The following is a 144,179-nucleotide window of genomic DNA, read 5'->3' as shown; positions in this document are numbered from 1 at the left end:
GGTGTGTGTGTGTGTGTGTATATAACAATGAGGGTATTGCTCTCCAAACAAGAATTCTGCTTTCTTTCATTCACATTTCTGGTCCTGAACATACAACTTCAGAGAAGCATTTAGAAACAAGAATGTTGGCATCCTAAGGATAAAAAGCAAGCAAAGTTCCCAAATCAAATAGTGAACCCAGCAAATAGAAGAGTTGTAGCAGCAATGATTTTCTCTGTCTCACTCTGCGTGATGCCAGAAATTTGGGGGTCTGAAGGAAACTTTCATTGAAGGGCAGAATTGTAATTTGGAAGAATTATGTCCTCACTTGTCCTTTTCCCCATAATACTTACTTACTACTTACTTAGGCGATCCCTCGTTGTCCGAGTAGGATTGCCTTCCAAGATCGGTGTACTGGTGGTGGGTACGTAGGTGACTGTGGAGCCCTATTCTTGACCTACATGTTCTCCCACAGTGAGGGCATTGGTTTCCAAGTGGAAGTCAGTCCCGGTTGGGGTTGGCTTGACACGCCTTCCTCTTGACACATTTCTCTTTTTCATCCTCCATTCGTGCCCCTTCAAATTCTATAGCACTGCTGGTCACAGCTGACCTCCAGCTGGAGTGCTCAAGAGCCAGGGCTTCCCAGTTCTCAGTGTCTATGCCAGAGTTTCTAAGGTTGGTTTTGAGCCCATCTTTAACTCTCTTTTCCTGTCTTCCAACTTTCTGTTTTCCGTTTTTGAGTTCGGAATAGAGCAACTGCTTTGGGAGATGGTGGTCAGGCATCCGGACAACGTGGCCAGTCCGGAGTTGATGGTGGACCATCGCTTCAATGCTGGTGGTCTTTGCTTCTTCCAGCACGCTGACATTTGTCTGCTTGTCTTCCCAAGAGATTTGCAGGATTCCCCCATAGTACCACCCCTGCAATGGTATCCAATGACAGCTTTGTTAGAATAGCGTGTCTAATCCTCTTTTAAAACCATCTAAACTGGTAGCCTCCACAGCATCATGTTAAATGTATACTATGATATAAGTACATAATTGTTTCACCATTCAGAGAAAGAATAATTTGGGATAAAGATATTGCAGAACGTTGGTACATTAAAGGCAAATTGCTTGGTTCTATCTGTGCAAAGTGTTAAAAACAGCAGGGGAGGGCACTAATACTTGGAGCTGTTTTGTTGCTGGAAACTATTTCCTTTTTAAAATATCAGTTGCCATGTGTCCAAAATCCATAATCATTTGTAGTCACTTGGCATTGACCCTGGAGGCAATTTATGAAACCTATTACCAAATTCATTTGATTGAGACTCCAGCACCTAAGAAAATCAGCTCCTTTCCCCCAGTTTGGAAAAGCTAATTAACAGTTAAGAAATTGGGAAAAAATCTTTTAAAAATCTACTCTGTACTACATAAAACATCAAAAATTCAGACTATCTGTTAGATAATGAAACACTGTATTGATTTTCATTGGAACTTATCCCACAAGACAGCCCCACCCCACCCCAGTTTTTAAACAGTTGAAATTCATTTTTGAATGGCCTTGGGCTCATACAATACACTATTTGATTGATATTCCATTTCTAACCAATGATGTTGGTAAATGGATTGTCCTGCCGTGTATCAGCAGTGAGTGCCTGGTACTCTGCCATAATGCAGCCACTCAATCAATTTCAGTAATTAAAAATAATATAACGACTTCATTAGATTACTAAATTTCTGGTCCTTTAATTTAATTTTTTCAATTTTTTGAAAAAAATTACACACACACACTCCATTCACTCGTGTGATAAGGATAGAAAGAGCAACAGAGAAACAAGCAAATTCTGAAGACATGGTTTATAGCACTAATGAACTAAACACCACAATCCCCCCCCCCCCCATGGGATACAGTCCTTAGCATGAACATGTGGATGAAGAATAGGTCTCCACAGCCAACTACGTATCCACTGCCAAGACACTACACTTGGAGGGCCATCATCCTCGGACTACAAGGGATTGCCTAAGGAAGGAAGTACCTGTTGGTGTAAGGTAGGCTTTGGCAAATGTTGCCCAGACTACAACACCCATCATCCCCAACTAGCCTGACTATTGCTGTTTTGTAAGGATGATGAGTGCTATAATCTGAAACACCTGGATAACACCAATTGGTACGAAATGTGTATCATGGACACACTAGAATTTGAACCAGTTTTGTGGGTGCCGACAACCAAACTTGTTCAAATTTTTGTACAGTGTGAACCACCACTCAGATCAGTTTTAAAGAAAAAAATTAATGAGCTGACTTTTTAAATAAGAACATCACCACCAGTTTACAGCAGGAATAGGAAACATTGGATTTGCTAGGTAAGATTGCCAGCAGTAGTAGCCTATATTGCCAATGTTAAGGAACGTTGGGCGTGGCGGTCCAATCACTTCTGCAGTATCTTTTGATTCTCACCCCTGGATTGGAGCTTACCTTGGTAGCTACTAGCTACACTGTATAAGTAATATATCTGGCACTTGACAGACTAGCACTATCATGACACAGGATGAAGGAACAGATTCCATTAATTTTTTAGGAACATCCACATTTTTTTTACCCAATTATTAAACATTCCAATTGATACAAAAGCAGTCTTTGATTTGATGATAGTTTGGAGCCATCTCTTGCCAGAACTATCATGAAGTTATATACCTTGGATCCATATTTGGGCACCACAGAACTGTAGGAAAGCCCCAGAACCATGTCTGCCCCATCAAAACAAGCATACTTTATGATTTGATAGTGGTGTGCTGGGCCTCATGTTAAAACAATGAAAACAAATTAGCTCCAATTTCATTTTACTTGGCCAGGCCTGACAAGTGTCAATGCAAGATGTTTTTGAAAACATTATTGATTATTGATTATTAACAAATTTGAATTAAAATGTTCTGTCTGGGAATCTCTAGGTCCTTTGTTGTGACTCTGTGGTCTCTTCCTCCACTCATGCTGGATGACCTAGAGATTTCTAAAGCGAGAAACATCTCTAGAAATTCCAATGTGGATCTATGGTCAGCTTCTAGTGAAAGTTGATCACCGAATTGTGTTGGAAGACCTAGATCTTCCTAGAACGGTATCCTCTCAGCTAAAAAATAGCAATTTCTTTATTTGCTGTTTTTCACTTCTACAAGGATCCTGTGCCCATTACCCCAGTGAATGTGGATGGGCGTATGTACACACATTACTTATAATTCTGGCATTTCAGATTTCTTTAAAAATATTTTTATTAAGTTTCAAAAAAAAGACATACATCATCAAAAAGGACAAAGAGAAAGACACACTAAACCAAACAAACATAACATACCCCAATTAAGTAATAAAAATAAAGACACTACTTCAATGTCTTATGTAGACTTCCTTCCCTTTGAGGTTGAGATTCTTCCTTAATCTTCTTGCGTTCATTTGGTTTAAACAATGCTTAAATACTTAATGTTTATTTTTGTTCACAGAGACTACAGATATTGCCTTATTTCCTCTACTTACTGGTAGAAATTTTCTATCCTTCCTGTTTGTAGAACATATTCCTTAAAATATTTCTCCAATTTCCCCCACTCGTTCCACACTTTGTTTAGAGAGCTCCCCCTCATTTCTACTGCTTCTTTTAATTTCACTTGCCAGTCATGGATGGGAGGCACTTCAGTTGTTTCCCACTTTTTTGGCACTTCAAATTTCTAAACATCACAGCACAAACCTATGTATTGTCTCAGATGCCCTTCTTAATGTAATGAGGATTACACTTGGGGAACTACACATAGGATAGTTGCCACATAGGATAGTTGTGCATTGTTCCACAGATATGCCTGTTTGTTTAATTTTTTTACATTTCTGTAGGTACTGTCTTTTATAGAAATAACCAATTTTTCCCTATTTAAGAACATCTTTATGTTTGCCTCTATTATTTAAGGGTGCTGGTTGGGCCACCAATTGTCTTAAACTGTTTGTTACTGTATAGGAACCTCATCATACGGGGCTAGATTCAGGGGCCAATGCCTATTCGGCCCTGGTCACCACTGAGCTGGCCAGCTCTGCTCACACGTCGGTGTGCAGGTGCAGGGGACAAAACCGATGTGCTGCCTGCCACCATCCAGGCAACACACGAGGCTTTCCATGTTGCCCAATTATGGGAGGAAGCCACATGCACCACGCATGCTCCACACTTCCCTGCATGTGAATGTCCTCCCAATGGATGAGGCAAGGCAAGACATGGGTCACTGGATTCCCCATGTCTCACTGCAAAGAGAAGTGCCACCACCACCCACCACTGCAAATATGATGAGGTTGTAAGTCAGTTATGTTTAGGAAATTTAAACTAGAAAGCTACAATCTTTGTATTAAATAAGAAAGGGACACAGAAGATTTTGTATCAGCTTGACTCCTGTTTGTCTTAATTAGCAATCTTAAGCTACCCAGAGGTATTCAAGTGGTTAAGAGATGGCAAATTCCCAGCACATATGGTTGAAAGGCAGCAAGAGAAGGATAAGAGTGTTGATAAGATTTGGCATGCAATCAAAGAGGAGCTGAGATACAAACAGGTTATTCAAAGGACTAAAGGTGCAGACAAGGAAATTTAATTTCATATGCAAGTACATTGTTTAAAAAATATTACTGGCTTACACATGATTTATACTTTGCAAACAAGTGTTTTCAACTAAGCCTAAGGTTTAGATAGCTTTCCACTTCAAAAATGAAAGATCAGTATTCTGTAGGACCAATCAAGCTCTTATTTGCATTTTACGTAGGGGGCTGCTAACGGTGTCCAAAGAAAGTTACATAGGTTTTCTGCATTTCAATTAAATGATAATTTGCAATTTTAAAAATGAGGAATTCAGGAATTCCCAATGCTAAATTCCAACCCACTTCAAATGGACAGGAGGTAGGCACTAGAGCAAAGCTTTAATCAAAATTTCCACTGAGTCGAGAAATCTCAAAGGATGCAAACTAAATAGATACAAAAACAGTATGCACAATTTTAACTGGTTTCTTTGAGGCTTCTAATATTTTCTGTGTGTGTGTGTGTGTGCATACATCTTCAAGTTCCATGATGAGTTATGGCAACTCTTTGCATTTCACAGGGTTTTCTTAGATAAGGGACATGCAGAGGTGGTTTTGCCTGATCTTTCTTCTGAAATGAAGCCTAAAATGCCTCATATTAGTCACTGGTTTCCCATCCAAGGACTGAAAAGGGCAAACCCTACTCTGCTTCCAAGGTTACTCGGAATCTGGTGCCTTTAGACTACGGTATATTGTTTTTGCATCTGCTTGTTAAAATGATATGCTAAAGATCTGTGAGCTAGGAATAGGTTTGAACTAGTTCTGAAGTAGGAATAACATTTTTTTTCTAAGCAAAAAAAATCAATGTATATTGAACAAATTTCAAGAAATGATGCAAAATGTACAATAAGATTTTGTGAAACCTGTTCAACTATGTTTTTAATGTTTCTCATCTTTTTTCTAATCTGAAAAGACTGTGGACAATCAGAGTTATGTGGTCCAGCTAGGAGGGCAGACAATTCACAAGCAATAAGGCATGAAACAAGAATACTAGAGCATGGCAAGTCTTTACAATCAAGCCAGATATGTATCTAATGTCATAACAAGTTCATTCACACTCTGTTCTATTGGGACACAAGAAACAGCACATCCTTTCAAATAAGACACAAAATGTACTGCATCAAGATGTTATTGAAACCTTCAATGTATTATGTAAAACGTATGTGTTAAAGAAATAATGAGGAGGACTTGTAACAATGATAATATTGTAAAAGAACCCCTCATTCCTCAATAACTTTCACCCCTCTTTGTTTTCTCCTCTTGACATAACAGACATTTATAAAGATGCAACTAGCCAATAATTAATCTATCACCCCAAATTTCTCCTTTTCCTTCCCTTGTCCCCATCCCTTACTTTACCAGTAAATATTTAATAAAATTATTTGAGAAAAAGATGTTATTGAAACCTGGGACCTGAAAACCCATGGTCATGGAAAGGTCTCGATAGCCAAGTCCAAGGCAACCCTTCATTCTGAAAGTTGATTTGAGCTAACTTCCACAGATGACTTTTAGACTGGACATACAAGTTTCACAAGAAGTCACCAGGAAAGAACATAGGAAAACTCCATTGCCACTTCTGGTAGTAGACATAATCTCCTTACAATGCCTTCCCACACCTAACAATGGAGCCAAACTAAAGGTTAGAGAAGTTGTCCAACACCTTGCCTCTGTCCTGGGAATCATTTCAGCTGGCCAACACACATTTGTACCCATTGTTTCACCAGCACAGACCATTGTCCTCACCCAGCCTGGGGAAACTACTATCATTAGCGCCCATTTCCTCAAACCTACCCACACTCTTCTCTTCCCACACCCCATGAGATGTAAAAGCCACAAAACTTCAAACTGAGTAATGGTGACTTATTAAAATTCCAAACCCAGAGACTAACCAGAAACAATGGCAGACAATGCATCCCAACTAAGCAGTCTACAGATTGGAGCTGGTTACGATCTGGACTAATCAGCAACCTGGGCAGCAAAGTCCCTTTTTTCAAACGACTGTCAGAGTGCTATAAATATTTCTGTATGTTTACACTGAGTTATGTCAGTTTTTGGAGTGCAGACTCTGCTGACATCCACTTTGGTGAAGGTGAATAAATGCCCGTTCTTTGTCTTCATCATATTTGTGTCTTATTCAGACCTTTGGGAGCTTGATACATTGGGCTACAAACTTGCCATTTTGCAGAGCTGAAAACACCCAACAAAGAAACTATGGAGAGCTATCTGTCACCATTTATACTGGTCTTCTGCATAGGATCAACAAAGACTAGTCTCTCTCCAAATGAATAAATTGATGTGAATCTCATCTCAGGAATGAGGAAACCAAAAACTAGTAAAAGAATCTTTCAAGAAATTTATTATTTATTATTTACTTCATTTCTATCCGGCTCTTCTCACCCTGAGGGGGACTCAGAGTGGTTTACACCATAATGACATAATGAAGTAACTGACCTGAGGGTAAACATCAGCAAGCAAAGAATTGTCAAAGGAAGATTCCAGCCTGGAAATCAAGCTATTCACAAAGCTGTTTTGTTTTGGAACCTGCATCCTTCTCATTCCAATACATGTTTACCTATGTCAGGATTTCAAAAACTAGCTATGTTAATATCATGCAACATAATAACAATGAAAAGAAAAAGAAAAAGGAAAAACTACAAATGTGGCAGTATTTTAAAACTAACCAAATTGAGTCAAACTATCTAGATCTCTGTGATGGCTGTGAAATGTTTGTGTTCTTGCTGGATGGTGTGGTTAGCTATTTCTGTAACCAGTGCAAATGGTTCAGCAGCTTGAGACCCATGTATCTGCTCTTCAGCATATTAGGGAGTATGGGATTTTCTTGAAAAGAGAGGAGCAGACTGTCCTGGATGATGAAGACATGTGGGGGGGGGGGGGAGTAAGGTCCCAGACATTTTGAGGAATGTGACACACAGAAGTAGAAGAAACTAGAACCATTCTTTGAGTTTGAAGCTACAAAAATGATTTGCAGTTCTCTCCCTCATCAATGATGACAAAGAAAAGCAACAAGAACAATCAGTTCTCAGAGAATTGAGAGGCGACTTTGGAAGATTCAACACATGGAATGGCCCTTGCCAATCCTCAGAGGAGATGTGTAGTGGTAATGGGGGATCCCCTGCTGACAGGAACAGAAGCAATGTTTTTTGGGCCTGACAGAAGGTTTAGAGAGGTATGCTTTCTACCTGGAGCAAAAGTATGTGAGAAGGTGACAAGATTCATCAAGATCACTGACCTCTTCCTTTTGATCCATGCAAACATTGAAAAGCATAGCCTTTGGAATACCACAAGGGATTACGAAGTTTGTAAGCTGAGGGTTCTTCATACACAAGAAGGACATGGCCCAGGATGGATAAGAAGAATAGCGGAAGAGAACAACTAGTTTTAGAGATGGAGCCAATGGCAACAACTTGGCTTCATGGAGTTCCACAAAGATGGACTTCTGATAAAGGATGAGTTGCACTTTACAGCAGTTTTCAGGAATATGTTTTCCTAAATTTGATCAAGAGAGCTTTAAACTGAGTCATAAGAGAGAGTAAGACAATATTCTTGAGCACAGGAGTTCATCAAGTGCTGGACATAATTCCATAACTGTTATGGTGAAAACTGAGAAAATAGTATAAGAATCCAATTGTGGGTGGGAAATGACCTGAAATAAGGAGCTAGGGGGAATGCTATTCATCTTGTTTTTTTTCCTATGCACTGAGCATAGGAAAAAAAAACAAGATGAATAGCAAAGCAAATGTGATATAATCAGAATCAATGAAACTGGTGGGAGGTGTCTCATGACTGGACTGTGGTAATAGAGAGGAATAACTTTCAGAAAAATACATCAAGTAGAGGAGGAGAAATAGCATTATATGTCAAGAATGTGTACATCGGTGTCTTCAAAAACCAACAGTGATTACCACCAGATCCAATGGGGTAGAAGTGGCAGGATCCTTAGATGGGTGTGGCAATGCTTTCCTGGAATGTTTATAAGGTGAAAAGGGGGAAACCAAGTAGTCAGGCACATATTCCATATTTTAAGAAAGCTGATCTCAGTAAACTTGGGAATACCTTAGATCAATTGAGAGTTAGACTATAATTTTAGTTTAGTTAGAAACCCCTCAGTTTTCTTCCTTGGAGTATTTGAAACTGCCTCCATTAGTTCATTTTTTCCAGACTATGGGAGGTAGTCTGGAAAAAATGAACTAACAGAGGCAGAAATTAATTAAAACCAATAGCCAGTACTCATAGGGAGAAAATCAGGGAGAAGTCTCTACAGGAGGGTACATGTTACCATCTCCAAAAAGGATTGGGAGAAAGAGGGCTCAATTACTGCCCAGTCAGTATGACATCAAATCCAGAAAATATTATAGGGCAGATAGTAAAACAGACACTTAAGAAATACCATGGCCACTAAAAGTCGACTTTGGGCTTCTCAAAAATAACAAATTATTCTGGGTAACACCTGGCTTGACAATAGTATACACAAAAGGAATCTAGGAGTCTTGGTAAATCATTATCTGAACATAACTCAACAGTGGGATGCAAGTGCTAAAAAACCAATGCATTAATAGTATAGATCAGGGGAAGCAATAACACCACTCTATACTGCTTTGGTCAGCCTCACCTGCAACACTGTGACCAATTCCAGACACTGAAATTCAAAACAGATATTGATGCACAATCAAAAATCCTCAAGTGTACATGGACACATGAGTGGGGGCAAGCTTAACTCGGTGTGTGGTCAGAGAAACAAAATGCAGAAAGGACTGAGATAATTTTGCAAAAGGCAACGTTTTGATAAACTTTATCGCATCTAGAGAAGGAGGACCCAAATGATCAAAGATCTAGAAGACAAGTCCTATAACGAGAAGCCTAGGGAGATGGGTATGTTTAGTCTGGAGAAGAGAGGGTTGAGAGGGAACATGATAGACATGTCTGAATATTTTATAGGATGTCCCATTGAGGAAGGGGCAAGGATTTTTTCAGCTGCTGTATAGACCAGGACTTGGAGCAATAGATTCAAACTATAAGAAAAAAGATTCCACCTAAGCATTAGGAAAGACTTCCTAATGCTAACAGTGAAATATGCTACTACCTTGAAAAACCTCTTTCTCTTGAGGTTTTTAAACAGAGGGTAGATGGTCACCACTGGTGAGTATTTTGATTGTGCATTGCTAGATGGCAGAATGGGGTTAAACTGAATGGCTCTTGTGTTCTCTTCTAATTTTATGACTCTATGTCTTCTATTTTGGCACATGAGCCTTTGTAGATCTAAATCCACAGCCTTGCTAATTGTCACTGTAATGGTTGCCTTTTGCATAATTATTACTGTTCTTTTTTGCATTTTGTTTCTCTCTAAACACGATATTCACCCTGAGTTGACCTTGCTCAACTCATGCATTCACATATTCTTGTATGTTGTTTATTGTACATCATGAATCCAATGGAAGGGATGACAATACACAAAATCTTATGCTGCAATAAAATCTGTTAAACCCTTTAGTTGCTACCAAACTCTGTGCTGTTTTTTAAGGTAGAGCTGAAGCCCTTATCTCTTATTCAGAGGCAAACAAATGGCTCTGTGCCATTTAATTACAAGATGACACCACAGTGTACATTCAGAAGCATTTGAGGACCAAAAACTCTTCTCAAAGTAGCATTAGTGAGAGTGGGAGGGAGGCAGCTGTTTCCTGACTCTGAATATGTAATACTCCAAATGTCATCATTGTTCAAGGTCATCACATCACATTGCACTAAATGAAGAGAATGGGGAAACCTGAGAATAACCTTACATTTTAGCAGGATGATTTTTTATGCTTCCACAATTGTGAGATGGTACTGTAGCTTGGAGTCTAATGTCAAAGCTCAGAATGTACAAGTGATGTGAGATAGTCAGTAAGATGGACTACATTCCCTGTCCACTGTTTGGGGAAGATAAGTCTACCCCCTTCCATTGGTCAGAAAAGGAGCAGCTGCCTGGAGCTCACCTCTCCCTACCATTTGGCTCCAATTTCCAGATGTCCTGGCTAACCAAGCAGAAGGGAAGAATTTGCTGGCCCTTCCCATCAGCCAGAGGAGCAAGATCTGCTGAATGAGACACATGTCCTTTTTAACACATGGGTGGACATTTATTCCATTCAGATCATATTGATGAGACTCTTTAACTTCAGGAATTCCAATCTGCTAGTTGCTCTGCATTTCTTTCCCCATGAGTTTTCATTTTGGATTCTTCTTATTAGAGTGTAAAACAATGACCTGGGAATGTTTTATTTTGAAATCTGTGGACCATTTTAATACAGTTAGATGTTTCCTAAGTAGTAAACAACTGTTGTCATCCTCCTCCCTTTCTCTTTATCTCTCTTGCTCCAGAAAAATGGAATTAGGAGGGTGAGCGAAATTCAAATTTAGGTTTCATGATTCCTTGGACAAAAGAACCTACACTTGTGACATTTGTATAAGATCATCTAGTAACTGAGGTATTGTTCTACTGTGGGCCTAAACTTAGAGAGCCTACATGGTGTTGTGGTTTGAGCGTTGAACTAGGATTCTGGGAGACCAGAGATTCAATCCCACTATGGAAACTTAATGGGTGACCTTCGGCAAGTCTCGTGCTCTCAGAGGAAGGCAATGTGAACTCCCAACTCCCTCTGAACAAATATTGGCAAGCAACTTGAGATATAAATTTGTTTTAGCTCAACTTTAGCCAGAATGTATTTGAAGGCACATAGAAATAGACCTAACATGTATATATGGTAGAATGGGGCTGCTAAACAAAACAAGATGCTTACCATAGGATCAGAATTTCAAGTGGAAACTTTTTTAGAGACCAATAATTCTGCAAAACTATTTCAGTCAATCAAACATTATTTCAATAACTCTCTGTCAGTTTCCTTCAGCACCTTGGAGTCTACTTAGAACAATTGCCTAAAGCTAATTTTAATTGGAGGAATATGATGCATGTGTGGTGGGGGGGGGGGGGGGGCAGATGAATGTTTGCATTTTAATCGAAGTCACTGGACAATTGGAAGGCACCAGCTGACCTTGTTCAAAAATGGAAATTTCCATCCAGCATGCTGCTTAGGTGAACCAAGAGCCTATTTGAATATGCAAAGAACTAATTAAGGCACTTCTTGAGGGAAAAAACCCAAGACTCTCTAACCATGAATATAGATACCATTTCGAACAAAGCCTGGTTGGCTTGGAAATACTTCCTTAAACACATAGGACTAGAGGTCTCTGGGTCAGCATCTGAAAAGGGATCACAGTGACTATTATTAGACAGTGCTGAAGAAATTTCCATACATTGTACCCAGGTCTGTTTTTATATATTAACTATGTATATATAAAAGTTACAGAAGTTGTGGTATAGATAGAGAAGGGGCAGGGGGAGGCAGTCTCCAAGTTACAAACAAGTGCCCTTGTGGCATTTGCTATGTTGTCTATGCCCCTTTTCAAAAGATTTTGTTTCACTTTCTGTTCCTGTGATACTTTGATTTGGAAAAATTAGGCTTCTTGTGGAAAAAAGCATTGATGGTAAAGCTTCAGTTAAGACACCTTTTCCCAACGAGAATAACTCTTTCAGGTGTGAACTCCCCTTCTGAGGGTTAGATTTCTCTTACTTCCTGTTGTCTCACCCCTATTCGTCACTATGTAAGTCATTTGTAAGTCGAATGTTTGCGACTCGGGGACTGCCGGTATATTTATTTGATGGCCAACTAGCAGCCTACAGGATGGACTGGTGCAATATAGGCTATCTATGGCAGTCTCCGCTAACATAGAGGAGAGTGAGTCTGGCGGGACTGTTGGACTACCATTCCCAGTAGCCTTTGCCACTATGGCCAATGGTGAGGAATGCAAGGAGCTGCAGCTCAACAACATCTGGAATGCCACAAGATTTTAATTCTGCTATAGGTGAACAGGAAAAAAAATCAAGTAACAAACATTCACTCAGAGAATGCAGTTGTATATTTTTGAATGCTACACCTAAGCACTTGCTACTAGATAGCAATCACATTATTGGAAAGTCTAGCAGACAAAATATACATTTGTGTCTTGGGGGAAACAGAATTTGGCTGTCAACACTTCGGAATGTTATCTAGGGTTTACAAATTTGTCCATTTTAGAATCCTTTTTGGTTATAGATTGGAGATCCCCCTCCTTCATATTTGCTGCCAAATATAGCCTGACCACATGAACGCTTTGAACTTGTCACCATCCTTTGACTCAAAATCCAATATATTTTTTATTTTGTAGGGAATACGATGATGTTTAAAGATACTGTAGCCCCTTCCGAATGGGTGACAGATATCACATTTGAAAGTAAGGAGGCAAAGGTTACGGAGTTATAGACAAAAACGTATTTGGCAGAGAAAAGATGTAATCTGAACACAGCAACCTCTTTCTCTCTTAAAACTGCCCTGGGGTGCAAGATAAACTTTGCTGCACTCCTATTTAAATCACGTTTGGGTGACACTTTCTTAAAATGTAGCCAAGTGTAGAATTAGGGAGAGCTCAGAGAGAATTTAGAGAAGCAGCATCAGGTAGTGGTTTGCATGCTGGTCTATTATTCTGCAGACAAGGTTTCAATCCCTCTCAGCCATGCAAACCCACTAGATGACCTTGGGCAAGTCATACTGTCTCAGCCTCAGAGGAGGGCAAAAGCCCCCTGAACAAATCCTACCAAGAAAACTGTGATAGGTTTACCTTGTTCGTCACCATAAACTGAAAAGGACCTGAAGGCACGCAACAACAATTTGGCACACATTACAATTTATCAAACACACAGCCAGACAGATGGATAGGTTACAATGAAGTAAAAATCAAGTGAAATTGTGATTGGAACTCTGTGCAGGTGTGTAAGAAAAGAAGTGAATTCTCCAATTAAAATGCAAATTAAACTGAGTAAACATGCAAATGAGAGCAAGGATAAAGCAGAAATAAAATACAAGTGGTAGGATTTTAGGAAGGGATTGGCCTAGATTACATTAAAGAAAAACCAAAGGTAGCCACTGGCAAACTCCACAAACCCAGTAAATGCTGGTGCTGCTCAGAGTCTCAGTCAAATGGCAAAGAAAGAATGTGAAACTATTAAAATAGTCTGACATACATTAACTTTCCCCCAAATACTTGCTTATCTTCTGAGTTTATGGGAGTTGGCCAAAATAAATGTATGGTCCCTTCAATTTCTATCCCAGAAGTATGGTTACTGAGTGTTCCCATAGAAGTGGTGTTGTAAATTTGTTCTGTATTGTGTACTAACCTTAAATAATCTGTTTAAGACACTGACATTTTTGGATGAGAGGGAAATAATAATACTATTTTTCTTATCTACCTCTACCTATGGACCAAGGCAGGTAATAACAGTAAGTACTCTGGGCCATGACATCTTTCTGGGCTGTTATTTGCAATGATTGATTCAGAAGTGTCACAGGCTGCCAAAACAATCTTTCACGGGGATGTAATTCCATCTAGGACATGTTGACTCAAACCGTTGACAGTAACCACATCCCGCTTATCTGAATTCAGTTTGTTTTTCCTCATCCCATCCATGATCTTGCCCAGGTATTCATTTTCCCAGGCATTCCTTCCTTGGACATGGGCTGAAACTTGTCCATGTTAGGATTAATTGCCCCATGCACATGGAAGCCCTCAGACACCACAACTTCAAACATAAGAATTAAACAGTCCTGCTATAGTAATTCCCCAGTGGGAAGCTACTGTGGTCAGGAGCAGAACTACACCCCTGATCTCTCAGAAAGAACTTGTAGGAGTTGTAAAAAATGGCTAAAAGAGATAGCAAAAGTCAAAAAATTCCCAAACCTGGACCAGCTCATTTTGGTTTAATTGAATGGGGCTAGTTACCTGAGTGATGAGATACATATCCCTCTGAATAGGGCTTCTTGACAAATACGAAATCTTGTGAAATAGGTCTTCAGGGATCCACATAAATCTTTCAACAACACAGATCCACATATATTTCCTATCCAAACTATCAGAGACATTTGGCTGCAATTTGAAGCATATCTCAAAAGGGATTTTAAGAAACTGTTTAAACTGTGCTATTTTAAACTGTTTGTATACTTTTAAGTGGATAGTATGTTTTGAGTGGTTGTAATGTTGTAGATAGCTCAGCTCTATTTTAATGCTGGAAATTTTTTTTGTATATTTTTAATGATATTGTTATAATTTTAATTTGTAAACTTGAGTTCCAGTCTTTAGAAAAAGGCTTTGGGAAAGTGACATCTCCATCTTTAATATTCTTACACATGCACAGCTCTTTTGATGATAAGGAAAGAAGCCCACAGCCTTCAACTAGCTGTCTCCCCACATCTTCAGAGGAGGGATGATGTATGTCTGCAAGTATTTGTGTTACCTAGTATATAGAGCAAGAGTTTTTATCTTTCTGGATTCTGTTACATTTTAGCCCACTTGTGAGATATACAACTCTATAAAATACTTAACAAGGGTTGGATAGGTTCGCAAGAGCCTGAAAGTTGTAAAACACTTCTGACTTTTGACTTTCGAAGCAGTTTTGAACCATGCAGGAAAGGTTGCGGGGGGGATCCGAATTTGAACCTCTAACCTTTTTTTCCAGAAATATTCTATAATCTTTGGGTGTCTCCCAAGGTTATTTTAATTTTCAGAACCATTAAGCAATTTTGGTAAAGCCTAAAAAGTTTTAAAATCTCATGCTTTCCCTCGCCGGCAATGCAAAGAAGTGATGAGGTGCGAGTGGCTAAGCACAGCCAACTTTAACTATAGTAGTTGTCTGAAGGCCAGCCCCCCCCCCCCAATGGTAGAGATTGCAAAAGGCCCTGCTGTTAAACTACACTTCCTACACTGCCCTGCTGCTCATTAGCCAAAATGGCTGAAGGACCCCTATAGCTGTCTGTAGCAGTCTTCGTCTAAATATAAAATAAACGGATTGAATCTACAAAGAGATCTAAAAGGTGGCAGTAAAGTAATAAGCAACTTTTGCAAAGCCAAGAAAACACAAACTACTTAAAAAAACAATCATTTTACTTTTGCCTGATTGCCATGAACAAGGCACTGGGGTAGCCAGCCACAGCCAGCCAGCCCTTTACAGTCAGTAAGTAATGATAAAATTAAATTATTGATTGCAGCTGCAAAAAGGAATAAACAGATGGATGTGGCTTGAGGGTCCCCTCCAACTCAGTGGAGGAAGTAAATGGATGTCAGGAAAGTTTGGATGGTGCCTTTCTGCCCAGAAGAAGGGGGTCAGTCTAGATGTCCCTTGATGGGGTCTGTACTATGATTTCTGTTCTCCACCAATTTAACACAGTTTGTGTCACACAAACAAAGTTTCTGGAGTAGAACAACTACTTTGAAAGTAAAGACCAAAATATGTAGAAAGTGAATGAAGAAGAGGGGAAGTTGGTTTTAGATAGGGGGGAAGGGAGGGGGAGGGGGAGAAATCATGAGGGCGGGGTCTTTGTTAGGCATACATGTATGTATATCTTGGCCAGTCGGATGTCTTTTGTTCAATGTCTCCCTAGGTCCAGCCCCCACTGTTTGTCTCGTCTCCCTTTATATATGTAAATTGTTCAATGTTTATTATTAATGCAAAACCAATAAAAATTTATTAAAAAAGAAAGAAAGTAAAGACCACCGAATGAAACAGGAAATAATACGTTCAAAACAACAGATTTTCTTTATTATTAAAAAAATGTTTTTTTATAAAAAACTTTGAAAATTTGCCAAAAATCCATAGATAAGTCAAAGGTTGTGAAAATTGGTGATTGAACAGTGGTCCATGTGTTCTACTAGTGTAGCAAGTTTTATTGGGATTGGTCAAAAAATGAGGGAGGGAGAATCTCCTGAAGTTCCCCCAGTGCCAGTGCTGTTTTTTTCCTACTGCGCATGCATGTCTGCTGTTAATGAAGTGATTCAGAAGTTTTGGAAGTTTTGGAAAGTTTTGAATTTTTTAAATTGGAAATGACTTTAGAATCAAACCACCAGCGCCCCCTACATCCGAAATGAGTTTTGAACCATACATTTTGATCAACGAAGCCTATTAACAACCAAAGGCTTTAATATCATTCTGTATTGCATCTGAAAAAATGAAATAATAGCCACAAAGGTAAAGGTAAATGTTTCCCTTTGACATTAAATCTAGTCATGTCCGACTCTGGCAGTTGGTGCTCATCTCCATTTCTAAGCCAAAGAGCCTGTGTTGCCTGTAGACACCTCCAAGATCATGTGGCCAGCATGACTGTATGGAGTGTTGTTACCTTCCCACCGAAATGGTATCTATTGATCTACTCACATTTGCATGTTTTTGAACTGCTAGATTGGGCCTAACAGCTAGAGCTGAAGTGGGTTCTCTGAAAAACAAAGGGTAACTGTCACCCTATCACAGCATCTCATAGGTCCTTCACTCTTCCATCTAAGGCTCAAGAACTGAATATGATACTATGCGGGGAAATATAAGTCTTTTCTGTTTCTTATGTTGCCAGCACTGAAAACACATTTCGCCAGATGATTTCTGTTTAACTGGATCAAGTGTTATTAGATGATAATAGAAAAATCTCACCCACAAACTGGAGAGATATGAAATGTTTAACAGGATGTATATCCTGCCTTGGAAATGCAGCTTTAGTAACTGGTACTTTCTTGGCCAAATGAGATGGGAATCATAAGCGTTTTCTATTATTATTCTATCAATGATGGTGATAATCAGAATAACAGGGGTGACATTCAAATTCAGAAAAGAGCATTTGAACGGCCAGAAATGCGGGTAGCATAGAGTTGTAAATTTCCTCTGCAGCCATGTTAGTTTGGAAGTCTTAAATGTTTCTGACCTTGATCTAATTTTTAGGTCATCATTTCTCGCCCCCCTCCACTACGCTGATTTGCTGCTCACCCTCAGAAGCAGGTGTTGTAAGGTAAAAGGTGGCACCACGCCAGGCCAACCCCTTTCCACTTGGCAGTACATTCCGCAAGATGGCCATCCATCTTCTTTTAAAACTTGGGCTGTGTAATTAAGTTTCATCCCCCCTCTTTTCATTTAGGAAATGGAACTGTGATGGTTTCATAAAGGTGTGGGAAATGAAGCTAGGAACAAAATGAGAGCTGAATGTTTTTCCTGTTCTCATCAAAGGGCAATAGTTGAAAAATAATATGGTTCCTGAATTGATATGATAATACATTTAACCATAAATGGTGACATGCCTTACCTTAAAAAAAGGAAGAGAGGGAATTATTTTTCTAGCAAAAAAATGTTCTAGATTACTCTCATTGTAATAAGTGAAAATTTCAAGCCTTAATACTCTTTAATTTTTTAAGCATGACATTGGAATAAGAAAAATCCCATAATAATACTTAATTGAACAAGGTTTCATAATTGCATGTAGGCTACTGTGTCTGCTAACATGAATATGCTGATAAAAGAAAGTCTTTAGAATATAATGTTCATGCTACAGGTAGAAACAATTATTCTGCAATCATGATGGTCATCATCATCATCATGGTTGTTATAGCCATCATCTTTATTCATATCCGACCTTTCCCCACCCCCTCCCCCAAGACTGGGAAACATATAGAAAAATTGACATTAAAATCAGATTAAACAATGAATTATATTAAAAACACTAACATCTATACCCTCGTGACCCAGGTTTACATTTTCTTTGTGCCTCTTTCGTTTTTCCCTTTCTTTTTCCTTATACACCACGTTCCCTCTTTTCTCTGTTTCTTTCAATCTTCTCTTGCTTTTCCTCACACACCTCCTCTTTCTGTTCTTTGCCTTCCTTTCTCTTCTCTTTCTTTGTTTTTCCTTCCTTCCCCTCATAACTTTCCCCATTTTTTCTCTTCCTTCCCTTTTTCTTTCTGCTCCCTTTACTTTTTCCTTTTTTCTCTTCTTCTTTTTCCTTATACACATGTCATCTAGCAGCCGCCAACCTGCTTTGCTTCCTTTCTTTACTAGCCACATGACAGAGGGCCACTTCACCTAGCAACAGCCAATCTGCTCCTCTCCCCCTTCCTTTCCCTTAGCACTGGGCCCAAAAGGGTTAGGTTTTTTTTTCTTAGTTCTTTTAAGTTGTATAATGAAGGGCATGTGTACCAAGTCTGGTCCAGATCCACCAAGTCATGTAGGTTTTGTGCAACCAACCTACCCACCTACCTACCTTCTTATATACCCACTAGCTTAGGTACCCAACAACGTCTGGGTTAGGTATTTTGAAAAGGATAAACATTAGAAAAAGTTATTGCTAGGCTTCGGATTTTAAGAATGGTCCCATTAGAAAATGCATAAAGATATGTGTGGGCTGCAAATCCCATCATCCTCTGTCATTTCCCTCCAAGCCTTGCCAGTATTTAAAGTTGGTCATGATTTCGTCCAAATCCATCATCGGTTGGATGAACCCTACCAGTATGTTCTATTGGTTATGTTGGATCAGTATGCCAAGTTTACTCCAGATTCATCATTGATGATATTCAGAATGCTCTCTGCTGCATAGTGTACTACAACTTCCATCAAGCTGGGTCAGTCCCCCAACCCCCTCCAGTATGTTCTGTTGGTCATGGGGGTTCTGTGTGCCAAGTTTGGTGCAGATCCCCCCTCCCAACACCTCCATTATTTTCTGTTGATCACGTTGGGTCTGTATGCCAAGTTTGGTCCAGATCCATCATCGGTGGGGGGAGGGGTGTCACAGGGCTCTCTGGATACTGGGTGAACTACAAGTCCCATCATATTGTATTAATCCCCCAAACCCCACCAGTATTCAAATTCGGCCATGTTGGGTATGTGTCCCAAGTTTTGTGAAGACCCGTTGTCAATTGGGTAAACAGTGCTCTGTCGATGTGGGTAAACTATAAATCCTTAAATTTATGGTAATTTACCCCCAAATCCCACCAATATTTAAAGTTGGCTATGTTTGGTATGCGTGCCAGGTTTGCTCCAGATTCAAGGTTGGTTGTGTTCACAATGTCCTTTCGATGTGGGTGAACTACAATTCCCAAAATTGAAGGGCACTTCTCCCCAAACCCTGCCAGTATTCAAAGTTGGCTATGTTGAGTATGTGTGCCAAGTATGGTCCAGATCTATCGTTGGCTGGATTCATAGTGCCCTTTGATTTTGCAAAAACTGCAACTCCCAGCATCTTCTGTCATTTCCCCCCAAACTCTGCCAGTATTCAAAGTTGGCCATGTTGGGTATACATGCCAAGCTTGGTCGAGATCCATTGTTGTTTGGGTTCACAGTGCTCTTTGGATGGGAATGAAGTATAAATTGTAAAAATCCAAGATCTAACTATCGGCTTTTTGGATGTAGATAAACTACAACTCCTGAAATCAACCCCCCCCCCCCCCCCAGCCCTCCAATTATTATCTGTTAGTCATGGGGGATTAATCATTGGTGAGGGTCACAGGACTCTCTGGAAGTAGGAGCCAATAATAAATCGGCCACAAACAGAAATACTCCACTGTCCACATCATACATACATTCATTTTTATTAAATACTAGCTGAGGTACCTGGCAATTTCTGGGTTAGTTTTTTGGTAATTTGTAACACTATTTATTAGAAAAAGTCCTTGTTTTGGAATTTTATGAATGGTTCCATTAAGAAAATGTATAAAGATGTGGGTTCACTACAACTCACGTGCCAGGTTAATCCCCCTCAAACCCCTCCAGTACTTACTGTTGGCCATAGTGGTTCTGTGTGCCAAGTGTGCTCCAGATCCATCAGCAGTGGTTCAGAGTGCTCTCTTAATGCAGGGTGAACTACAACTCCCACCATTGTGGGTGAGTCCCCCCAAATCCTCCAGGGCTTTCTGTTCGTCATGGGGTGTGTATGTGTCTGTGTGCCAAGTCTGATCCAGGTCCATTGTTGGTGGGGGTCACAGTGGTCTCTGGAAATGGGAGCCAATAGGAAATCAACCACAATCATACATTGTTGCCCACATACACATATGTATTCACCTTTATATGGATAGTAGTTATAGATAGGTGCTTTACATTCGAAAAATGTTTTAAGTTAATCAATACAATTTAAGACAATGCAGCACTTGCAGTACTTTGTGAAAAGCCTTCAATTCTAAATGTCTGTCTAAAAGTGTAGGCAAGGATGCTATGAGGAACTCAGCAGAGACTTAGGTAATTATTTGCAATCTCCACAATCCACTTTCAAACAATTCCAAGTTCATTTCATGGATTTGAGTAGGAAACCAAGCCCCTTCACTGTATGGCTGCTCACTTACTGACTTTCTGTTGTCAGCTGTCTGTCCCATTGCTAAATCATGAAGGGTTTCACACGCATACTTATTTTCCTGGTAAAATCCATGGGGGAAAAAAGAAACAAGGAATCATAAGCCTATGACACTGTATGTAAGTACAGAATATGATCCTAATTATATTTTTATGTCACTGAATTAAAACAAGAGGCTTTCAGAAGGGGGGAAATGGCATTTCACCAAATCGCATCTAAAGGTTAAGCTAATTTGTAACTAACCCATATTAAGTTATCATGAGAGTACACTGTAAATTATACATTGAGAATTCCCAACTCTATTAGCCATGAGAAATGGGGGGAAAGGAAATGTTTTTCCTCAGATTAACTAATTGAGAATAAGAGTGTGAATTTGCAAATTGCCTGCTGAATAGAAGTGTCAAAGTTGTGGCCATCTGGAGTCTAGTCAGTCGGCTGTGTTAAATGACTTTGAGATGCCATTCAGATTCTTACTGGAACATCCACATTCCAAAACCTCACAGCTGGTATCCTCAGTAGTAATGGGGGAGGAAGAAGTAGGAGTGAGCACAAAGCCAATTTGCCTCCTCTTTGCAGCTAGCTCTCTTGAATAAGCATAGTTCCATGCACAAACTGTGGCCTAAATCCAATGTCAAGTTAGCAAAAAAAAATATCCAAACCCCAAAACAAACAATGTTCTATGTACGCCTTGCACAAATGAAAACCGTACTAGATTCCCCATTTGAGTCTGGAAACAGATGTCAGTGAACGCAATGCTATTGGCTATTAATGCATGTGTACTGGGTATATGTCCCATATGTGTTACAGAAGATAAAACTAGTCCATATCTAGATCATAGAATCCTAGACTTGGAAGTCACCACAAAAGTGATCCAGTTCAACTCCCTCCCAGGCAGGAACATACAATCAAAGCACCCCCCTGCCCCGACAGATGGCCATCCAGCTTCTGCGTAAAAATCTTGAGAGAAGATAACTCCATCATGTTCCTAGGCAGCATATTCAAACAGCTCTTACCATCAGGAAGTTCTTCTTAATGTTCAGGTTTTATTCCATATGAGGTCTGACCAAAGCAGAATAAATTGGGACTATGACTTCCCTCAATCTCACATTATACTCCTATTCATCCATCCTAGAATTGCATCATTTTCTTTAAAGCTGCTGCATCATTTTCTTTAAAGTTGACTCAGCTTGTGGTCTACTAAGACTCCTAGACCCCCTTCAAATGATAAAGAGATTTTCCCAAGGAACATGCAGTGGCAGATAATTATTTGTTTGTTATAGATAAGGTCCTTGGGTTTAAGATCAGAACCAATAGGGTCCTTTGGGGTGGTGCAGAGAGGATGAAAAGTAAGGTTGCTTACCTGTAATCATGTTTCTTCTAGTGGTAACTGTGAAATTCACACCTGTGGTATTTCCCTGCATCCACGCAGCTGACTCGGATCTTTCTTGAAAGCTTTTCCTAATTAGGGACTCCAGCCCCGCCCATCTACTCCTAATAAAGCCAGGCAGCGGGGCTTGGAGCCTTAATTCCGTACCGCGAAAGACAGTCGGAGATAAAAGGCATGACAGAATGTGGGGAGGATGGGCGGGTTGTGTGAATTTCACAGTTACCACTAGAAGAAACATGATTACAGGTAAGCAACCTTACTTTCTTCTGCGTGGTACTGTGAAATCCACACCTGTGGTAGACTAGCGAGCAGTCCCACGGATGGCGGGTGTCATGCTAGTGCAGAAAAAAGTACTGCTCTCCCAAAAGCCGTCTCCTTGGCAGCTAAATCCAATTTATAATGGGAGACAAAAGTATGCGGTGTTGACCATATGGCCACTCGACAGATATCATGCAGAGGCACACTGTGCAAAAAAACCATGGAGGGTGCCAATGCTCTAGTGGAATGAGCATGGATCTGAACAAGTAAGTCCAGTCCTGCCATTTCGCAAACTAGCCGGATAGCTGCAACTATCCAGGCTGCCACCTCTGGGTAGAAACAGGAAGGCCCACAGTATCCCTACGGTACTTAACAAAAAGTCGTAGGGACTTCCGTAATGGAGCTGTGCGGTGGACATAAAAAGCAAGAGCCCTCCGCACATCAAGAAGGTGCAAAGACTGCTCCAGGGGAGTAGAAGGATTTGGAAATAAGGTTGGAAGGACAATGTCCTGAGACATATGAAACTATGATGCTGCCTTAGGTAAGAAGGGAATGTCTGTGCCCAGCATGACGTTATCCTTATGAAATTTCACGTAAGGACTATCGACTCAAGAGCCATAAGCTCGCTAGCGCGACAAGCAAAAGTAATAGGCACTAAAAATGCCGTTTTCCATGATAGATGGAACATGTCAGAAGTGACCATTGGCTCAAATGGTGGTTTCGTAAGGGCGAAAAGAACAACCTCCAACCTCCAAGGGGGGCACAGGCCTACTTGGGGCCAGAAATTTCTAAAGCCTTGCAGAAATCTCTTTACAAAAGGATCGGATAAAGGAGAGGGAAGAGAATGCTCGCTTCTAAACGAATCTATATTTGCCAGATTGACCTTCAAGAATGATAATGAGAGTCCTGAATCTGACAGAGAGATCAAAAAATCCAGGAGGAGGGAAATGGAAGCAGACAGAGGCTGAACCCCTTGCTTTTGTGAAAAAATGCAAAAATGACACCACTTACAAATGTAACAATGTTTAGTGGCAGGGCTCAGGGCAAGGTCCAAAATGCCCTTTACTGGTTGAGAGAGGGCTGAGGCTGGAGCTGCCACGCCGTCAACCGGAACTGAGTGACCTGGGAGTACGGGACCGGGCTGTTGCTCATAGCCAGCAAGTCTGGTCTGAGTGGCAACTGAATGTAACAGCTGCCTGCAAGTTGGAGCAGAATGACAAACCATGGCTGGCGGGGCCACCATGGCGTGATGAGAATGCAATCTACCTGCTCTGCTTGAAGACGAGAGACCACGCTGGACAGCACTGGCAATAGTGGAAAGATGTACAAGTGGGTGGATGTCCAATCCAGGAGGAAGGCATCTCCCAACAGCCTGTCTGGTGGAGGCAAGACGTGCTCCAAAGACAAACAAGTCCAGAAGGGGAGTGTGCCATCTGACAAAGAGTTCCCATGCCTGGGAAGGATGAAGGGATCATTAGTGGTCAGTATAAACTGTCTGACTGAGGGAGCCAGCAAGAGAGTTCTTGATGAATGGCACTGATGGTTATGGTATACCAGTCCCCGATTCTGATGATGAGGGCAAGCAAATCACAATCGTGGTGGTGGTAGTAAGGTGGACAATACTGTCCATGAGCAAATGAGAGATAAGGTGCAGTGCCATTTGTACTGCGAGTAACTCCAAATAGTTGATGTGCTCCATGCCCTCTATGGCCGCCTAAGGACCATGGATGGTGTGACCCTCGAGGTGAGTGTCGGTTGCTAACATCGCCCACACAGAGATTGGAGCGATGAGTCCACTAGTTGAGAGACCTGTGGATGGCTAGAGGGACAATGACACATTCATTGGGCTCATCCTGCACGGGATGAAGTGCCCGAAGAAACCAATTCTGGAGAGGCCGAAGGTGCAAACAGGAGAAAGGAGTGGCAGCTGTGGTGAATGCCATGTGTCCCAAAAAGCACTGGACATTCTTGGCATGGATGTATGGCTTCTGCCAGACTCAAAGAGCTAATGAATGCAGATTCAGAAACCTGTCTTCTAGCAAGTAGGCTCTTGCATGCCAAGAGTCCAATACAGGCCCCATGAATTGGTTGTTTGGATAGGCTGAAGAAGAGATTTTACCTTGTTGATAAAAAGACCAAGCGTCTGCTATAAAGAGAGTAAAGTGAATGTTCCTCTGTAGATACTCACAGGACTGTGCACCAGCAAGCAGCCATAAATATAGGGGGAAACTACTACCCCGTGCACCCAGGGATGAGCCGGCATACAGCCATCTCCTTAGTAACACCTGTGGAGCTGTGGAGATACTATAATGAAGAACTTGAAATGAAAAAACCTGACTGCTAGTAAAAAGTGACAAAAATCTACCGTTTTGTGGTCTAATACCACATGAAAAAAGGCATCCTTCAAATCAATGCTACTGAACCATGTCTTGCTGGATAACAGAGGGAGGATGGTTGGTAATGACAATACCTGAAATTTGCAATATGCAATATATGCATAAAATCCTGTAAGGTCCAAACCTGGCCAAAGCCCACTGCCTTTATTGGAAACCAAAAAACAGCTGGGGAAAAGGAAAAAGAAGGAAACATAGAAAGATGTAAAGAAGCTACTGCTCCTTTGAAACAAGTAATTACCTCCTGCTATAACACAGGAGGAGGAGTGGCCCGTAGAGTCCCTACTGGGGACAGTTTGAAAAATTCAATTGCATAAACATGCTCTGTAATCTCCAACACCCATGAGTGAGAAGAGATCTAATGCCATGCATCTAAAAATGATGAGGTGAAGCTCCAAAAACTGGAGCTGAAGGGTTGGAGGCTATTAAAGAAGAGAAAATGCATGCGAAAAAACTATTGGCCCTGATCTTCTTCTTTCCCTTTAGTTTGTTGTCACCCCTGGATAATTAAGCTGAGGGGCTGGCCACCACAATCTAGGCTAGATTGTGGTAAAAAGCCAAACTTAGAAGCAGGCTATGTTCTGCCATGGGCAGTTATCCTGCCATTGCTCTGCCTACTTTGGAGAGGGTAGAGGATCTACACATGCTGGTGGATGGCTGCTGCAACAGCAGCAAACACCTTAGTACTGTATCGGTGCTGTGCTTAGCCGTAGCGTTGTGATGAGAAGCTAAGGTGAGATACTACTGACAGAAAGCCCTTGGGATCTGTTGATGTTGTAGGGGAAGAAGATCCAAAGAAGGTGCTGAGCTACCTGAGAGGCTGCCAGACAAGCATGGTAATGAATCATGCAAGTAAGTAGGCTAGCAGTGGGGTGGATCTTCTTATCACAGTGGATTAAACAACTTTGACCACAATAAAGTTCAGTTTAGTAGGCTTAACTAACCACTCTGCTGAAAAGGTGCGTATGCAGTAAAGTGCAGTTACAAACTTAGAAATTCCAGACACAGATACAGGAGTTGCCCTTTGTTTTTCTCCAAGCTTAAGCGAATATGGAAGTGCTGGGAGAACTGGGAGAACTGTACTTGGAGCTTGTTTCTGCTGTTGCTCAACTGAGAAAAGCAGATCCTCTAAGCAATCAAGGAGAAAAAAGTAGGTAACACATCCCCTAAGGAAGCTGGGATGGAAAAGTCCTCCTCAAGAGTAGGAGAAATCTGCTACTCATAGGAGTCAGAATCTACATCAGACTCATTGACTGGTTGCAGCTGAAGGAAGCACCAGAATGAGCTTAGGAAAAAGTTTTAATAAACTCCTGAAAACCAAAAGAAGGGACTACAAATCCTTGAAAAGGAAAGGAGGGTGCAGTTTGCCTATGCAAAAGAGTAGCAACCTACCTGTTGAGGCATGGGCCAAGTGGAGATGGGGTCCAAAAGACACAGTACTTACATTCTGAGCCGTCACTGAAGCTCCCAGGCAGCATGACGCAGAGGGAGGATAGTAGCCCGAAGGCCCCTCCAAGGAGTTATATTCCATGGGCTTAGACCCAAAGCCTTGGCAGCCATCACTCACACAGGTGGCGTGGCTGCCTTGAGCCTCCCCTTCCCTGAGGGGGGCAAAAGCATGGCAGGAATTGTTGCAACCCGAAGGCCCCTCCAAGGCGTTATATGCCATGGGCGTGGAGGCAAAGCCTTGGCTAGCCATCACTCACACAGGTGGCGTGGCTGCCTTGAGCCTCCCCTCCCCTGAGGGGGGCAAAAACATGGCAGGAATTGTTGCAACCCAAAGGCCCCTCCAAGGCGTTATATGCCATGGGCGTGGAGGCAAAGCCTTGGCTAGCCATCACTCACACAGGTGGCGTGGCTGCCTTGAGCCTCCCCTCCCCTGAGGGGGGCAAAAACATGGCAGGAATTGTTGCAACCCAAAGGCCCCTCCAAGGCGTTATATGCCATGGGCGTGGAGGCAAAGCCTTGGCTAGCCATCACTCACACAGGTGGCGTGGCTGCCTTGAGCCTCCCCTCCCCTGAGGGGGGCAAAAGAATGGCAGGGATCGTTGCAGCGTCCACTGCCTGCTGGGGTAAATGGGGCAGAGAAAGCACGGGCAGTGAGAGCAAGCTGTCCTTAAAAAACAGAGACAGCTGAGAGGCGTGGCTGCAACCCAAAACAAAGTTATTGGCACAAAGCCACAGTGGCAGTTTGTTGCCACAAGCTCTACCAGTTCCTGGGTCTGGAAGGGGTGGTAGGCTGGTAAAAATCTTCTTCCCTCCTGCTTTCTGAGCGAGGGGAACAGAAGAAAAGGAAGGTAAGTTACTGCCCATTGCCAAAGGCAAAAAAGCCTGCGCCTCAGAGGACACGGCATTTTTTTTTTTTTTTTAGAGGGAGGGAGTGGGTTTGTCCTCCCACTAGCCTAAATAGGATAAACAAAGGTCCCAGAACAAAAGTTGGAATTGCTGTCTGTTAGAGTAGTCAAACTGGAGTCCTTGAGTCAAACCAATAGTTGTTTTAGGAGAGAACACCGAGTTGTTGCTGCTTTCGCGGACAAAAGGAATTAAGGCTCCAAGCCCCGCTGCCTGGCTTTATTAGGAGTAGATGGGCGGGGCTGGAGTCCCTAATTAGGAAAAGCTTTCAAGAAAGATCCGAGTCAGCTGCGTGGACGCAGGGAAATACCACAGGTGTGGATTTCACAGTACCACGCAGAAGAAAGAATGCTTTGCAGGATCAGTCCTTGCCCTGCTTCCAAAAGTTCCCCTTCCCTCTCATGTATCTGGAAGATCACTAGTTACACAGGGAGGTATGGCTGCCATTTTTTTTCTTGCTTGGCATTCAGGATGGGTTTTGCTCCCAAGACACTGAGTCCCTATCAGGAAAGGGACATTATTATTACAAGGAATACATGACTCCCTTCTTTCAACAGCTCCAGCAGAGCTGCCAGTCTGTTTCCAGGCACAATTCAACATGTTTAATTTGTCCTGTAAATTCCTATGTAGATCAGGAGCACACCATGTGAAGGGCCACATCTTCCCACATGAGCCTGCCCAAACAATATCTTCAGGAGAGGTATATTTGTTAGCTCCCACCCTTCAGCCCAGACATTTGGCAGGAACATGAGAGGGCTTTCTACATGGCTGCCATGTCACTCTGGAACCCTTCCTTGGGAGGCCTCCCATGCCCCTTCCTTGTTATCCTTTTTCTGTTAGAATTAAGATGTTTTCATTCAGGTAGATTATTGGAAACCAATTGTTTTATAGGTTTTCTGATTTATGCTGCACTGTTTTTAATATATATGCTTGTAAATCACTATTTTATGGCATTTGCTCCATAGAGAATTATTTTTATTATAACTCTGTGCATGTTTTTAACTGTATTTGCCTCTACGTGTGCCATTTTATAATCTGTAAACTACCTAGAGTTTTGCTCTTGGGGAAAAGGTGAAATATGTATAAATACAGTGATCTATTGTTTGATCAGTCAGACTCCCTCTAAGACACTTGAAATTGCCAGAAAGTGTGATGCTGTAGAAGTGACATATCTTAAGGGACACATCTGGATTAGGCAAGTAGGAAACATTTTTCTATTTCTAGGCAGCTTGGTACCAGCACATCTTGCTGTTGTGCCAGAAACTGCTTCCATGCGTATGTAGGATTCATCCTTACACCAAAGGAAATGGACTTTCCTGCTCACTGCAAAAAGAAACTTTGTATTCAAATTCTCAGTCTCCCAAGTGAAGCAGAGTTGTTTCTTATTCTTCAAAGGAGGAAGCTCTAATGAGAGGATTCTGAGTACCATGTACGAAGAGGACACACATCCATTTATTTTTTGTTTTGACCTCTACTGTATTGCATGATGCTAATCTGTGAGCCATTATTTGAAACCCACCCTTATTTTCAGTTGTGGGCTGCATATACAGAATACTGATGGGGCACAGCGGACTGGCTACAGTTGGTGGCTACATATTTGATGAGTTTTTATAGATACAAAATTCCCTGAAAACACTGCTTCTGACTGTGCAAGGTTTAAAAAATAAACCCGCATGAAAACAAAACTCATGAATTAAGCGAGTTACAAAATCCCTACAGATCTATACAGCAAACATTCTATTCCTTGCACATTATTTGTACAACTATCAGTCACTTGCCACATGAAGTTCCCTGTCAAACAAATAAGTAAGCTCAGAAAAAAAGGAATTTCACACACACATCCCATCCTATTGGTTGGTTGTTACTTTTTTGGCGATAGGGTTATTTTCCCCATCTCATTCATACAAGCAAATGCTTGAGCTGTAGACTCCTTTCAGAGAAAATTAAATAATTTTCAGAGGTGGGGGAGGAAGACTGGAATTCTTTGAGCATGAAGAAATACCCTGCAAACAAAACAAATGTACTTCATTCACTCCACATTACCTTGTTACCTTGTGTTTTCTGGATCTAGTTGCTGGGACATGTTTGATTGTTTCACACCCGTTCTCCTTTGAACATGGGGCCCTTTGACATGGCATTTTTATTCCCTTGAATTGATACTGTAGGTTTCCTTTTTATCCCAGTGCATGGCAATTGAAAACATTCTTATAAATTATATTTTAAAACTATCTATTAAAGAGGGAAACAGAAGCCTGTGGAGAACTACCCAGAGGTTTTGAAGCACTCGCTAGGGACAGGACCGTTGTACCATCTTGACATCTGACACTTTGCTACTTCCTCAAGCTCCAGTGAAATAAGAGCAACAAGGCAGATGAAATTTAGCTGCTTCTCCCCCAGGCCACTCTCTCAGAGTCTCTTCTTCCAACCTGCTACCCTTTCACCAACTAGCATGCTTTAAAGGCAGCTCTTTCCCCCTTTTTAGTCTTTGAGGCGTGGAATGTCTTTGGATTTCAGCTCAAGTGCTGCTTTGGTATCAGATTTACAGTCCAGCTCCCTAATAAATCCCCCATTGCACTTTAATTCCTCAGAGGGAAAGAAAGAGTGAGCCACAGACGGAGAGAGCAGAAACTGTTTATTTCCAATCGTGAAGATGCCTTTTAATACTTTAACATAAATCATGCTGTGTTTTATGATGATAATAAATTTGCCAGAAGAAACTTCATTTGCTGCCTGAGGTGGTGAAATGATTCAATTTGTTTAGTTTTTGAGCGTAAGGAAATGTAATTGAGATGGGTAAGGTACAGCTGTTTTAATTGAGTTTTCAGAGAACACCTAGCGCTCTGAGAAACAAGAGGCTAATGCAGAGGGACAGGAGGATGCAGGAGTTGCTCTATGAACTGCTGTCACCCACACCCCATGGCTTGCTCTTGCCAACTGATCCATCAACAGAAACCCATTCCACATTCCCTCCCTTACTGCATGCAGGAAAAGGCCAACCCACAACAGATGCATAATCTGCATTTATTTCTTTATGCCTTCCAGAAAAATAATTACATACAGGGACAAGCCGAGGACATGGTACAGCCAAGAGTCGTAGGGAAGAAGAGCTCCATTATAATAGCCAATGAAAAATATCATCTCATGTCAAAGCAGATGTGGGAAGACACCAGGTACTGTATCATACTCAGCTGGGTTCAGCCCTGGATTCCATCCATGTGGCTTATGGCAACAAAGCTAATGAGGCGCACACTTGCACACACCCCTGATACACTCATGTATATTCCATGTTTTAAGGCATTTTTCTGAAATGAATACTAATCTTTTCTATCTAGTGCATGCATTCACTGAGGTAGATTCCTCCATTGCTTACATATTGCAGGAACCTTGGAAAGTTACTCTGATGCAAACCAATCAAAAGGGAGCTCTAAAAGGCAAGGAAGCCATGGAAGGCACTACTGATGAGCCATTTTAAAAGCTTTCTTGTGCAGAAAGAAAGCCATCTCTGTATGTCCTGAAATCAGAGAACAACTGTAGTATAAATTTTCTCATTTTATAACCTTTGATGCTACAATAAAGAAGAATCAAAATAGTTTAAGCCAAAAAGGCATGTAATGCAACACAGGATTTGAACAAAAAGTGATTCAGGGGAAATCTCCAGGAACACAGTAAATTTAAAATGGTGAAAATAGTGAAGCTGCCAGATACAACATCTTTTTAGTAGAAGGCAATTCATGAAAGCAGTTGTGCTTTGATGCATACTCAGATCTTTTCAAGATGAAAAATAGGACTTCCGAGGAGTAGGAGAAATCCCAGCCTGAGAAAAATAACCAGGCTGGTGGTGGTGGTGGTGGTAAACTTAGGCAACGTGAGTCTAAAGCAGTGCTGCTGCAGCATATCAAATTATATAATTTCTCTGGCTCTGAGTGCAATATAAATTAAGATAATGAATTCTGCTTATGAGGAAAGGTCTTCCAAACTGAGTTGCAAGGAAGAAAACCAAAACATGCAAGAAAAACTTTAAAAAGTTGTATATACAAGGTTGTATAAGTATGAAGTATAGGAATGTATTATGATAGCATACATATAGAATGACCAATTTGAAAAAAGTAAGAAATTCAATCAGCCTTCCAGAAGGCAGAAGTTAATGTGAATCTGTACTCTTCAGGAGTTCTATCATCAGATAAAAACAGATTGCCACAATGCAATTCTTGTCTCTTTACAAAGTATATTGGGGGGGGGGGGAGTGTTGCTGCTAAGATGTCAACACTGATCCAATCCTTGTCTGTCTCATATTGCATGAGGACAGAGTCAGCCAATATGTGATAGCCCTGTCACGGCCATCTGTGCTCTCTTCCAGCCCCAGTCAGACCGAATCTTATAATACTTGTGGGAAAGAATGACAAAGAAAAAGAGGCAGTTGCTAAACCAATGCAACAACTGTGATTCTGTTTCAAATCCTTAAACCAGCCATTGAGAATTGAGACCAAGCATTCACTCACAGGGAACTCTTGGTAACTTGGTGTCAAAGAAGCAGCATCAGGTATCAGCCAGTTCTCTGTAGATGTGAATCCAATGTTCCACCAAGGGCAGCCAAGTACAGCTTGAGATGAAGAAGAGGGTGGGTGCCATTAGATTTTGATGTGCTGGAGAAAACTCTCTACAGCCAGCAAACTTCAGTATTATGCAAAATGATATCTTATGATCTGAGAAAAGTTGCATTGCTCTCAGTAAAGGAGAAAGGTTTCTGTGTGTTTTTTTAAAAAACAAATCCAGCCCTGGCTAATCACAATAGCAAAAGCAATTTGGTTTAGATGACTGTATTTGATAATAATTTTGATTTTAAAAAGCAACAGTACTGAATTTATCAGCTCCTTTTGGTTCAAAGTCAAATTTAATATCACAGCAACACCAGACTAGATGAGTGCAAACATAATCCAGGGGTTTGAAAGATTGAAATTTAATAAAAGAAAACAAAAGAAAAAGCAGCTTCGAGATATTTATAGCCTAAGAAAGTCAAATCAAAACTGTCCTTATGCAGGCAGTCCCCGACTTGTAAACATCCAGCTTAGAAACAACTCATAGTTACAAATATGGATGAAACAACAGGAAGTGAGAGAAATCTACCCCTATGAAGGAAAATTCACTCCTGGAAAAGTTATCATGGGGGAAAAAAAATCTCATTGATGCTTTCTCGTCAATCCTTGTTTTCACAGAAAGCCATTTTTTTCAAAATCCAATTATTATAGGGACAGAAAGTGAGGTGAAATTTTCTAAACAAGGACAAAGATGGTAAAACAAACATCACAGGGGAGTTTACCCTTCCCTATGCTATCCAAAGCATGCATATGCTTTGGATATTGAAACATGGCCATATATATATATAGCTGGAGTTACACTTAAAAATATAGCTGTTCCAACTTACATACAAATTCAAATTAAGAACAAACCTACAGAACCTATCTTGTTTATAACTTGGGGACTTCCTGTATTAAAAATGTTTGTAGTCCATGACCCCTTCCAAGGTTTTTTAAATGACGCTGCTGGCTTCACCACAAAAAAATGGCCAAGAGCGGATTGAGAAATTTTATTTTTCTGCAAAGACACTATGGATTTAAATCCAAATTTTGCCAATTCTTTGATGTGACATGGAGTTGGGATGGAGATCTGGTTTTAAGAGAAAAGAAGACTGTGGAGGAGGAGAATGTAGCAGTATCCTGCCATCCTGCAGAATAGGTCTAAACAGACTTTTTATTGCAAGTAATTGCTCTTGCCACAAGCATCCCATCCTCCAGCATGGGGAGAGGAAGGTGATCTTTTTCACAGAGAAGACAAAATCATTTTTTAAAAAACATAGCAAGCATTAGAAAATAATAGTTGTTTTACCTTCAGCCAGAAAGCAAATCTTTTCTTCTCTTTGTTTATATTACTCTTCTTGATATACATTCATATAATTTTATATCAAGGTAAGGTTCGAGTCTTCCCTTTAAATCTGGAAAACATCCAGCCTAAGCCACCAGAGATAAACCTGGGCTTTACACATTATCCATACTGGGAATAATTAGCACCTTTAGATACAAACAAATGGTGAAGCCTGTACCTGAGCTGCGAACCTACTGTGAAACAGAGGACCATGACAGTATACAAACTACTTAGCAGCATTCAGCAACTGTAGAAGCAGGATTTCCCTTTTATTTTTCATCAGGCAGGTTCTCTGTGCCACCCAGCTGGTAGTTTTTAACAAGACACCCTTCTCACCCACACAGTGCATAAAAAGAATTGAGGAAGGAACATCACAGACTACAAATGAAGTACAAAAACAAAACAAAATAAAGATATTTTTAAAAACAAATGAAATTTGCATTTAAACGGTCACAGCATTTTTGAATCTAATCCCATTCCATGAATGTGAGTTGGAAAGGCTTTAACAGAAATGGAAAAGACACTAAACATGGGGGAGAGGGGAGAATAATTATTGAAGTGGGAGAAAAATCACTACTGAGACAGTCTCTTCCCACGTTCCACAGCTTGAGGTGCCCTGTACACCACACAACATGACGCAACATGTGTCCACCCTGCTTCTGTTTTATTTTGTTTCCTGTTAGTTAGGAGAAGAGAAGGTCACTTTAGGGAGATGATAAGCATGACAACAGTTCATTGCTTGCTTGATCCACTGCCTGCTTTCCCGAATGACAGAAGCAATGCTGGTCTTCTGCATCATTCTTGAGGAAGAGGAAGAGATGTATATCTGACAGCCTCAGATATATCACAGCAGAAGAGAAGAAGATGGCCTGTATTGTGGTCAGGTCAGTTGGTCAGGTACCAGGCATCTGTAGTCAAGCCCACAACTTCATTCATTGACTGGAAAATCTGAATTTAAAAGGGCAGAATTCTACCCAGAATGGATAAAGTTAGCATCCTGCTCAAGCAAGTTGATTGACAGTTCTTACTGTCTCTCTCCAGGTTCTTCTGTAACAAGTAGTGTTGTTCCATCATCAAAGCTTGGTTTCATTCAAGACAATATTTGCAGTCACAAACAGAAAGCAAAAAAGGCCCCAGAGTAGCACAAATCCAATCCAGAATGTGTGCCGAAAAGGGGACAAATGTTTATTCAGCGTGCCACTCCCGAAGACCAGCCGAGAGTCTTTACGGCTACAGTATGCTAAGCAAGCAGGGATGATGTACTGGATCCCATTTCCAGCATAGGCCCCAGTAATGCCCACCAGCTTTTCCAGATCATGGGTACAGAAAGCCACAAGAAGTGGAGGAATCAGTGTGATGACTGGGAAAACAAGCCTATCTACTATCCATGGGTAGGTTTCCCCTTCTCGATGGAAGAGGGTCTTCCAATTGTTTCTCAAAGTTACAGCAATTATAGGGAAATTGGTACTAATGGTGAAGACTGGGAAGAGGCCCAGGAAGTAGCGGATGAAAACATTATTAACAATATCACAGTTAGTAAAGTTGAGCGTATACATGTCCATGAGTGTCCCATTCTGGAAGCAATAGATAGCAGTAAAAGACAGGAGACTGTAGAAGCCCAGTATTAAGACATAATCCAGAAGGACCAACTTGTTAACGTGTTTCTTTTTGGAGATAGGCGTAATCAGGGATGGCAGGGAATGCTGGCACATGAAGGAATAAATGCACACCCCAAAGAGATTGCCGATTCCTGAGAGTTGTGCCAGTGGAGGATGACCTTTCCCGTGACCCTTGCTGATGCGGAGAAGTGCTAAAATTATCATGATGACGAATGCTGAAAAGAGAGAGAAGGAACATGATTAAGTCACAACAGTGCCTCGGCTCACAAATCTGTATTTTTCTTCTCATCTGTGTGCTAGATCTCTACAAGTCCGTAGCTCAAGAGATAAGGAAAATGCACTTCTCTAGAGAACACAGCACTGAATATAAAGGAGAGATGCATAGGGGTTTTTCAATATGTGCATTTTGTATGAGACTGTGTATTAGATTTGAAGGGGAAATGGAAATCTCATATAAAATTAAACATGGCATTATTTAAAATAATTTTATCTAACCAGCACATTTTTTTTTCCTCAGGGGCGCCTGCCTCTTAGAAAACGGACTTGACCCATCACAGCAGCTACTTGAGTTTTATAGATGGGGGAATGTTGACTTTGAACTTAACACCTTCTCTTTACTCCAGGGCCCTCTTGTTTCATTCATGTTAGTAAAAAGTGCACCGAGCAACATTCCCAGCATAAGCATGTACTGCTTTAACTGAAAGGGCATTTGAAAGATTGCTTCTGGGCAGCACAGAACACACAAAAGACAATGCTCATGCCCTTTGGTTTTTGACAACATTTGTTAGATGAGAGTGGGACCGTATTTTACATAAATGACACTGACAGAAATGCTTCCAACTGGCTTCCATAAAATTTAGGGTATGTATAAAAAACACAGTGACATCATTGTGCAGAAGAAAGCTGCCTCTGGCTAATTTCAACTGGGACCAAGTCCAACAAAGGCAAAAAACAAAGGACTGAAAACACATCTCCAAATGCCTAAGTTGAAAGTACCTAATTTTTACTATGTTAATAAAAACCCACACTTTTTATTTGCTTGTCAAAAGAAGATTTGCTGTAGAAAGGCCAAGAAGGGCTTGGGCCCAATATTAAACATTAAACAAAAATAACAAGAACAATGCAGTTTCATTGAACTGAAAGAAAGACTAGACAGATAGGCATGAGCAATAAACAAGCATTATAATAAAAGGGACAGAAATGTTCAAACTTTGATGATTTAGTTCCTGATCACTACAAGCTCTATGATATTTTCCCAAATTGTAATGACTGAGGAATCCAGGATTTTCTTCACAATCAGGCTGCTACAACATGTATGCCTTTAAAAAAAATCCTAGCTGAGACCTAGAGAGCAATATAAAAGTTTGCTATATAAAAGGCAAAGCAAGATTCTGACAAAAATGTAAACAGCTGGCTTCCAAGTAACAGCAAACCACTTTTCAAAGTGCAAAAACAATTTATAATATATGTCTTGCAGTGAAGAGTGCACATGCTAAAACAGAACTAGTTATGCAGTTTTCTGGGCCTGACCCGTAAGATCAAGCCCCAGCTGGAATTCCATTCGGCCGTCATGAACCATAGCAGCATAATAATGAAAGCAAAATCATTTTGCAAATCACCTAATTACAATTTAGAGCAATGCAGTGGTCCTCAATCTGTGGGTCCCCATATCTTTTGGCCATCGACTCCCAGTTATTCTAACAGCTGATAAACTGGCTAGGACTTCTGGGAGTTGTAGGCCAAAACATCTGGGGACCCAAAGGTCAAGAACCACTGGTTTAGAGGTTCTATTTTTCCATACACGACTCACGCTATTTCTCCCACAGATCCCAGCTTTATGTAGCTTCAGTTCAAGTGCATTGTTGCTAATGTGTCCTACAATAATAGTCTGGACCAGAACTCTTTAAAAGTGAAAGATGAGTGTCTTATTTATAATTAAATAAAGATGACAGTTTTTAGTAAAAAGGTCGTCCATAAATGACAAATCAATGGGACTCCCATTGGACAGGTCACAAACCATAGGTATCTCAGAGTACTTTTGCATTAGTCCAGCTAATGGAAATTACAGGGGACTATGACAGCAGAGAATGCCTGGAAAAGTATGTCAGCTCTGCTTGCACACACTGAAAGGGGGGGGGGGCATTGTGTTATTTCTATTGTTCACATATTCACGGTCAAGGCTGTATCCCAGCTGTATGGTTCACAACTATGCGTTTAAAATAATTTCAACTTTTTAATGCTCTGCAGATTAATTTCACAATATTGTGCTATCTATCTATCTATCTATCTATCTATCTAATAAATTACAAAAATTATATATTAAAAATAAAATTAAAGTTCCAAAGGATGTGTGGCACACATCCGCTTACCAGCTTCAGCTTAGCCAGCAAAACCAAGAGCAAAAGAAGCAAATGCATCTGCTTGAGGAAAGGAACCTGGAAACGACTTGGGTCTGAATAGTTAGCAGCACCTGGTCCACAGAAGAGTCAGTGTGGGGGCTCAGAGAAGCAACAGGAACAACGTTAAGTGGCCAGACTCCATGTCGGGTCGGACCAAATGACTTTGCAGCCTTATACAGCCCTACCTCTGAATGTTACTCTGCTGAGAAATTCATGCCAAAACTGCCAAAATTGTTGGATAAATACCTGAGAGGCAAAGGCATAGTAATTTGAACCCTATTATCCACTAGGACAAGGAACGAGAGGGAGCAAGGAGGGAAAGGCCTAGTTCAAAAATACCAACTTGCCTGGCACTTCCTGCAGTGCCTCCTATTCAGCGGTCCACCCTCATCTCCATGCCAATCCCACACAAATCCTGGCCAGAGAGCCTGTGGAGAGATGCAGTACTCTTGCGGATCCAGCATAAAAAAGGACAGAAAGAGGGACAGAGGAGGATCCACCTTCCTCATGTGGCCTGCCTCAGTAGGCACACACACCAGACAGTTTAAACCTGATCTCTATCCAGGGAAACTATCAAAGATGCTCCCTCACCTACAGTAGCCATGGTGGCTTGGCCTTGGGTGAAAATTATTTTGCTTTGACTGCTGTTCCAATCCTGCATTTTAAATTTGGAACATATAAACATAATAATAATAATAAGTTACAGAAACAGTTAACAATTACATATGGAAACACTTAACTAAATAAGATAATTTAATCCTCTGGGTTAGGGATCTTTGATGTCACTTGACTACAGTAACACTATTTCTGTCAACCAGCAACATATAAGAAACAGAGAATGACAAAATCACCAAATACTCTCTTTTGGAGGGGGGGGGGGGTATTAATAAACCTTTTGGCTACTCTCATTATTTAGCAATCCCGAAGTATAGGAAAACATTTACGTTACCATGATTTAATATTTTATCTTTTGCTTTCTTTAAGGGAAAATATAAGTGGGTCCTGTATCATGAAAGTACAGTATTTGTCCCTGTAAATAAATCAGTAAAAACACACAGCCATAACCTTTTACATTGCACTTTTTACTAAGGAAGCCATGTTTTAACCATACCTATTCTATCATGATCAGCAGGATGGCAGAATTTTGCCTTGCCCAGATGCTCTCTGACCAAAATGCACAGGTTATGAATACAGTTGCTAGATTTTGTGCAAGTACTGTTGTGACCTGTAGACACATGAGAAATCAGCTGTCTACAGCTGGCATAATGACAATAAAGTGCTCAAGTATCCATAGGCTGGGGCTGGTGGGATTACTTGTGTACACATAGAATTTTTTTAGCCAGGATCCATCTAAAATGGGTAGGGTTCAAGTTCCATAGATCAGTTTATGCTCATCAAAATCTCATGTATTAAGCAGGGAAAGTGCCTATTTATATGGAATAAAATGGCATTTGTATTGTATTTCCCTCATTAATCAATTTGAGGGTAAGAAACTGAATCTTCAAATTGATTAATGAGATACTTCAACACATAAAGGTTAATGTACATACCTATAGCAGAAAATATTTCAAATCATTAGACAAGACAAAATTGGAGAGCACAGGCACCAGCTGGAATTCAGAATCAGTTGCTTACTGGAAAACGCAACACCCCTCAGAATACGGTTGCATCAGTGAAAGTCTGGAGATTAAAACTGGTACTTATCTTATAAGAGAAATATTACCAGTGTCTCTACAGTCCATAAGGTCCATGACCCAAATCCAAAGCAGTTTTCAGTTTTTAACACCTCTGCATCAACTCCAAAGCTTTCACAAAAAGATAACCAGCCTTCTATTTGTGAATACAGATATTGTGAAGTATCCAAGATAACGATCGGCAGACTTCAGAATTCCAGGATCTTTCATACCCTAGGTTTAATTTATGTATGCTAGTCTGAATTGGATAGTAACCATGATGTCAGAACAATGGAATTGTTACTTGAAAAATCTGAAGAATCCCAGGTCATTATCTACTTATTTGTACCACACAATTTTGGGGTATATAAAACACTACAGTAGGCAGACGTATATCTGGTACAGTTAAGGAACCATACATGATTTAGAATAGACCATGAATGCATTTTCAGTACCACAACTAAGCTAGAAGTCCTTATGTATACACAAAAATCTGTTCCTTGTTCTCTTTTCTAACAAGCTTCCTTTGTTCCAGTAGATGTGGGGGAGAGAAGTCCTTTGGTTTGGGGTTGTTCCTAAAGAACAGAGAAAGTCTTTGCAGATTAAATGGAAATCGTCCAATTGTCTATCGCTATGGTGAACTGAATCTGCCAGAAAATAGCATGTTCAAGTGCATTTCACCACATTACCTGTGTTCTTTGCAGTCATCTATTTAGAACTATATTATCACATATTTGCAACATGGCTATATACACGATAAGCAAAATCTGTCAGTTGTCCTAGTTAATACTAGCATGTCAAAATGTAGTTTGTTATCCAATTTATTGATTGATATGGACATATTCACAATAACTGCAACAGGGCATAAGACAGTATTTTATCTCAAGGACTCCCTTTTCTTATATTTCAAACAACATAAACTTGGGATTTATATAGAATTACCACTATCATGTTGTTGTTTTTTGTCTACAGTTTTTTAAAATCTTCAAGTGTGCATCCAAGGAAATTAAACCTACCACCATATCACACATTGGCTTGATAACCACATTACGTCTCTAGAAATTTGCTACACTTCTCATAAATAAAACAAATTTTGTGGCATAAGATTAACATGCCATTGCCACTGCAATTTTACAAGGCATCTGAACAACAATATCGACAACAACCAGAAGAATTTGCACCATGCTTTTCTTTCCGAACCAAGATCCAAAGCAGCTCACAAACATATAAATTAAAAACCTAAAAATTACAAGTATTAAAAATCTCAATGTCCAAAATACAGAAATGAATAACTTTACATCAGGGATGGACAAAGTGTGACTATCAATGCTAATAATGAGGAATGCTGAGAGATACAATTCAACATCTTGAAGGGCCACATTTTGGCAGTTCTTGCTTTACAGAAGACTACTGGATAAATTACCACTGCATGTTCTATGTTATAATAACTTGAATCCAGTTGTTTCCCTACCACGACTTTTTTTTTGTCAAGCGCACACTATTTGCCTGTGAGAATTTTCAAATGTTAAAACCTCCATCAAGGGTTACTTTGCAAGCACTCCCTTGTCAGAACTACATGTTCAGCCACGTCCTGTTTTCTCCTCTTGGTCCTGGGGGTGGAAACTGGGCTCTAGCCCAAAGAGACAGCTCACCTTTGCTTTGCAAATGTTCAATGTATTCAGGATACAGTGGTGGGTGGGGGAAGGGAGGGGGGGTTCAATCACTAATCTGTATTAGAGTCAGAAATAGGCCAATTAATATATTTATCCAAATGAATGGAAGTCAATGGATTTTTCCAGGCTGAAGAATGCTAGTCAGATTGTTTAATTGGGTTCACAGGGAAAAGCCCTTGCAGGCCTTGAGGTTCCCTTGTTTCCTGATAGAAAGGATGTGTTTGTCTGCACATAATGTTTTCTCTCACAGACTTTTGACCTGACTAATGAGAAATCCAAGTAAAGGCTTATACTGCTGAGATCTCTGAGCTGAGCTGATTTCCTACCTGGCTGATGTTTGCACGTCTTGCAAGTCAGTCTGGATGGAAGAGAAGGAATCTCGTGCCACACAGAGCCTATGGCTGCTTGTTCATCAACCCAATTTAAGAGGTCAAAAGACATTTTCTTGGAACTTTTTGCTTTGAAAACAGAAGAATGCTTAAAATGTAAGGGCATAAGAGTGATGATGTTTATTTGAATAATGTCATAGCAAGTATATTGGAAAAGAAAATGAACAGATTAAATCTCAAAAATTATCCATCTCTTGATATCAGCCTCAATTGGTGAGATCAGTAGCTAATGATCTCCGACTCCTATCCATACTCTCGAGACACACCACTTGTTCCAAGCATATATCACCAGTTAAAGGAAGAAGTATACCCTCACTGAATATTCAATCCCAAGTTTACTTTTGGCTGTCTGAAGGCATTGAGGAAGACATAGAAAGAGGAGGATTAGATTTATCAAAAGATTTGTACTATATAAAAGGAAAGTTCAGTCAAGAAATAATGATGTGCTCCAATTATGAATGTATACAACAATTCAAGCAAGCAAAGAACTGTGAATTTTGCTGGAGAAACTGTCAGATTCAAAATCAAAGTAGGCCTCAAGCCAATGCAGCAGAAAAATTTAGGGGTTGAGTGGGAAGAGAGCAAAAACAAGAAAGCTATTTCCAGGGCAAAGCATATCTCCCTGCCACATTCTAGAGAATGGCAGGCTAAACACCTTCTTAGATCTACCCCAGCATACCCCTGCAACATCTCCCACATGGCTTGCAATTATCTCTAATAGCTGGTAGAAGTTTAGACCTCTGTCCTGTGGTCCCCAGAATGACCTCCCAGGAATCACAAGACTTCAGTCTAAATTCCAAAGTTGCCCAACAATCTTTGTACAACTCTCCTGTTTTTCTAAAGATATAGAACCTGAGACTAAGGTGGTGTAGCACCTGTCTCAGTACTGTAAGTGAGAACTGAGTTCTGGATAGAGTTCTAGATGAAAAGGTATAATGCAAAGAATACATGTCTACATTTGTATTTTTTCCTCCTGTAAAAAGGGGTCTCACTGATCTCTTATAAGATATGATCTTGGTTAACAGAACAAAAAATACTTGTTCTTGCCTATTTTCTAGCTTAGTCTGTCATGAGGAACATAAGAATCAGCTGGACACTGAAAATTAATCACCAGGCTGTGTTTAGTCCTCTCATTCATTTATTTCATGACAAATAATCCGGCTGTTGCTGCCATTATCTTTCCGGGGGCTTTTCTTTGCCCATTGCTTCATCCTCTTCTTCTGTTACAATGTTAATACATCCCTTGACCATCTTCCTATTCTTTCAAAGAATGCACATTAGTGGAAATAATAGCTGAGTTTTGATTTGTGGCTATTTTTCCAATTATTCCCATGCTATATTCCAGTGCATGTTCATTCAAGCATGTTATGCTTCTAAAACATAATTGGGACGTACTCTAATAAAATGGTTTCCCTATACCCAAAGTTGTTTTAATCCTATTCTCAAAAATTCCAGAAAATTATAAAATGAAGTAACAAATTGGGACCCAATTATTTCGCCATAAAAATGCAAAAAAGTTGGATTTATAGAATGATGAAAAACTAATTTTTCTAGTTCTAAATCCTATTCCCTATCCTACAGACCGCAGAAACTTCCAGAGCAAACCATTATTTGCCAGCTCTCCATTTTAGAGCATTTCCTTGCACTATCCATTTTAAGGAACAAAAACACTGTTAACTCAGTTTTTGCTACTCATGTGTTACTTCCTGCTTCACAATATTAATACACAAAAGCTCTGGATTATCCCATCAGGACCTCCCAAGTCATCTAGGACCAGCCCAAGGACACTGAATATTCTCATTAGAGCTAGAATGTTGCAGGTTTGGTTGTGTTGACAGGATCAGGAGAGCAGGAGTGACATTAAAGAGACAGGTCTGAAGAACAAATAAGCATGGAAGGTCATTCTTCACAGAAAATGCAAACCCAAAGATGTCTACTTCCCTTACTGTCTTTGGGGAGAAGAGTTTAACTTGAGTTGTCCAGTCTTGTATCTATGTTGTAGCATAACTATATTTAGCTGCAAGAACTCTGTATTTTTCCCTGCTTCAGAAAGAAGCAGTAATCTTTCTTACTCATTCAAGGGTGAAGATCTAACCTATTTTCTTGCAAAGATCCCTTATCAGGTACAGGCTATTAATTTAACCCACTGTTTATACATTATAACTGTATTCTCAATTCGCTTCTGACACGATAAATTTGAAAAAGCAGCATGTACCTTAAATGGATCCCAGTATCAGTAGCTATCACCTGCAAACACATTTTTCCAGGCTTTTGGGCTAAATGTGTTGTTTCATTTGGTGGATCTCTGGGGGTAGAGCACAGTATGCGTTTTATCTAACACACTTCACTGATTCAGAGACATAACAGCTGTCTGGTCAGGGGAACTGAGCAAGGGCATATTTTCTGTTGCACAGCAGTGTTTGTGGAGTCAACTCAATATGTCACCCTAGGCCTCCACAGATACCATGGGTTTCCAGGTTGATGGCCAGGACATTCACGAAACCAAAGCAAGAGGGAAAAGAGCAATGCTACCACTATATTTTTCCTGAATTGGTATCTGTTTGTAGGCAAGTCCATATTGCTGAAACATGTTTTCAGTTTAATTTTCATGAAGTGAAACTTGTCTTTTGATTCAGTCATTTTCTTTACAGATCACTGGTCTGTTGGCAAATAAAAAAAGTAAATGGCTCCATAATCAGGCCAATAATGCAGAAATACAGTAGTTACACAAGAAGTTCCGTATTTACTTGTTCACCCTAAACAGACAAAACATAGCTTGTCTGAATAAAAGAAACCTTATTTAAAGTCTCACATATTAAGAATTGAATATCTGCTTTCATAGGAACAATGCTTTATGCACAGGGCATGACGATTTGATTTATATCCATCTGACATGATCATCTTTATAGAGACAATCTAATCCCCAAACTTCTAATCAGATTCCCATTTGTAATTTTGTTTCTAGTTTACATACATTCAGTATAACCAGGCATTGTGGCAGTCACTTTTCCAAATGAAATATTGTAAGCAAACATTTCAGAAGGATTATTGATTCATTTGTGTTTTGGGGTAATGCACCGTGTCATAATTTGAGTAGTACTAGTTTTGGCCTACAACTCACAGCCAGTTTAACAGTAGGGTTGGATAGGTTCGTTCGGAAGAGACTGAAAGTCGGAAAAAACTTCAGAATGTTTACTTCCGAAGCAGTTTTGAACAATGCAGGAAAGGTTGGGGGGTGGGGGGTGGAATACGAATTTGAACCACTTACCTTTTATTTTTTTGGAAATATATAATGTTTGGATGTCTCCCAAGGTTATTTTAATTTTCACAATCATTAAGCAACTTTTGTAAAGGCAAGGGATTTTTTAAAATCTCATGCCTTCCATGCCACTGGTGATGAAAGTACAGAAGCAGTGGGTGTGGCTAATTACAGCCATCTTTAACTGTAGTTGTTTCTGAAGGCCAGGCCCCCAATGGTAGAGTTGCAAAAGGCCCTGCTGTTAAACTACATTTCCCACACTGCCTTGCTGCTCATTAGCCAAAATGGCTGAAGGACCCAAAATAGCTGTCTGTAGCAGTCTCTGTCTAAATATAAAATAAACTGATTGAATCTACAAAGGTGTCTAAAGAAGTCAGCAAAACAATAGGCAACTTTTGCAAAGCCAAGAGAACATAAACTTTTGCCTGATTGCCATGAACAAGGCACTGGGGTGACCAGCCACAGCCAGCCAGCCCTTTACAGTCAGTAAGTAATAATAAAATAAAAAGATTGATCGCATCTGCAAATAGGAATAAATTGATGGGTGTACTTTGCGTGTCTCCTCATAGAGGAAGCAAAGGGATGTCAGGAGAGTTTGGATGGTGTTTTTCTCCCCAGAAGAAGGGGGTCAGTCTAGATGCCCCTTGATGGCGTCTGTATTATGATTTCTGTTCTCCATCAATGTAACACCTTTCGTGCCACACAACAAAGTGCTTGTAGTAGAACTACTACTTTCAAAGTAAAGACGACCCAATGAAACAGGAAATAACACTTTCAAACCAGGAACAGATTTTCTTTATTAATAAAAATGATTTTTATAAATACTTTGAAAATTTGACAAAAATCCATAGAGAAGTCAAGGGTTATGAAATTTGGCGAGCTATCAGTGGTCCACATGTTCTACCACTGTAGCTAGTTTAATCAGGATTGGTCAAAAAAATGAGAGAGGGAGAATCCCCTGAAGTTTCCCCAGTGCCAGTGTTGTTTTTTTCCTACTGTGCATACATGTCTGTATTAACAAAGTGATTCATAAGTTTCCTAAGTTTTGATTTTTTTTAAAAAAAAAACACTTGGAATCACTTTATAATCAAACCACCAGTGCCCCCTACATCCAAAACAAGTTTTAACCATTTTTTATCAACCAAGCCTATTTACCAGCTGTTAGGATTTCTGAGAGTTGAAGGCCAAAACATCTTCACCCACAGGTTGAGAATCACTGCACTAAGTGGTTTCACTCAAGAACTTTGGTGCCAGATAAACTGACTCTTCAAAAAGTGAGCAATTTTCTCCATTGTGGAAGACTGCTGAGTTGCAACTTTTCTCTCGTTTGGATAGTCAAGTATTTTATATTTTAAATTGTTTCATGAGAATGTTATAAGCTATCATATTAGTTAATACCTGCCTATCTTTCTTTTAAATACACACAATGTTATTCAAGGAAAACATGGCTATTAAATGAACTAAATCACAGTGATCTGGATTGAAAATGAAAAGTGATTGTTTCAGAATATTTGTTCACTTCTCCATGAGCTTCATAAGAATAATTTTTTTTAGCAGTGATATGATCTACCCCTTTCCACATTTTACCCTTTAAATGAAGCTTTTCACTTGATGTGCATCGAATTTTCCAAAGCACTAAAATCTAGTGAGATTTGGTACTCAAAAAGGATATCCTGACAAATGTGTTTGTCTGGTCAGAGGATGTAAGAGGACATTTCTTGTGCTGCTGGAATGGTAGAGTTAAATATTCATATGCAAGATTTATTTCCCTGTCCCTCTGAGGCAGGAAGATGAAGACAAAGCTCCAAAACCAGTTATGCCCAGTGATAAATCAAAATGAAGAGAGGGTGATAGGCTGTAACAGATAGCTCTTGACAGACAAGCACGCAAGATGGGTTTTCTGGACCTGGGTGAAACCCTCTGCTCACTTGTCTTCAGGTTTCTGAGCTAATGAGGCTGAACACACATCTCAAATGTTCTGAAAAATATCTGATATTCCAGTAAGTATTCCCAGATGTTTTTGCTCAAATAAAGGTCCACCATAGCCAAAAGGCCATCATTGTCTTCCTAAGAACTACATAAACACACAGCATACACAGTAGTACTACTCTAATTATGACATGGTGCATTACTTCAAAACACAAATGAAACAAATCCCTCCCAAAAATCTATACGGGCTTATTTTATTATCTGGAATATTTGCTTATAATATTTCATTTGGAAAACTGACTGCCACAATGCCTGGCTGTACTGAATTTATTGTTCAGATGTTCTTATAGGCTATAGCCTTCTTACAATTGCTAAAAATAATATCCTTGGCAGTTCTAACATGGCATCACTATGAGAAATAAACACACATACTCTTTTTCGAACATAAAAAGTAAATTTGGTGTCAGGGAATCTAACAGATTTACACTTTCTTACTTGTTGTTGTTGTTCATTCGTTCAGTCGTCTCCGACTCTTCGTGACCTCATGGACCAGCCTACGCCAGAGCTCCCTGTCGGCCGTTACCACCCCCAGCTCCCTCAAGGTCAGTCCAGTCACTTCAAGGATGCCATCCATCCATCTTGCCCTTGGTCGGCCCCTCTTCCTTTTGCCTTCCACTTTCCCCAGCATAATTGTCTTCTCTAGGCTTTCCTGTCTCCTCATGATGTGGCCAAAGTACTTCAGCTTTGTCTCTAGTATCTTTCCCTCCAGTGAGCAGTCGGGCTTTATTTCCTGGAGGATGGACTGGTTGGATCTTCTCGCAGTCCAAGGCACTCTCAGAACTTTCCTCCAACACCACAGCTCAAAAGCATCGATCTTCCTTCGCTCAGCCTTCCCTAAGGTCCAGCTCTCACATCCGTAGGTGACTACAGGGAATACCATGGCTTTGACTAGGCGGATCTTTGTTGCAAGTCTGATGTCTCTACTCTTCACTATTTTATCGAGACTGGACATTGCTCTCCTCCCAAGAAGTAAGCGTCTTCTGATTTCCTGGCTACAGTCTGCATCTGCAGTAATCTTTGCACCTAGAAATACAAAGTCTGTCACGGCCACCACGGTTTCTCCCTCTATTTTCCAGTTGTCAATCATTCTTGTTGCCATAATCTTGGTTTTTTTGACGTTTAGCTGCAACCCGGCTTTTGCGCTTTCTTCTTTCACCTTGATTAGAAGGCTCCTCAGCTCCTCCTCGCTTTCGGCCATCAGAGTGGTGTCATCTGCATATCTGAGGTTGTTAATGTTTCTTCCAGCAATTTTCACCCCAGCTTTGCATTCATCAAGCCCTGCACATCGCATGATGTGTTCTGCATACAAGTTAAAAAGGTTGGGTGAGAGTATGCAGCCTTGCCGTACGCCTTTCCCAATCTTGAACCAGTCTGTTGTTCCGTGGTCAGTTCTGACTGTTGCTACTTGGTCCTTGTACAGATTCCTCAGGAGAGAGACAAGGTGGCTTGGGATGCCCATCCCACCAAGAACTTGCCACAATTTATTATGATCCACACAGTCAAAGGCTTTAGAATAGTCAATGAAGCAGAAGTAGATGTTTTTCTGAAACTCCCTGCCTTTCTCCATTATCCAGCGGATATTGGCAATCTGGTCTCTCGTTCCTCTGCCTTTTCTAAACCCAGCTTGAACATCTGGCAACTCTCGCTCAATGTATTGCTGGAGTCTTCCTTGCAGGATCTTGAGCATTACCTTACTGGCATGAGAAATAAGGGCAACTGTACGGAAGTTTGAGCAGTCTTTCGCATTTCCCTTTTTTGGTATGGGGATATAAGTTGATTTTTTCCAGTCTGATGGCCATTCTTGTGTTTTCCATATTTGCTGGCAAATGGCATGCATCACCTTGACAGCATCAACTTTCTTACTATGTTATTACATTTCCAGAGATCCATGTTTTCCTATACCACACTACATGGTGCTAAAATGTGTAAACCATACGATAAAGTCTTTAGAAACAGGACTTGTCAGTCAGAACAACCTGACTTGAACTTAAGACCTCTACTTCTTTTTCCTAACTGCTATCTTGGATCATGACCCCAATTGTTGCCTTGGAACTCTCTTTCTGCATTGCTTAAAACTTTCAGTATTGATGGTCTGCTCCCTTGAGCTTCAGCATGTTTACTGCTCTTCTGTATCTTCATTTGCTCACTCCTGACTGGACCAAAGCTGCATACAGCTCAGAACTGGGCTAATACACATTAAGGCATTGAACACATTAATGTAAATAAACCAAAACTACAGATTTTCACACATACACTCTTCTGAGAAATTCAACAAGGAGCCCTCAAGGAATGTTAAACGATGCTTTCCCTGTCTGACAGTTATCAGATGAATCTTCTTTACTGGCCAGTCCTTTAGATTTGTTTGTACAACATGGCCAGACACGTAAAGTGTGCTGGCAGAGGAAACAAAACACAATAACTTTCTAGATCTGACCCCATTCCGTTAGTTGTGCACCAGTGCCTTTTCCAACATCTCAGAATGAGACTTTTGCAAAACCTGCTTTATGGAAAGCAATTTCTGCATGCTCAACTTGGCCCAGAAGATAGTGATCTTAGAGAAGTGGACAACCCTACTACAGGGAACAGTTCCTTTAACCAGATGTGGAATGAATATGTATGAGCCACTGGTACTTAGGGAAAACCTTGAAGCCTGGGGATATTTTAAAAAATCAATTTGTGACAGGGAGATAGACATAAAGCTCCACAGAGAACATGGAAAAGTGTAATTCAGTCTTTCTAAGTAATCAGGTATTGTTTAAGAGTATGATGGAGTGTTTCTGAATGAATGCTTTTACCCTACATAAGCACTTGTGCCCAGGAGCAAGCAGAAGTACAGGAAGGCATCAACATGATCAGCAGGACTTGAACACTGTATTCATGCATTTAATGAAGAATCCAGTGCTGACCAAAATCACCATTCACTCTGTTTTTGTGTTCCTCATTTGTTCATGGGACTTACATTGAAAGGTCATCGAGAACAATGCCTAAATACCATCAAATATACTCGGGACCCAGAGAATTTTTTCCTGACTAAATTGCCATTATCTATTTCGGATCCCAAAACATTCTCAGAGAAACTTGCTCTTTAGCTACAATTACCAACAAGGATGCACAGAAAATCAGATGAAGATGATAGTCTCTTCCAAGCACCTAGGCCCAGAAGCAAGCAGAAGCACAGGAAGGTTTCTTCAGTGCCACATGTACTTTGTATCTTGACTCACATGAAACAAATATTGCTTCATATTTATTTTTGCTGGTATGCATAGGACATACCTCATTCTAATTACCTGACCAAATCATCTAAAGCAGACCCCACCATCTTGACAGTGAGGGAGAAGTTCTTGCCACACTGCTCTCCTGAACATATCTAGAACCACTTGTTTAAGTAAGCACTGTTTTCAGAATTTTGACACATTACTGGCACAGCTATCCATCACCACTTGCTGATGACATGACAGAACTTTCCTTCCAAAGTGGAGAATCAATATGCCAGAGTGTAATGATAATAAATCACCCTTTTCTCAATATATGGCTGGTGTTGCTCTTCTTGAGAAAAATACCAAGATGGTCTTGTAATGGCAGGAAGCACCTGGAAATGGAAGGAGGAAAGGAGCATATTGCACCCCCATCCCCAGGACAAATGCTTCACGAACTGGCTACGTTTCTCATTATGTTATACACACATCCTCAGCTTTTGGTTCACCCTCTGGAGTAAGCAAAACTGTCCAGAATGTAATGACAATGGCCTAAGAATCTCAGCAGCCAGAGGTTTATTAACAGCAGAAAAAACTTGAGCATACCTAGCTCAGAATCAAGAGGGAAGAGGAATATAGATGATAAAAGATGAAAACAGACACATTTGAAATGAAAAACAAATTCATTTTTGTTATTTTTAAACCTCTGTTTTGCATTTAAAGTAGTTTTCTGAGTCCCTCTATGGAGGTAGAGAAGACCGGGATACAAAAGTTTTAAATACATAAATAAATAAATAATTTTCTTAGATTAAAATATACATAATACTGGAATAAAAGTAATTTTAAAAATCTTTATCAAGCCTCTCTTTAAAAAAGCAAAATTTATGCAAAATAAAAAGTCTGGTAAATCAAAACCTTTTGTTTGTGTACTCAGTTGTAACGGATTTGTAGTACAAGTTTCATGGGAAGTTACAGAAGTGAAAGATGATCCTAAAGTAGAAACACTGGTCTAATATATCAATGTTTTAAAAGTTATATTTCTTTTACAATGATATACTGATTTCGGTTTATCAGTTTGAAGAAAACACCAGACTATTTTCAGCCTTGTATTAACTAATTTTAAGGTATCCATCAACTCCCCTGTAGGTGGCATATTTTCCTCCTTCACTGGATATTAGAGTCACAGACTTCCATATATACATGCTTTCACAAAAGAAAGAACTGGCAAGAACTCTAGACTAACACGTACTGCAGTTATTGAAACAAGCATTGAATGGATCACTCTTTGAAATAACAGAAATGTTGCTGTAGCTCTGGGAGAACTTGCAATGTTAGAAGCAGCAGGCCCTGGAAATAACAAGGCCAGCTAGAGCACACCTTTCTCTGGAAGCCATTAAGTGATAGGGACAACCAGGCAGAATATGTATGACAAATCAGATACAGTTAGTAAATTGGAAAGGTGCTTCTCCTGCTCACAGTTTTCTGGTTGTAATGTAGGCACGTACCTGCTGTGTTCATTTTAATCACACATGTATATATATACACACACATACACTACCAAATTGCTTATATCATTCTGTGACAATGAGGACTACTGCTTTTGTCACACGAGCCTGTTTGTTCAGGTTGTTCTATTTGAAAAAAAGGAATGGCAATGCACTCTCTTCACACCATCACTGCATTTATGCTTCAGTGGCCCTAGTTCTTGTATTTGCTTCATTGCACTTGAAATATGTCAATATTGTCACTCTGTCTGCTCCACCTTCTGCCCCATGATTGGTACTTTAAATAAAAAATAGGAAACTGTAACTGCAATTGCACAATTTCATAGTGATGCTATTATGGAACCGCCCAGATCTCCAAATGAATTTTTCCTATGTTTCTCATGTGAACTAACATTTGCCTGATTTTGTCTTTGTATATTACTTTTCAGAGCTTTGTATGTTTACTCTTATTTAGTCTTTAACGTTTCCTTAACTCTGTGGTTTCCCTGTAGTAGGATTACACTGGAATAAAACATTTAAAAAAATATAATAATAATTATAAGGAGAATAGAGAACAAAGGCAGACCAGTTCTAGTGAGAACTCTTGAGGATCCTGATGTATTTCCAGCCCAAACAGATTTAGTTTTAAGGTTTCCCTGCTGGTTTTCCCTGGGAATTCCTCAAGAAAACTGCAATGAAACGCCCTCTCCAAAACCACTGAGTCTCCAATATTCTAACAGAGCAGAACAAGATTTTTATATACCAAGTAGTTATTAATTATACTGAGATGCAGGGTCAAAAAAATTATTTCAAACAACCCAACAGTGACACAACACAGCACCAGATGTTGTGTGATAAGCTCCAAGCAGAGATGGGACTAACAGTGCAGTTGCTATATGACAGTCTGATATGATGAGCTTCTGTTCTAATTGGCTAGGATGAAGTAATGTTGACTCAGGTGCTGAAGGTGAGATATCCTAAACCAGACAAAGCTTTTCTTCATTCTTTAACCTCAGAGAATGAATGATAAAATCATGAGGAAGACAAATACCCTACTTATCAAATAAAGGTGATCTACTGGAATCTTCCACCCACAAGTCTGGATGGAAAGTCAGAACAGAAGAGACTGTTCTGTGTATATGTTTGTTGCCCAAGGTGATGGAATTGGTATTGCTGTAGAGTATGTGTAGTCCCCACTGGATAGGCTGCTGCCTGTATTGGTATCTATACCAACATCACTTTGGTCCACTAAATCTGCTGTCTCTGGAATGAAAGGATTCACAATAGCTTCTGAAGTGGCCAAAGGAATACTGTTGTGAGTGGAAAGTTCTCTTGTCATCCTTTTTCTGAGATGAGCTAACATCTTCTTGTCCTTGATATATCTGGTGTCTCCCCAAATTACTTACAGCCCCCAAAGGGGAAAAAAGTAAGGGTTTGCTTCATGCAGACATCATCATATTTATTTTTAAGTCAAACTTGGCAATGTACATTGATAGTTCCCATCTGAACCCTTATGCTAAACTGAGTAACACTGATGCTTGAATCGGCAGAGAATGCAGCCACCTTCAACACTTTATTAATTCTCTGATGATTACATTAATTTAAGATTGCCCTGGAAAATCTTATCAAGGAATCCCCTGGTCCATAAAAGGGCAGATTTGGAAAAACCAGAAATGGCAAAAGCACCTCAAATTGCTAGCCAGGAAGTCTCTCAGGATCTCTTAAGAATTGACTTTCTTCTCTCCTTAGAAACCTTTGGTGTGTTCTTGCTATATTTTTGTACATAGCAAGAAGACATCAGGATTGAGATGGGAATATTGACCAAAAGGGGCATGGGCTAGGACATTGGATTTAAGTAAATTGTTGACTGTGGCAGGCTTAAGACCACTCTTTTCTTACTACTTTCCTAAAGGAAAATGTACATCAGAAAAGGGGGCCCTGGTTAAGGAAAGGAAATACTCTTGTCCAAGATCAGGTCTAGGTCCCAAACTGGGAGACCTCTGATGAACGTGGAGTTTGAATCTTTATAGTCTTGCACAATAAGACTACAAGGTTCTTGGTCTAAAGCAGTCTAACTGAAGCAGAGAGTTCAAGCAACACCTTCTGATAGTTCCCTTTCTTTACATTCAGAAACTAAACTAGAAACAACCACATTTGAACACTTCTCAAATTATAGCTTTGTTGGGACTTTTCATATTGCCATATTGTAAAAATAGGCAGGAAAGAGAAAGAAAACTGGAGTATGCTAGTTCAAACTTTCAACCTACAGTCCCCTCTGCCTATCCTCAAAGTCTGTTCTTAGCATAGGTCTGTTTGTGTGACATTCAATTTTGCCTGTAGATTCTGTTGCTAAACAACAAGCATTTCTGGTACTGAAAACAGTTGGCTCAGATTTATAGTTTTTTTTAATGCTCTTTCTGTGGCAATTTATTGATAAGACACAAAATACCACAGGTCCAAATGGTTGCACTAATTTAATTAAGGTTATTCTCTGGTTATATCCCAGTTCTGAAGAAAAGGTCAAACACATGCGTAAAAAAATCAATAATGCATACATCGAAACTAACAGAAGACTCAGAATCTGGCATTATACAGATCCCTACTTTGATTGAGAAGAAGATATTTAATAGCTAGCTTCTACTCCTCAAGGCCTTGAACATGTGTAGACTTTTTCAGAGAAATCTTAAGGGTAGATGGTGAGAAATGGGGAAAAGACTGAAGTCTACCATAATCAAAATGCAGTTATTTAATTTTATTTATATGCTACCTTTCTCCCAAAATGAGATCTAAAGTATTATCATTATAAGATATGACATCAATAAAAGATCAAGAGCTCCTTAAGATCAGATTTGTTGAACAAATGACATTTCCAAGACAGATTCTTGGCTGCATTTTTGTTTAAGCACAGAATGGCTATCTTGTGAGAAAATTTCAGGATCAGATGTATATTTGCACCACACTTGGAAATCTCATGAAATTCATATATAATTGTAAACATTTGGTGGGGGGAGTCTACAATCCAATGGCGTATGATCAATTTCCAAGAATAGCTGGCTAGGAAAACCTGTCATTACAGATGTTATGGAATATAGTGTTAGTTAAATTGGAATTGACTTTTCCTTCCTTCTCTGAAAGCAAGGCTAATAAAACAAGACCAGATGTTCTGAATGCTGTAGCTGAAAACAGAAGTAGGGACCCACCATACAAAATGACACAAATGTAGCTTTCTGTGTAGAAGAAATACACTCTTTTTAAAGACTCACTTACCCTAAACAGCCAAATCCAGCACTTGACAATCTGGATTTTTCATTGGAAATGAGCAGAGAGCTAAATCAAACTGACACCAACCTCACCCCACCCACCATGCAGACAATGCTGAGAAAGGGTTCCTTGGCATATTTTTCAAAAAGAGACGAAAGCATGGAAAAGCATAATATGCCTTTTTTGTCTCTGTGGATATATTTGTTTTCTCCTCTTTAAACTGCATTATTCATCTACAAGGATATAACAGCTGCTCTTGTCCTCTTCAAAGGAAAACAAGGAAAAAGCACACATAACAGCTTTGTGAAAAAAGGACATCAGCTAAACATGTTTAAAGCAAATGCAAGATGGTTTACAGCACTGACTTATCTGTATCTTGCCAACAGAATACTTACTTCCCCTTTGTATGGTGATAGTGTCATCCTGACTGCTTAAGAATTGGCCACAAAGATTAAACGGAGGGAAAAACTCCCCTTTGGCGAGATAAAGTGGGGTATAAACAACAACAACAACAACAACAACAACAATGGGCTCAGGACAAAATGGTCCGTGGTATTCCTACTGCAAATGTATTATGTTCAATAGGAAAAAAACTGAGGCATTTCAGATCTTGAAAACAAGCAGCACTTGAACAGGCCCGTTAGAATTCTCCATCCAGCTCTATAGGATGGAGAGATGAGAGCTGGGATCTCTCTTTGCAGCCTTTGTTCTGCATACTGTGGCAAACTCCTGTTACTCTTCCCAATCAGGTAATAACAGAGGAATTAAAAACATTTAAACATTAATTTTAAAAAGTGAAGTATTTGAACCAAGCTTTCTTGCTGAAAGTAGTTTTTATTTCACTTTTTTCTACTTCATTTATGGCTTGCAGGATGTTGGGATGAAGACCTAGGAAAACCTGCAGTTAGTTATTTTTAATCATTGCGTAAAACTAATAAACGCCTAACTTAGAATCAAGATAGAAGATAAATACAGAAGGCAAAAGGTGAATATATAATCAGTTTTGAAATTAAATTCAGATCAGCTCTTGCATTTTTCTAAAATAACTGCCATGCATTTATTTATTTTTCAGGCTTGAAATAAGTATTATAATACTGGAATAAATGTGGTTTTTAAAGGTCTTGATTAAGACCTCAAAATAAATCAATGTTTCAAGGGAAATAAGACTAAGAGGCCTAATCCTTTTGTTTGTATACTAGAGCTGGTCTGGGCTTTCTAGCACTGGGCTTGGGAAGTTCTCTGATGGTCTTTATTTCTTTGATGGTCTTTATAGGAACTAAAGGTAATGTAAAAATAGAAGAACGGATATAACATATCAGCACTTTATCATTGCATTTACAATATTTGTATACTGTTTATTAATTTCAAGTAAACCCCAGAATTATTACAGCCCTTGAATTTACTCATTTGAGCTATTGACGAATTCTCCATTCAATGGCATATTTTCCTCTTTCACTGAATGTTTGAATCATAGACTTCCCTGTACATACATAAATGGATATAACTTCTGTGTCTCTCCTGGGCACACAGAAGACTGGGCAACCTGGAAGGCGCTAAACAGACTGCGCTCTGGCACCACGAGATGCAGAGCCAACATTAAGAAATGGGGCTACAACGTGGAGTCCATTATATGAGAGTGTGAAGAAGAACAAACCACAGACCACCTATTACAGTGCAGCCTGAGCCCTGACACATGCACAATGAAGGACCTCCTTATAGCAACACCAGAGGCACTCCAAGTGGCCAGCTACGGGTCACAGGACATTTAATATAATGCCAAGTTTTTAAACTTTGTGTTTTCTCAAATACATCACAACCATACCCTTGATTCGCTCCTGATACGATAAATATAAAATACCTGTATTTTTAATGCTTGGTTGAGAAAACTGGCCAAACTGATTGCATTTACATCTGAGTCCACTCACTGCTCGATGAGACACCACCTGGTCTTTCCTAGCTGGACAAAATGAATTTCCTATCCATGCAATCATGTATGTTGGTGGAATGAAGGGGAGAACATACAAAGAAAAGGAAACAAGGGCTCTCATTGCCAAGCACTGTCACCAAACCTTCTAGGTAACCTATAGTGCATGCCTGTGTCTGCAGGACTGTTGCCTCCATTTCCTATGTTTCCTTAGCATAGAGGTGGACATCATGTGTCTTTCCTTATGTTGTTGGACTGCAAGCCACAGCATTCCCACTATTGACTATGCTGGTTATAGCTGCTGGGACACACTGTGCAACAACATTTGGGAAGCCACGTGATTTTTATCCCTTTCTTATCAACTATAGGGGTAGAAGACTTTTTGCTGGGATAATCTAAAGAACCATTAAGACAGGAAGCAGAAGGACAAATGGATTACTTTCCAGGGAGGTTTACTGCAATGACATCAGGCTTTTAAAATAGCTTACATCTTACAGTATGGGACTTTTATTTTCAAATAATTTAACTGTCATTTAGATTGAACATTTGTATTGATTTAAATTGATTCAGGAGTCAGGGGAATCTACACCAGGAATCCTTATAAAAAGGAAATAATGCCCCAAGTAACAAATGTAACATTTGGGACAGATTGTACAAAAGTTGCCCCCCAACTGAGAGCTATCGGAGAAGATTTGCCAGCTATGAACATCACTAACTACGTTGGCTATAATCTCTGCAGCCAGCACTAATCTCTGCCATGAACCCCAGTCTAGAACAAGCCAGAATTAAATGCCTTCTCATTAACACACTGCAGTCTGACTCACGCATACCATGCATAGTGTCTCATGATCTGTAGTCTTCCTGTATGTTTTGAGACATTTATTTTATTACAGTGCAGAAGAATGATTAATCACGGAAACACTGCTCAGTACTAAGTGGGAAAACAGAAGACACACCTGGTTCTAGTCTAAACAGATCCCACACTTCACTTGCTATGGAGATATAAAAGATATGCTCTATGTTCTACTATCATCCCACAAGCTAGATACTATGCTGAGATGTTGGAAGACTGTGGTTAGTACTACACTGCCATTGTGAAGAGTGCGATTTAGAAAATGCATTTAGAAAGCTGCTATGCAAATCTAATGATAGATTCAGGACACAAACGTCAATCACAGCAGAAGAATACAAGTGTCAGGACACAAATGTCATTCACAGATGGACAATGGATCACTTCAGCAGCAGACACACTCTCCTACCTCGAAATGATTCTGAAAGGAAGGAGTAATGTTTAGCTAAAAAAGAACTAATCCAAGTTATTGCCAGAGGCAAGTTTTCAATCTGTCACCTCATCACAAAATTAACACGAAGTCTCAGGCACAGAATCATGTTCTTTTTAAGATGGGAGAACTTGTAATCAAAAAGTTAACTTTCTACTGAAAGAGGATTCATGATATCCTCATAGTAGAAAAGTGATTATCCAATCATTCTCTCAAAATTCTTGTCCAGGGACAAATTCAGCAACATTTCTATCTAACATTTGGGAAGCATTCTTTTAATACACATTATTTTCAGACTTTCCTTTTTTGACAATGGAAATAGTCTATTGTCTAACATCTATCATCATCATCATCATTATCATCATCATCATCATCAAGACATGAATGCATTAATACCCAGGAAAAATGAGCTGCCAGAAACAAAATACTACCTTCGTAAGAAAATAAGAACCATGCTATTATCTGGGGAAAATAAATAGTATTTGATGTGGCATAATTATCTCCCTACTGCTCAGAAATGAAATCGAATCATAGGCACAAAAAGCAACACTCAGCATAGACAACACAGGAGTTCACTAAAAATGGATCACCATAGCCTTTGTATAGTATTGGTCTTAGGCACAATTGTGTTTAAACATAATAAGACCCTATTTGCTTCAAATGGCAAGTAACAACAGAGAAAAGACACAACTGATACTGTTAATGCATTTACTGATATTCCTAGGATCAGATGAAAATGCTATGTCAGTGCTATTTACTGTAGATCACCTAGCTTTGCTTGCCATGCACGTGCATCTGCACAATAAGGAAAAACACAGGACAGTCAGTTTATGGATGTGTGAGTATCTGAGTGTGTGTATAGATTCAAATCTGAAACACCTATACTTGAGAATATTGTCCAGTAATCCAAGCAATGTTTTTACCTATGTTAGGACTGTGTAAACTCTGTGCTCAAACCAAACTAAGCCAGCCCTCAGTGCCAGTGACACAGTCCAACAGTGCCAGTGACATAATCCAACAGAGACAATCGGGTAGTTAACAGAGGAGAAGGGGAGAAGGGAGAGAAGCAGGAACACATTTTTGGCACGTAGAATACATGAGACAGCCAGCTCAGACGTGGGTGGTAATAGCTAAGATTATGTCCTGCTGAGAGTATGAAGGACCTATAGTTAGCTGGGGAAAGACAGGTTTCTGGCAGTTAGGGAAAGTATGAAAATATATTGAGTAGTTTCAGCTATGGGTCAAACCAGGTATGGAAATAAAGATAATAGAGAATTAAGAGTTCTGGCCATCTGGAAAGTTGCATAGGAGAAAGGAGCTTGGCAACTTAGGAAATCTTTTTGGAAACATACAACCATTATATGTAGAGTATAGAAAGCCAAGGTACTATTATTTGCATTTCTAATAAAAGTAATGAAAACAAAACTGTTGGCATTTTATATTTGCACTTTTTTAGGTGATTTATTGGATCCCAGCCAAGCACAATCACGAATTCACAAGTGCTGGTCCCTGTTCAGAATAACCTTCCTTCCCTTAAGATAACTCTACATGGGTTTGGGAAAAAGAGGGAAGGTGCCAGATAAGAAATACTGACCTGGAGTTAGCTTAGTCATAATTGAAATATGAAAATTATACATTTTTATTTAATATAAGTTGGTATCCCTTATCCATAATTCTGAAATCGGAAGAAAGTATTAGAAAATCTGAACACAAACTTTGTTGCATGAACACATTTAAAATGTTATATAAAATTACCTTCAGGCTGTGTGTATATGGTATGTATGAAACATACACGAATTTCAGGTTGAGACTTGGGTAATACCTCCAAGACATTTCATTATTGGTATAAATGCAAATACTGTGCAAGTTTTCTAAAATTTGAAAAAAAAAATCAAAACACATCTGGTTCCAAGCACTTTGGATAAAGGACACTCAATCTGTATCAAAGGATAAGGGACACTCAAGCTAAAATATATAAGTGATGACTTCTTTTGTCACATTTATGATTAAGCTATTATGGATTATGTGTTTCCCTGCTTTATCATGTCTTAAGTAATTTGTGTCGGCTTTTATGTGATGTGTGTTAATAGTTAGGGTTTCAGTTAGAAGAAATACTATGTTTTGTCCCATACAACACAATTGTTAAATGTTTTGCTCCTGGCTGATCTGGTTCCATGGGCAATTTTTTTAAAAAAAAAATCAAGCTGGATGTCCTTCAGTTCATTACACCAAAGTTCTTCACTAAGGAAAGCTGCCTTATGTTTTATTTGATTTTTGCAAATGGAATTCATATGGATATATCTGGTTCTTGTTGTTTGTGGTGGTCACAGAGCAATGCAGGGCATTGACTCTGCTAGCAATCTTACTCAGCTCTCCTACTTGGCTTTTAAGTTTGCAGTAGCTATTGGTTGAATATTTTTCCACACATTATTGTAGCATTTATGTGTATTGATCTTTCTTTTTTAAGAGAAGAAAAAATGTTGAAACATTCATGAAACGGGACTTTGCTTGATGATGAATTCTTCCATTGCCCTTAGCGGCAAATGAATCATGGAGTACACACCATAGTGATCTGCACTAAAGAAATACAGAAACATCCTAAGTTTACCAAAACCTGCACTTGGCATGAAGAATGCTCACCATTTATGCTTAAAGCTCATTAGAAGTTCATGAGCCAAACAACCCAAACAATACTGCAGTTTGCAGTTATTAACTTTACTTTTACTCCATCCATCTAAAGCATGTAAACCAATAGAAGAAGAGAAACATGTACTGGCAGATTATGTGAAAGGCAACCAAGAACCAACATTGAGGGAAGTCAATAGTAGTAAACTGCTTCAAGTGCAAGGCTCTCCATGGACAGTTCGTGGGAAAAATTGAGAGCCAAACTGACAAAGAAAAAACATGGCTGTGGCTCACAAATGGAACTTTGAAAAAGGAGAAGGAGGGCCTGATTCTGGCAGCCCAAGAACAAGCCATTAGAACAAATGCCATCAAAGCCAGAATTGAAAAGTCAGCGACAGATTCCAAATGTAGACTCTGCAAGGAAGCAGATGAAACAATAGATCACATCCTCAGCTGCTGCAAGAAGATTGCGCAGACAGACTACAAACAGAGACATAACACCATTGCTCAGATGATTCATTGGAACCTGTGCCACAAATACCATCTGCCTGCAACAAAGAACTGGTGGGATCACAATCCTGAAAAAGTTACAGAGAATGAACACGTCAAACTACTCTGGGACTCCCAAATTCAGACTGACAGAGTTTTGGAACACAATACTCCTGACCTCACGATCATGTTAAAAAACAAAGTATGGATTGTTGATGTTGCAATCCCAAGTGACCGCAGGATTGAAAAGAAACAACTGGAAAAGCTGTCACGGTGTGAGGATTTAAAGATTAAACTGCAAAGACTAAGTAAAGGTGGTCCCAGTGGTGATCGGCACACTAGGTGCAGTGTTTAAAGACCTTGGCCTGCACTTAAACACATTTGGCACTGACAAAATTGCCATCTGCCAGCTGCAGAAGGCCACGTTACTGGGATCTGCACGCATTATTCGCCAATACATCACACAGTCCTAGACACTTGGGAAGCGTCCGATGTGTTATCCAATACAACAGCCAGCAGAGTGATTTTGTCTGCTGTGGACTCATCTTGTTGTGTTTCAAATAATAATAATAATAATAATAACAACAACAACAACAACAACAACTTAATTTTATTCCACCCTATTTCCCCGAGGGGACTCAGCGTGGATTCCAACGTAACAACAGCAAACATTCAATGTCTTTGTAAAACAAATACTGACATAAAATCCCAGAGAAATCCCACATATAAAAATAACATTAAAATCTAACATCAAATTAAAGCTTAACATCAATAAATTATAAATTAAACCTAACATCAATAAATTAAACTACACGTAGTCAAACAAAATTATATAATAATATAAAATCTAAACATCCACATTAATTTACAAATAAAAACTTCTTAAATAGCTCTAATATTGCCCGGTCTAGTCATATTTTATTTTCAACAATTGCATTAAAGCATGTGTCAGAAAATTACTGAGGATAAAACAGATTTAATGCAAAATAAAAACATGTGGGGAAAGATTTCTTATTATTGTTTTGACCCACATAAAGATCTCTAGAGGAAACCATATGGATTCCAACCTCTGTGTTGTGAAATACTTTTTTTTATCTGGAGCTTGCTTCACTTCAAGTGATGCATCCCAATGCCCTTCTTCCTCTTATTTGTTATGTCAGAGAATTTACTTCATCATGCTAGCCACTGTTTCCAGATCATGCCCCAAAGGCCCAGCTAACAGATTCTACCCCATCTGTCAGAGCCACCAACTTTATCAAATGTGCATTCTGAAGCGTAATGGTCTCAAGAATTTCTTACACCATATTGTTGTCCTGATGTTTAAGTAAGTGGCTGCCTTCAAAACAAAGTGGTTGCACTCACTGAAAAATGTAGGTCTCAAAGATACTCTTCACATGCAGCACTCCTACTGTTGTAAAGAATGATGTTCTCAGCCTTGGTTATCTTAATGTATCAAACCCTGAAGCAGTGCAAACAAGTTATCAGCCATACTGAATGAAAATGCAACTGTAATGCAATTTCTATGGCAGGCACACTAGGTCATGAGATTTAAATTAGTATTTCCTCAGATGGATCAGCTTCTCAAAGTTCCTTGCTCCACTTTAAAGAGATTACAGCCAGTTTGTTCAATTCAGCAGGTTTAAAATAAAATAAATCCCACAAACAAGTGAGAGGGATACTTCAATCCTCTCAGAATCAGTAACACAAGCATGCCTGTTAACGGTACAAAGCACTCATTCGGATCAGCCTGCCTGACACAGAGTCTGGCACGAAAGCTCAAGATGAATTCCAGAAACACCTTTGGCATCAGTCTTATAATGAGTCTGAAAGTGCTCTTCTCTGCTGAAGACCTGTAGCCCAAAAGTCATTTGCTTCTGTCTCCCTCCTGAAGACCTGAGGGAGAGTTGTCAACAGCAAAGCAGGTCATACTCAAACTGAGAAAGTGGTATAGTTTTCACACTTATCTTTACTTAATAAGATCACTACTTTCGTCAAAGAGTATGGAATTGGCAAAGTCTGCATTTGCCCTGATACTAAAAAGGAGACACTAGGGATCAGTAAGAATATAAACAGACTCAGGCATTCTTTTGAATGGCTTTTGCTTTTGAAAATAGAAGGAACACCCAGTAATGTGATTGAACTGAATAGTCAAGAAAGTCACTAACCTAGCCAGTCAGTGTTATCTGTGGGTAGGTTATCTTTCTTTGACCCTGAATCAAACTAAGGAACAAGTTCTGTTTTGACATTATGCGAAACTGCTTTCACCTTTAGTTTCTTCACCAGGCAAAGCTTGGTTTGTATATCAAGATTTAATGATCATACAATGTCAATATAGAAGGTTGTCAGGTTGACAAAGGACATGCTGCAGTCTGCTTAATATAGCTAACAGGAGCAAGCCTGGACAATCAAAACTAGAGAGATAAGCTAAGAAGTGATTACTTTTGTGTTTTGTTTTTAATGCCACTTAAAGAGATCACCAGTTCCCATGACAGAGCACAGAGGACAGAAAGGTGGTGGAAAAGTATATTTTCTTTTAAATAATCACTGCTACAAATAAGACTTGACAATGAGCTCCTCATGTTATACTCACTGTGCAATTTGTAAATCATGCACTCCAGTCTGTTTTATTACCTTTCTCAACTCAAGGGAAACCAGGAAGCTGATTGGTCACTAAATGGCAGAAGCAGCAACTTGCAAATGATTCTGTCACCTGCCCATACCATCTCACTGTTCTATAGAGAAGCCATGGCTTCAAAAGAAGCATCTCACAAACAGGAAATGCCCTATGAATGTTCAGGAACCACTGGAATCAATATGTCTGTAGAGAAGACCAATGTAATGCCCACTTTTTCTCCAAAGAGGGAATGGACACTGCCATTCTAAATCTTATCAGGGAGTCATTTGCTCATGGACAGTGTGGACAGACACCTTTTCCCACCAATTCCAGACCAAAACATAATCCATGAAAAATATCTAATGTCTTCAAAGTTAAAAAAATGACAAATTCGAGGTTAACTGAATGATTTCAAATAAAGGAAAACAGTCTCTGGTACAAAATTCATTTGATGTTCTCCCTCTCCTTGTGAAAAGTAAAGAAAGAAATTGCAATCTTTACAGGATGTTAAAACTGTCATAAAAATGGGGAGTAAAGTTTGAGGTTGTTCTAGGTTAGTCATGTGAATACTGTAGCTTCACAGGAAGAATGATTTATGTCCCCTTCCACACAGTTGTATAAAAATTCACATTTTCTACTTTGAGCTGGAATATATGGCAGTGTGGACTCATATAACCCAGTTCAAAGCAGACGTTGTGGAATTTTCTGCTTTGACATTCTAGATTATATGGCTGTGTGAAAGGGCCCTCAGATAACCCACTTCAAAGCAAATATTGTGGATTATCTGCCTTGATATTCTGGGTTATATGGATGTGTAGAAGGGCCCTAAGAAATACTACTGATGTCTATGTATGTACACAGAGTATTAGTAGAGGTTTACTGACTTACCTATCCATCTCATCAACGATGTCATGATCTGCAGATACTTAGTTTTTTGCACATTAAAAAATGTGAATGGACCCAAGAGAAGGGTAAATGCTGCCTGAAAGAATGGTAGAAAGAGTGCAGGCTTAGAAAAATCATGGACATTTTTCAAAAAAGTAAAGTTTTCCTGGACAACTTTGTACAAGTCACATAAATTGTCTCTGTCATCACAGATTATTTTTCTGTTACTCAAACAATTAATGGGGTTTTGATGGAGGCAGACTAAGAATATAAACCCTTTCTTTATAAACATTTGCTACAGCAGCTACATAATGCTATAAACATTAAACTCTGATTTTTAAAGTATCAATTTCTGTGATCAGTTTAAAGCTGAAACTTGTTGCAAACTGTTCTAGCATGATTCAGAAGCTGATGTTTTCACAGTGAAATATTTAAGATTTAAAATGATACAATATAACTTTAATATTCAAGTATCTACATAAAATCTTGAGCAAAATAATAGCAGCCAGCATATAATAAACAAATGGAACACATTTAGAGGGGGGTGGGGTTAAAAAGGATAAATCAATTTTGTTTGAAAAATCATTAAAAGATTTTCCACTTTAGAAGACTATTTCTAAATTCTTCCTTCATTTTTTATCTTAATTCTTATTCAGTGAGACAAACATACCATCATACAAACAAAGCTATGTGCAACAAAACAAATTAATCAAACACACAAAACAAGCATTTTTAAAAAATGTAATACACTAACCTATAAAACCTGATAAAACTGCTAAGTCAAAACATACAATATAAAACAAAAATATAGCCATAAACTGTTAACACAACATATACATTAAAATCAATTTAAAACCAGTTGCGCTCTCTTCGTCATGCAAATGGTTAGTATTAGTAACCTGAGTCATATTGGTTTGTACAATATTCTAACAAAAGCTATTGGTTTTTTTAGTCAACTAAGTTTGATTATTTTAACCATAGGGCAAGGTTTGGAAAGCATAGCCAATGAGGAGCGGCTTAAAGAGCTGCAGAAGAGAAGGTGGAGAGGAGACACAAATGCCATATTTAAATATTTGAAAGAATGTCATAAGAAAGAGAGAGCCTGCTTGTGTTCTGCTGCCCTGGAGACTGGAACTCAGAGCAATAGGTTCAGATTACAGGAAAGGAGATTCCAGCTGAACATTAGGAAGGACTTCCTGACTGTAAAAGCTGTCCAACAGTGACACTCTCTACCTGGGAGTGTGGTGGAGGCTCCTTCTTTGGAGGCTTTTAAAGAAAGGCTGGATGACCATCTCTTCCCCTTTGGGGAGATAAAACGGGTATAAATATAATAATAATTCGGGTATTTTGATTGTGTTTTTCCTTTAGAATGGGGTTGGACTAGATGGCTCATGCAGTCTCTTACAACTTTATGATTCTATGAATCTTATAAGGTTTCATGTGAAGTCTGATCAATCCAGATATACTCTTTTTGGAGAAGTAGTCATTTACAATATTAACTCAATGTAGATTTTAAAAAAAAATGCATTATGTGACTTCTCACTTCATTAGAATGCAATGCATTTCTATTGGAACAAAAATGCCTCAGGCCCATAGGAAGGTTTCCAGGTGTAGGTATGCTACAATGCCCAAACTTTCAGAGCCAGAAAGCACATATTATAAGATATAACATTTGGTCAGAGTAGCTGATAGAGTATACTGTTTAATTTCAAATATTTGCGTGTACACAAAATGTTGTTAGGCAGCAAAATGTGACTGTGTGGCTAGAAAATGTCCCATCTGCTAGGAGGGCAGTTCAGTTTGTCAGCATTCTATGACAACCAGAAATTACCTCAATTTTTGACAGACCCATGAATTGTTGAATTAAAGATGATAGTAAAAACTGCACCATTAACCAGTATTATGAAACTGCTGCAGCTCCTCTTATTGATTATCACTGTGATGCTAAAATGGTTTTCGGAGTCTACATTATTGAATATTGTACACTGTAAGGAAGGCAAAACAGTCCAATGTTCCCCATTTATAAGACATGCAGAAAATTTTCTAAATCTCTTTTAAACAGCCAAACAGAAAACCATTCTGTTTCCTGCAGGCCACCCAATTATTTCCATTAAAGAAGCAAAATACCTTTTGTTTTTTAAAAAAGCTATGCATGAATAAACTTTTGTGACATACACTGAGTTTTTGAAGTGCCCTACTTTAAAGAGAAACACATTTGATTTTACTTATAACATGAGAATTCTGCATTTATTGCCTGCGAAAATGGTTTTTCCTCCAGGCCATCTCCCTATCTGCAGGTGCAAGAGGAAGACTTGTGTCTCAGCAGTTGAAACTACTCATCTAAAAGCTGTGTGAGAAGGATCAAATAGACACCCTTGCAATTGTCTTCTGAAAATACCCTGCTGATTCAGAGTAACTTGACAGAGATGATGGATGAGCACTCAGACATAGAATTTGTGCAAGGGTCTTTTATTGCACAGGACTACATCAGTTGTCAGAGAAAAGGCAGAGTGTGCACAGGCACTGTGGCCTCTTGTACAGATCTGCCATCACTGGGGAATAAAGTACTATTCAACTAGAAGTCTCTAATTAACGAAGCAAGGGAATAATGAGAAGAGGGATCTAAAGAATACTCCAAGAATGTCAAAAAGAATTTAAAATGTCTATGACTGTGGAGTGACTGAATGAAGTGAAGGAATCCTACAGGGATTAATTTTATTGGCAGCGCAAGAGAGTGGGGAAAAAGATTGTGAGTCAAGACACATATTGATTCTTTAGTGTATGTTTCGTTTCCTGTTCCTCAAAATAAAGTTCTAATTAAAATAAATATCTGTGAAAGCCTCTGATACCATACTTGTATGATGCAAAATATAGTGGTTGGGAAAAGACTGAGGTAAGAGTATGTGTTTAAATGAATGATGATTCTATGTTATTTATATTTTATCAAAGGACAACTAAATGACAATCAATAATCTAGGATAATCATTAGCATCTCCTATCAGAATAATCAGCTAAACAATTTTTTTAATGATTCTATAGCTACCATTGTGAGGAAACTGCAGTCTATGGGCTGCATGTGGTCCTGGGGCCACACTTTTGCCACCCTGATACTCCCCTACCAGTTCCCTGAAAGTCACCCTCTTTAAAAAATGGTGTGATTTGGGGAAGAAACATTTTCTGGTGGTCCCTGTTACAAGAACAGAAGATCAGTGTAGTTGCCCACTGCTACATTGATGGAGATAGGGATGTATGCAGTTTCTAGGATGAATTTATGCTATCAGCTCTCAGCTTGGTACCACTGATTTCACTTTTTTGCGAAGGCAGACTGTTGGCATTATATTGAAAGATGCTTGCAAATGCCTTCCCAATCAGACAGAGTGTCTGGGGAAATGTGACTGGGGAAAAAACTTCATCTGATCCTAGATTCTATCCTCCATGCCTAAAAGTAATTGTGGTACATTGGTAGATAAAGGACAGAGCCCTTAAAAAGTCTTGCAATTAAATCTCTGTTCCACCAGTTACATAGCATTGCTAAAATATATTAGAATACAGAAGCATCCACAAGAAGAGACTGAAACATACTTGACCTTTCAGGTCAATGGCATAAACAATCTGTTTTAGCCTCACAGTCATTTTCAGTTTAAACAATTTCTAGGGTCACATTCCAATCATTTGGCAGGGCCAAACAGGTCTAAAAATGCCAGCATACTTTACCTTAAAGCTCTTCCTACCAATAACTGAGAACAGACATTACTACTTTAAAAACTGGGGAGCAAGCCCATACCAGGAACCTCCTTCTAGAACTGGGGAGTGGGCCCATACAGAGGCTGGGAAACCACCTAAGAATGGGATCATGGGGGTGAGGGGAAACAGGGTTACTGGAAGCAGGAGACTAGACTGGGATCCCAGGAGGCTGGATTCTACCTCAGAATCTGAAGATTTTCTATTTCTGCCCTATGAAATAGAAAATCTAAAACATTCTAAAGTCTCTAGGTACATCAAAAGAAACATTTAAAGTGGCAGATCCTCCATGTTTAATTCCCACCCTTTCCCACAAGGCACACTGCCTAACATTAAGCCGATCTGAAATTACAGGTGACACAAAAACCTATCTGCAGAAACAATCTTCTGGGTTTGGTCCAGGATTCACTGTTGTAAACAGATCTTGGAAAAGTTACTCATTTGCACTAAAATTTCCAGCCATCAGGCACATGAAATTTGTGTAAGCAATTTAATATACAATTGCTAGAATGATGGGATAAAATAAGATTTAAACAACTCAGTAAAGTATTTCAGCAGTATACAGGTTTCCTCTATTTTAAAAACATTTTCTTTTTAATGTAATAATTTGTTCTATTTACCAAACAATCAAAGAATTGGAGCAAATTCTAGCATTCCTCTATCCAAACCCTGCTCTTGAAGGAAAAGCTCAAGAATACACATTAGATAGTTTTACAGCCTCTTCTTGAAGATCTCCAAGGAAAGATCCTCCAAAAATTACTTCCACAATTTACATACTCCTTTATGTTCAAACACAATCTGAAGACAGGTAACTTTCCCCTTTTCTATGCAATTGTCCTTAGGGTAGTTGAAGCATGTTCTCATTTTTGCCGTTTCTGCTCTTTTTCCCTTCCAGATTAAATACCCCTGTCTTTCTACATGTAACTTGATTTCTGTAACCCTGATCATCTTCTATTAGTCAGAATTGATTGTCCCATTGATTAAAATGCCTTCTCTGCATCACTAAGTCCCAGTATCAATTTTCTAGGACAATTCTCCTTCAATTTACTGATTGCAATCACTATTATACAGGACTTTTCAAAATCTCAGCTGCATCAGAGAACTTCTAACTGATGAGCTACTTAACCTACATGTTGCTCAAGCTGGTTAAAAGGAAGTGCTGACAGAACATAAAAAGATCATTTCTTTTCAAGTAAGTGTCCAGGATGAGATATAACTCTTAGAATGTGTTGATGAATAGAGTTCATTCAAAATAAGCAAATTTAGGATATTTCCAGTTAAATACACATGAGGCAAACAACAAAAGATTCCTCTCAAACTTTACTCTATTGACTTAAATAAAAAGGCACTACTATCACCTGGCCAGTTATTTATCTTCAGGCATATGCAGTCCTGGGCTCTAGGCATTTGATGTACATGTAGAAGGGCTTGCAATTTGATGGAGAACATTTCCTTTTCATGGACATAACTTGCCTAAGTCATGGGTGAGGAACCTTAATGCTAAGTACCACAGTTATAGAGTCTTGTCCTTCGTTTACATCACAAAAGGGGAAAGGGAAAAATGCTGTTCTCATATAAATTTTTCAAAATGTAGGGGCAAACATAATCCTACTGTAGTGAAATTTGATAAGTATATTCAGCACATAATGTATTATACAATTATATTATATTATTAGGTTTATGTATTGTCGAAGGCTTTCATGGCTGGAATCACTAAGTTCTTGTGGGTTTTTTCGGGCTATAGGGCCATGTTCTAGAGGCATTTCTCTTGACGTTTCGCCTGCATCTATGGCAAGCATCCTCAGAGGTAGTGAGGTCTACCAGTATTAAAAAACTCTAAAATTACAACAGCAAAACAGCAGAGAGGAAACAACCAGGCACATCTTAACATCTCTCAACAAAAGTTTTTCCCAGGCTCAGCCAGGCCTTCAAATGCTAATGAAGGTGGTCAGTTGAAACATTCTCACCTAGCTCCAGCAGAGAAGAGCTCTTTGCCCCACCCCAGCCATTCCACAGATATATAAACCCATTGTCCTAATTCCAACAGACCTCACTACCTCTGAGGTTGCTTGCCATTGATGCAGGCGAAACGTCAAGAGAAATGCCTCTAGAACATGGCCCTATAGCCCGAAAAAACTCACAAGATATTAGGTTTATGTTTATTTATATCCTGCTTTTTCTCTCCATAAGGAGAGTCAAAGCAGCAGATCCTTTGCTGGAGACATTAAAAGCATAACAATGCAATTTGAAATATACAAATATAAAAACAATATTAAAGATAATTAGTATTATAACAATTCAGATTAAATCATAAAAACATATAAAAGCACATTATTTTTAAAACCTTCTTTTTAAAAAGCCTGCCTGAAGAAAAGGTTTTAGTCTGCCACAGAAGGACACTCCCTGGGCAGTGAGTTCTGGAGTCGAGGGCTGTTACTGAGAAGGCCCACTCTTGTCCTCCCCAACTGGACTTGGGACTGAAAGAAGGGCCCGGGCAGATTCATACAAGGGGATGTGGTTGGCAAAATAGCCTGGACCTCAAATGTCTAGGCAGTTACTCTCAACCTGTGGGTCTCCAGATGTTTTGGCCTTCAACTCCCAGGAATCCTAACAGCTGGTAAACTGGTTGGAAATTCTGGGAGTTGTAGGCCAAAACATCTGGGGACCCACAGGTTGAGAACCACTGATCTAGGGCTTTAAAAGTCATAACCAACACAGACTGGCAGCCAGTGAAGCTGCTGCAACAGGGGGGTTGTCCACTCCCTGTAGCCAGCCCCAGTTAGCAACCTGGCTGCAGCTCTCTAGATCAGCTGAAGTTTCTGAGAACTATTCAAAAGCAGTCCCACATAGAGCGTGCTATAGAAATCGAGACTGGGTGTAACTAAGGCATGTACCACCATGGACAGATCTGGCTTCTCAAGGAATGGGCACAGTTGACACACAAGTTTTAATTGTGCAAAGGCTCTACTGGCCACTGCTAAAACCTGGGTCTCCAGGTTCAGTGTCAAGTCCAGAAGTACTCCTAAACTGTGGACCTGTGTTTTCAGAGGGGGTGTAACCCCATCGAGCACTGGCTGCAACCCTAATCCCTGATTTACCTTCCAACTGACCAGGAGTGTCTCTGTCTTGTCTATATTACATTCCAATTTGTTTGCCCTCATCCAGTCCATTACTGATGACAGGCACTGGTTTGAAGTCAGGACAGCTTCCTTGGCATTTGGTGGAAAAGAGTAGTAGAGTTGTGTGTCATCTGCATATAGGTAGCACCATACTCAAACTTCGGATGACCTCTCCCAGCAGTTTCATGTATATGTTAAATAGCATGGGGGACAAAATGGAACCCCAAGAAACCCCACAGATCAACGGCCAGGAGATCATGACAACAGATCAACGGCCAGGAGCTTGAACAGGATTGCCCCAGCACCACCTTCTGGGTATGGCTCTCCAGGAAAGACCAGAGCCACTGTAAAACAGTGCCTCCTAGTCCCATCCAAGTGAGATGATCCAGAAGGATACCATGATCAATTGTATTGAAAGCTGCTGAGAGATCCAGGAGGACCAACAGGGACGCATTCCCTCTGTCCAGATCTCTGCAGAGGTCATCCACTAAAGCGACCAAAGCTGTCTCTGTTCCATAGTCAGGCCTCAAACCAGATTGAAATGGATCTAGATAATCCATTTCATCCAGAAATCCCTGGAGTTGGGAGGCTACCACACACTCCAAAATCTTGCTCAGAAAGGGAAGCTTGGACACTGGCCGACAATTGACCATTATACTGTAGAGGGGTTCAGGGAGGCCTTTTTAAATACAGGTGTCACAACTTCCTCCTTTAGGCAAGTTGGAATTTTAAGCGGATCTGAATGTCCAAGGAGGTGAATCTGGATGTCCAAGGAGACATTGACCATAACTTTCACCCACTCTGCCAGCCCCCCTCTGGCCTGTTTGATCAACCAGGAAGGGAGAGGATCTAGAATACATGTGGTAATTCTCACCTCTCGAAGGATCTCGTCTATGTGTACTAGATCAGGCTATACAAATATAAAAGTATCCATCAACACTGGACAAGCAGGAGTCAAAGTTACATCCATTGGAAATGTGTCAATAACAGCATCCAAGTCGGAACAGATCAGAACGACTATCTGCAAAGTATCTTAAAAAACACTCCTGTACTCGATCAGATTTGCTTCGAGTTCTCTGTCAGCATTGCTCTAGTCCTCGTCTCACTTGCTTCATCACCACCAATTCCCTGGAAAACCAAGGGGCTGCTCTGTGAGAGGGGGTATTCAGGAGCGATTGTGTCCACTGCCCTTGCCATTTCCCCATTCCAGAGGTCAGCCAGAGCTTTGACAGAATCGCCTGCCAAGGTGACAGGAAAATCTCTGTCAGGAATCCATCCAGATCCATAAGTTTCCTGGGATGGACCATCTTAATAGGTCCCCTACCCCTCAGGTTTGAAGTCTCAGCAAGTCTAAACCTGACCAGGTAGTGATTGGTCCATGACAACGGAACTGTGACAAGTTCCTCACAATCATCCCATCCTGCACAGAAAACAAGGTTCAAAGTGTGCCCAGCAGCATGGATAGGACCAAACACCACTTGGGACAGATCCATGGTTGTCATGGAGGCCTTGAAGTTCTGAGCCACTCCCAGGACAGAGCAGTCTCAGCATGGATGTTGAAGTCTCCCAGTACTCTTAGCTTCTGAGACTTCAACACCAACCCCAAGATCACCCAGTTAGTTCAGGAAGGGAGACTGTTGAGCAGCAGGGTGGGCTGTACACCAACAGCATCCCTATTCTGTCCTGGTTACCCACTTTTAGGTAAATGCACTCAAACGCTGTTGACTGTTGGATGGGAAACCTAGTCAGGGGGATGGAATCACAATAGACCACTGCAACTTCACCTCCCCATCCACCAGATTTCGTCTGCTGCTGAAGAGATAGTCTTGGTGGGCAGAGCTGTGAGAAATTAATCCCCCAAGTCTCATCCAGCCAAGTCTCTGTGATATAAACCAGGTCAGCATGCTCATCCAGAATCAAGTCTTGGATGGCAGTTGTTTTTCTATTTACTGACCTGGAATTCAACAGCAGCATTTTCAGCCTAGGGGAGATCTCAACCTGATTATCCAGACTATTAGATATAAGAGACAGTTGGGGGGGGGGGGGGAGGTGAGAATGAGCACTCTATTTCTCTCCTCATTTTGTTAGTACTGAGACTGTCTCCCTATTCCACATCTCCTCCTGTCCTGTATGATTCCAATGGCTGCCCCATGAGTCCGGAGACTCTCTCCTTAGAAAAACACATTCTTCCTGTATGGGGCAGGCTAACAGATTCAATCATGGTTGAGGACCAATGTCCAGTCCAGGAAACAAATTCTTTCAATGAACTTTAGCCCATCCAAAACCGGTAAACACAATTCTCTATCATCCATTCTTCTGGAGAAAATAATGGCCACTTAGGGTACCGCATCACACTGAATCTCCACCAAGCATATATATATATATATATATATATATATATATATATATATATATATATCTCATCAGGCAGATATTTACTATAGCATGTGAAGAAACATCTTTCTCCTCCAGAAAATCTGATGGAGCTGTGCCATAGTGAGTCTTGTCTAGGCGAGGAGCGGAAGACAAGACTCACTAAGGTTTAGGTGGACCTAAATGCAATAGATTTCAATGCACTGTAGCTGCAGAAACATGCTCCATGGACAGGAATGTTTTCATATATACTCTCTCTATATATATAGTAAGGTTGCTTACCTGTAATCATGTTTCTTCTAGTGGTAACTGTGAAATTCACACCTGTGGTATTTCCCTGCGTCCACGCAGCTGACTCGGATCTTTCTTGAAAGCTTTTCCTAATTAGGGACTCCAGCCCCGCCCATCTACTCCCAATAAAGCCAGGCAGCGGGGCTTGGAGCCTTAATTCCGTACCGCGAAAGACAGTCGGAGATAAAAGGCATGACAGAATGTGGGGAGGATGGGCGGGTTGTGTGAATTTCACAGTTACCACTAGAAGAAACATGATTACAGGTAAGCAACCTTACTTTCTTCTGCGTGGTACTGTGAAATCCACACCTGTGGTAGACTAGCGAGCAGTCCCACGGATGGTGGGTGTCATGCTAGTGCAGAAAAAAGTACTGCTCTCCCAAAAGCCGTCTCCTTCTGGGCAGCTAAATCCAATTTATAATGGGAGACAAAGTATGCGGTGTTGACCATATGGCCACCCGACAGATATCATGCAGAGGCACACTGTGCAAAAAAAACCATGGAGGCTGCCAATGCTCTAGTGGAATGAGCATGGATCTGAACAGGTAAGTCCAGTCCTGCCATTTCACAAGCTAGCCGGATAGCTGCAACTATCCAGGCCGCCACCTCTGGGTAGAAACAGGAAGGCCCACAGTATCCCTACGGTACTTAACAAAAAGTCATAGTGAGTTCCGTAATGGAGCTATGTGGTGGACATAAAAAGCAAGAGCCCTCCGCACATCAAGAAGGTGCAAAGACTGCTCCAGGGGAGTAGAAGGATTTGGAAATAAGGTTGGAAGGACAATGTCCTGAGACATATGAAACTATGATGCTGCCTTAGGTAAGAAGGGAATGTCTGTGCCCAGCATGACGTTATCCTTATGAAATTTCACATAAGGACTATCGACTCAAGAGCCATAAGCTCGCTAGCGCGACGAGCAAAAGTAATAGGCACTAAAAATGCTGTTTTCCATGATAGATGGAACATGTCAGAAGTGGCCATTGGCGCAAATGGTGGTTTCATAAGGGCGGAAAGAACAATCTCCAACCTCCAAGAGGGGGGCACAGGCCTACTTGGGGCCAGAAATTTGTAAAGCCTTGCAGAAATCTCCTTACAAGAGGATCGGATAAAGGAGAGGGAAGAGAATGCTCGCTTCTAAACGAATCTATATTTGCCAGATTGACCTTCAAGAATGATAATGAGAGTCCTGAATCTGACAGAGAGATCAAAAAATCCAGGAGGAGGGAAGTGGAAGCAGACAGAGGCTGAACCCCTTGCTTTTGTGAAAAAATGCAAAAATGACACCACTTACAAATGTAACAATGTTTAGTGGCAGGTCTCAGGGCAAGGTCCAAAATGCCCTTTACTGGTTGAGAGAGGGCTGAGGCTGGAGCTGCCACGCCGTCAACCGGAACTGAGTGACCTGGGAGTATGGGACTGGGCTGTTGCCCATAGCCAGCAAGTCTGGCCTGAGTGGCAACTAAATGTAACAGCTGCCTGCAAGTTGGAGCAGAATGACAAACCATGGCTGGCGGGGCCACCATGGTGTGATGAGAATGCAATCTACCTGCTCTGCTTGAAGACGAGAGACCACGCTGGACAGCACTGGCAATAGTGGAAAGATGTACAGGAGGGTGGATGTCCAATCCAGGAGGAAGGCATCTCCCAACAGCCTGTCTGGTGGAGGCAAGACGTGCTCCAAAGAATTGGCACTTCATGTTGGCGGGAGAGGCAAACAAGTCCAGAAGGGGAGTGTGCCATCTGACAAAGAGTTCCCATGCCTGGGAAGGAGGAAGGGACCATTAGTGGTCAGTATAAACTGTCTGACTGAGGGAGCCAGCAAGAGAGTTCTTAATGAATGGCACTGATGGTTATGGTATACCAGTCCCAGATTCTGATGATGAGGGCAAGCAAATCACAATCGTGGTGGTGGTAGTAAGGTGGACAATACTGTCCATGAGCAAATGAGAGATAAGGTGCAGTGCCATTTCTACTGCGAGTAACTCCAAATAGTTGATGTGCTCCATGCCCTCTATGGCCGCCTAAGGACCATGGATGGTGTGACCCTTGAGGTGAGCTCACCACACTGAGAGGGAAGTGTCGGTTGCTAACATCGCCCACACAGAGATTGGAGCGATGAGTCCACTAGTTGAGAGACCTGTGGATGGCTAGAGGGACAATGACACATTCATTGGGCTCATCCTGCATGGGATGAAGTGCCCGAAGAAACCAATTCTGGAGAGGCCGAAGGTGCAAACAGGAGAAAGGAGTGGCAGCTGTGGTGAATGCCATGTGTCCCAAAAAGCACTGGACATCCTTGGCATGGATGTATGGCGTCTGCCAGACTCAAAGAGCTAATGAATGCAGATTCAGAAACCTGTCTGCTAGCAAGTAGGCCCTTGCATGCCAAGAGTCCAATACAGGCCCAATGAATTGGTTGTTTGGATAGGCTGAAGAAGAGATTTTACCTTGTTGATAAAAAGACCAAGCGTCTGCTATAAAGACAGAGTAAAGTGAATGTTCCTCTGTAGATACTCACAGGACTGTGCACCAGCAACCAGCCATAAATATAGGGGTAAACTACTACCCCGTGCACCCAGGGATGAACCGGCATACAGCCATCTCCTTAGTAACACCTGTGGAGCTGTGGAGATACCAGAATGAAGAACTTGAAATGAAAAAGCCTGACTGCTAGTAAAAAGTGACAAAAATCTACCGTCTTGTGGTCTAATACCACATGAAAAAAGGCATCCTTCAAATCAATGCTACTGAACCATGTCTTGCTGGATAACAGAGGGAGGATGGTTGGTAATGACAATACCTGAAATTTGCAATATGCAATATATGCATAAAATCCTGTAAGGTCCAAACCTGGCCAAAGCCCACTGCCTTTATTGGAAACCAAAAAACAGCTGGGGAAAAGGAAAAAGAAGGAAACATAGAAAGATGTAAAGAAGCTACTGCTCCTTTTGAAACAAAGTAATTACCTCCTGCTAGAACACAGGAGGAGGAGTGGCCCGTAGAGTCCCTACTGGGGACAGTTTGAAAAATTCAATTGCATAAACATGCTCTGTAATCTCCAACACCCATGAGTGAGAAGAGATCTAATGCCATGCATCTAAAAATGATGAGGTGGAGCTCCAAAAACTGGAGCTGAAGGGTTGGAGGCTATGAAAGAAGAGAAAATGCATGCGAAAAAACTATTGGCCCTGATCTACTTCTTCCCTTTAGTTTGTTGTCACCCCTGGATAATTAAGCTGAGGGGCTGGCCACCACAATCTAGGCTAGATTGTGGTAAAAAGCCAAACTTAGAAGCAGGCTATGTTCTGCCATGGGCAGTTATCCTGCCATTGCTCTGCCTTCTTTGGAGAGGGTAGAGGATCTACACATGCTGGTGGATGGCTGCTGCAACAGCAGCAAACACCTTTAGTACTGTATCGGTGCTGTGCTTAGCCGTAGCGTTGTGATGAGAAGCTAAGGTGAGATACTACTGACAGAAAGCCCTTGGGATCTGTTGATGTTGTAGGGGAAGAAGATCCAAATAAGGTGCTGAGCTATGCCACAAGAGCACCTGATAGGCTGCCATACAAGCATGGTAATGAATCATGCAAGTGAGTAGGCTAGCAGTGGGGTGGATCTTCTTATCACAGTGGATTAAACAACTTTGACCACAATAAAGTTCAGTTTAGTAGGCTTAACTAACCACTCTGCTGAAGAGGTGCGTATGCAGTAAAGTGCATTTACAAACTTAGAAATTCCAGACACAGATACAGGAGTTGCCCTTTGTTTTGCTCCAAGCTTAAGCGAATATGGAAGTACTGGGAGAACTGTACTTGGAGCTTGTTTCTGCTGTTGCTCAACTGAGAAAAGCAGATCCTCTAAGCAATCAAGGAGGAAAAATTAGGTAACACATCCCCTAAGGAAGCTGGGATGGAAAAATCCTCCTCAAGAGTAGGAGAAATCTGCTACTCATAGGAGTCAGAATCTACATCAGACTCATTGACTGGTTGCAGCTGAAGGAAGCACCAGAATGAGCTTAGGAAAAAGTTTTAATAAACTCCTGAAAAACTACAAATCCTTGAAAAGGAAAGGAGGGTGCAGTTTGCCTATGCAAAAGAGTAGCAACCTACCTGTTGAGGCATGGGCCAAGTGGAGATGGGGCCCAAAAGACACAGTACTTACAGTCTGAGCTGTCACTGAAGCTCCCAGGCAGCATGACGCAGAGGGAGGATAGTAGCCCGAAGGCCCCTCCAAGGAGTTATATTCCATGGGCTTAGACCCAAAGCCTTGGCAGCCATCACTCACACAGGTGGCGTGGCTACCTTGAGCCTCCCCTCCCCTGAGGGGGGCAAAAGCATGGCAGGAATTGTTGCAACCCGAAGGCCCCTCCAAGGCGTTATATGCCATGGGCGTGGAGGCAAAGCCTTGGCTAGCCATCACTCACACAGGTGGCATGGCTGCCTTGAGCCTCCCCTCCCCTGAGGGGGGCAAAAGCATGGCAGGAATTGTTGCAACCCAAAGGCCCCTCCAAGGCGTTATATGCCATGGGCGTGGAGGCAAAGCCTTGGCTAGCCATCACTCACACAGGTGGCGTGGCTGCCTTGAGCCTCCCCTCCTCTGAGGGGGCAAAAGCATGGCAGGAATTGTTGCAACCCAAAGGCCCCTCCAAGGCGTTAAATGCCATGGGCGTGGAGGCAAGCCTTGGCTAGCCATCACTCACACAGGTGGCGTGGCTGCCTTGAGCCTCCCCTCCCCTGAGGGGGGCAAAAGCATGGCAGGGATCGTTGCAGCGTCCACTGCCTGCTGGGGTAAATGGGGCAGGGAAAGCACGGGCAGTGAGAGCAAGCTGTCCTTAAAAAAAAAAAACAGAGACAGCTGACAGGCGTGGCTGCAACCCAAAACAAAGTTATTGGCACAAAGCCACAGTGGCAGTTTGTTGCCACAAGCTCTACCAGTTCCTGGGTCTGTAAGGGGTGGTAGGCTGGTAAAAGTCTTCTTCCCTCCTGCTTTCTGAGCGAGGGGAACAGAAGAAAAAGAAGGTAAGTTACTGCCCATTGCCAAAGGCAAAAAAGCCTGCGCCTCAGAGGACACGGCATTTTTTTTTTTTTAGAGGGAGGGAGTGGGTTTGTCCTCCCACTAGCCTAAATAGGATAAACAAAGGTCCCAGAACACAAGTTGGAATTGCTGTCTTGTTAGAGTAGTCAAACTGGAGTCCTTGAGTCAAACCAATAGTTGTTTTAGGAGAGAACACCGAGTTGTTGCTGCTTTCGCGGACAAAAGGAATTAAGGCTCCAAGCCCCGCTGCCTGGCTTTATTGGGAGTAGATGGGCGGGGCTGGAGTCCCTAATTAGGAAAAGCTTTCAAGAAAGATCCGAGTCAGCTGCGTGGACGCAGGGAAATACCACAGGTGTGGATTTCACAGTACCACGCAGAAGAAATATAGAGTATATATGAAAACATTCCTGTCCATGGAGCATGTTTCTGCAGCTACAGTGCATTGAAATCTATTGCATTTAGGTCCACCTAAACCTTAGTGAGTCTTGTCTTCTGCTCCTCGCCTAGACAAGACTCACTATGGCACAGCTCCATCAGATTTTCTGGAGGAGAAAGATGTTTCTTCACATGCTATAGTAAATATCTGCCTGATGAGGTCTCTCCCACACATGTCTAAGTGAGGGATAATCCTGGAGCCACACTATATTGACATGTGGTGGGGTTACAAGATTGTAAAATGCCTCATGAATTCACGTTTCATTATCTATGAAAGCTTTCTATGTAGCCTCAGCCTTAAGCTGCAAAGAAAAGAGGTAACAGCATCACTGTGAATGTTCATAAGAACTGGACACATGACCAGGATAACCATACAGAAAGCTTGGATCAGTATCAAGAGTACAGCGGCCATCTTCTAACTATGAAATTAAAATTCACTTCTCTGCCCTTTCTTAAGAATACACAGTGAGACTGTTGATACAGAGTCCCTTTTAAAAAAGATGATTAACTCATACATCAAAAAGAGCTGAAACAAAGAGACAGACGAGGGATGTGACTAATTAAGGAACAGGTGTTCTTTAAATTAGAATGTACTAGAACCAACTGGCAAAAACAGCTCTGTGGTCCAGCTAGGCGAAGGACAGAGAATCCCCAAGTGACAAGGTGACAGGATTTGAAACCTGTAATTGCCTTGGATCAATTACTGCCTAAGGGTGCAAATCCCTTTCTGACAACCCTAGCCTAGAGACACCTTTCTGTCAGCAAACTCAAGACAAAAAGTTCCCTGATTTCTGCCAGATCAGTTGCTATGGGGCAAAGTGTCAGAAAGGTTTTTAAAGTAAACCACGTTCAGATGGTTTTCCAATATGGCTTTTGTGTGGTTATAAATTCTCAAGTAATCGTCGCTATCATCTCCCTCTGAATAGCTTCCGAGCATATCTTCAAACACTCCCTCTCCTTCAAGAATCTGCCACTCAATTCATTACCAGAGGGAATAGACACAAACCATTGTGCCTGAATTATGGATTTGTTTCAGTTCTCTTTATGAAGAAAAAATATCTTCTGTCTTAATAAGATTTTCAAATTGAACCAAAGGCCTGAAGGAATTGAGTGTTCATACAGTCAAAACCAAATGAAAAATACCCAGCTTTAACTGCCCAGCCTCCACCAGTAAGCTTCATACAAATTACTAGATCTCTTTGGAGAAAGGAGGCAGAGTGCACTTTATCTGAGAAATATGAGAACATTTTATTCATAAGGGGATCAAACAGCCAACTGCCTTCAATGGGCATAATGGATTTATGTCCACCATTTAATCGCAAACAATAAAAAAAAACCTAAAAGAGAATCCACAAGAATACTACAATTGCAAAATAAAACTGTCATAATTCATCAGATTTAAGAATAATTGAGTGACAACCAATCAAACCATTTCCTGAGGTGAAAATGGTTAGTTTTTGCAATAAGAATAAGAATAAGAATAATTCCAACTCAGAAACACATTTTTTTCATTTTAAAAAGAGTAATATTTTAAAAGCACAATTCTTCAGTCTATAATAAAAAATCAGAAAGCATACAAAACTTTTGTGTTAGGACAACAAAGGAAATACAGTGTTCCTCACTACTTTGCAATTTGCTTATTGCAGACCCGCTGTTTTGTGGTCCCCCCGCCCCACCAGAGCCATGGGGGGAGGAGGAAGAGGAGGAGAAGGGGAGGGGGAGCCAGGCACCGCAAATTGTGGGGTCAGAGGATGTTGGAGCCCTGGGAGGTGGCCGGGCCTTCCTCCCTTCAGGCCAGGAGGAGTCGGGAGAGGAAGAGGAGGAGGCGGTGACAGCGATGGAGGAAGAGGGTGAGCACAGCCCTCTGGCAAGCTGCTACTGGGCCAGAAAGAATTTGCCCAACAGGGGGGCCGTGGCTCAGGCCGAATGAAAAGAAGAGTGAAGGAGAAGAAGAGTGCCCCCAAGCACTTGTAGTGGGCAGCGACAGTGCAGTAGCAGCAACTACCTCCTCCTCTGCCACTTCCTCCGAGGAAGAGGAAGAGGCGAAGGGAGTTGCTGCTGCTGCGCTGTCACCGCCTGCTGCAAATGCTCAGAGGTGCTGTCCTTCTCCTTCTCCTATGCTCTTCTCCTTATCTGGCCTGGGCTTCCCTACTTGACTAGTTGGAGGTTCCGAACAGTCTTCAAAGGCAACCCCACGTAGAGTGCATTGCAGTAATCTAATCGGGATGTAACAAGAACGTGGACCACTGTGGCCAGATCCAACTTCCCAAGGTACAGGCGCAGCTGGCGCACAAGTTTTAATTGTGCAAAAGCTCTCCCGGCCACCGCCGAGACCTGGGCTTCCAGGCTCAGTGATGAGTCCAGGATCACTCCCAAGCTGAGAACCTGCGTCTTCAGGAGGAGTGTAACCACATCTAACACCAGAAGTAAACAAGTACAGCCAGTCCCGTACAAATATCCAACTTACAAATGACTCATAGTTAAGAACTGTAGTGAGACAACAGGAAGTGAGAAAAATCTACTCCTAGGAAGGGAAATTCACCCCTGAAAGAGTTATCGTTGGGAAATGGTGTCTAAACTGAAGCTTTATCATGAATCCTTCTTTCCACAACAAGCCAAAATTTTCAAAATCCTATTATCACAAGGAGAGAAAGTGAGATGAAATCTTCTGGGGCACAGAAAGCAAAGCACAAGGGTATTAACCCTTCCCTGTGCTATCCAAAATGTGTAGATGAATGGATAGATGGATGGATGGATGGATGGATAGATAAGATAGATAGGTTGGAGTTACACTTAAATATATATCTGTTCCGACTTAAGAACAAACCTATAGAACATATCTTGTTCATAACTTGGGGACTGCCTGCACATGCTTCTAATATTTTTAAAATCTACAGAGAAGAGGCATGAATCGGTACTCTCATCTTTGCATCTTTTGTACAAATACAGAAGACAAGAAATGAATCAGATATTATTAGAATTTAAAACAAGACCCAAGTTGCACTTTAAAATGACCTCAAGTTTGAAAAGGGAGAAGAACATTAATCAACATAGCCAGAATTTTACCCATGAACACTGAATGATGTACATATTGTTGCAAAACAGAGATATCACAAAAAACTTGTAACAACTGAACTGCAGACTTTTATATGTTTAGTGATAAATCAGCCGTCCCAAGATTTCCTCTCCCTCCTTGATGAGTAAATGTCCCCAAAAAGGAAAGATTCTGGGTTTGGATCAAAAGATCTCTCCTCCTCAGGCTTTCCATCTGTGCAGACAGTGTTGCAAGGGGAAACACACCTCTAGTTAGGAGGAAGTCAATTCCCCAGTTAAAATGTTGAGGGTAAGAACTCCAAGTCCCTTTCCCAAAAATCCGTGATCTGATAAGGCTTTGCCTGAAAAAAAATCAGTTGGCCCAGGTTGGCTGTTCCTCCCAATGTGATCTTACAGAACCATATAGCTACTGCCTAAACAATTTAGGGTCTAGACTGCTGCTCACTCACAGCATAGGGATATGGAGGAAAAGGTAAGTCAATATCTAGAAAAATACGTCTTACCATCCATCAACTCAATAATCTTTAAAGGTAAAACTGCATTAATCTAACTTTATAGTTTTTTAGTTATTTCAGAAGTTTGGCAGTTTACACCACAAACATCTATTTTCTAAATATCTAAGACACATGCCTATTAAGAACTTCAGCAAATCACTCCTAAGCAGAACTAACAGACAAATATCCAGCACATTATTTTACCCTGGTGATTTACTGCAATTCCTGTTTCAGAGAACATGTTCATATAAAGCTCAACAAGACAAAAATAATATCAGTTTTTAGCCAAGAGTTGTATCCAATACACTGCGAAATGATAGCAAGAATGGCATTTTAAACCAAGATCAAGCAAGACAGTTTTAATATATGAGGAGACCCTTCTGATGTCCATTCACTGTTTCATTTCACTAAAAAGACAAACAAAAGGCTGTTAAGAAACAATCAAAGAGCTCTGGATATGATAAGCCAGTTTCTCTTCAAAATGCAATGGAAATTAAGCCAGACTACCCCAGCATATAATGAGAAGACAACGATTTCCTGGCTTTTACTCAAGACTATGCTTCTGGTATGAGAAAAATGAGAAATTTGGTGGCACAGGAGAAAGAAGAAACAGCTTGTTTCTCAGAATTTTACGTCCTGTAAGCTGGTATGGGACTGGCAAAACAGCCTGATTTACTCTTCTGAACAGGCCTTAAAAGTTTTAAAGCTTTTTGATGCTACTCATATACAACATAACAATATTAGGAATTCAAATATCAGTAGCACCTCACAATCTTTTAGCTACTATTTAAATTTCCACACTCAAATGCCAGATTGGGTCAATGTGCTAGAAAGGTAAAGACAATTCAACTCTATAATATAAGAAGTCTTGACACAAACCTTTTAAAGGGTTACATTCCTGGCATGCATTTTTACAAAGGCAATGCAGTTTTAAATAGTCCTTTCCCCATAGGAAAGTGGCATAACATTTCACGTTTTAACATAGGACACATCTGACATTTTTTTTAAAAAAAGTATTACTTCTTACACTCAATTAATGGGGCAGTAAGAAGCCTCCCTAGAGCAAGGCATCTGAAGAACATAACAATGCACACCACCCAAACTCTCCAACAACCAAAATAAACATTTCATAAAACTTGTATCTAATGAGATACACACCATCCTCTTTAGATGTATACACATGTAGCATCATCAAGTCCAGGGGTCCTGAAACATTTTAAACAGAAGGCCAGGTCGTAGTCCCCTAAACTGTTGGGGGCCGGATTATAATGAATGAATTTCAATGCACACTGAACATATATTATTTGTAGTGCAAAAAAACACTTTAAAACAATACAATAATTAAAATGAAGAATAATTTTAACAAATATACAATTATTAGTTTTTCAGTGGGAAGTGTGGGCCTGCTTTTGGCTGATGAGATAGGATTGTTTTGTTGTTGTGTGCTTTCAAGTCGTTTCAGACTTAGGTTGACCCAGAGCGAGGGCCGGGTAAATTACCTTGGAGGGCCGTATCCAGCCCTCGGGCCTGAATTTGATGACCCCTGGTCTAGTCTATGCATGTTACTGACAAAAACAGCAGGTTGATCCACAGCTTACAGGTTTAGGTATCTTTCAAATCATAACATCCCTCAGTCATTTGAAAATTATCTGAAACACAATTCTTCTGTTTTCTGCTCCAAAATTCAGAAAATGGACCACAACTGATCACATTAGCAAAAGAAATTATCATCTCTTCACCTGCAAAAAAAACTGTAGCATCCACAACCTTCATGTCCCCATAATAGGACAACAGAAGTATTTGTACTGCTGCTACGTACATCTAATCAACAACTGTTAAAAGCATTAAAGAAGCTAGAGTTTTCTTTTTCTGAACTTTGCCTTTAATTGATCTGATTTTTACAATGTGACATCAACAAAAAACACTGGGCTGCCCACTCTTTCCAATCACAATTTACAATAAGAGACAGAGAAAAGAAAAGATTCCAGGCATCTGTTCAGAAGACGGCTCGGAAGCTCCAACTAGTCCAACGCTCGGCAGCCATGATTCTAACAGGAGCGGAGCGCAGGGAGCATACAACCCCCCTGTTGCGCCAACTCCACTGGCTACCGATTTGCTACCGGGCTCAATTCAAAGTGCTGGCGTTGGCCTTTAAAGCCCTAAACGGTTCCGGCCCAAGCTACCTATCCAACCGCATCTCTGCCTATGAACCCACCAGGACTTTGAGGTCTTCCGGGGAGGCCCTGCTCTCGGTCCCGCCTGCTTCTCAAGCACGTCTGGCGGGGACGAGAGATAGGGCCTTCTCGGTGGTGGGCCCTCGGCTGTGGAACGCCCTTCCTACTGACATTAGACTAGCACCATCTCTAATGGTATTCCGGAAAAAAGTGAAGACCTGGCTATTTGAACAGGCGTTCGAACAAGTGCAATGATTGGTTAATGAACACTGAACACTGGAATGGATTAATGGATGACGAACTTGGATCATGTTTTTGATGATGAGATGGTGGTGAATGGCTACTGTGGTAGTCGTTAATTGTTATTGTTATTAATTGTGTAATGGATTAGACTGCTAACTGTTTTTGTATTATGCATTGAATTTCTGCTGTCTTTTATTGCTGTGAACCGCTGTGGGTCGCCTTCGGGCTGAGAACAGCGGTATAGAAGCAAAGCAAAGTAAGTAAGTAAATAAATAAATAACACTTTGATGCCATTGGAAAAATCACGTTATAAAACTTAAAAATTGTAATAGCTAATAAGATGCTGATACATGCAGTACACGAGTTAAACATCCAACTTACAAATGACTCACACTTCAGATCGAGAGACAACAGGAAGTGAGAGAAATCTCACTTGTGACTCTTCGTGGGACCACAGGTCTTGAATTGTCAAGATTCTCCAAGTGGGCTCACCACCAGAAGGTCAACAAGTCAGTCGTGATTATGACCGTCAGTTGCTGAGAATGAAAGGGTACTCCGTGACAGGCGTTGTCAAGACACCTGTCAACCAGGTGAGGGTCTTCAGCACCAGTCTCAGTTGCCTGAAATCAAGAATTGTGGTGGTGGGCTGGATTGAAGTGATCAATGAACTACTTGTGTAGGGGCCACAGACAGAGTGGCAAATGGGGTGATGGCTACTGTCGATGCCATGTGACCGAGTGACCTGGTTCAGATCTGGCACAGCTTTGCCAGAGCCATATTTCCTTTGGGAGTGACTAGAACCTTTCTCTGGGAAGGAAGGCCTTTTGAGTCATGAAGTCTGAACATTGTCCCAATAAACTTTATCGATATCAGCGGTGTGAGGTGTGAACCCTCGCCATTGGGTCGAAGGTCAAGGGAGTCTTAATAGTGAGGGTGAAGCTCACATGGGGCTTGAGGGTGTCTGGTGTGTGTGCAACGATTAGATAGTTGTCGAGGTAAGGGAAAACCATGATGCAGTATCTCCGAAGGTATGTCGCCACTACTGACATGCACTTTGTAAATATTCATGGAACAGTTGACAAACCAAAGGTAAGGACTGTGAACTTTGCTGAAGTACTCTGAAAAAGAGGAAGCACCGATGTGATTGGCGTACCCCAATGTGGAAATACACGTCCCGTAGGTCGATGGTTACGAACCAGTCCTCTTTGTGGATCTTTCTTTCTTTTTCTTTCAAAATCCAATGCTCACAGGGACAGAAAGAGAGGTGAAATCTTCCAAACAGGGGCACAGACAACAAAATAAACCCCACAAGGATGTTAATCCATCCCTATGCTACACTTTAAAAAATGTGCCTTTTCTGACTTCCAAACAAATTAAACTTAAAAACAAACCTACAGAACCTATCTTGTTCATAACTTGGGGGCTACCTGTATATGACAACTAACAAAATTGAAAAAATAGCAAGAAGTAAATTATAATCATGGAAATTATTTGGATACGAGCTGGTAGCTAACTGGCTCTTCAAACAAAGTTATAACTATCAATAACCAAGTATCAATAACTAAGATTATTGTGGTTACACGGCACACATTACATGAGTGATGTCTTAATTGTTTCAACCACTTTAAGCGTGCTTAGTTCAGGGGGCCACACCAGACACATAGCACAAGAGACAAAACTATAGTTAGAACATATTTGTGTAATCAAGACTAACATAATATTCATATCCTTTCATTTCTAGTCATACACAGGAAACCTTCCAAATGCTCTGGTGACTAGAATTTAAGACTTAGATGTGACAAAGTTTTAGTGATCCCCTGAAGTAGATATGAATGGAGCTAACAATGAAAATTACTCCCATCATCTGGGATTGTGAACCTTCATAATGTATTTATAGAGATTAAAAAGGAGCTTTACAAATTTTTGGAGAATTATTGCACAACCTGATCTCTTCTTGTGCAACAGGATTTTCTCCTCTTCTGTGCAGTCCTAGCAGGTCTCACAAATCTCTGGAGAATGTTGATGGTGCATACAGAAATGCAAGGAGGACAGGGAGAAAGAACTGCTATCTATTCTGTGGGCAATGGGGTCAGGAGAAGAGAGTAACTATATGCAAACCTGTCTGTGCACTCACCGATTACATTACTCCCTTCCACAACTTTGTCAACATACATCTGCCAGGCTAAGATATTGTCTCATGGATTTGATGGAAGTACACTCAACTAAAGCTTATAGTGTAATTCTATTGGTCTTTATGATATTACAAGATTCTGATGTCTTTGTTAAAAATATACTAAGGAATTAAGTCCAATACCATTGGATGTTGTAAAGAGCTGTAAGGGGAGATGACATATCGGACTCATTCTGAGAAGCTTGGCAGAAGGATTAGGCTACTTCTAAGCATTAATGGCATTTAAAGGTATTAGCTCTCTGAAAGACTTGAGAACAAGAGAATCTATTATTATAGTTCAATTAATTTCAAGTCCCTATGAAGTATACTTAATTCACTGATTTCAAATAAACCCATCTCAAAATGTAATTATTCTTCCCCATATATACACTAAAAACAAGTACAGTATACTCATGTATAAGCCTCATATTTCTGCAAGAGTTTATTGCTTTACAGTGACGCCTTGAATTAAGAGTTTAATTAGTTATGTGACCAAGCTCTTAACCTAAATCATTCTTATCTCAAAGCAAATTTCCCACCAATATGCTCATAATCCATTCCAGCCCCTCCCCATTTTTATTGCGTGTTTTAAAAATAAGAAAATATACTTTATAAATAACAAATAATGTATAAATGCACATTCACATAGAACAATAAAAAAGAAAGATCAACTTTAAAATGGTAGAGGCACAAAGCTGTTGCAAGGAAACACATTTGAGGCAACAAAATATGTGTTGGTCAGTATAAAAGCAAGGTAAAATCTGCACATTCACATGGAGCAATAAAAAAAGAAATATCAACTTTAACATTGTAGAATCACAAAGTTGTGGCAAAATAGTAGAAGCACAGAGTTTTGAAAAGGAAGAACAAAACAGAAAGTGAATAGTCAGAAGAATCATTTTCTTCATACTGTACTCATTCCAGCCTCCTAACCCCCCCCCCCCTTAATGAAGCCAAACATACCAAGAATAAAAACCACACAAAATCAACTAACTCAAAATTCCTCAAAGCAGACAAGAGCAAAGTGGACAGCAATCTCTGAAAGCAACAAGAGCAAAGCAGACAGCAATCTCTCAAAGCAGGCAAGAGCATGAGGCTTAAGGTATGGAGTCATAAGACATGGAGGCTGCTCCCTTGAACCATTCAATTCATTCAAGATGGCAAAGATGTCAACCAAGTAAGCTATTTTCTGCAGTTCCCTTTTATCACTGGCAAGTGGTTCATACTGCGGCCTTGCTGTCTAATTAAAAAACCTTTTAACTTCATCATGAAGCTCAAAAACACATCTTAAAACTTTTCCTCTCAACAACCATCTCACTTCAGTGTGAAATAGCAGAGCATTGTTCGGCACGTCCATGTTGTTGCACAGTTGCAAAAACAGTTTAAAGTTCTCATCTTTACAAAACTGACAAAACTTAGGACACTTTTCATTACTTCTTGTAACTCTTGTAGTAGCATCTTTGTTGCTAGTATTTACCGATGAATCATATAGTGAGTTCCAATGACTTTTGGTGACTTATTCAGTACCAAACATTGAAATTCAGATCGACATCCTAGCATACCTAGAGTACCATCTGTGCAAACACCACAAATCTTTTCCCAAAAGATCTTGTGCTCTTTCAGAAATGAATCAAGTGTGTCAAATACATCACGTGCAATAGTTGTTGTTTCAAGAGGTTTGCAAAAAGAAAAAAGAAACCCATCTATAAAATCACTATCATTAATTAACATGTAAACCAGTAACTATGAACAGTTAGGAACATCTGTAGATTCATCAAGCTGGATACGAAATATTGGAAGTGGAGAAGATTGAATTTCCTGGATTACCTGATCAAAAATATTAGCAGACATGTCATCTATTCTTCTGCGGTCAGTGTCGTTAGATAAGAAAATTGCACTCAATTTTGTAACAAATTTGGCTCCGATCATAACTTGGCCAATGTCTTTGGCCACTGGCAACAGTCATTTCTCACCAATGGTGTGAGGATTCATAGCTCTGGCAATTCCGAGTGCCATCAAATATGAAGCTTCAATGGCTGCTATGTTTTGTTTGTGGTAGTTGTCACCAATGTCAAGCCTGGCTTTTGTGAGTCTATCAGCTTGGCTTCTAAAATAGTTGATATCCTTGCCAGCAAAGCTCATGTGCTTGCTATCAAAATTGTGTTTTAGTTTGTTTGGCTGCTGTTTCAACACAGTAGCTGCTTTTAACAGAGTAGCTGCTTTCATCACGTGTGACTCGTCCGCATAATTACATTATAGTGCCAACCCTGTCACATACACTTGTATTTGTACAGGGTGTGTGTGATGGGATTGGCGGGCTGATGTCTTTATGCCTGGTACTCATATGTGGGTGTATCTGCATGTGGGCGGACCCACCTGGAGATGGACAGAGGAGTGGTGTCTCGGTTCCTAAGACCATCAGAAGACCATTCCTCGACCATGGCCTGCTTTTCCAGGAGGATGGCCTACTGGCAAGGGATGGGGTGCATCTCACACAAGTAGGAAAACACCTTTTTGCTCACAGACTCGCAAACCTCATTAGACGCACTTTAAACTAGGTCCACCGGGGGAGGGGGACAACAGCCTTGCGAACACTACTTTACCCATAATGTCTGGGAATCGCCAGAAGGCTAAACGGAGGGCTGCACAAACACAACAAGGACCAAGTACCAAAAGCACAATAATCCCAATTAAACAGCTCAAGGGAAGATCCCAGGGGCTCACATGTCTTTACACTAATGCACAGAGCATGGGAAATAAACAAGACGAACTCCAACTTTTAGCACAACACCACAAATATGATATCATAGGGATCACTGAAACCTGGTGGGATGACTCCTATCGCTGGAATGTAGATATCGAGGGGTATAACCTCTTTCACAGAAACCGAACAAAGGGGAGAGGAGGCGGAGTAGCCTTATATGTCAAAAACTCTTATGCTGCAGAAGAGATTCAAGACAGCAATCTGGGAAACCAGCTTGAAATCATCTGGATAAGAATCAAGGGAACTGGGACTCAAAAAGATGTCGTTGTAGGCGTCTACTACAGACCCCCAAGCCAGGAGGAAGAACTTGATGAAGTCTTCTGCCAACAGTTGACCAAACAGGCACAGAAAAGAGATGTAGTAGTCATGGGCGATTTCAACTATCCCGATATTTGCTGGAAAACAAACTCGGCCAAGAGTACAAGGTCCAACAAATTCCTCGCTTGCCTTGCAGACAATTTCATGGTCCAGAAGGTAGAAGAGGCAACAAGGGGATTGGCTACTCTTGATCTCATCCTAACAACTGCGGAGGACCTGATCGATGCGGTCGAAGTGGTAGGATCCTTAGGGGCAAGTGACCATGTGCTCCTGCAATTTGAGGTACAAAGGAAGGCCGAAACGAAGACAAGTCAAACCCGCATTTTGGACTTTAGGAGAGCTGATTTCCAAAAAATGAAGGAAACACTGAGCGGCATTCCGTGGACACAGATACTAAAAGACAAGGGAGTTACGGATGGATGGGAATTTCTCAAGAGTGAAATACTCAAGACGCAATTACAAACCGTGCCAACAAAGAGAAAAAATAGGACAAGTGCAAAGAAGCCAGAATGGATGTCCAAAGAACTTCTAACTGTGCTAAGACACAAAAGAGACATGCACAAGAACTGGAAAAAGGGAGAAATCACCAAAGAAGAATTCAAACAATTAGCCAACACCTGTAGGGAAAAGGTCCGCAAGGCTAAAGCACAAAATGAGCTCAGGCTTGCCAGGGACATTAAAAACAATAAAAAGGGCTTCTATTCTTATGTCAGTAGAAAAAGGAAAAACAAGGAGGCGATAGGACCTCTTCGCGGAGAAGATGGGGCAATGCTGACAGGGGATAGGGAAAAGGCAGAACTACTTAATGCCTTCTTTGCCTCGGTCTTCTCACAAAAAGAGAGTCTTCAACCTCAGCAAGATGGAGTGGATGAGGGATTGGAGGACATCCAACCCCAAATTGGGAAAGAAGTCGTCCAGGAATACCTGGCCGCTCTTAATGAGTTCAAGTCCCCAGGGCCAGATCAACTACACCCCAGAGTATTGAAGGAACTAGCGGAAGTCATTTCGGAACCATTGGCAACCATCTTTGAGCGTTCTTGGAGAACGGGAGAAGTTCCAGCAGATTGGAGGAGGGCCAATGTGGTCCCAATCTTCAAGAAGGGAAAAAAGGACGACCCAAACAACTACCGTCCGGTCAGCCTCACGTCGATACCGGGCAAGATTTTAGAAAAGATTGTTAAGGAAGCGGTCTGCAAACACTTAGAAACAAATGCAGTCATCGGTAATAGTCAACATGGATTTATCAAAAACAAGTCATGCCAGACTAATCTGATCTCTTTCTTCGATAGAGCTACAAGCTGGGTAGATGCGGGGAATGCCGTGGATGTAGCGTACCTGGATTTCAGTAAGGCCTTCGACAAGGTCCCCCATGACCTTCTGGCAAGGAAACTAGTCCAATGTGGGCTAGGCAAAACTACGGTGAGGTGGATCTGTAATTGGTTAAGTGGACGAACACAGAGAGTGCTCACTAATGCTTCCTCCTCATCTTGGAAAGAAGTGACAAGTGGAGTGCCGCAGGGTTCCGTCCTGGGCCTGGTCCTGTTCAACATCTTTATTAATGACTTAGATGAAGGGCTAGAAGGCATGATCATCAAGTTTGCAGACGACACCAAATTGGGAGGGATAGCCAATAGTCCAGAGGACAGGAGCAGAATTCAAAACGATCTTGACAGATTAGAGAGATGGGCCAAAACTAACAAAATGAAGTTCAACAGTGACAAATGCAAGATACTCCACTTTGGCAGAAAAAATGAAATGCAAAGATACAGAATGGGTGACGCCTGGCTCGAGAGCAGTAGGTGTGAAAAAGATCTTGGAGTCCTCGTGGACAACAAGTTAAACATGAGCCAACAATGTGATGTGGCGGCAAAAAAAGCCAATGGGATTTTGGCCTGCATCAATAGGAGCATAGTGTCTAGATCTAAGGAAGTAATGCTACCCCTCTATTCTGCTTTAGTTAGACCACATCTGGAATATTGTGTCCAATTCTGGGCACCACAGTTCAAGAGAGATATTGACAAGCTGGAATGTGTCCAGAGGAGGGCGACTAAAATGATCAAGGGTCTGGAGAACAAGCCCTATGAGGAGCGGCTTAGGGAACTGGGCATGTTTAGCCTGAAGAAGAGAAGGCTGAGAGGAGATATGATAGCCATGTATAAATATGTGAGAGGAAGCCACAGGGAGGGAGGAGCAAGCTTGTTTTCTGCTTCCTTGGAGACTAGGACGCGGAACAATGGCTTCAAACTACAAGAGAGGAGATTCCATCTGAACATTAGGAAGAACTTCCTGACTGTGAGAGCCGTTCAGCAGTGGAACTCTCTGCCCCGGAGTGTGGTGGAGGCTCCCTCTTTGGAAGCTTTTAAGCAGAGGCTGGATGGCCATCTATCAGGGGTGATTTGAATGCAATATTCCTGCTTCTTGGCAGGGGGTTGGACTGGATGGCCCATGAGGTCTCTTCCAACTCTTTGATTCTATGATTCTATGATTCTATGTGTTTTCTGATGGTCTTAAGCAACCCCTGTGAAAAGGTCATTCGACCCCCAAGGGGTCATGACCCACAGGTTGAAAACTGCTGCTCTAAAGCCTTGTACTCTGGCGCTAGCACTTCCTCTGGCACCTCCCTTCACTAAAAATGCTGTTAGTATGTCAAAGTGAAACCCGGGCCATGCAACAGCTTTTAACTCAAAACGCTTTACATTGGGATGTTCTTAAGTCAAGATTCCACTATACAACAGACTGTCATGCATAAGTATAGTTCTGCTTGTAGATTCCCATCCCTGGGAATATACAGTATCGAGAACATTCCTAAGCATTCTTGAGGGAAGGTGGATGGGGGACTTCCAACTCACAGGGATGACAATTTGGTCGAAGCCTTGATTTCATTGTGAAATGTAAGACTGAAAGCATTATTTATGTAGTCTCGCCCACTTCTGCATTGAGGAGATTGATTCACAATAAAGTTCCACCACTGAAAACGTTCTCCCCAAAGAGCCACCTGGCATTTCTCACTTGATGGAAGTGAGAATCCGGGGAGAGCGCAGATGAGCTCCCTCTTTCAGGTCCAGCTCCCCATGCGGGGACATGAGAAAAGCCTCCCACAAGGATAGTAAAACATCAAAACATGTGGGCATCCCCTGGGCAACATCCTTGCAGACGGCCAATTCTCTCACACCAGAAGTGACTTGCAGTTTCTCAAGTTGCTTCTGACATGAAAAAAATCTTGATGGAAGAACCTGAAAAAGAGCATTAAGGTAATCTCAGGTTCGGTGTATTTAAACATGAGTACATTTATCGTGGTGGCATGAAAAAAAAAGCAGAGGAAGATACTTACTATATTTTATTTAAAACTATGAAAATACAGCACAAAAAGAAGGAAATAGAAGATCTACAATTCAGAAATTGAGAGAAAACAGGAAGTACCCTGAATGAGTAACCAGATGAGAGCTTCTGTAACTTGACAGCTTTTGGGAAGTAGAAATGGCAGTGCCTATAGCTACAAGGTTGAATTCAAGGTCTTCTTCTTTTGCCTCTCTAAAGGACAAAAAGTGCTTACTGGTCTGAAGGTTCAGGAAACATGTTCTGTTTCCTTTTCTACTTTTTAGTGTTACCATGAGAGCTAGGACCCACGCTTTAATCAAGACTGCAAAATTCATCTAAAGCACCTACTGCTAAGCTTTGTTGCTCTATAAAACCTTTGCCACTTTTGACAAGTCCTGACACTCTGAAGCTATCAAATTCTAAGCACGTTAAATCTCCGAGCCTGTTGAAAGACTGCAACAGTGTGGTTTACCTTGGCTAAACTACCAGTATACATTCTGGCTTATAATAACTGGGATGGAACCCCCCTGGGTTTGTAGCCTCTGAACAAGTAATCAAAGCATATAGCCTAGCACAGCCATGCAGTACAAATATTTGCCCTTTACTAAGGTCTTGCAGATGGGAGTATTTGGAAAAGGAAATAATAAGAATCCGCCGTTAATAGCAGCCAGAATCAGAATGACAGTATCATCCAGGCTTCAATTAAAAAGGAAAAAAATAACCTAAAGTGCAAAGACAGCACTGTGCAAAGAACATATTCTAGTCCCATTTTATCGATCTCTCTGTAAAGAGAAACAAACTAATCCTTTAAAGCCAGCAATGTCCCTTTTCTTGTAGTCTCCCTTCACTGTGTAGCACAGAATCAGTCTCCGTCATGGAGCTATGGCACTAAAATATGCCCCCGCACGCTAATTCCCATCTGATGTTTCTGTTGTTCCAACTCAACGCAATAATCAAGAAGGAAGCAAGCAAAATCAATCCCAGGAGCTGGCACTAAAGGATTATATTTAGCTTGCAATACAGGGACAGAGAAGGGGGAAGAATACGCCATTACTTAACCATGTGAAATTAATTAAGAATAGGTCATTTATCTGTTTAGAACTCTGATTATGGATGGGAGATGATTTGGGTGAAGGAAAAAAGTCAATAAAAGTCAAAAAGTAGGTTTTGTATGTCTGAAGAACAGACAACTGACAGAATGCACCTGACAAATTAAAGGAAAGCATTCTTGAAAGGTAGATAATGAAATCCAAATTGTATTAGGAATGCCTGTTAGATTTCACATGAAAAGTAGCTAAACTGCATTTTTAAAAACTGAAACTGAAACAATGATTTCTATGATTAAATGGAGAGAGCCTGCCATCTGAAGCAGATTGACTGCTATATAATTTTCTCAAAGCTGAAAGAGTAGACAATCACAAAAACCATACTGCCAAAATTATGGCAAGGACAAAGAATACTGACATTCCTCATGGATTTTTAGCTCATTACTTAACTCTTAGATTAATCAAAAAAATTCAACAAGTCTTCCACTTCAGCTCTACAGGGTATATGGGCTTACAAATCTCAATTTCTCTGCCAACTCCACATGTATTACATTGTTTTCTGCTATTATGATCAGGCCTATTGTTTCCAACCGTTTTGTAACATTGCAAACAATAAAGCCAAAAGCCAAGAAAAAATTCAAACTTCCAAATCCATTTATCCCAAAGCGCTTGAGCACTCCCTTGACATGTTATTCAAATTCTGACAAACTCTTGTTTAAATACTATCAAAAAATGTCACTGTGCAAGTGGCAGCTGACTTCCTATATGTCTTGATGGAGGATGAGGGGTGCTTGTCTTCTGTTTGTATAGTACTCAGGGATAAGCATAGTAGCATAGAAAAGCATCTCTACCTTACTAATAACTGTGGAAACTTCCAAACAGAAATGCAAGCGGTCATCTATGATGTAAGTTAATGGTTTACCAGCATTTTCTACTTTAACATTTCTAAGTGTAAAATATACCCAGTGTTCCAGGATCAAAGCTAAACTTCAGTGAATCATTCACATTTATATAGAAACTAGGCCTGTGCGGTTTCGTTCGTTAATTCGTTAATTCATTAAACATTCGTTAATTTTTGCATATACAAAACGATAACAAAACATATTTTCAAACCCGGAAGGGTTTTTAAATATCGAAACGGCAACCCCCACAGTTTTAACGAGCTTTCGCTAGTTTCGTAAATGGGGCAGGCAGGGGCGAAGGGGTGGCACGAGCGCGCACCCAGTGAGCCAAGCCCCGCGCCTGCCTGTTGGGCGCGAGCGCGGCTCCCGATTGGCCGGCCCGCGCGCGCTCGCCCTTAGGCTGAGGCCCTCTTTGGCAGGAGCTTCCCCCTCAGCGGCAGCAGCTTCCCCCTCGCCCCTTTGGTGCTCCGTGCTCCTTCTTCCCCAGGCTGGGCGCCAGGCTTGGGAGCCCAGCCCCGGGAAGGAAGGGAATTTTTAGCCACGGAGCAGCAGAAGGGCGAGGAGGAGGCTGCTGGCGAAGAGGGCCTCAGCGGCGGCAGCTTCCCCCTCACCCTTCTGCTGCTCCGTGGCTAAAAGTTTCCTTCCTCCCCGGGCTGGGCTCCCAAGCCTGGCGCCCAGCTTGGGGAAGAAGGAGGACGGAGGAGCAAAGGGGCAAGGGGGAAGCTGCCGCCGCTGAGGCCCCCTTCGCCAGTAGCCTCCTCCTCGCCCTCAGCGGCAGCAGGCTTGGGAGCCCAGCCCCGGGAAGGAAGGGAATTTTTAGCCACGGAGCAGCAGAAGGGCGAGGAGGAGGCTGCTGGCGAAGAGGGCCTCAGTGGCGGCAGCTTCCCCCTCGCCCTTCTGCTGCTCCGTGGCTAAAAGTTTCCTTCCTCCCCGGGCTGGGCTCCCAAGCCTGGCGCCCAGCTTGGGGAAGAAGGAGGACGGAGGAGCAAAGGGGCGAGGGGGAAGCTGCCGCCGCTGAGGCCCCCTTCGCCAGTAGCCTCCTCCTCGCCCTCAGCGGCAGCAGGCTTGGGAGCCCAGCCCCGGGAAGGAAGGGAATTTTTAGCCACGGAGCAGCAGAAGGGCGAGGAGGAGGCTGCTGGCGAAGAGGGCCTCAGCGGCGGCAGCTTCCCCCTCGCCCTTCTGCTGCTCCGTGGCTAAAAGTTTCCTTCCTCCCCGGGCTGGGCTCCCAAGCCTGGCGCCCAGCTTGGGGAAGAAGGAGGACGGAGGAGCAAAGGGGCGAGGGGGAAGCTGCCGCCGCTGAGGCCCCCTTCGCCAGTAGCCTCCTCCTCGCCCTCAGCGGCAGCAGGCTTGGGAGCCCAGCCCCGGGAAGGAAGGGAATTTTTAGCCACGGAGCAGCAGAGGGGCGGGGAGGAGGCTCCTGCCAAAGAGGGCATTTCCATTTTAAAATATTTTTTTAATATTATTTTAATATTATTCTTAAAAAATACAAAAAATATTCTAAAAATTTGTTAATATTTACAAAATTTCGTAAATACCAAAACTTTTTTGGGGGAAAGTTTTGTAATTATTTTAAATATCGAAACAAAAAAACACCCCAATTACAAATCGATTTTAGAAACAATTTTTTTCTTGATCAAACAGGCCTAATAGAAACCTTATCTAACACAGCTGGTCACATTTTTTGTTTCTTAATTACTATAATATCAAAATTGGTTAAGATTTTGCTCTAATAAAATTGGCCTTTTCAAATTACTGGATCATGACTGCATCAATTCTTTGTTGATCAGTCAAAGGCTTACTTCTACATAATACTGTCTTGGATTTGTGTCCAAATTGATATTCTTCCATTTCAAGACAATATGCAGTATCATTTTTTCCTTCCACTGGCTTCTGGAGCCTCACTTCAGTGGCTTCGATTTTAAAAAGGGAAGAGAATAATTTACATTTGTCCAGTCTTGGCAAGGAGAATTTGATCAGAAGCATGAACAATTAACATTTTATTTGTGTAAAAGTAAACAATTATAAAACCACCTGTACAGTCTTTTGAAATACGTTATATGTGCTGTTAGTTTCTGTAAGCTTTTGCCAAAACAACTTATGTCACAGTAAAACACAATCATTTCCACTTTTCCATACCCCGGGCACCCCGGATGCCTGCAGCTTGCTCCGCCCTTCACTTACACCTTTCTGGTGAGGCGCCCCTTCACCTCACCATTGGGACCGCATTAAGTCCACGAATCCTGATGAATGGATTTTCTTCTACTGTACTTGTACAGCGTCGCCCTTAATGCTTTCATACAGTCACTCCATATGGCAGGAACATGGCCATTGCCATTTTTGAGCTCCCCCCACCATATGGGGCAATCACAGATTCTCCAATCCGGATTGGAAGTTTCAGCACCCGCTCTATAAGACGACCCCCGGCGTATAAGACCACTCCTGTGTATAGGATGACTCCCGTGTATAAGACGACCACTGACTTTTGAGAAGATTTTCTTGGGTTGAAAAGTAGTGTTATATGCCAGAAAATACGGTACTAGCCCCAGTCTGTGGATAATGGGATTGAGGTATGGTAGTTGAAACAGGGGGAGCAAGATCTTCCATCCCAAACCACAGATTATAAAATTTTGCAATTTACAGCTCTCCACAGTGACCACTTTTGATCACTAACCTCATGAGGGAAGAAAATAAATTCAGAAAAGGACTCTTAACTGTACAAACAATTACCGTAGGTAATGCCCACCAGTGAAGGAGTGTGAAAAAAATATTTAATAGTTATCATAAGACCTCTGATCTCAGAAGTGGCATGAGTACTGGCAATTTTCCTTCTCAAAGTCAAATATCTACTGAATTGGTACATGGCACGATGTGAGATAGGCAGTTCATGAAATTCACAGACACTTCCAAAGAGAGACAGTCAGTACATAGACAAGGACCATTCGGCTGGAAAGGAATACTCTCATATGATGCTTCCAGGACATGAGGCTCATTCACACTACATTATTGTAATATTATGAATCCACGTTAATTGTTATGGCTGCCTCCAATGGAATCCTGAGATTTGTATTTCAGTTAGAGGCACCAGAGTATTTCAAAGATTCCATAGGCAACTGAAGTGGAAACATGGCATCATCATTCTTTAGCAGGCATGGGAAAACTTTTTTGTCTTGGGGCTGCATTATGAGACGGACCCGGAGCGCTGGGCCAGGAGGAAGGGGGGACCAGGCACATGCTTGGTGGGGCAGGCCTGGGAGGGAGAGGGTCCAGGAGAGGAAGGGCCCGGAGGGGGCAGGGCAGGGCCTGGGTCATCCTCAGGTTGTCCTCCCAGCATAAGGACAGGACACACAGCGACTGTCCCGATCCCCCTCTCCTGATACTCTGGCTGCCCTCTAGGCATTATGTCAGGAGGTTAGCGAGACAGGCAGTGGTTGGGAGTGCTCTGGAGGGCTCTCAGTTACCATGTGCCTTCTTCAAGGTGTCCTCCCAGCACAAAGATGGGGCTGCTTGTACTGTCCTTATGCTGGGAGGAGGACGGGACACATGGTGGCTGAGAGTGCTGCAGAGGGTTTTCAGTTGCTACATGACTTTCTCCCCTATCTTTTTCACCTAAGGACACAGCGAGCCACCGTGTCCTTCTGCCAAGAGGGCAGGGAAAATGAGGAGGGCCTGAGGTAAGCACCCCCTCGCCTTAATTTGCCCATGCCTATTCTATAGTGTGAATGTGAAGATAATGACTGCAATATGTGGATACATTTGACTTGTCCATGTCTCAGGAAGGTAATACAATCCAGAGGAAAAATAAAATAAAAAGGCATACTTAATGGATCATGCATCTCAACATGTGTTGCTTTTTGATTACATAAATAAAACTAGGATTGCCTCTTCATCAGACAAGCAGGGTTCGACTTGTCCAATACAGTGTAACGCTGGGGTGACATTGTCCCTTTTGAAAGAGAATTGGTAAATGCTTATGAGTCCTCATTTTATTCACTGTGCCAGCATGCTTCCAACTGGGATAATCTCCATTAAACCATCTGTGCTCCCATCTTCGCTCAGCTTGCGCCCGCTGGGCTCCCTGTAAAATTGCAGCATCTGTGAACCTGTATGCATGGATACTAGTCCCTGTCCTGTTAGCTAAAAATCCTCAGCCCAAAACCTGGCAAAACAGATGTACCCCAATGTCTCAAACAGCACAATCCAATCTGGAGACAGCATCTTCTGCATGCAATGCTTTCTTCTATATCACTATTCTCTCCCCTTACTTTGAAACCCTCCACAATGTTCTGTGTGCACCCAATTCTATTTGTGCCTTATTCAGCTAGATGAATAACATTGGGGGAAAACAAAGCTGCTCTGGTGCAGAGCTGAAGTTACATTTGCAGTAATCATATTGTATCCAGAATCAGACCATCTAATTGGGTAATGTTCAGTCCAATTTGTACTCTCTACAAAAACTCAATCTGTGATCAATGGCAATATAACTTTAGAACTAGAAATAAACTTTAAGACCACAAGTATTAAAACAGTTCAAACATAGTACCAAATCATAGTTTGTCAAGAAAGCCTTATTCCCACTAACTTTCTTTTGATCCAATTCAGCTAGCTACTCCCTTTGCAGCAGGCAGTCTATTGCCTTCTCATTACATTAAAACTGGCAAAAAACCCCAGTTTGTTTTTCCTCTCAAACCCACATTAACAAAACAGCTTCTAACCATGAATCAGACCATAATTTATGCTAAGGAGAAAGCAATTCAATGGGGGTGGGGAGCAAGTAAACTAATAAATATCTACATGTCATCTACATCTACAGTTTCTCTTTTTATGTGATAGCTGAGAGTTAGATCACTTTGGTTTTCAAAAACAAGACTTAGTGACCAGAAAACATGGCAACACTGTACATTTTAAATGTAAAAACATTATCTTGCTAGATTCACTGGACAATGCAAAATGACAATTTGCACCAATTGATCCCCCAACTGAATTTCAAAGATCATACCATAATATGTCTTAACTGAACAATTCAAATTCACAATCCATTTCTCTCTTTCAAAATAAGGGAAGCAGAATAGAGCCTAAAATTATATGCCTTGGCTGGGGGAATGTGATGAATTCAAGCATCTCAACAACATTTTCTATTCCCTGTTTATTTTTGCAAGGTTGTACTTCCAGAGGTAATTTACAAGAGAGATAACACTGAAATTTGTGCAGGACGAAGGTTAATGTAGGCCGTGTACATCGTGCACAGACAGTACAGACACACTTAGGTGTGCTGGAGTCTAAGAAGCAACATTAAAAATGCAGGCAGGCAACTCATCAGAGAACAACTTAATCTGTCTAAATATTCTCATTACGTACATGGTATTCTGCTTCGATTATTGAAGTATAAAAACAGACCATTTCTAGGACTTTTGGCACATTAAACCATGAAACAGGATTTTATGTCAGTCATTCTTTCCTTTTCCAGCTCAAAAGCTGCAATGTTTGAAATGTATTGCTACAATGGAAGGGGAAGGAATAGGAGTGAAGAAAAATAAAGACCTTGGGAATGAGAGACTAGGGCTCTTGTAAGAGAAAAAGTGTCCATTTCATTCAGCAGTTGTGGTTACTGTCAGCTTTAAAGCAGAATTGCCACTATCTCCAGAGAGACAAACATCTTATGTGTTTTGGTTTTCCTGGATATAAAAGCCCAACTGATGAGAAATGCATATGCACTATGAAAGCCTTGCTCAAAATGGGTAGTGGCAGCTGTTTAGTGCCTTGGAAAAATCTGAAGGAGAGTAGACAGGTAGGCAAAAATACAGGTCTCACACCCATGGATAATTCTCTTTAGTTCAGGATAAAAGTCCAGTTCCTTTTCGTCTCACTGAGGCATCCCAATGTTTTTTTAAAATTTATTTTATAAGATAAAGTAAGCCTCTTGGAGAGGCTACTGCTATACAAGTGCACCAACAGCAGGGCCGTAGCCAGAAAAAAAATTCGGGGAGGGTTGACAATTTTGGGGAGGTTGAAAACTTCGGGGAGGGTTGAAAATTTCGGGAGGGGGGGTTGAAACCTGTCTCCTAGCTCACGCTGAAGCCAAGAGCACAGCAGGGGGCAGAGCAACCTTCAATAGCCTGCAGCTCCACCCCTGTCAACCACCTCCACCAAGTCTGGCCTCCTTAATGAGAGCATTCAACACACATCCACCCAACTTGGTTGCTTCACTACATCGGCTATTGCTGCAAATAATGACAGTGTGAATAAATTGTCAGTATTTGCTTGAGATAGTGCTTACAGTTTTGGAGGGACTCTTAATTTTTTGCATCTCATAGACTTAGCATGGGGATTTGGTTAACCAGTTAAAATTCATGAGTAAACCAGTTTTTTTAAAAAAAAAATCTGAAACATTTCGGGGGGGGGTTGAACCCCTAAAACCACCCCCTCGCTACAGGCCTGACCAACAGGTACAGAAGAAAAACCCAATAGGGTAGAATACATAATAACGAGTCAGAATGGTTCTTTTTTGGAACAACTCTATCTGCTTTAAACTTGAAGTCCTTCAGTATATCCTCTCCATTTCTGGTCAAAGAATGTGCTTGAATCTGAGGCTACCAAATTCATCAAGAAAGAAAGGGGGGAGACAGGAAGGAAGGGAAAGTGTGAAGGCACCTTATAATTTCCAAACAACTGCAGCCACAATTTCCTAGAAACCTGGCCAATATTTTAGAAACAAAAAAAAAAAACCACTCAATTCACACCATTGAAAAGGAATTCTGTGATTGCAGACAGCATCTTTGCGAGTGTCAATTTTATTTTCTTCTAATAAAAAGTGCTGCTGCTACCACAAACCAACAATGAATAACTCAGCTAACTTAAACCTAATGTCACCATAACATGTGCACTAGCACAGTGAGACTTTCCCCTCTATTCCTGCTGCCCTCCAATACTGCTCAAAATCCTGCTGCAGGGGTTTTTCTAGCCCTCTACAGCAAGAGTGAAAGCACACCTGAGGGAGGGGGTTATGCTGCAGAGAACTGCTCTCTCCTGTTTCTACTTCTGGACAGTGATCCACCAATAGATCCTCTGGATCCCACCTCCCATGTTGAATTAATCCCCTTTACTCATCCAATTCATTGCACCTCTTCTCACTTCAATCTTCTTTATCAAATCATTTCACTAATAAAGTCTCATCTTCCCTGCCCTTTGAGGTATCTATTTTTCCTTACAATAGATTCTGGATAAAAGTTTATTAATATCTCATGCTTTTATATCTCATGCTTTAGACAAAAGGATTACTTGAATGGCTTAGAACATTAAGTAGCAAGTTCTTTTTAAAATCTAAATGTTCAGTATGACACACAAAACAAGTAAGAGTGAGGAGGGAGAAAAATTTACTGGTATAACACTCAGTAAAAAGGTGGATATTTTCATTCCTTTATACCTTCATCACACTAGAGAAAAAATCCACTTAAAATTTGGTTTCTGCCTCCTGCAGAATTCTGGGGTTTGTAGTTTAGGGAAGAGCCTTTAACACACTCACTAAACTGCAAACCCAAAATTCTGCAAGAAGCAGAAATCAGATTTTAAGTGGATTTTTCCTCTAGTGTGATGAAGTGGATAGTGTTGTATTTGGGGTAAAAGGAATCTAACTTTCAAAGAGACACAGGACTGCTTTGATTCTATGGTTCACTTCAATATGCTGTGAAAAAGGAAGTGGGCAGGAAAAGTGCAAGCCCATATCATGCCCCCAATTTGATCACACATCAAAGTGGTTGAGTAGACGTTGGCACATCTGAGAACTCAAAGCTATGCAGCAAAGTAATGGAAAACAATGAAGGGTAAGGTGTGGTTACTGATCTGTGCAACTTATCATTTTTTCTCAAAACTGTTCCATGTTCATTTAACAATGCAACAGAAGCTATTTAGAAGATAAGAGTTGCTCGTGACTCTGTAATAATGGTGAAACTGCCTTACACAAACTGAAAACAGAATAACTATGAAATACCCATCAAAACAAAGACAAAGCAAATAGCACCACAGAACAGAGCAAAAATTCTACTCCTATTTCAGTCCTCCCCCCTCCCCCCGCTTATAATTTTTTTTATGAATTATTGGTACAATATCTAGAAGGTGCAGGCAGTAATTAATGCCTGGATGTCTTTTCTATCATGTTTCTTCTGGTGGCTCAGAGTTATGGAAATTCTGTTAAAAAAATCTTCAATCATGTAGGAAATTTTGAAGAAGCAGACCTAGATGCAGTTTAATAAAGCAATAATATTCCTTTTAAATAATTAACCAGGTTGTGACATTTGCTAATATTCCTGAGACCCAGCTCCTGCTTCAGCATTATTATTATTATTGCTAGAAAGGGGGAAAGTAATATGCTGCTCAGGAGAATGATCTAACACAAACACACACAAATGTGCCCTCAGGTAAAAAAAAGTGCAATGCACCAGGTAATTTTCTCCTTATCATCTACCATGGCTGAGTGGTGGATTGTGTATAAAAATATCGGTTGTCAATATTTGTATTGAAAAGGGGGTCAACCCACAACTGTAAGTCACTTCACTTAGTCACTTAATCACTTAAACAACTTGAGCAGTGTGCCATTGTATGGCCATTTTTGGCTCTCACACTGTACACCATACGGAATGAATCAGATCATTGGGTGGGAATGCAAACTGTTGGGTGGGAGGATGACAATTTAATTTTTAAAGAAATAAATTAAAAAATGTAAATATGTAAGTGAAAAAGGTACAATTAAAATTATTAAAATAGTAATACAATGCAAATTAGAGTTTCATACAGTAATAATATAGAACCTCAATTATATTTTCAAGCAACTAAAAGGACATTACCATTTTAAACATACTGTCTAATGTCTTAGGGGCCCCACTTGCAACTGGGCAAGCTGAACACCCTAACCAGTGCACCACTGCATGTGTTTATCTCAGCCTTCACCAGCAATATTTATTTAACAATTCACAAAGTTGAGTATTATTTATTTCCCCTGTTTCTTACTTGGAATCAATGTCAGCTATATTCGGGTGCTACCAAGTAGCAAATGTTATCAAGTAGCAAATTCCAGACAGAAACATAACAGAGAAAATTCTTAAGAACTTAAGAGTCAAGAGAGAAATCCCCACATAATAGCCTTCCATCTATATGCATTAGAGCAGTGGTTCCCAAACTGTGGGCCACAGCCCACTGGTGGACCGCTAGACCTAAAATAAGGTCCATGGCTCTGGATTATTAAATATGGTTTTCTATGAGCGAAGAGATGGCAACTACTGAATGATGTATGTTCTGTGTCAGCAAAAGTAAAGCTGATGTGGTATATCCAATGCAGTTTTCTGAATCAACACGACAGATAATGAAACCAAATCTGAAGTTGACAAAAAACTGATTAGTAACCCTCTTGGTAATAATGTTGGAGAGTGGTCCCTGGTCAAAGTGGTCTCTGATCAAAAAAAGGTTGGGAACCACTGCATTAGAGAGTATGTGACCAATAGACGCAATGTTGTCTTGATAAAAGGACATTTGCTAGGAAGCTGACTACAGAAAAAAAAGGTAGCTCTACTTAAATGTTAATGTATTCTTGTACAAGGCATCCAACCACCCTTTTCAATGCACATATTTTTGCAATATAAGAAGATACATTCATGTTTTGGCTTGGAAGAACTGCTTATTACAACATACAAACAATAAAACAGATGCAAAATGTACAGCAGAAGCAATTGTAAGCTGATCACATGATACCTACAACTGCAGTGTGAACCCAGTCTGAGCAGTTTGCATTCTGTTATATCATCACTGATGTCAGCCAATCATCCACTTTTAGCTGAATGGACCACCAAGTTAAAGTTTTTTATTCATTGAAGTCTTTTTAAAAGAAGGGGGCATTAATATCAATTTAATTGTCTTGGCTGAAGATACTCACCAGATAAATTCTGTAAGCATCAATCCTTCTAATTCGTCCCCAGCACTTGTCTGTATCATTGTACTTTGTACTATCTTCAACACTGCATGAATGATTGAGGTTCCTGCTGCTGAACACACGGAGAAAAACTACAATTAATATACTTCTGACAATATGAGAAAAGTTTTCATTCAAACCTCTAAATTTTCACTCTGGATTCAGAAAAAAGGCTTTGTGAGAAAGTGCAAAACTAATTTTTTACAAGTCCTATCATATTTCCAAGAAATGGTTTTGGGTATTGCAAAATAGTAGCGTTGTTTTTTTAAAATGAGAATATAATCTAAACATGTACTTTTCTGGAATCATTTAAAAGACACATTCGACAGCAACATTAGAAGGAAAATAATAATTCATCTAACATGAATTTATGGGGGCAATATTAGTCATTTAATCAAATAGCTTCAATTGGTTAAATCTGTATTGACTTGTTTTAAAAGACACAATACTTCTGAACAAAAGCCTACTTTGTTTTTGGGGGTTTTTTTTGATGATGCACATATATGTTGCATTAAGCTACTCTCTTAGAACAGGCAAGTTTATCAGTATAGAAAAGCAGTGGTGTCTCCTCTAAGGTGGCATCAGCACTTTTTTCACTAGCTAATCAAGGATATCTCTTAATCAAGTACTCTAGATGATTAACAGGGTAAATATTGCTGTGCTATAAGAGGTAAAGCTGAAATCAGCCTTTAGACTTAACACTGTACTAAGCAAAGCTAAATTACATCAGAACGCTATAGCTTTGGGAAATACATTTGAAAAATACAGTGGAAACTATTTACATACAGGCCAGGAACCAGGCTACAGTGAAAGTTATGAATATGAAATAATGATGTTATTATACAACATTCCAGCAAGACATTTCACAAAATGTTGTCATCAAAAGTACACTTACCAGGTCACCTGCATGAGTGAAACTGGAACAGCAGCTGCATATATTGCAAGATCACCATAGAGGTAGATGATTATACAGAAATAAAACAAATTGACTCCCACTGCAAAGAAAGGAAACATTAGATGGATTGGGCTAGATCAGTATATTCCTGAAACCTTTTGCACTTTGTCCTAAAATTGACAGCCTACTTTATTAAAACTGGTAGAATTGGAAGTTTAACAAAAAGGCCAAAAAGCTTGCACAGAAGAGGTTTATCTACATATGATAAAATTATAGTAACTTATGAAGAAAACTAAAGTCTTACATGTTATCCTATATAGCTCCGTTATTGTGATCAATGAAAGTCTTCTCAAGTCTACAACTGTAAACGAAAACCATGGTAATTAGACTCAGTCTGCACTATAAATGTGCATCTGATCTGTCTTAATTTATGAGATATAGAAATCAGGATGCTCTATAGCTAGACAGTGAGTACTCTGTGCAACCTCTGGCAGAAGTTGATCATGAAGTTGTGCTGCATGACCTAGAGATTTCCAGAGCATTTTTAATTGGTGGTTTTTCATTTCCATTTCCATTTCCATCCCATTCCCATGGGATCCTCTAACTGAAGTGAATGTGAAGGACTGATTATGCATTGACAATTACTATACATATGGCACAGCAATGAACAAGAATAAGCTACGAAATGACCTAGTTTATGTTCTGTAGACTGCTATGATCTGCATCAGTATTAAGTATATAGATCCTTTAGTAGCGTTATTGAGATATCAACCTCCACCCAGCAATAGGAATTATATACAATATATTAATTATTATCTGTGGATGATACTGTCAGCACATTGGATTTTTTCTCTTTGCCTGCAAAGTAACCTTTCATGAATCTCACTGGAATGTGCTTCACCACAGCTTGGACTCCATAGAACAAAGCTTCAAATCATTACAATCACCTAACAATAAAGCAAACCAGAGGTCAGAAGATGCCCAATGCCCTCTTTTAACCTCTTCCTAGGAACCTGCTTCATCTATAGCATCTATCTGGCCCCCTTTGGGAATTCTCCATTGTATTTAACTGTGGTTTTTGTCCATTGGACAGCACCTCCTCTCTCTAGCTGGCATTGCACCATCAGGACCATCAACCATTCATCAAACTGCATTCCAGCCAGATGCACCCAATTTCTAGGAAGGACTCACAGAAACTCACAGACACAAAACATCAAACTAAGGAATGACAATTTATTAAATTTCCCACCACGCCTCTGGTTGGTTCAGAGGCAGAAGCAAATTCATGCCTCCTCCAATGAACCTGCAGATCCTAGCCAGCTATCTGTGAGACCAATGGGAAGTCAACATCGCAATTTTAAATTGTTCTGTATTACTATAAATAATCCATGTGTTAGCAGTTGGGTACATCACTACTTTGAGCACTAGCTCTGCTGATATCCTCTCTGGCCATTGAGAATTATAGACTTCTGTTCTTGCCTTCACATCCATCTGCGCTTCTTTCAGCCTTCTGGCCGCTTAGCACACCAGGTTTTCAAACCCACAATCTACTGGAAGTGAAATCACTTAGCAGAAGCTCCATTTCAAAACTGGATGGAATTCCACTCCCATAAGATTTGCATACTTAGACATGATAAGAAAAACCATGCATTTTCTCTAGAAGACATGAAGGAGCAAAAGGCAGAGGAACAGAATCCACAATTTTACTGACAAAATAGATTACTGGAAGGCAAACAAACTCTGCTCTCATGAGCAGAAATCAATAGAGATAAAGAGATGCCTGACTCTAAAGAAATAGAACCAAAAAGATTTCATTTCAAATGGAAAGCAAGAGATAGAAATAAACATAAACTGTTTCATATAAAGTAGGAGAAAATTTGAATGTGCTATGAAAGTAAAATATAATGGAGCTCCAGAGAAATATTACCAACCTTATAACCAAGCTAGCATTTCAACATTCCTCTTCCAACTAGACACTAGCAACTCTACTTCTCAAAAGACTTCAACTACTATGGTAACATATCATTTTGCAAAACATTTTAACCTTAGCAAGCAGAGCAGAACTATATCCCCCATAATTGTGTTTCATAACATATTGAGAACTGGTCTGTACAGTCATATAGATTTTACAATTTGTGGAAAAACATAACTTTGTTATTTAATTATTTATTTGCTTGCCATTTGTAGATTCTGAATTAATTTTTGATGTTTGAAGCATGTTTGGTTGTAGTGAAATATATAGGCTACTCATACAGTGCATCTCATGGCCACTAATCTTCCTACATTACAGTGTCAAAGATCTTGTAAGATATATGTTAATATTCTAAGTATAAAATAAGAAGCAAAAAAAATATACATACCAGTTCTCAATATGTCTGTGACCAGGGCAAAGAAAACAACTATAAAAAATGCAATTATTCACTAGAACTTGCAAAAAAAACCCCACTCTTCACAAATGTTTTTCTACAGTCTCAGATACTGTTTCCCAAAAATGGCATTAATCAATGCCCAAATTAAATGGATAAAATAAAGGATGAGGTATTGGAGAGAACTGTAGAAAAATCACTATTATTTATTGTGAATATCAGGTCATTAGAGCACAGGATCCACTCAGTTAGGTCATTGCACAGGAGCTTCCAAAAAAAAAAATTTACAGTCAACTTGGCAATAAGCCAGGTCCTTAGACAGAAAATAATGAGGTTGGATATGCTGTTATTCACATGAACCCCTTTCATTTTCTAGGATCCAAACAGAGTGACAATGCCTTAATCATAGCCGCTCAAGGTACCTATTAAAGACATAAAGTCCAAGAAGAGCATGCTATTTTAAGCCTTTCTAACTTGAAACCTTAGCTTTCCAGCCAGTTTTGCTATCACTCCTTTCAACATCTCCAGAACTTTTTGCTACTTGCTCAGGACTAACAGGAGTCTAAGGTTGAACTTTAAAATAAACAAAGAATTTCAGGTGAGATTCCAACCCCCACCGATGCCCGCCTTCCCTACCTACAGAGGGACATTAGCCTCAGCTCTGTTTTATAAACTGCCACCGACCTTCATCAATCAATACTTTCATTACTGGACACAAAACAGGAAGATCAATGACTTCCTACAAGGATGGTACGTGATGCATGTGCCTTGAATCCATTACTACAATAAATGACTCCTGGATCCTTCATACAGAACAGCACCCAGCTCTGCTTCCAACCTGCTTCCCTTCACTGGAGTTATGCAGGGCACTCCCTGATGCCCCCGCCAGCTTGTCTGCCTAAAGTGTTATGGCTGCAAATCTATTCCCTACAGAAAACAGTCAAGTCAGAGGTAAAAGATTTATCCACAGCTTAACTTCTAAAACTAGAGACCCAGAGAATGTTAAAGTGTTAAGATAGTCAAGGGAGTGAGGAAAGAAAACAAGGATTTTGCTTTTAACAAGCCAATAACTCTAAAAAGGATGAATAACAGAGCCACTACCCATCTCAATTCAGCAGAGCCACAACCCATGAAACCCGAAAAGTCTGGTTCTTTGACAACACTGCATAAATATTTCCATCATAATAACAAACCATCTAGGTTTTATTTTGAAGTGGAATATTAGCACACTGAGGATTCACACCCTTGTTTCAAGCTCAAATAAAGCCACAATGTGCAGAAAAGAAAGGTGCAATTTCACTTTACTGAATAAACAGAAATTTTGACACAGTTCAAATGCACAAGGGCTGATATTTTCTACAGTGAGAGATGAATTAAGAGAACTGAACACACTTATGATGGCTGACAATTTCTGGTACTCCACCAAGAGAAAACACATAGGGAGGTCTCTGGTAAGCTAGAGATTGGTTTAGATATTGTCATCCAATATGGTGAAAAGGACTCTGTGCAAATAATACCTCTAGTTTAGCACTGCACAATGGGGTGCTTACTAAAGTAGTCTGTTGATCTGTGCAGTCAACAAAACAGTTTTTTCTATGAACTATTAAAAGTAGGGCAAATATATTTTTACCCACAAAAAGCATTCTAATTTCTCCAATTTATATTGAATTGTATGATACAAATTTGTTTATACTGATTATTTAGATTGACAAGAAAAGAAATGTCAGAGAGACAAGGGTGGGGAAAAAACATCAAAAGTAAAGAGTATAGATTCAAGGCCAGTTTTTTCAGATCCGTATTACAATTCAGTAATAGATCGGACAACTCTGATCTATTTACATAACTCTTAGAAATTGTACTTTATAATCAAATTTTATCTTCCTGGGAATTTCATATGGTTTTATTCCTTTCATATGTTCCCTTTTTGTTCAGCGGGAACATATGGAGTTATTTTAATGGTTTAATGCATATTTAGCTGTTGTTGTAAACCGCCTTGGGTCCTCAGAGCAAGGTGATATAGAAGTTTCCTAATAAATAATAAATAAATATTTAACAACTTCGTAAGACTGAATTATTTCTCACAAAAAATCTTCTGATACTCTTGTCATTAAATGCCATGTTTGACAATGTGTATCTGAAACTAACATGGTCTTTCAAAATTGTGAAGTGACAAGGTGTCATTTTACAAATTCAGCTGCAGAAATCACAGTCAAGGACATCCCTGGCTTTGAGGGAACATTTCTTTCATCGTAGCTCTTGTAATTATGATTCAGTCTTCTCCCTCTCACTGACTTGTGCTCATGTTTTCATTATGACAGGCTATGAAAATGCTCTGCAAGTGGAAAGGGTGGAAAATATATGTAGAGTTGTGTATATCTAGATCACAAAAAAGTATTTAGCAATTTTGCTTTGTGTTTTTTTCTTAAGAAACAGCTTTGGTTCAGAATTCACATGTATGATTTGAGCACCCTCTACTGGGTGAAGTTATTTATCAACACAAATGAATGTATTGTCGAAGGCTTTCATGGAGGAATCACTGGGTTGTTGTAGGTTTTCCGGGCTATATGGCCATGTTCTAGAAGCATTTTCTCCTGACGTTTCGCCTGCATCTATGGCAAGCATCCTCAGAGGTAGTGAGGTTTGTTGGAAGTAAGAAAATGGGTTTATATATCTGTGGAAAGACCAGGGTGGGACAAAGGACTTTTGTCTGCTGGAGCTAGGTGTGAATGTTTCAACTGACCACCTTGATTAGCATTTAATGGCTTGGGAGTGCCTGGGGGAATCTTTCTTTGAGAAGTTTACTGATTGTTTACTCTCTGTTGTTTTGCTGTTGTAATTTTTGAGTTTTTTAATACCAGTAACCAGATTTTGTTCATTTTCATGCTTACTTCCTTTCTGTTGAAATTGTCCACATGCTTGTGGATTTCAATGGCTTCTCTGTGTAGTCTGACATGGTGGTTGTGAGAGTGGTCCAGCATTTCTGTGTTCTCAGATAATATGCTGTGTCCAGGTTGGTTCATCAGGTGCTCTGCTATGGCTGACTTCTCTGTTGGAGTAGTCTGCAGTGCCTTTCATGTTCCTTGATTCGTGTTTGGGCGCTGCGTTTGGTGGTCCCTATGTAGACTTTCCACAGATATATAAACCCATTTTCCTACTTCCAACAGACCTCACTACCTCTGAGGATGCTTGCCATAGATGCAGGCGAAACGTCAGGAGAAAATGCCTCTAGAACACGGCCATATAGCCCGGAAAACCTAAAACAACCTACAAATGAATGCATCTGAGGAAGCAGTGAGGTTCTACCAAAATACAACTGTCAGCATTAGATGTTCCAAAAGACTTTTCCTCTGCTTCCTTTTTATATTAAAACTGACTATCTCTTCGGAAAACTGGATGTAATCACACCATCCTATGAAACAACCCACTTTTAATTTCAACTGAAGCTTTTCTACAGTCTCAGATACTGTTTCCCAAAAATGGCATTAATTAAGGATACATCTGTATAATAAATTAGACGTCACTCATTGGTTTATTTAATATGGCAGTATTGCTTCCAAAATTTATTACAGATCCCAAAGTCAACACCATCTTCCTTCTTCTACACTGAGATGCACCCAATAGGGCTTTCATTTACAAATGGGTTACAGTAGCTAGCTAACCACTAGATCTTTTCCAGAACAGTTGTCCCATTTAACAGAGCGAGCCAATCACAAAAAAGAAAATTACTAATGCTAATGCTAAATTAGTTATAAAACCTTTCTATACCTTAAAGTTACAGAGAGTGTTCTCAGTTAAAATTCAGTGCTTTTGTAGTTTTCTGGAGACATTTTCTTCTAGAGACCTATTATCCAGACTCACACAGAGGTAACCTTTAATTCTCACTGTCTTGTGCCCAAGTTTTCATTATGACAGGCACAAGTAAGTGAGAATGAAAGAAGCAGAAGAGAAGAACATGGGAGAATGCATCTAAACAACTACATTAAGAAGTAAGACATCCAGTGCCTTGAACCAGATGATACACATCACATAAACAGAGTACAAAATCTAATATCAAACAGGTAAAGAATGGCATGCAAGTTAAAATCTTTACTGTTTTTAAAAATAAGATATTTAACTACAGCAGATTCACCCAGTCAGTTGGCTGTCCACAGTCTGGCTACTACCAGTTTTAAATTCTAAAATTGTCCTTTTAAGATAAATCAAGCATCATCAAAAGTCCATTATCTACATTTGAATTCTACCCCTACATCATCACATGTATTTTTCAAACTCTTCATTACATCTATAAATACTACTGAAAGGTATATAGTTAGTCTTCCACGTTCACTGGGGTTAGGGAGACAGGACTTCTGTGAAAATGGGGAAAAGCACATAAAAACCCAGGGTTTTTTTACCCAAAAGAACAAATCTCTAGGTTCTCCTGCACAACTCTATGGTCACCTTTGACCTGAAGCTGACCATAGAGTCACACCGAAAAACCTAGAGATTCCCAAAGAGAACATTTTAAGTTGTGAATAATCCAATCTACAAAAATCAAACCCACAAATGTGGAGGGTTGACTGTATTTCCTATGTCTAATGTGAAACCAGAGTCAAAGACCATGATCTACAACTTAGATTTGTGTGTGTTAGGAGTGACTTGAGAAACTGCCAGCTGCTTCTGATATGAGAAAATTGGCCATCTTCAAGGATGTTGCACAGGAGAAGCCAGGATGTTTTACTTTCCTGGGGAGGCTTCTCTCATGTCCCCGCATGAGAAGCTGGAGCTAACAGATGGGAGCTCACCCCACTCCCTGGATTCAAACCGCCGACCTTTTGGTCAGCAGTCTTAGATATTACTCCTTTTAACTCTAAATTTTCTTTTTCTTGGCAAAATTAGAAGATAATAGAGATAGAACCTTCAGATCAAAAATATATACTTTCCTATCACAGAAGCAGGTCAACTAGATTTAAGCCAACTTTTTGTTTTGAAACATTTCAGTAATATTCTAGTTTCTACAACTGATAATACAATAGGCTGTATACAAATGATGTATTATTTGAAACTGTCATTGCTCTGAGGAAGAGTATTAAACACTGTTAAGGAAATGTAACTGAAGGAAAACTAACATCACATAGCCAATTGGAAACCAACATATCCAACAGGAGCCATGTCTTGTGACTCAGAAGTAGTTACCTTTGTTGAAGAATAGGGAAGCCATCTGACCCATCTCCACTCTTTCAGAGATTTCAAAAATATTAGGTGCTCCTCGTCTTTCTATAGGTTAAAAGAAAAGAAACTCTTAGCTCTTATCTCAAAATAAGGAAGAGTCATTCTCTGAAGCCATGATCCATTTTACCATAACTTTCTCCAAGTTTATGAGTACGTTGCAGAAATTCTTAGCAGGAGAGCAGACAATATTAATACAGGTATGTGCAATGAAGGAAAACAAATAAGAGCATGTCTGCAATTAAGTTTTGTACATTCATTAACAGAACGGTAATTGTCATGAGTTATGATGTAGTCTTAACAACTCAGAGGTTCACTATAGAGCATTGCTGTACAATTGTGACCCCACAGAAGGAAGCCATGAGGAAGATGGGGCATCTCAGTGGTTTCATGTTTCCTTGAGCTTAAAAACAGTTGTAATTGTGGTCCTCTTAGAGTAAAGATGTTTGTGGACATGTACATCTGTTATGACAGATGCAGGAAAAACATAAAGTAACTTTTAAAGTTTTCCTCCATATCAGAAACCAACTTTTAGGAAACTGCATGCTGTTTCTCACACAGTATATTGAAATATGAATCAATTTGATACTAACGAATAGATAGGATAGGCCGCGTCTCTGACCGCTCATAGCCATCTGGGAGGAGAATGTCACTATCGGAAACTCCAGATGAAGAATCTTCTTCCTCATCATCTTCCTAAAAGAGTAAGAAATCAGTATGAAGTGAACAAAATCTAGAATTATTGAAGAAATTGGACAATAAATAGGATGTCAAGCACTAAAAAGCAAATGTTTCTAGGTAGAAGAAAGAACTAGGGTCTCCTTCGCATTGCTAGTACTAGTTTCAGCACAAAAAATCTAATGAATCCTTTACAAAGTTAAAAGTCATTCAAGTTTTTATTATTTCATTTATTTACTTGATTTTTACCCCACCTTCGTGTCAAGACAGGGATGCATGTAAATGCCATAATTTCTTTGGATTTCCTGTAGTTGGGATTAGCAATTGGATTTGAACCAAATCTCTCCTTCTGCAAGTTAATATGCTTATGTATCTTTTGTATCCTTAATTATATTGCTCTCCCATGCCAATGGCAAAAAAGAGTACATTTGTGATGAAACAAGTTTTCCGAGACAGTGAAGAATTTACTGGCATTTCTTAAAGCCAAACATGTAAAATGAAACATGGAATAAGACAGCAGGAATTTAGCAATAGACCAATAAGACGAGAAAACAAATTAGAACACGCTACACAAACCTTGTGCTTTTCCATTCTCTTCCAGCGAAGATGAGCATTTGCTGAAGCCATGGCCTCAATTACAAATGTTGTAGTCATATAACTAGCAAGAAAAAAAAATAAGATACCAATTACGCAAGTACAGTGAGAATGATTTTCAATATCCCATCCCAACCCATTCAGTCCTCAAGTCATTACATTTTGAAGGAAACGATAAGATGTATTAAGAATTACAACTAGATAAGACACATTAAGGGCTGCTCACATAAGATTTTACACATTTTTTCCTGTTCATGGATAAATACAGGGGTGGCACTCTAAAGACCCAAGGAGGTCCAAGCCCATAGGATGCAGTTCCTCACAATTCATTTTTGCCTCCCAGTTCAGCTCCCCTAAGCTTGTGTGTGCGAATGCCTTCAAATGGCCTATAAAAACCTCATGACTTGGGGCCCTTCCACACAACGCTATATCCCAGAATATCAAGGTAGAAAATCTAACAATATCTGCTTTGAACTGGGTTATCTGAGTACATACTCAGATAATGTAGGATTTTCTGCCTTGATATCTTGGGATATAGGGGTGTGGAAGGGCCCTTCAATACTGGAACTGAAATGGGCTATGGAAAAAAATACCCAAAGCAATGGAATACAGAAAGAAGGGCAAGTGAAGAAGGTTCAGTTCTTCCCACTTGCATGGTCCTAGCAAATCTTACAGACACTGTCATTCATGGGACGCGTGAGCCATACATTTGCCTGCTCTTCATCACATCTCATTGCTCTCTTAATAGCAAGGTTGAACAGAATGAGTTCGAGCAAAACTCCCACACAGCATACTAATAGCAGGAGAAAAACTAATACAGAAGAAATGCAATTCATTGGGAATGTCTCCTGAAAACATTAACTAAAGAAAACAGCATCAAAAGATCATGACTACACAATTGTGCTACCTCTATTGGCTGGATGAGAATGTCTGCTTCATGATATCTCAGTAAATGTTATCCCCCAAATCTTCAAAGAACTACAAAATTAAATCTAATTTGAACAGAAATCCTAAGATAAAGCACGTTTCACAGATACTTCACTATACCATTGATCTTGTTATCTTAGTTGCTTTTGGCCTCAAGAAAGAAAAGCAGGGTATAAATAAATGCCATCATCATTGTAGTAGTAACAGTTATCTACTAACACAGAAATTACATCATGATAATAATGCACAATCATGGGGGGGGGAGGGTTATCATTTGTCATTATACGATGTAACTTGTGGCCCTCCAGAAGTTGAACTCTAATTCCTATCAAGATCTGGCAGAATGCCATAATGGGAGTTGCAGTCCAATGACATTGACAGGGCACCAAATTTCCTAATCCTGGCTTACATCTTTGGATGGGAAATATGACTGAAGCACAACACTGAATGGGCTACAACTGTGTTAACAGTTAAATTACTTGGGCACAATTACTTTCTTAAAAGTTTGAAAACAGGACAATGGTCAAAAACAGGGCATCCTCTGTAATTCCCATTCACCATTACAGTTTGCTTTGTAGATCTTAAAATTAAATTGTCATTACCTCAGCTAAATGGCCCTTTAAGATCCTTCTCTCATATATAGTAAAAATTGAAATCAATCTTATTTAAACCTCAAAACTGATTTCTTATTGCTTCACAAGCCGAACTCATTTATCAAGTCTGAATAAGAAATTAGTCTTGCTAGGATTAGAGCATAGTAGGTCCTTCCAGGAGCCTGGGTAATGATTTTCCCCACATTGTTTTACTGCACCAATCATTCTCTGGATGATATTAGGAAGCCAAAATACAAAAAAGAGGAATGGAAATATCACACTAACCATTCTCAAGCTACCTGGTACCTGCAGAAAACATTACAAAGCTGATAGAAAGCATGTAATTGTAATCCTTTACATATCCCTGCTGCATCACGAAATGGACAAGAAAAGGGAGTGCGACTATTATGCAAAGAATTTTTTAAGACCAAAACTGGGACTCCCAAAAGGGAAGGTCATGATAAAATACAGTACTTAGTGTATTAATTTCCAGGTGCTGCTACTTCATCAAAAGCTGACCAGAGGTTTAGGGGGTACACTAAGTCATAGAATCATAGAATCAAAGAGTTGGAAGAGACCTCATGGGCCATCCAGTCCAACCCCCTGCCAAGAAGCAGGAATATTGCATTCAAATCACCCCTGACAGATGGCCATCCAGCCTCTGCTTAAGTATTAGGGAAAAAATTAGTTTAGTTCTCCACTTCGTGTTTTTCTTGTCCATCTTGCACCTACATTCTTGGGCTATTAAAAAAAAAAGATTCCCAGGAGCAAGGAGAAACTCTTGCTTCCTCTATCTCTGAAAATTATTCAAAAGAACCTGCATTTGAACTCAATCTGCCCTGTGAATTTTATATGTGAGTATATGTGGGATGTATACCCGCTGCTCCACAATCCAAGATGTCCACAAGGCACAGACAACTCAGGAAAGAAATTAGTCTCTAAGGTTGTGTCTCTCCTTCTAACTTTGAGGGGAGCATATTATGGATTAGAACTATACGTATATGCATTACTATCAGAGAAATCACACTTTAATTACCTACTTTTCAAGTTTGTCAACATACCGATCAAAACATCCTTTCTAAAAGTTGAACCATACTCATATGATAATGAAATAGTCAACTATGAGCTATCTACCCACTAGCTAATAATCTAATTTAGTTATGAAATACTATTAAAAGGATGGAGGAAAACATGTTATACATGCAATTTAAAACCGGCATGTCGACTACTGACTCCATCTATCCTTCAAATCAGGGAATGCTGCTGTACTGCAACTCTAGTCCTCTATCGCTGCTTTTAATGCTAGTTGGTCTGACAGAAGGTGCACTGCAACAAACTCTGGACTGCCAATTTTCCCCATCTCTGCATTAGGCAGCCATTAGCCCCAATTAGATGCTATGCTTATCTGGAATACTATCCTACACAAAGAGCATGCTTTTCATTCCTTGTTTTTTGTACTGCTAAATACCAGGCAAGTTAAAAAAATCTGTTTGTGAGTTGGGCTATGTTCTTTGTAAAGAGGAGCAGGATGTATATTATATAAACATACAGACATAGTGTACAAAGATAACCACCAATAAGAAAAGAATCATATTATACAATTAATAACTTATCTGGGATACTGACTATAAGCAATACCTTTGATGGAATCTGTGTGATGTGCTTGTAGACACACATGTGAACACATTATTTGTGCATTGCAGCTATGTGTGATCCTCTGATGGCATCAGATTCACAAATGATATGCCAAATGGGTAGGAATAAATGTGCAATTTAACCCATTTCCATCCCTCATACAACAAATGAATCAGACAAAAATATCATCTAGAATAACTGCAAGTGCCTTATAACATCTTATTCAATGAAATCACATTAAGAAAGTTGCTGCAAGAACTGTATTACTTGGACACCAGTTTTACTTTTGCCTAATGGAAGTTCTTAACTGATTTTTAATAGAGGTGATATGAAGCATAATCTTACCTCATAAATGCTAGAAACATTATCAGGATGAGGCTGACAAGCCAACCGGCTGCAGCAAAGGCTTTTGGCATTGTTAAAGCTCCTGTCCCAACTATCAGATTGAACATGTAAACCAGGCCCACCTGCAATTACAAACATTGTGTTAAAAACCTAGGGATTTAAAGTGATCAGTGTGCATAACCCATTGGATTCCTGGATCCAATTGACTCCACCTTGAGACATCAATTTTGAAAAACTATCTAGTAAGTAGGGGGTATTAAAAAAAAAACCTGCAATGTACGGGGGAAAGGGACTGGTAGGATTCAACATTTAGCACTACTGAGGGCAACCAGGAAGAACTTGCTCTAAAATCCATTACAAATAACTTTCAGATCCAACAACATCACTTCCAATTCTAAAAAACACCCCTTCAGTCTTCAGAGCATGATGCCCAATCTCATGTCAGAATGAGGCCAATCCAAAAAGGGCAAAAAGCGACTTCACATCAATCTAAACTGAGGCACTGTGAAGTTTCAGAAGATCGGTAAAGAAATATCTATTAGCTCACATTACATTAGGACAATGCCACAGACTCCATCGGGGTAGGGAACCTATGTTTCCACATATACTTTCGTCTAGCAATTCTGCTCAACATGACTGATGGTAAAAGAGTTGTAGTCTATAATATACTTTGGGAGTATATATATACTATAATATACTCCCAAAATATAATATATTTTGGGAGGCCAAGGTCTCCCAAAATTTCAAGTACTACACAGCAAATTAAAGGGCTGAGGTTAGTATCAGGTGGGCCAGTAGGCAGGAGCAACTGGCACACACAATCCACCATATGCCTTTCAGTCTCTCAACTGTTACTGTTTTCCATTCAAGCCTTCAGGACGAAGCAGGATACAGATTAAACCAATACATTCTTGTCTTAGAAACTAACTTTGAAGAGAAAGACCAAATCTGCTGATTAAGAGATAAACTCGATACATCATATGAGCTTTAAATATCACGTGAGTTCTATCAGGTGACTAACCCTCCTCTATGAAAGGACTTAATTTGCACAATCCATACCATTTCCTCATTTGGCACAAAAAGTGAAAAATCCTTAGAAAATCAAAAGCCTTACAGTTTTTTGTGTAGTTCCTCAAAAATTTTCATGCAACTACTTCATTATATGGGGTATAACACTAGAGACAAAGTTGAAGTACTTTGGCCACATCATGAGGAGACAGCAAAGCCTAGAGAAGACAATGATGCTGGGGAAAGTGGAAGGCAAAAGGAAGAGGGGCCGACCAAGGGCAAGATGGATGGATGGCATCCTTGAAGTGACTGGACTGACCTTGAAGGAGCTGGGGGTGGTGACGGCCGACAGGGAGCTCTGGCGTGGGCTGGTCCATGAGGTCACGAAGAGTCAGAGACGACTGAACGAATGAACAACAACATGGATATACCACAAATTATTTTCCTTGTTTGAGACGTTGCAATAATCTGTATCTCTCATTCGTTATAATTTACGATGGAGAGCTCCCCTCCGGAGCATCTAAACTCAACAATAAGCCAAATAGGAATCTGAGAAGTAATTTCATTGCCATATTTGTTTAGTGGGAAAGCAGATGGAAGCTGGCAATTTAAATAATCATGTCTATATGAGAGAACAGTCACATGAAAAGCTTGCCACACTGAAGTCATGTCATGAAGAATTCTGTATTATTTCCTGACTCAGATCTTTAGTTTCAATTTGTTAGCATTCTCTCTATTGTAAATTATTGCAATACTATAATTTTGAATCCAGAAGATTCTTGGTAATTTAACGTCTTGAGAATCTAATTTTCTCCTAGAGACTGAGATCGATCTTCCATGGATTGAGTATACCAGAAAATATCACCATCCGATTAATGTTTTCTCAGACTTGCAGTCAAAAAACCACAGAAAACAGATTTGTCAGAAAGCTGTGATGAGTTATATATTAGAAGAAAGGATACAGTCTACTGGCAAGCTGGAAAAATTCTTTATATACTGTAAACATGTACTTCTCATCTATTCTTTGTACTGCTTCCAAAACTATCCAGTTTCTCTCGGTTCTTATTAAGTTTACATCATGATAGTTTAAGCAATTGTATTGCAAGACTTCATGTTAGAGAAACAGATTATTTCAATGTCTCAAATGAGGGAAAGAAGTTAGACCTCTGAGGTTGCGTATGGATCGTCTGAAAGTTTAGACGCTCAGGAGGGGAGTTCCCCATTGTAAATTACAACGAATGAGAGATATAGATTATTGCAACATCTCAAACAAGGGAAAGAAGACAGAGCTCTGAAGAGCCACACAATTTAAAAGAAAAAAGAAACTTTGCAGTATGTGATGAACAGTTTACCAGAATAAAACATTATGTGAATTCAAACATGCTATAAAAATGTACCCAAAAGCCTTGGGAATTGTTCATACCTGTTGTTTCCAATTGCTTTGAAAAATAAAAAAAGCAACTTATGTATGTGTCAAGGTTTCGGAAAAGCCTGAAACCCATGTAGGAGAATGATTTAGATTTACATTTTTTTGCCATAGGAAAGGTAAAGATTTTCCTCTGACATTTAGTCTAGTTGTGTCCGACCCTGGGGGTTGATGCTCATCTCCATTTCTAAGCTGAAAAGCCAGTGTTGTTCATAGACACCTCCAAGCTCATGTGGCCAGCATGACTGCATGGAGCACCGTTACCTTCCCACCATAGCAGTACCTATTGATCTACACACATTTGCATATTTTCTAACTGCTAGATTGCAAGAAGCTGGGGCTAACAATGGGAGATCCACCCTCCTAATATTAAAAACACCACCCTCCTAATATTACATAAACAGAATTGAGCTTTTTCAATTGCATTTAAACACTGCTCTTCTCTTGAAGAGTTCAGATGGATGTACATACAATTCGTAGAAAGTCTCTGATCTAGTAAGCTTAAAGGGTCAGATCCTCTCTGCTTCACTGATGCTGCCCATAAGCCATAGTCAAATCAGTTCAAAAATTGCTTTGAAGATTCTAGGTTATATTTAACACTATCTTTCCATTCACAGGAGGCTCGTTCTTCCAAAATTCTCCTTTTGGTCTGTGGCCTCTTCTACAGAAGAGCACAAGGGACTAAAGAGAGGGGAATAAATGAAAATCCCTTCTCTGTGCCTCAGGAGGCAACTACTAGATAGAACCTAACTTCTCTTTAGTAACCCTACCCACTAAAGTTACTTGCTTACTTTTGCTTCTGATCTTTGGACTTTTTTCCTTATTGTCATCCTAACATATAATTGTGTGTCATGTTATTGCCCTTGTAAGCAACAATGTCAAATGACGTAGATTTAGTGGCATAAAGGCATACATTTATATTTAATTCTATATGCCAAATTACATAAATATCAGAGCAGTTTGTTTTTTCAGTGACACAAGAAGCATTAACTCCAGAAGGCTTTAGACGTTTAGAGCATGTGTGGGTGAACAGAGCAAACAAATGTGCTTCTCCCTTGACACATTTTAACACAGATGTAAAGTGTTCAAGCCAATAATTCAGCAATAAAATGTTCATTCTGGCAACCAGGAACAAGCAAAAACATGTGTTACATAAAAGGGCAATTTTTAAACATCTGGCCAAATACAAAACTGCAACACGAAAAAATACAAACACTAAATACTCACATAAGGAGAATACAGCTCCCCTGTATCCGTGATTCCTCCAGCCATGTTCAATGAAATGGAATAGCTGAGATAGAGAAATCACTCCCTTTGGATCCTGCCACCACTAACCTGAAAGAAATATGAGAGCTGTTTTTAGAACAACAGCCTTTAATGCAAGACATCAGATACAGATCATCATCATCATGCACTGGTGCAAGTCTAGATGTGTAGAATTTGTTTGCCTTCCCTTGAAAATAAACAGATAAACATATCCCAGCAGGTGCTTGCATTTCAACCCAAAATTCCTCATTCCTATGAGCAAGCTAACACAATTTTCATTTCTGGGCTATCAACCTTTCACGCATGCCATCCCCTCAAAGTAAAATGAAACCTTCCTCTATTAATTCATAAATATACACCGCTACCTTTAAAAAACCCAATAGAATAGGCGGTACTGTTCCATTATACGGGAGGACTCCAAAAGGGGAGCTAGACAGAAAAGGATATGTATTTTAGGGGCGGGGGGTTGAAAGAGGATTCCCCCCTTTTCCCGTATCATAAATGATGACCCCCCCCCCCCCCCACAAACTGGACTTTACACAGATGTAAAGTGTTCAAGCCAGTAATTCAGCAATAAAATGTTGATTCTGGAAAACAGGAACAAACAATTTGTCTCATCTCTCTTTGTACGCAAGGATCACGAAGTGGGAGGCTGAGACTACAATCATATGAATTATTATTTAGACATGTTTCAGAATAGAGTGCTAAAAGAAAACTAAACTATCAAGTATTAGTCTGTAACCTGTAAAGAATTATCTTGCCCTGTGGAAAGGAAAGAAGCAAATTAAACTTGAACTCATGAAGATAAAGCAAAAATAGGAAAAGAATCAGTAGAAGAGTAGAAATGAGACAAATGAAAGTTAAGAAAGAACATGCCCCATACAGAAGATGAGGACAGTGCAATCTTGAGAATGCTGGGGTCGACACCCCCACATATTACTCTGCTAGGCATAATTCCTTTTCCACTCTAGATTATTTCCTTATTGGTAATGATAATGTGTTACCAATTGTGGAGACATCAGTTGGGAATAGGTGGCCAGGAGATCATGCCCTCTTTTTCTTAGAGTGGGTAACATAAGTAGGAGAAAGGAATGTAAATGGAGATTTAATCCACTAGTAACAGCCAAGGAACAGGATAAACAAGAGCTAAAAGCGGAAATCAAGCAATTCTTTGAAATTAATAGATCCCCTGATTTAAAAGAAAATATAATTTGGGATGCATTCAAAGCCGTTATTAGAGGGAAATGTATCACAATGGAAATAGGTATTAAAAAATTAAAACAAAAAAAAGAGGAGGTAAAACAGAAAGGGGATAAACTATTTCAAAATTTTCAAAAAAACCCCAACAGATCAAAATAAGGAAAGATGGAAGGAGAATAGGAAGATAATAGAAGAGTTAGAGGAAATTGAATTAACAAAAAAATACCTGTTTGTAAAAAATGATTTCCAAATTAACTCCATAAATAATACTAAAAGATTAGCTAGCTACCTTAAATCAAGGAAAGGAAGGAATAAGATAGTAAAATTAAAAGATGCAAAAGGACAAATGAAAACCAAAGAGGAGGATTTGAGAGAAATAATGGCTAGTTATTATGAAAATTTATATTCGGATAAAGAAATTGAGAAAGCTGAGGGAATTATCACGAGAAAATTAGACCTCCAAGCACAATCAAAACTGAATAGACCTATCACTAGTAAGGAAATCGAAGAGGTCATTAACAATCTTAAACCAAACTCCTCTCCTGGACCGGATGGCTTTACGTCTAATTTTTACAAAATATTCAATTTAGAAATTACCCCTCATTTAGAAATTTTATTCAATGAGATATTAAAAAATAAAATTATCCCAGGAACATGGAAGAAATCTGAAATAATTACAATTCTGAAACCTAGCAAAGATGAAACCAACCCAAACTCATATAGACCAATTACTCTGTGCAATGTAGATTATAAAATTTTTACAAAACTTCTTGCAAATAGATTGGCTGATATAATTCCAAATTTAATAGGTGAAGACCAATATGGGTTTATCAAAAATAGAAGATTAGCTGATCCTATAAGAAATATCCTAAATATAATTAATCATGCTACCAGGGAAAAAGAGAAACTTTTGTTACTAAAACTAGACGTGTATAAAGCATTCGATACGGTCAACCATCAATATTTGCATAAAGTTTGTGAAGACTTTAATTTGGGAAAACAATTCTGCGAAATAATAAAGGAACTCTATAAAGATAACCAAACACAAATATTGATTAATGGGACCAAAACAAGAATTATTAAGATTAATAGTGGAACAAAGCAAGGATGCTCTCTTTCCCCCATCCTATTTGCGCTGGCAATAGAACCCCTAGCTAATCTAATTAGAAACAATGTTAATATTGAAGGTATAAAAATAGGGACAGAAGTAATGAAAATCAACCTTTTTGCAGACGACGCCATGGTGTTATTAGGGTCACAGGAGGACTTTATAAAGGTAGTTACAAATACGATAAAGAAATTCGAGAAATTATCAGGATTGGCCATTAATATACAAAAATCGGAAATATTACACAAAAATTTGACTCCTAAAGAGTTAAAAGAAATCCAGAGTATTACAGGGATAAAACTAGGAGAGAAGAAGATAAAATATCTGGGTGTATATTCCCAAAAACCTTAACAATATAATCCAATCTAATTATAATAGCTTATGGAAAAAAATAAACAAACAGATGGGTAGTTGGAAAAAACAAAATTGGGATATATCAAGCAAAATTAAAATGGTTAAAATGGTGATTCTCCCCAAATTTTTATTCCTGTTCCAAGCACTCCCATGTAGTATCCCCATCAAAATTATTCAAAAATGGAATTCTTCGATTAAAAATTGGATAGAAGGAACAAATAAAAATCGTATTCCCAAATCAGTATTTTATTCCTTAGAAGAGAATGGAGGATGGGGTGCCCCTAATTTACAGAATTATTTCGACGCCTGCCAATTAATAAGACTGATAGAACTAGATTTTGATGATTCAAGAAGATGGGCTAGAATTGAAAAAGCAATAAATGGATGGAACTACTGTTTATGTTTAAAAGGACGGGTTGATAAAAAAATCTTAACAGAAACTAAAGGGGGACCATTGATCTCATCTTTGGAATGTTGGAAAAAATGGCAAAACAAACTACAAATTAATAGGGTAGATATACTCCCAATAGGGTTTCTGGACAATAGAAAAGAACAGACATTTGGTAAGGTTATAACAAAGTTGAAACAGAATGGAATTAATCTGATAAAAGACCTCTTGAACTCAGATGGGACAATTAAGGATTGGGAGACAATAAAGGGTAAATGCGGTCAAGGTAATTGGCTTCTTTGGAATGGATTAAAACAAAAGATCATTAAAGAGAAGAAAAAAGAAGGCCCTGAAACAGCCCTAGACCAAATCCTAAAATGGAAAATAGAAAAGGAGAAAGGGCTGATGGGGTTTATTTATAAGAAATTAATTGGAATACAATATAACTTGAAACAAGCCTTGATAGAAATATGGAAAGAAGATTTAAATAATAAAGTTTTAGAAATAGAAAATTGGATTGACTCAATTAAAAGTCTTAAGCATATAAAGATCAGAGAAACGCAAAGGAAATTATTGACTAGATGGTACAGAACCCCAATTAAAATAGCCCACATGACAAAAAACACCGCAAAACTTTGTTGGCATGGATGTGGGAAAATTGGCTCTTATTCCCACATGTGGTGGGAATGTGATAGAGTACAAGAGTTCTATAGCAAGGTAATGAATGAAATGGAAGAAATAATAGGATATAAACTGGCTTTGAATAAAATAGAACTTTTTACAAAGAAATTAGACAAAAAAGATAATTGCAAAGACTGGGAGGAAATTATAAAATACATGATATTAGCTGCCCAAGCAACTGTAGCGTTGGGGTGGAAAGATTATAGAAAATGGGAGGTTAAAAAATGGTATGAGTATTTAGCAGAATATATGCTCCACGAGTACATCTACGAAAAAAGAAGCAAATACACAACAAGCCGACTTAAGAAAACTTGGATGCAGAAATGGGAAAGACTGATAGAAAAAGTGGAAGGAAATGAAAGATACAAGGTGCTAAACCATTCTCTTTATACAATTGTTCAATTAAATTAAGTTCTGAATTAAGGTATTTACTGTTCCCTGAAGGGTGGGGGAGGGGGGGTGTAAAATCGTAAGGCACAAGGGTAAGGTGAAGGGGAGACAGATAAGAGCACTAGGTAATTATAATGTGATATGTGTTATATGGTATGTGATATGTTTCCAGAATGTAATTTAGTAACTGAATTTCTAACAATGAGTGGATGTGATGGTACTATACTTGTGTCGGAAAATTCAAATAAATAAATTTATTTTTAAAAAAAGAGAGAGAATGCTGGGGTCTGGAACAGACATACTGAATAAGCTACTAGCATCATGCTTTCCCTTCCCAGTTCCTTCCCTTTTATCTCAACAAAGTGTAAGCCAGGGACTATTCAGTTGATGGATCCTGTAAGTCACCCTGATAGTATTTTTTTCTCTAAGAGCAAGGAAAATTATTTAAATAAATGAATAGGTACTCCAGCAAAGGATCACCGCCTTGTCGGGGCGCTGGAGCTTGAGCACCTCAATGATGTCATGAGCGAAACCGTGAAGGGCCACCCAAGACGGGACGGTCGTGGCAGAGAGGTCAGACCAAGCGTGATCCCTGGGGAAGGCAATGGCAAACCACTCCAGTATCCTTGCCAAGAAAACTAAATGGACCAGTACAACCAGAGATATGTCGATATGCCATTGGAAGATGGGACTCCCAGGTCGGAAGATGGCCAAAATGCTACTGGGGAGGAGCAGAGGATAAGTTCAACTAGCCCCAGATGTGATGACGCAGCTAGCTCAAAGCCGAAAGGAAGGCTAGCGGCCGACGGTACTGGAGGTGAACGACGAATCCGATGCTCTAAAGATCAACACACCATAGGAACCTGGAATGTAAGATCTATGAGCCAGGGCAAATTGGATGTTGTTATTGGTGAGATGTCAAGACTAAAGATAGACATTCTGGGGATCAGCGAACTGAAATGGACTGGAATGGGCCACTTCACATCAGATGACCACCAGATCTACTACTGCGGACAAGAGGAACATCGAAGAAATGGAGTAGCCTTCATAATTAATAAGAAATTCGCTAAAGCGGTGCTTGGATACAACCCAAAAAATGACAGAATGATCTCAATTCGAGTGCAAGGAAAGCCTTTCAACATCACAGTGATCCAAATATACGCCCCAACCACAGCTGCTGAAGAAGCAGAAGTAGATCAGTTCTATGAGGATCTGCAGGACCTACTGGATAATACACCAAAAAGAGACATTATTTTCATTACAGGAGACTGGAATGCCAAGGTGGGAAGTCAAATGACAACTGGGATCACAGGCAAGCATGGTCTGGGAGAACAAAATGAAGCGGGACGCAGGCTGATAGAATTCTGCCAGGAAAACTCACTGTGTATAACAAACACTCTCTTCCAACAACCTAAAAGACGGCTTTACACATGGACTTCACCAGATGGTCAGCACCGAAATCAGATTGACTACATCCTTTGCAGCCAAAGGTGGCGGACATCCATCCAGTCGGTGAAAACAAGACCTGGGGCTGACTGTAGCTCAGATCACGAACTTCTTATTGCTCAATTTAAAATAAAACTAAAGAGATCAGGGAAAATACACAGACCAGTTAAATATGATCTCACTAACATTCCTAGCGAATATACAGTGGAAGTGAAGAACAGATTTGAAGGACTAGATTTAGTAAACAGAGTCCCAGAAGAACTATGGACAGAAGTCCGCAACATTGTTCAGGAGACGGCAACAAAGTACGTTCCAAAGAAAAAGAAAACCAAGAAGGCAAAATGGTTGTCTGCTGAGACACTGGAAGTAGCCCAAGAAAGGAGGAAAGCAAAAGGAAACAGTGATAGTAAGGGGAGATATGCCCAGTTAAATGCGCAATTCCAGAGGTTAGCTAGAAGAGATAAGGAACTATTTTTAAATAAGCAATGCATGGAAGTGGAAGAAGACAACAGAATAGGAAGGACAAGAGACCTCTTCCAAAAAATTAGAAACATTGGAGGTAAATTTCAGGCAAAAATTGGTATGATAAGAAACAAAGATGGCAGGGACCTAACAGAAGCTGAAGAGATCAAGAGAAGGTGGCGAGACTATACAGAAGATCTGTATAGGAAGGATAATAATATTGAGGATAGTTATGATGGTGTGGTGAATGAATTAGAACCAGACATCCTGAGGAGTGAGGTTGAATGGGCCTTAAGAAGCATTGCTAACAACAAGGCAGCAGGAGACGACGGGATCCCAGCTGAACTGTTTAAAATCTTAAAAGATGATGCTGTCAAGGTGATGCATGCCATTTGCCAGCAAATATGGAAAACACAAGAATGGCCATCAGACTGGAAAAAATCAACTTATATCCCCATACCAAAAAAGGGAAATGCGAAGGACTGCTCCAACTTCCGTACAGTGGCCCTTATTTCTCATGCCAGTAAGGTAATGCTCAAGATCCTGCAAGGAAGACTCCAGCAATACATGGAGCGAGAGTTGCCAGATGTTCAAGCTGGGTTTAGAAAAGGCAGAGGAACGAGAGACCAGATTGCCAATATCCGCTGGATAATGGAGAAAGGCAGGGAGTTTCAGAAAAACATCTACTTCTGCTTCATTGACTATTCTAAAGCCTTTGACTGTGTGGATCATAATAAATTGTGGCAAGTTCTTGGTGGTATGGGGATACCAAGTCACCTTGTCTCTCTCCTGAGGAATCTGTACAAGGACCAAGTAGCAACAGTCAGAACTGACCACGGAACAACAGACTGGTTCAAGATTGGGAAAGGCGTACGGCAAGGCTGCATCCTCTCACCCAACCTTTTTAACTTGTATGCAGAACACATCATGCGATGTGCGGGGCTGGATGAATGCAAAGCTGGGGTGAAAATTGCTGGAAGAAACATTAACAACCTCAGATATGCAGATGACACCACCCTGATGGCCGAAAGCGAGGAGGAGCTGAGGAGCCTTCTAATCAAGGTGAAAGAAGAAAGTGCAAAAGCCGGGTTGCAGCTAAACGTCAAAAAAACCAAGATTATGGCAACAAGAATGATTGACAACTGGAAAATAGAGGGAGAAACCGTGGAGGCCGTGACAGACTTTGTATTTCTAGGTGCAAAGATTACTGCAGATGCAGACTGTGGCCAGGAAATCAGAAGACGCTTACTTCTTGGGAGGAGAGCAATGTCCAGTCTCGATAAAATAGTGAAGAGTAGAGACATCAGACTGGCAACAAAGATCCGCCTAGTCAAAGCCATGGTATTCCCTGTAGTCACCTACGGATGTGAGAGCTGGACCTTAGGGAAGGCTGAGCGAAGGAAGATCGATGCTTTTGAGCTGTGGTGTTGGAGGAAAGTGCTGAGAGTGCCTTGGACTGCGAGAAGATCCAACCAGTCCATCCTCCAGGAAATAAAGCCTGACTGCTCACTGGAGGGAAAGATACTAGAGACAAAGTTGAAGTACTTTGGCCACATCATGAGGAGACAGGAAAGCCTAGAGAAGACAATGATGCTGGGGAAAGTGGAAGGCAAAAGGAAGAGGGGCCGACCAAGGGCAAGATGGATGGATGGCATCCTTGAAGTGACTGGACTGACCTTGAGGGAGCTGGGGGTGGTAACGGCCGACAGGGAGCTCTGGCGTGGGCTGGTCCATGAGGTCACGAAGAGTCGGAGACGACTGAACGAATGAACAACACTGAGAAACATTACATTTCCGGGGTTTTATGGAAGAATGAACATTACTGAGAAGAAAAGAATTACTTCAGAAAGAGGAAAGTAAAAAAATAGTATCCAGGTTTTTGGTTAGAAGAGCTATAAATTATTTCTTCTATCAGCAAACTCAAGCAGCTCAGTACTTTCCAAGAAAAACAAGGCCAAACAAAAGCAATGCAATGGCTTCTATACACTTGTGCATAACTTTGCAAAGAAATGAACAAATTGATAAAATAGTAAATACATTTAAAATACAATCAAAGGTTCCTGACAGTATTTAATGAAAGTGTGACTGAGACAGGGGTGGGAAGGAGAAGGGTCTGAAGAACCTAGAGGTCAAGCATCCTGTGTCAAGCTCTCAATCCAGCTTGTAACTGACTGGAGACAAAGAATATTTGTGTGTCAAAATTGAGAACGGAGTAAAATGACTTTTACATCAAGATAACTGATTGTAAGTATGCTGTAAATGGAGGAGGCTTAGGAATGAGGAGGCATTTTTCTATAACAATGTGATACCCTGAAACTAATAAACCGTATCATGCTTCAGTCTGAGGCTCTTGTCCCTCCAGGCCCATATAGCATAGCAGGAGAAAAAAATTGCAATAATGAGGGGAAAGAGGTGTCCTTTATTTCCTCTTACACTTGGAGAAGGGAATGGGTTTCCAAAAGCCTGAAGATCAGGAGAAGTTTCCTGTTCTAAGCTATCTAGAACTATGCATGGGAGGCACTCAACTCAGAAAGTGCACTAAATAAACACAAGACGGGGCTCAGGGTGTTCTCATGGCAAGAAATATATGTGTGTGTGTGTGTGTGTGTGTCAGGAGCAACTAAGGCAGTGGTTCTCAACCTGGGGTCCCCAGATGTTTTTGGCCTTCAACTCCCAGAAATCCTAACAGCTGGTAAACTGGCTGGGATTTCTGGGAGTTGTGGGCCAAAAACATCTGGGGACCCCAGATTGAAAACCACTGAACTAGAGGAACTTCAAGTCACTACCAATGTGAGAGATTTGGCCATCTGCAAGGATGCTGTCCAAAGAATGCCCAGATGTTTTACGTTTTGCTATCCTGTGGGAGGCTTCTCTCATGTCCTCACATGGGAAGCTAGAGCTGAGATGGTAGTTCACCCCTCTCCCGGATTTGAACTACCAACCTGTTGGCCAGCAGTCCTGCCGGCACAAGGGTTTAACCCATTGTGCCACTAGGGGCTCCTATGGCAAGAAATAAAAATTTCAAGATTATATAAACAAAGAGAAAGTCAATTAGGTGGGACCCGTCCCCAAATTGAGCAGCCTGTAATCCTGTCACAGTCTTCTGGAAGTAAGGTCCCAGGTTTTCTGCTTTAAACAGGATTATATGAGTCTGCACTGCCAGATAATCTGGAATAAATAAATCAGATCCTGGTATATTGGTCCTGTATGGAAGAGCCCTGGGTCTCATTGAAAGAAAGAAACCTTATTTCTGATAACTTACTCTGCCGTTTACTCTCATACATGACTCAAGTGGTACAGACTGGAAACATCTATCCACAATCTCAGGCCTGGGCAAACTTGGGCCCTCCAGGTGTTTTGGACTTCAACTCCCACAATTCCTAACAGCCTACCGGCTGGAGGGCCCAAGTCTGCCTATGCCTGGTATAGATGTACAGTACCCTTAGTTCCCTTCATGAGAAACCCCAAATGCTGCCGAAGCAGCCGCTTCGCCTCGACCCCCTCCACCTTTCCCTCGCTCCCCAAACTTCGGGGCCTTCCCACACTTCCCCCTTCGCGGCGCCTTTTACCCTCCAGAGTAGACCAACGGCGCCCGGCCCCACAGTGAGCCGTGAGCCGGCCTCCTGCATTCCGGGCCGGGGGTACCAATGCGCATGCGCGCCAAAGGAAAGAAAGGGCACGTCTACGCCGGCCGAAAACCGCAGGCGGGAGTGGTGAGGCTTGAGGCGACTCGACGCCGATTGGGCCTGTTCTGAGATCACGTGATGGGCGGCTTGACGCTCCGGGATGCCGTAGCACCGGGGTAAAGGCACGACTGCGCATGTGCAGATCTAGGTAAACACGGTAGGCTGTGAGTGGCGGGTCCTCTTGGGAGCGGATGTTGCTTCCTTTAGGGACTGACTCTGGTAAAGGGAACAAAAAGGGTATGTTGCTACAGCAGCCTTCCTCTAGGGCAGTGGTTCTCAACCTGTGGGTCCCCAGATGTTTTGGTGGCCTTCAACTCCCATCAGTCCTAATAGCTTGTAAACTGGCTGGGATTTCTGGGAATTGTAGGACCCACGGGTTGAGAACCACTGCTCTAGAGATACTAGGCCCAAAGGGAGCTCTCCTAGATAAGGATTTGAAATCGGTTGGGTTTTTATTATCCGAGTTAATATATTAATATATGTTATAATATTTCTTTTTTAATATATGTTTTTTATTGCCGACACAAGTAGAATGATATCACAATCCATCACCATTTTCGAATACATACCAAATATTGTTTTCATAGTGTTCTTACCTATTCCACCTTGATTTCCCACTTGTGGCTATCGATTTTACACCCCCTCCCCCACCCTCTTGAAAATAATTCAGTGTACTTTTTGAATGCTTCTGATTGCAGTGCAATTTAAATCTCAGTCTTTCGCGAAGGGGAAGCTGGTTATGAATAAATGTCCTACTGGTAGTACACTCGTCGTCATCATCATCCCTTGGGCTGAACCTTGTTCTTTCTGTCTTAGGGTGAACCTACACTTTAAAATGAACACAGTTTGACACCACGTGAACTGCCATGGCTCAATGATATGAGATCTTGGATTTCTCGTTTGGTGAGGCACCAGTGTTCATTAGCAGAGAGAGAGGACTTGTATAACTACAACTCCCCAAGATTCCATAACATTGAAGTGATGTCAAACTGCATTAATTAAACAGTGTATATACACCACCACCAAGCACTCTAGGAGGAAAATGAACTGTGAACGAGCTGTAGGATATGATGGGAGATTAGGTGTCTATGAGCCCTCTACACCGCCCCCAGTGGTGTAGAGGGTTAAACCGCTGAGCTGCTGAAGTTGCTGACTGAAACATCAGCAGTTCAAATCCAGAGAGCAGGGTGAGTTCCTGCTGATAGCTCCAGCTCCTGCCAACCTAGCAGTTCAAAAACATGCAAATGTGAGTAAATCAATAGGTACCAGTCCTCTTGGTGTTCCTCCAACAACAGCAAGGGTATCCCTCTGGGCAGCTAAATCAGGAAATCCCAACTGGATGGGCCCCCACAAGAGTCTTCCTCCAGGGGCAAATCAAGAATGGGCAACCTGGAAATCCCTGAATAGACTCAGAAGCAGAGTGAACAGATCAGAAGACAACCTGGCAAAATGGCACTACCTAAAATAATCCCATATCTTGTGTGATTGTGGAGCAGAACAGACAACTCTGCATCTGTATGCTTGTCCATTGTGCCCTGCCTCATGTACAGAGGAGGAATTGTTGGAGGCTACAGACAATGCCGTTGCTGTTGCCCGTTTTTGGTCAAAAGATATTTAGCTGCCTGCACACCTTCTATTTTTATCAGTTTTATACCAATTTATGCAATGCTTTTGATATGAAATAAATATAACCTTGGCAGGAAGCTCCATGCAGTCCTGCTGGCCACATGCGTTTGGAGGTGTCTATGGACAACTGCTTAGAAATGGAGATGAGCATGGATTTTAACAGAACAACAGCATCCTTCTTATCTTACTTTATCTTATCTTCTAGTCTCGTGTATCAGTGTTATTTCCACAGAGGCAACAGAAACAACAGGATGCTTTGGAGTCCTTTTGAAACGTAACATTTTTTATTGTGACGTAGATGGTCTGTGGCAACCTAAGATTCAATTGCCTCTCATTCATAAGTATTTTCCTTTTGTTAATTGCTGTCAAGCTTTTGGTGGCCCCATGAATAAGATACTTCCAAGTCACTTTGTTATTATTCAACTCAGGTTTTGCAAACATATGCTTCTTGGACTGAGTGTATCCATCTGTAGCATGGTCTTCCTGTTTTCTTACTGCCTCCTGTCTTTTATAGGGAGTCATCACTTTGCACAATATATTCAAAGTATGGCAGTCTCACCTTTCTCATCTTGATTTCCAAGAATAATTTAGACTTGATTGACTCAACTTATTTGAGTTTTTATTTCTCTATTCGGACTCTGGTTTCTTTGGCTGAGGCCTCATCTACTGACTGTTTAATGCAGTTAAAAGCTAGCTTCAAACTGTGGTGGTCAGATAACAATGTCTCTTGTGTCATACTTAACATGTTTTGTTTCAATTTTCCATATATTTTGCATTGTTATTGTTTACTTAATTTTAATTTGTTTATATGTTTATTATCTATTTTGTTTATACTGTTATTTTGTTGTAAGCTGCTCAGAGTCCCCTTGGGGAGAGGGAGGGGGCAGAACAGACAACTGTTCTTTATGCCCTTTGTTGCGTTTTTAGAGAATCATTGCTTCTCATATGTCCAAAGTATGACAGACTCAGTTTACTCGCTTTGTCTTCCAGGGAGATTTCAGGCTTGATTGGCTCTTGGAGCTATTTATTTGGAGGTTTTGGCAGTCTGCAGTATTTATAGAATTCTTCTTCAGTAACACATTTCAAATGATTTTACTTTATTCCTATCAGAAATTAAGTAAAGGAGGGAAATTCAACCAACATGCTATAAAGTTTTTTAGTGCTGATTAATTATATTAATCAGATTTCATCATTTATTAATCTATCCTGTTTTAGGTTTTGGACTATGAGGATTAACCAGAATACTGTATTACAAGGAAAAAGAGTGACCCTGGTACCATACACCTCTGCTCATGTACCAAGGTAAGAAATAGATAAACCTTCTTACCCCCATTTTTGAAGAAAAGACATTAGTTTATTTTAATTATCTAGTGAAAATTACAAGTTTGTTCATTTCTCTTTTATCCAAAATGCTGTGCCAGCATGCAGATCTAAATACATTCGGGTGTGAAAATTGTACACATGGACTAAGTCATTCATCATCTGAAGAAAAGTTAACAGTTGTTTTAGGTTTTTGTTTAGACCACATGTAGCAAGGAAACAACTAGTAAAAGTGCTTTCAAGTGCCTGTTTTGCTCTTTTATTTGAGAAAGTACTCAGGGAATAAATACACGGTGCTTTGCATTCCTAGCACTTGTTGAGTGGCCATCAGCAAGTCGGTAACATATTTTTCACTGCAACGTAGACATTAATATAAAATAGGGGTTAGAAAAATGGGGGGTGGGCAGAGAAGCAAAGGACGGACATTAGGTGTCTAAGTGACCTTAGAAGGCTATACTTCAACCACCACATGCCACTCAATTTTTAGTTGTTCCCAAAAGCCATGGAACGACCACCGGAATGGACCATGACTACGAGATTGATTATGACCCTAAACAAGACGAAGCGGATTTTTAGTTAAGTAGCTGTGTATTAGTAAGATGTGTGTTGTGGTCCTGATTTATTGTAACCTGTTGTCCTTTGTGTTCTATGTTCTGTACACCGCCACGAGTCGCCTTCGGGCTTGAGAGTGGCGGTTAACAAGTGCAAATAATAAATAAATAAATAAATAAATAAATAGACACATAAAAATGTTTTCCTACATGTGAGAAGCAGATGAATTGTTTTGTTGTTCTTTTATTGTAAAGCACCATGTACAAGGATGGTACTATATAAATTATTATAACAATACTTTTTAAAACAAAAAGTGACCAAAACTGACTTCATGTTTTTTAAAATCCCTCCCCAGGTCCAAAAATGGCTAAGAGGGCAAAAACATGGCAACTCCCCCCCCCCCCCCCCACTGCCACTGCCCAAGCTGTGGGCAAAAATTTGACTTTTTGGAAAAAAAACTCTCATTGAACAGGGGTCCCCAGACTACGGCCCACAGACCAAATGCAGCCCTCCTAGGCTATTTACCCCTCCCCCCCCTAAACATTAGACTTCAGGTCACCATACGTCTGAAACTACTTGAAGGCACACAACAACAACAATCCTTATTAACTTGGCTATCTCATCATCCAAAAGCAGACCCTCACTTCCCGTTGAAATGCTGTTTATGTTGCTTAAAATTGTATTTCATTTTAAATATTGTATAGTTCTTACACTTTTTTGCGCTACAAATAAAACATGTGCAGTGTGCATAGGAATTATTTCATGCTTTTTTCAAACTATAGTCTGCCCCCCCCCCCCCCCCAAACAGCCTGAGGAACCATGAACCAGCCCTGTGCTTAAAAAGTTAAAAGATCCCCTGATCTGGAGCTTCACAAACAACCTTGGAGAGTATATGCAGTATGTGGGCCTCACTTTGTGTGCCCTTCACACGGAGAAAGGCTACAGTTTATCTCTGAATAATGATGTCTTCTTTATTACAATTTTACCCTCCTGAGCAATACAAAATAGCAACTTTTGATTTGCTCTTTTAAAACTGTCTAGTATGGATAGATGTTGGCCACCTTGAGTCCCAATGGGGAGAAAGATGGGATATAAATGATGATGATGATGATGATGATGTCACATTGTCCCTAGAGTCAGGCTTTTTTTTTTTGTCTTTCCTCATCCAAGTGACTGCCAAATAATGGTGTACCGGCGGAATGAGGGCTGAACCAACCAGAGTTCAGCTAAAGTCATTTCACACTATTTGCATAGTACTATTCTGTACTGCGGTCATGATCACATAACAGGCATGCTGTTAACAGTATAATTCCTAAGATGTAAGCATGGCTGTACCAGTTTTCCTAGACATCTGAAATGTTCATGGTAGGGGCGTTGCTTATTTTAGAACCACATACATATGATGTTTTGAAAAGGGATTATATGCTTCCTCTTTCTGGATTTTCTCATCAGATATCATGAATGGATGAAGTCTGAAGAGTTACAACGTCTAACTGCGTCTGAACCACTGAGTCTTGAACAGGAATATGAGATGCAGCGCAGTTGGCGGGAAGATAGCGACAGTGAGGCTTTTAAATATTTGAAGGGATTTGAGAATAGGGTAGTGAACCTATATGTTTATATTTTATTTGCAGTTCAACTGACATAAAACAGCCATGTGCTGTCATGAAACCACTACATAGATTAAGAGGGACTACGTAGTACTAAGTAAGAGGACAGGTCTTTTCCCACACCCAACATCCTCATGCTTTAAAATATTTTCTCAAAGCATGTGTCTAGTACCAAAAGTAATCCAGCAGGGGAAAGCACACTTGAATAGCAAAAAAGGAGGAGGGAGTAGACTTTCTTCATGCTTGTGGTGTTTTCATTTTAGAATTGAAGTTAACTACATCTCATTCTTTCATAGCTGGACTGATGAGTGCAAGTTTAATAAATACATGTTTATCTGATATGGTGTCAAAGTAACAACCCTATTAGGTGAGATTCAAACTTTTCCTTCCTTCTCTTTTTTCCATTGGATTTGGGGAAGGAGCTAAGGGTATTTATCATATTCAGCAACATGTGAGATCTCACTCCAAATTTCCAGTAATGGAAGGAGAACTCAGAAGAGGAGTGGTAGGGGAGTGGTAGGAGTGGTATGCTTGTTTAACCTGGTCTCTTCTTCCAACGATTTAAACATGTTTTAAATGGTTTTTTCCCTCCCATTTCTCCAGAATGCACATTTATAGTACTTGATACTGATAAGTGGTCGAGGCAGAAAACTACAGAGGAGGAGTGCATGGTTGGAGATGTAAATTTGTTCCTCACAGATCCTGAAGATCTGAAAGTGGGAGAAATTGAAATCATGATTGCAGGTACCTTAATGATTACTGTCCCATTTATCTTCTATTGTTGTGTCCTTTGTAGTTAATTGTTCAAATTATACAAGTTGTAAAGAAGACATTAAGAATCATATAAGTCCAGGCATAATTTGTACATTGTTGCTACAATTCCAGCCTTGCTACTTCTTGGCACATTGGTCTAACAATTGTGGTGGCTGTGTTTTGCCACTCCTGAAGGTACTAAATTAAAGCGTAGCTCTTGATAAACTTTTCCACCCTCTATGATTCCTCAGGGTGGGAATCATGCAACCCTCCACATGCAACTCCTATTTTCTATATTCAGCATAGCAAGTGGTGATACGTACTGACTGTTGCAGTCCAACACTTTTGAAATCCTGCTGATTCCTTTTTTTACTTCTCTGTGTATGTATGTCCTTTCAAGTTGCTCATTGACTTATGGCGAGCCCATGAATCCTTCATAGGATTCTCTTAAACAAGGCTTTCCAGGTCCTTCCTCTGAAATGTAGCCTATAGCACCTGATATTTATTTTTAGTCTCCCATCGAAGTATTAACCAGCACTGATCCTGCTTAGCTTCCAAAACCAGACAGGATCTGGTGCCTTTATAGTATTTAGACTCCTATTATTGACTTCCTGGTTTTAAAATCATCTGTTTTTGACTATCTTGTCCTACTGTAAAGAAATATTTACTTATGGTAAAGAGGAAAGAAAAAGCAGATAGAGCCAAGAAGGTTGTACTGAGGGTGGAATAGTTATAATCTAGATCAGAGTTTCCTCAAACTGTGCTCCCCCAGATGTTTTGGTCTTCAGCTCCCACAATTCCTAACTGCTGTTAAGATGGTTGGGATTTCTGGGAGCTGAAGTCCAAAACAACTAGAGGAGCACAGTTTGAGAAATACTGATCTAGATGATCAAAGATAATAGACTTGAAAGTATATATTCTCTTTCAGAGCCCAGCAACCGTGGCAGAGGGTTTGGCAAAGAAGCTACTCTAATCATGATGTCTTATGGTAAGAACAGCAAATGCAGCAGGATGAAGTTGGGACTTGCTGAAGATGCTGTATGTCTCTGGAGGAAAGAAACAAAGGAATATTGAACAATCAAAACTGGTAGAGTGGGAGGTTCAGAATAGCATATCTTTTCAAAATCTCAACAATGTTTAGAAGAGGTTGCAGAATGCTTATTATACAGAGAACAGAAGAAGAACTCTATAATGCAGCTCAACTACATTATATGAGTGTACACTGACCATATAATTCAGTTTTCTAACTGCATTATATAGCAGTGTAGATGAGGCCTGGGTGAGGCTCTTTGGCCTTCTTATTGAAATGTACCTTCTTCATAGGTTATCCCTTTTGTTTTTACTAGGAATAGCGGGGTGTCTGTTGCCTCAGACAGTAAAAACATAAGACATTGTCTTGTACTGTGTCAGCTTCGTGGTTGTTTTAGCTTAACATTGCCTGTCCTGCCTGGTGAAGAGCCATGAACCATTCCCAAATGAAAGTGACATGTATAGAGATGATGACCCACTTATTTCTCATTTCTCATCCTGTAGGAATGTTACATCTTGGACTCACCATCTTTGAGGCTAAAATTGGATTGGAGAATGAAGCCAGTATTGGCATGTTCAAAAAGATTCATTTTAAAGAGGTGTGGTAACAAATATCTTTCATGTGAGAAATAGCTATCTTTATTTGATTATGCTTTTATCCCTGAAAATGACATTGATTTTGGTTATCTTCTGCACTGTCCAGCTGGGAGTAAATAATATCTTTCAAGAAGTGACACTAAGAATGATTGTGGATGAACAAGAGAGACAGTGGCTGCTTGAACAAACCAGCTATGTGGATGAAAAAAAATACAGTCTCATGCAATTGCAGAATCCGATTTCTGACAGCTGAACAAGACTGAACTTCCTTTAGCTTCCTATTGAAGGATGGGGCTGTTTTCATTCGAACTCAGACTCATGGGATCATTCCAAAATTCTTGTGACAGAATCAAGAATGAGATAGTGGACAGGATTTGAACTGTCCTGTCGCTGTTCAGGTGACTACTCTGAACTACATCATCAAAGTTTAATCTTGATTTTATCAACAGAAAATGGCAAGCATAAATGCAGGGCTATGACAGAGTTGCATATCTGTAATGTTGGACTGAAGCCTGCCCTGCCTTTAATGCTTGAAGACTCAGATGAATTCCAAAAAATATTCTGAACATTCATCAGATGAAGTCACAAAAAGTTGGCATTAAAATCGATAACGCTGTATATTGAAAACATACACAATAAATTGTTTCATAAAACCTTACTTCAAAAGAAATTAAAACCTAGCATCAACAGAAAATCTTTTCTAGCATTAGTCCACAGTTGTGCTACTAGAAGCAGGTTAAAGAGGATATTGTAGCAGCTCTTACCTCTGACATCCTAACACAAGTATTTGGTAAACTCTTGGGTTAAATAGGCCAGTCAAAAAACTTTACAAGTTGCCACGCAATTCATTCAACATCTAAGAACATTTTGCATACAGTGTTTTCTAAGGAACCAATTTGTCTACCTGATACAGTCCTGCTTTATTTCATAGTGTCCTTTATCGTGAATGTTGTAGCCACTACCTTCTTAAAAGCATGATGCCACCTTTCATGCGCATTCTTTATACAGTTGACTGTATAAACATTCACACTGAGCAGAGATGAGGGGGAGAAAGGAGGAAGATTAATGTAATACAGGCAGTTCCTAAATTACAAATATGGGATTTACATATGATTCATAGTTACGAACAGGAGTGATACAGTAGGAAGTGAGAGAAATCTACTCCTAGGAAGGGAAATTCACTCCTGAAAGAGTTATTGTGGGGAAATTGTGTCTCAAATGAAGTTTTACCACCAATCCTTGTTTCCATAACAAGCCAAATTTTTCAAAACCCACTTATCACAGGGACAAAAAGTGAGGTGAAATCTTCTGAACAGGGGCACAGACAGCAAAAAAACCAGCTACAGTGGTTTTAACCCTTCCCTTTGCTATCCAAAGTATGTGTGTATGTATGTATATGTTTGTATGGCTGGAACTACGCTTTAAAAATGTACCTGTTCTGATTTGCATACAGATTCAATTTAAGAACAAACCTAAAGAATCTATCTTGTTTGTAACTTGGGGACTGCCTGTAGTCACAAACTCCCTCGGAGTAGTGAAAGGGTTTTTCAAACTCTAACCATCTCTGGACAACAGGCACCTGCAGTGCCATCTAGAAAAGGAAGCTATTTTGGAAGTAAAGAACCATTAAGAAAATTTAGTTCAAGAAACAGAAAGTGGGGATGTTTCAAGGATACAGTTGGGGGAAGAGGTGTGAACAAACAGCCTTTGTTACAACCATAATTGAATGACTTGTGAAAACTCAAGTTGGCCCCCTGCAATCAGTAATAGTCTGGAATGCTGAGATCAAAGCAACCTTAGCTTCTTAGTGTGAATATAGCTGTCTTATCCCACACGGCTTGGTTGTTGGTTTGGAGCACAGTATGATGTCGACCATTCTGGCTGTAATCAGATTAAAAATGCTTGTGCCTCAGAAGTTCTCATATTAGAAGTACCTAAGAAACCTGGTTACTCTGATTAAATTTTCAATTTCATATTTCTCTCCTATCCACCACAGTCTCAGCTGCCCACCCACTCACTGGTTCCCTGCTGACTCCACAGTTGAAATTCTGAGCAGCCTTTATCTGTCTCCTCAGCTTGTTTGTTCCTTGATTGTTCATTATGGAAATGAGAGGCAATAACAAGGCTGTAATACATCCAACCTTCAATGGAACAGATGGGTCTCCCTATGCACATTCATTAAGCAGCACATGGAAAAGAATGTCACCAAAATTATCCCTCAGTTGTAGCTTCAGTGACAATTATAAGGCCATTACGGCATCGTTTAATACACAAGATAATGACAGTTTATATATCCTCATGATTGTTAGCAGGTCAAACATGGAGTTTTCCAAAATCAAGCTTTTGCTATACTCAATGGTAAACTTTAAAATAAGCCCAAATATACTTTTAAAAATAATCCTGTTTAAATGATTGAAGGTTAATGTATTGTGGTCAAAGTGTTCAGACAGTATTGTTTAAGATTGGAAGAGCATGTTACAAAGAAAGCAAAGCACTTAATCAGTCTTGAAAGCTCTGGTCCTGAACATAATTACTCAGGAACAGAGTTAAAATCAGACAACATCAAGGCCTATATTTTTCGACTGTAGTCAAAGTTGCCAGCCAAAGTGTGATTGAGTGGTTAATTTTCTTCCAAGAAACCATCCTGTATAAAAGCCAAGACTCCACATTCTGTCCAATGCTAGTATTAATGAGATGAAGAACCCAGAATAAGGTAGCTGAAAGACATGATTCAACTTGTAACTTAAATCGCCATGAATTGGTTATTACCCCTCCTTCCTCTGTCCATTCCTTCTTTACTTTCATGTAAATGTGTGAATGGACACCATTCACAGCTATGGAGATGAAAGAAATGTGTACTTGAGAACTCATAGATCAGTGGTTCCCAACCTTTGGACCTTCACGTGTTTTGGACTTCAGCTCCCACAATTCCTAACAGCTGGTAAGCTGGCCCAAAGGTTGGGAACCACTGACTTAGATGAATGCACAATTTTCTACCCTAATATACCTAGATCCAGAATAATAACTTTGGACTTCAGAGTAAATATATCTGTATACAATGCACAGGACAATACTGTACAATATACTTAAAACTATCATTGTTTCATTCACAGTGGTCATGTGATGAATGAAATAAGAGAGGCAAACAACACTGGAGCACCAATCTTGCCTACTTTCATAAGCATCAGACTCGCGATCTAGTGAAAAATATGTTCACACCTAGGGGTTAAAGCTGTCGGTGTATTTTTCATCCAAGTCTTAGCTTCAGAAAACCCCATGATAGACCCCCTTAAGGTTTCCATGAGTCAGAAAACAAAGTTACAGAACAATAAAGGTCATAATCTAGTCTCTTTCCAGGTGCCAATGATACCACAACATGTGCCTTCAGAGGGCTTTGGCTTTCTCTGAGGCTGATAAAGTATCACTTGAGCAAGCTTACAAATCTATCAAGTTTATTAGATTATGTCAGTTTATAGCCTGGTTTGTTAAAATAGAAAGCTTTTGTGAGATAATTTAAACTGGTTACGTATATATACAGCAGCAGACTCGCGTCTCAATATCTGCCTCCAGCAACACTTGTTGCTTTTTAAAAGTCAGCTGTTATATACACAGCAGGATTTGGCATCCAACTAGTGAAGTACCTTTCAGAATTTCCTATTTTAGCATTTTAATAGGGCAAAAACGACAAGCAAGGATAATTGATGCAAGGCAATGACTGGAAATGATGTCTGTTAATAAGACACAAGATCAAGGTTTTGCCTTCTGTAGACTAAAGGGCTGCACTCATGCAAGATTTTTAAGACTAATATTCAGGAATTTCCTTATCCCAAACAGCATTGCTCTCCCCATTCAAAAAGGACACTATTGTTATATGGATTGTTTTCAGGCAGCTGTGGGTTCTTTTTGTATAGACAGGAACAAGGAACACCATTTCCACAACTAGTTTTTACATAAGCATTTTTTTTTTTACGGAGGCATATTTACATAAATCAAAGTCCAATTTAAAAACCCATAAGAAAAGTACTATGGCAAAATGTAGAATTAAACATATTTCTTGTAGCATGTGTTGTAGAATGTGCTGGGTTTTCTAAATTGCACTCTAAATGCCAAAGAAGAGGGTTGCTAAGTGTATGATACTTTGTACCAGATATCTAGACATATTTTTGTTCTGGGATCAATTCAATATAGTAGCATTTTTTTCCTAATTCCCTAACATGTTCCAGGATGTGCTATTTAATTTTTTGAAGAAGCCATTATTTGTAGGCTGCTCTGAGTCTCCTTCGGGAGAGATAAAACGGGGAATAAGTAAACATAATAATAATAATAATAATAATAATAATAATAATAATAATAATTTACTTATGATGCTGAAGTTGATTATAGTTCCCAATGCAGTGAGAGAAATATCAAAATAGAGTTCAACCAGTAAAATGAATATCAAACGACATCCCTTTATCCCAGCCTAATGTTAATAATAATAATAATAATAATAATAATAATTTTATATTATAGTTATATTTTTAGGATAATTCATGTGTGAGAGTAAGATAGTTGTCCACTTAAAGTCATCCTAGATGTGGAGGGAATATGTATTCCCTCGAATTGATTTATTTTCCTTCCCCGGCTGGTATTTCCTCAGAGACATGTGCCCCAGCAAATAGATGTGCAAATTAATTCCATGTTTATCTTCCAGTGACCAACCACCAACCACAAAATAAAGCAAATTAAATAAAGGTATAGCTGAAGTAGCTAATATA

The 144,179-nt window shown here is 40.1% G+C and overlaps 2 protein-coding genes across 8 annotated transcripts; one reads left to right on the top strand and one right to left on the bottom strand.

Annotated features, from left to right (window-relative positions):
- Positions 1 to 29,786: 29,786 nt before the first annotated feature.
- Positions 29,787 to 131,971, bottom strand: TMEM104 (transmembrane protein 104). 2 transcript variants are annotated; one of them, XM_060764729.2, is made up of 10 exons: positions 131,819 to 131,971; positions 122,182 to 122,289; positions 118,521 to 118,642; positions 115,003 to 115,084; positions 114,342 to 114,444; positions 113,716 to 113,796; positions 106,175 to 106,274; positions 105,244 to 105,349; positions 63,851 to 63,944; positions 29,787 to 34,924 (listed from the first exon to the last, which is right to left on the bottom strand). In XM_060764729.2, exons 2-10 carry the CDS (start codon positions 122,224 to 122,226, stop codon positions 34,164 to 34,166), a joined length of 1,494 nt encoding a protein of 497 aa, XP_060620712.2. In that variant the 5' UTR covers positions 122,227 to 122,289; positions 131,819 to 131,971; the 3' UTR covers positions 29,787 to 34,163. The 2 variants fall into 2 exon arrangements, with proteins under 2 accessions (XP_060620712.2, XP_060620711.2); XM_060764728.2 differs by having other exon boundaries at positions 105,244 to 105,352; positions 131,819 to 131,970.
- On the top strand, positions 131,945 to 140,098 carry NAT9 (N-acetyltransferase 9). Of its 6 annotated transcripts, none has more exons than XM_060764732.2 (7): positions 131,954 to 132,092; positions 134,777 to 134,863; positions 136,886 to 136,995; positions 137,647 to 137,787; positions 138,725 to 138,784; positions 139,330 to 139,424; positions 139,529 to 140,098. In XM_060764732.2, exons 2-7 carry the CDS (start codon positions 134,787 to 134,789, stop codon positions 139,673 to 139,675), a joined length of 630 nt encoding a protein of 209 aa, XP_060620715.2. In that variant the 5' UTR covers positions 131,954 to 132,092; positions 134,777 to 134,786; the 3' UTR covers positions 139,676 to 140,098. The 6 variants fall into 6 exon arrangements, with proteins under 6 accessions (XP_060620716.2, XP_060620715.2, XP_060620713.2 ...); XM_060764730.2 differs by having other exon boundaries at positions 131,955 to 132,083; XM_067463780.1 differs by having other exon boundaries at positions 132,090 to 132,154.
- The last annotated feature ends 4,081 nt before the right edge of the window (positions 140,099 to 144,179 follow it).

Source organism: Anolis sagrei, chromosome 2, assembly GCF_037176765.1.
Source record: "Anolis sagrei isolate rAnoSag1 chromosome 2, rAnoSag1.mat, whole genome shotgun sequence".
NCBI classification, from domain to species: domain Eukaryota; kingdom Metazoa; phylum Chordata; class Lepidosauria; order Squamata; family Dactyloidae; genus Anolis; species Anolis sagrei.
This window is presented reverse-complemented; position numbering and strand designations above follow the sequence as displayed.

Excerpts from the sequence above, each read along its gene's own strand:
- NAT9 (XM_060764730.2), top strand. Across the intron at positions 137,788-138,724 it reads AATTGAAATCATGATTGCAG|AGCCCAGCAACCGTGGCAGA; the intron begins GTACCTTAATGA and ends ATTCTCTTTCAG. Across the intron at positions 138,785-139,329 it reads TCTAATCATGATGTCTTATG|GAATGTTACATCTTGGACTC; the intron begins GTAAGAACAGCA and ends CTCATCCTGTAG.
- TMEM104 (XM_060764728.2), bottom strand. The coding sequence starts at position 122,226 with ATGGCTGGAGGAATCACGGATACAGGGGAGCTGTATTCTCCTTAT. Across the intron at positions 115,085-118,520 it reads ATGTTTCTAGCATTTATGAG|TTATATGACTACAACATTTG; the intron begins GTAAGATTATGC and ends TTTTCTTGCTAG. Across the intron at positions 113,797-114,341 it reads GCGGCCTATCCTATCTATTC|AAAGACGAGGAGCACCTAAT; the intron begins GTTAGTATCAAA and ends TTTAACCTATAG.